A 138,053-nucleotide genomic window follows, 5' to 3' on the forward strand; every position below is an offset into this window, starting at 1 on the left:
TGATAGTGGTTCTGCTTCTTTATATCTACTTGCAACGTCAACGACAGTTAACGAGTATTTGTATGTACGTGATTGACGTCTACCAATTCTAATGGTATCGTGTAGTAAAAACAAAATATCTGCTTGATGAACTTCATTAGAAGAGAAGACATCAAAGTGTGCGTACTGAATTTGTTTAGGCAGTGGTAGATAAATTTGCCATACTGCCTGTCGTGCTAATCATTTTGCAGCAACAGGACGTGTAACATTTGCTGCATAAGCAAGTTTACTAATCGCTGCTCTGCCCCTCCAATATCCTCTTGGGCTATAATAAATCGATTCCATTATAATAATAATTGGTTGATTAATTACCAGCCCCTAATACTAGTTTACCTTTCATCGCAGATTTTACCACCCAATTATGATTATCTGAAAGATTTATTTTTTATGGAATTTAACGAGTAAATCAACTACACATATGCAATATGTCGTTGTTGTAAATCCTTATTTTTATAGCTACATCATGAATGTGACATGCTTGATCAATCGCATTTATTGGATACTCTCCATGTCTTGGTTGATCTCGTTCGTCAAGTCGGATATCAAGTCGAGTTCCAAGACCACAATACTTATATCCAGGAAGATGTTTATCTCCTAGATACTTAGCCCAAGGAGCTCTGTGTAATTTTCCTAATGAAGCAGCGATATCACCGCATGTCTTCTTACGAGACGAAATAAATATATATATATTTTGTACCACATTTTACACACTTACCGGTAAGTGCACGCTTTTTGTTGTTGTTGTTCTTATTGTTATTATTAAATCACTTGTGGGGGTGGATGCTCTACATCGAACACAATATAAATCCATACTATTTATGATATTTGTATGACATGGATGTCGTTGATTTCTCAACGACACGAAAGCAAGAGCCAGTAAAACATCATCCAGCGCCTCAAAATTCTATCAGAGCAATTATCACAGGTCCATCTGGGTCTGGTAAGACGCAATTGTTGCTTAATCTGATAATGAGATGGCTCAAGTGGGATAAATTATATTTAGTGGCACCTTTTGTAGATGATCAGAGATGCTACGAGGTGCTTACAGATTTTAATGAAAATGCAAAATTGTTGGACGAAGATGGTAATGATATTTTTGATTTTATCACTGATATTGATGAAGCCCCATCTGTAGATGACCTCGATGGATTTATTAATAATCTCGGAGTATACGATGATGTAATGCTGGACAAACAATCAAATCCAGCTCAGATATTTTCTCATGGCAGGCATAAAAACACAGACGTGATTTATGTTACGCAGCGATATACACAAATACCTAAAGTGATCAGAGATAAATGTAATATTCTAGCTGTGTTTAAGGGAGTCGATACACATGTTCTGTGAAATATTCATCAGAGTTGGTGTTCAGGGGATATGGACATGATTAAGTTCAACAACTTCTTTTCAAAAGCACAATCTACCCCACACGGATTTATCACGATAAATTTATATGATCCTCAATCACGATATCGTATAGGTCTTGATAAAATATTTGGTTGAGTGACTGATATAATAATTATTTAACGACTTACACAACACAGCAGCAGAGAGGGTGCGACCACAAAGGTGTGTCACGGTGGGTAAACAAAACATATACAAATTTTTGAAAAGCACGAACGACAAAGATGAAGTAACAAAATAAACTAACCCAATTAGATAACCTCTCGGTTTTGGTTAGAGGCTTCGGTTTGACGTTATTACGCTTATTTTTTTTTCAAGGTTTTATTTTCGTAAATTGACTTTAAAGCAAGTGGTCTGTTCACTCTCTCTGCTGCTATCCGACATTCTAAAGTATGCAATTAATTTAGTTGTACATTATGCAATGATTATAAACAGTGTTGTAAGTTCTTTTTAATGTTGTTGCTAACATACAATGTCCAACATTTTCGACAGCAGTATCATAAACAGGTGTCCGCGTTAAGGAACTACTTTTGGCTGCACTGAAATCGAAATGGCGGTTGCAACGTCGAACGCAATCGGAAAACGCCCTCCTCTCTTTATGATGCAACTTTCAGAGAAAATCATCAAAAGTAAGTGTGGTCATACTTCCCAAACTTTTAAACTTTTGTCAAATGAACATTTGGTTCAATGATAAGAATCGTCTCTTATAAGGAAAGACTGACGTGGAAAACAACATTTAATGACCTTTCACCTTTAATGAAATACTTGCACTTTTAATTTTAATGTAATTCTTAGACCATTTGGTAAAATTAAAAAATATAGAAGAAAACTTTCAGATTCTGTAACCTGAAACTATTGCGTTTCTTTCCTGTAAATTTAAAAAGAAAATGCAAGAGTTTTGCAAAATGGGCACGTTGTTTTATTAAATTTTAATTGCGCAGTAGTTTCATTCATTTTTTTTCCACAGCCAGTCAAGCGGTTTCACTTTCTGGAGAGAAGCTTGTTTCTCTCTATGTGTGGTGGCATATATTCACTGTTAAGATATCTGTTGTGTATAGGCAAATTTGCTCTTGTATTTGAATGCAGACGTTAGTTCACTCGTATTTGTAACTGATGTGTACGAGTACTGTGACGTATTTCTTTTTTTCGGGGGGGGGGTACATAGATGTCGCTTACACGTATTATTTGCAAAGTCGCCTTTTTCAGTTAAAATAATATTGTTTTGAGATTCAAGCCGTAGTTAACATTCGACACTGCTCACTCTTGTACGCTTATTGCTTAGTCTCGTTTACGTTACGTCATTCTGTATTACATGTGTTAATCGTGGCTTTAAAAAAATCACTGTAATCCAACTGGATATATAGAGTAAACATTTTAATCACAGAATAGGGAGAGATAAATGAACCTTTCTTGTTAATTCCCTTCTGTAAAACATAAAATTCAATATCCCATTGCAATCTGAATCACGTAGTTTACCATGTTGACAGGTTACGCAACATGCCGATCATTTTACTTCCAACTTAAGGAACTACTTTTTGAATATTGAATTTACGGAACCAACTTTTACTTTTCATGTTTATACAGCTGTCTCGGCCTGACGGACTTGTAAGACGGGTATGGGAAACTGCCCGATGGTCTTGTCTGGCAGAGGGAATCTACCACATCTTGACTTTACATTAAAATGTACAGGCTCTGAAACTTTGTAAGGTATCGGTGATTGTTGTGTCCCGGGTAGTTTTCTAGTTTGGAAAGTTGCCAACAGGTGTCGTTTCCACTCTTGTATGTTAACGTGGAGAGCACTGGAAAGCTTTGGTGTGTGCCCACTTGCTGCGCATTGATTTTGTTGCTTATGCAGTTGGCGAGTACGCTTTGATATATGCACATTATATATTTCAACATTTTTTGCATTCGTACGCGTGTTGAAACAGTTTGTAATGGTTACATTGCATAGTCCAAGTATTCGTGTGCACATCATTGTACAATGTTTTCCACACTGAATAGCTTCAATTGATGCATCGGTAGTTTTACTAGTATATTAACATACTTATAATTATTTGACTAGCATATGGAGCGGAAACAACTTGCTTGTAGTGGGTTAATATTTAATTTAATTTATTTTGCAAACATTTTTATTTTCACGTTTATATAGCGCTGTATAGTATTGACATACTAAAGAAAACTGCCCGAAGGTCTGGCCAGGTCGAGTTCTGCCACCTGAAAGACTTACAGAAAACTGTCTGAAGGACTGATCAGGTTGAATTCTGCCACTTGAAAGACTTACAGGAAACTGCCTGAAGGTCTGATCAGGTTGAATTCTGCCACTTGAAAGACTTACAGGAAACTGCCTGAAGGTCTGATCAGGTTGAATTCTGCCACTTGAAAGACTTACAGAAAACTGTCTGAAGGTCTGATCAGGTTGAATTCTGCCACTTGAAAGACTTACAGGAAACTGCCTGAAGGTCTGATCAGGTTGAATTCTGCCACTTGAAAGACTTACAGAAAACTGTCTGAAGGTCTGATCAGGTTGAATTCTGCCACTTGAAAGACTTACAGGAAACTGCCTGAAGGTCTGATCAGGTTGAATTCTGCCACTTGAAAGACTTACAGGAAACTGCCTGAAGGTCTGATCAGGTTGAATTCTGCCACTTGAAAGACTTACAGAAAACTGTCTGAAGGTCTGGCCAGGTCGAGTTCTGCCACTTGAAAGACTTACAGAAAACTGCCTGAAGGTCTGATCAGGTTGAATTCTGCCACTTGAAAGACTCTTACAGGACACTGCATGAAGGTCTGACCAGGTCGAATTCTGCCACTTGAAAGACTGCAATAGAAAAATGTCTGAACGTCTGACCAGATCAAATTCTGCCACATGATAACCCTTCATTAAAATGTACAGGCTGAAACCTTTGGCAAGGTATTTACTTTGTCATAATGGTACGGTCTTCCTGTACGTTATAGTTTAGAAATATCACATGGAAAGGTCCCAGCCATTATGTAGACCTTTCGTTTTGTTCAGTGTTGCGTTTTTGTACACACTTTTCCGTTGTCTGCACCATTGCCAATGGTTCTATGCGCCATTTGTATTTTGTAATTGATCATTTCATCATGTGAGCGAGACGCCACACCCCCCAACATGGCCCCCTTTTCTGAGCCGGTGGTAGGATCGTAGTCGAGACGCCCTTTCACCCTCTGTGGCTGGGGTTGGTCGCAAGCGAGGCGCCCCACCCCCACCACCGCAGGGCGATCGTGGGTCGCAAGCGAGACGCCCCACCCCCACCTATCATCGATGGGGTGGTTCGGGAGCGAGACGCCCCATACCCAGTCTGAGTACCCTTCTCAGAAGGTGTGGGGTCGCGAGCGAGACTCCACATGCACACCCTTCTCTCATCGATGGGGGTGGGAGGGATCGAGACGTAGCACACATACTTCCTCACTCCCTTTGATGGATGTGGTTCGAGAGCGAGACGCACTACACCCATCCTGACCACACACACACCTTCTTGACTAGGGCGGGGTATGTGGGTCTCAAACGAGACGCCCACCCCACCTCTGCGCGGGCGAGCGGGGGATTTGGGGAGAGAGAGAATGAGACAGACAGACAGAGAGAGAGATTTATAAATATACACCAGACAGAATGGAAAGTGCTATCACTGGATTCTATAAAATACTTATTAATAGTAGGCAGAATTAATATTTAATACAAATAATACTATCATACAGGTTAGATAATATTTAATTCGTACTCTACGGAGATTCGAACCCATTATCAAGCATTCTCCTACAGAATCCAGAGATAGCACTTTCCGTTCTGTCTGGTGTATATGTATGATTCTCTATAATTAATCATATATACCTTGATTTCTTTCATAGGAATCCGGAATGACAGTGTAGATAGATGAGAATTAATTACTGGGTCGTCATGCGAGTGTGTCTTCTACACACGAGTGCTTATAACACCGATTAAGCAGCATCATTATATTGGTGATGTGTGCTTAGTCATGATGGAATATGGACTGGTGTATGCAGGCAAGGCGATGGGGGTTGTTTACCCGCTGACCTGGGTTCGAATCTCTGTAGAGTACGAATTAAAAATTCTCTGACCTGTATGATAGTATTATTTGCATTAAATATATATGGGCGATCACACACATGGTATATACAATGCCCTATGGGAAAAGTCTGGAAGGCATTGGTGTTTTTAAGAGTATTTACCTGCAGTGCTGAGGAACTTGCGATACGTACAGTATATTGACAAAAATAAAACTTTCATTTGTGTTATCTTGCAGACAAAACTTGTGTACACCTCCATTTTACCGTCCTGATAGTGTGTTAGCATTTTCTACCCTTTTCTCCTCTCACACCCCACTTCGGATCAGTAGAGTTAATGGGGATGATTTTTTTTTTCTTTGATCAATTTCCTATTACTGTTTAAAGGATTAGTGAGGGATTGCAGGGTGTTGGTTTCTATTCAATTCCCATACTGTGCTGCCTGCACCAGTTGGAAGGTGTTGGTTAGTAAGTGAGGATGCTGGTCAGTAGAAAACTGGCGAGTTCCTTTCGAGTTTTTCCGAAGCTTGTAAATGGCACTTTATTTACGAGAAAAGTGGAAACATTTCGTTTCAAGTCATTATAATAAAATGGCTTACCGACGGAATTGTGCACAATAATTAATAATCTTAAGTTTGTTTTATTAAAACATTATGAAGTATAAGCTTAATTTAGCAAAATGCATGAATCATTTTCTTACCACATTAACTTACAAAAATAAACTCTCAAGTCGTACATAAAAAAATGACATTCATGTGCATATGACGGGCTCTTAAATCAGGAATTTATTTAAGCCAGAAGATGTTTACATGATACACATTTAGGGTAACATACATACTACCAGGTTAAAGTACAATATCAATATGACCAGACATCTAGGAGAAGCTGCAATAGAAATGTTCAAGAAGTTCATTGTTGTGGTCATATTGCAAGTCAGTTCCGCACCATTTTCCTATGCGACCAAGTAGACAGATAAAGTCTGTGATAAAATCCATGCTGACTTGACAATTCATTCAGGTCAAGTAGTGATATGATTTTCAAGGTAGCTATATTGAATGTCTGGGCAGCATTACTTTCATTTAGGATCTACAAAACACAAATCATTTAGTAAAAACCATGTCCAAACGACCATCCATTCAGATGGAGTAAAGACAACAAGCGTTTCAAGATTGCGGTGGTGGCGGCTGTATTGGAAATGCAAGGTGACACAACTTTTATTTAGGACTAACTAAACATTAGTCTTCTGGTGTAAAACCCATGGCAATATTAATTTTCATTTAATATGAGTCGCGATAACGAAATTTCCGACATCCGATCAGCAGCATTTTCGTTTAGAATACCGAAACCCCCTATTTTGAAAGACTATCCATTCAGTAGTAGGGACAATCAGATTTTCAAGATGGTCCTGACCTTTGGACCACTAAATCAACAGGGTTCTTCCTGACCCCATGTGAAAGCTGTCCATAAGCCGTACCATTAATATTTAGAACCAACTAGACGCCAAAAATTAAGGAGACACATGTAACAGATGGACGACAATCTGCTCCCCAGTTGGGACTCTTGCTTCTATTGACACACAACTGCACAAGCTGATATCTGCAATTTCTTGAAAACATATCTTCTTGAGAAAAAAAATGATCATTTGCTTGAGACAGAAACGTTTAGACAAGGAAAAATAACTGATAAAAAAATCATACAGTTTATTTATTAAATGGTGTAAATAGAATTACAACAGTGGTAAAATGTAAAAAGACTAGCAATAAATACAAATGTGAACTTAATATTAAACTAGAACCTTATATTTGTAAATATTGAGAATAAACTGTAAATGATACAATGATACTGCAACATTACTGGGGTTGAATTTATCAATATCACAAGAGCAAAGTCTTTAACAAAAAGAATCACTTCTTTGGATCAGGATATTTAAGAAAGACATTAAAATCAACAACATTTTAACACTCTATCCTAGATGAGTGAGCCCAATCAACACTGGTCATAATCACTGAAACACCAAGGCATGTTAACACCATTACTGTCCACACACAGATTAATTTGCAAGAACACATCTTTGGTTAATTAAATAAAACAATTAATTCATAATACGTAAAACATAGGAATTTCTAACATCACAACATTGTTTCGTGCTACATTTAAACCATTGGGTATCTCTCAAAATTCAATGTCTGAATTAAAAATAAACTTTATTATAGTCAGCAAAAATCGTTCTTTTCGAAATGCAGCACAAATTATTCTTTTCAAAATGCAATCTCACAATGCTAATTTTATGCAAGAAGGAATGCTTGTAATTGCTGCACTGGTTACAATACAGCTGCTAAAATTTGAAAGCGTGTGTCGACGTCTGAAGAAAAAAATCTGCAAAAGATTTACGACTGTGAACAGGATGAGCTAATTAAAATGAAAAATATACACTATATGCCTCTCGTGTGTTAAATAGCCATTGCTGTAGATAATGTGTAGAACAGTCCAACTGCAAACAAGACCTAGATTTGTCAGCATCATGCAATGGCAGATCTTGTGCAGTTTGACTTGGCTTATAAGTGAGTATAGTAAATCCTGTCTTGTGAGACAACTGCTATGAAAGACCACCTGCCTTGAGAGACCACTTCTCCTTGCACAGATTTATTGGTTATATATGCTATGAAAGACCACCTGTCTTGAGAGACCATTATTTTTTGGCAGAAGGGGTGGTCTTTCAAGACAGTTCTACTGCATATGCAGAAACCACTTGATGTTTCCAGTGCAGTGACCTGGACCTTGTTACCCAAAACAATAGGCTTCTTTCATTAACCAAGTAAAACACACCCACAATGTTTTGTCCAAGTATGTGATGTAGAACAAATTTTATTGTATGGAAAAATTTATCTTCTTTCACTGACAAAACTTTCGACTTCAAAATCAATAGGCTTCTTCCTTACTATAAGCAGATGCCATCCAATTTTTGGCCCAGGTATGTGATGAAGAACTAATTTTCATTCTTTCAGTCAGTGACCTGGTCTTTTGATTTGATAGGTTTCTTCACCTACAAGTGTGTACCATCAATGAAATATGGTAACAGGAGATGCTGGAGAATGAACTAAAATTAATGTGGAAACAATTTTTCTTCCTCCATTTCCGGTGATCTTAATCTATCACCACTTGGCCTTTGAAATCAGTAGTTTACCCTTGTGCAAGTTATTGACAAAGGTTTGTTATTGTGCATAAACAATTTTTTAAAATTCAGTGACACAAAACTTGGACCTTTTGACCCCTAAATCAACAGGGTTCTTTTTGACCTCATCTGCAAAGTGTCCACAAAGTTTGGCAATTATAGATGGTGGAAAATTTAAGTTATTGTGCAGAAACCAATTTTCTTCTGTCAGCTCGTGGTGCTGACCTTCATGATTTTGACCCTGAAATCAGGTTTTAGCTTACTGCAAGCACAAACCATCCACAAAGTTTGGTAACTTTAAATTGCGGAGATCTCAAATTATTGTGCAGAAACCAATTTGCTTTTTTCAGTCAATGACCATGACCTTCTGACCCCAAAACTGATAGGATTCTTCCTTGCCCCATGTGCAAGCCACCAAGAGTTTGTTAACCATATATGGTGCACAATTCAAGTTGTAATAGATAACATACCATGCTTTGGTGTGTATAAAAAGTGATCATATTTATGATTAACAAAAAAGCTGATGTAAACTACTGGGCAACAATATGCTGCAAGCAATGTAACCCATCCATCCCACAATGCCTGATGACATTAGGGACATCTAGATGGTTTTCTGTTTCAAGAAGTTTTGGTCACAAGGAAAATTTATATGACAAAATGGTCCGAAGTATATATGCCCTCTTGAGGTATATTGTACAAGTGAGGTTGCATTAAAAATGCAAAACTTTGATTGATACAAAAATCTGATTGAAAGACAGAAATTCTGCAAAACTAAAGTTCACTGAAATTCCAAGGATCTGCATGTCCAGAGCACTTTCTTAGCATGGTACAACAATGCACAATTGTTTTACAATTAGTCCTTAACTGAAACTGCAGAATCCACATCCCAATTCCAAATTTGCTTCAGTTTATTATTGGGCTCACTACGAACATCAAATTAAATGAACATTTACAGGTAAACATTTTAACCTGATGCTACATCGATTATGAGCACCTGCATGCTTTCATCTGATTTTTTATCAATTAAAAATCATGCCCAAGCCAATATACAAAGGAATCTCTCTACAGCTTCAAGTTCACGTGCATTTAATCAATCAGAAACAGGTGTAGATTTCATAAATTGAAAGGTTGTACTTTGTGCATAATCAGGTTCATGCAGATATGAATGATCTGCTATCCTTCATTTATTGTAAGTTTAAGAAATAGCAAATATAATAATTTAATTTTAATCTTCAATAAGAAAATAATTAATTCAATTTAATTTTAATCTTTAATTAATTAATGGTAAATAAAATGCAACCAAACTTCAATAATGTTAACACTAATACTTTTCTCCAAGGTTTACTGTGGGATACTATGTCCAGAAATGTAATTATTCTGGTATGTAATGCAAATCAATGAATTTTGGCAGTTATTTTAAAAAGTGTCAATAACTCTGGAAATCTATGAAACTTTCTGAAGCAGCAACTTACTTTGAACCACTTAATGTATCTTGGCCTTGAAAACTGAATCACTAATATGCATTCCACAACTGGGAATAAAAAGAATTTGTAAATATGAATTATTGGGTTTTGTGGTGCACCTTTTTTCAGTATTATAGTAAGTAGAAGATTCATGTATTTGAAGAAAAAACATACTGGTATTTGTTTCTTTAGGAACATGTATAATTTGAAATTTGATGTGTTTAATCAGTAATTTGCTAATGAAAACTAATATTTGTTATGATCTTTTAGAAACAAACTATGGATATAGAACATTAGAAAATTATACTTCATCCCCTACCAAGAAATGAACATGGTTTCAAGAGTTAAGGTACCCATCACTTTGCCTACAAGCATCAAAGTCCACCCACCCCCTTCAGTTCCACACACCCGTCCCCAAAATGATGGAATTTAGTAATGACTAAAGGCATTAATTCACAGAACACACTCTTGCTTGATGACTAGACGTCAAGCAAAAACACCCAAGATGGTCAGGACCTACATACTGAGCCCATAATCAAAAGATTGCTGAAAAACTTGAACCCCAAGAAAACTTAAACTGTTGACAATGATGCCAAACTCTGAAGGTAGAAAAGTGACACCTGTGTCTCACTTCCCACTAGTTTTGGCTTGGCATGTTTTTTTGAATGTAGAATGTACAAATCATAACTATATCAAAAAGTTACTGAACCCCAAGCACTGATGAATGGTAACTTATATTTAGCTCTGTAATGACTTAAGATGTGACCTTCCCTTCTAAAAGGGTTGAACAAGCTGCAGAGATGTTACAAATACTAATTTACAATTAAAATTTGCAAAGGCAGTTTACAATTTTGAATGAACAAACATCAATGGTTACCATCTGAACTGAAATATTGGTTCCTCTTCAATACTGTACTTGTACATCTGAGCAGACATTTATTCATAAATATACTCGAAGTACAAAATCTAGAGAAAACACACAGGTAAATTAAATGCTGAAACCACATGTCCATGAATTAACACAAGTAAATTTAACAGTGAAAGCATGTGTCCATGAATTAACACAGGAAACTTTAATTGTGAAAGCACCTATCCATGAACACATACAGGTAAATTTAACAATGAAAGCATGTGTCCATGAATTAACACAAGTAAACTTAATGTTGAAAGCACATGTCCATGAATTAACACAGGTAAATGTAACAATGAAAGCATGTGTCTATGAATTAACACAGAAAAATTTAATGTTGAAAGCACATGTCCATGAACACACACAGGTAAATTTAATTTTGAAAGCATTTGTCAGTAACTAATACCGGTAAATTTAATGTTCAAAGCATGTGTCCATGAACTACCACAGGTAAATTTAATGCTGAAAGCACATGTCCATGAATTAACACAGGTAAACTGAATGCTTAAAGCACATGTCCATAAATTACCAAAGGTTAATTTTATTTTCAGAGCACCTGTTCATGAACTAAAACAGGCAAATTTAATGATCAAAGCACATGTCCATGAATTAACACTGGTAAATTTAATGCTTAAAGCACATGTTAATGAATTAACACAGGTAAATTTAATGTTCAAAGCACATGTCTGTGAATTGACACAGGTAAATTTAATGTTCAAAGCACATGTCCATGAATTAACCCATGATCAAAAGGTAAATGTAAATATTACTTTGCATGCCATGGATGAACAACATGAGCCTTTTCTCAATCCCAAATCTTAACTAAATTTAAACCTTATCTGTATTATTGTTAATATTATTATAATTGGTGATGCTCTTCATCACCAACATGTATATTTGTGCTTAAAAATAAAGTGATTTCCCATACAGATGTCAACCCCCAAATATAAAACCTGACAGGTGTTAATCCCCAAATATAAAAACCTGACTGGTGTTAACTCCCAGAATTTCACCAATTGGGCAATTTAAGACCAAAGCAAATGAGGATATTTTCATTAGTCCAATCAAATGTTCATTAATCATATGCTCAAGTCATCAGCATCTATCTGTGGTGTGTCTGATTAATATTATTCAATGTTTTAAATATCTACTTTCCTAGTCAGGGTAGTAATCAAGATTAGCTATAGTATTTGCATACTTTCACATTTGTTTGTACTCCTCTATGGATTTCAAAATCATGCTGCATCAATGACAGAAAAATGCACAAAACTTAGTCATTTCATTCATCAATTTATAATTTCAAACTGACTGTTGCCATGGGATCCCAAACTCTGTCAATTTGTAGGCATTTCAAATCAAATAGGAGTTTCTTTAGTAATACGGTTGCCATATTTGCAAGGGCAGGGCTATGTTCACAAGCAACAGATGTAACGTAATAATCTCAAGAATTCTGTACATTCTGGAATTACATCTCTATGAATGCATGTATACAAGAGTTACTCCTTGTAATTTATTCAATTTGTTCTAGAAATATTAAAACTAGACATTGCAAATATTAGAAACAGACAGTAGTTTTTAATGAAATATACTATTCTTGAAAGCAGAAAAAGACTTTGAGCAGTCTGTCTGCTTGTTTACATTTAATTATTGTTTTCATTTAATTTGAAACTAGAATAAGTTGACAGTGTTAAGGACAGCCTTTATATCCTTCAAGCTTTTCGTTTTTTAAAATTAGTAAGTGGGTGGTACAAACAAATGGAAGTGTACGCAAATACTACAGTATGACAAATTTTAAAATTTTATGTACTTCGGACTTGAATTATTCAAGTTAGTCACTAGTGGAATTCAGTTCTGTTCTGTGAACTGGTGTTCTACAGTTTGAACACTTCACTGTGTCCTCCATGCTCAGTATCTCAACCTTAGCTGTGCACTGGGAACACCCATATTTGCCAAGCTGCTTCACGCTGAAAGCCTCATACCCATGCTCTATACTAAATCCAAGCTGAAACTCCACACGATGACCAGCAAACCTAGAACCCTCCAGCTTTGCAACATGGGGTATGAAGAAAACTTTCACTGGAACTGTGTTATCTCCAAGATCAAGGTCAATGAAGCCAGACAGCTTCTTTTTGTTTGGTGGACAAATGGTTCCTTTGCAAATTTTAACATCTTGTAAAGGCACTTTAACTTCTCTATCCCTATCTTCAATCCATCCCACATGGAAGCGATTTCCTGGGATAAGTTGCTTGATGCTCTTTCCATTCCCATTCCCATCCTTTCCCAACCATTCTCTGGGATGTCTTGGCCTTATTATGTATCTACTCATCTTCATCATCTCTTCTTTCAAAATCTGAGCATCGACAAGATTTGCTGTGCTCCCATGGGAGTCGCATGATCCAAATCCAAGAAGACTTTTTAGAACAAAGAGATAGAACTTGGACAGTGGGGAGTTAACAAGTTCATTCCACTGCTGAACATGAAGCAGCACCTCCTCAACGTCATAGTCTTTTGCAAACAATTCATGTCTAATAGCTAGCAGCCATTCTCTATAGTCCTGTTCCAAACCTTTCTTACCAGAGGCTTGCAGACCAAAAGTAGTTACATGCTTGAAGTTTTCTTCAAATAAATGAACAATATCTGCAATGTCTTCTGGAGAAGTTATGCTCTCCAGCACCGCTAAACTTTCATCCTTGCTCGAGTACTTTAATTTCTTGGCTGCTATTTTCAATCGCCTGCTGAAGACATCTTCTTCACACTGCATTTTTTCAAGGAATTTGGCCCTGGGTTTGAAAAGATAGTTGTACCAGGTAATAACTTGGTGCAAGGAATGGTCGATTTCACCAGGCTCAAGAGAATCAAAGCACTCCAAAATGAGATTGTCAATTACTGAGATGCTGGTTGAAATAAACTCTCTAGTTGAGTCATCTTCTATTGCTTCTATGATGTTTTGTAAGTTGTTCTCAGGGTCTCTCTTCTTGCAAAATCTGTGAACAAAATCACAGATTTGCAGCCTTACTTGCAGCTCCCCAGTGTATGCTAGGCACGTCTCATGTCCAATAGGTGTATTTTCTCTAGATTGACGGAAGAGAGAGCATGCCCTATCAGCATCTGATACCAACTCTTCAAGTTGCTCCTGAAACTTAGTATCTTCAGTCTTTACTTCTGGTTTCTCTTTTGGACTTCGCCCAGTGAATTTTGCAATTCGCTTCTGGAAAATCATGCCATACATATGGTAAATATGCATTAAAGTCAAGCTCATTCTTTCATCAACTTCTTCATCCTGTTTAGCATTCTGTATCTCCTCCGATAAGGATAGGGCTCTCTGGAAACACTTCTCAGCCTCAACCTCGCCATCTGGTCTGCAGTAGGAGTAAAACCTCCCTAGGTGTGCATGGAAATTAGGATCTTCTGGAAAAGATGTTGTCAGCTTCTCAAGGACGTGCAATCTCTCAGTGAACAGGGGTGGTTTAGATGCAATGTCAATCATTAACTTTGACAATTTTGGCTTTTTTCTGTGCTGTTCCTCATTTTCTCCCATGTCCCTATTATCTCGATATATGAAGATCCTTGTAAGAATGTGGATAATTGTGCTTGACTGGACACAGGTCTTTGTTTTCTTTCTGGACACGTACTCTATGAAATCAAGACAGAACTTTTCAAGATTCTGTCGGGCATTGGTGCTTAGTTCACTGCATCCTGTAACATTTCTCTTACTGTTTGGTATGCGATTCAAAAGCTGCTCAAGTATTTCTTGGGCAATATAGTAGTGACAGATTCTGATTAATTTGGTTCGTCCCTCATTGGTATCGGGGACAACAAACTGTTGGACAGGATGTGGAAAATCATCAAGAGAAATGCAGTAATTTGCTGGCTTGTTGAGCAATGCTGCAAAAATCTGACATGACAATGAGGTCTGCCCATAGTAACAAGCTAAGGATAGAAAACCAAGTATTTTCTGCCATGGAAGAAGCTCCTTTGTGGGATTGTCCTCCAGTTGTAAATACCCTTTCACATATGAACGGATCCCCTTGAATTCATGCAGATAGGTTGCCATACCAAATTCATACAGATAATGTACCTCTCCATTGCTCACCTCATCGCTGAATCTTCTGAGAGTACTTTTTTTGCTTTCATTGCCCTCACATCGTTCTCCAAACTTGAGTGCCAATCGTGTGGCCTCCTCAGTAGACACTTCCCCTTTCAGGTAAAATGTCTCTCCTTTCTGGTTAAATTTGACGGGATATGGGTACCGTTTCATGTAGATGATGATAGTTCCAAATGCCGTGCAGCATTTTGCAATGTGCTTGACTTTTGATTCATCTTCACCATCAATAAGGACAAGAACTGGCAGATGTGTTTGCTCATGAATGAATTCAATCTTCGAAATAACTTCTTGTACTGTGGATGCAGTATGCAACTTCAGGTGAACACATGGTATTTGCTCGTGAAATGTCCACAAAATCCTTTGACCTAAAGTGGTTCCACCCGAGCCAGGAGCATGGAATATCTTGATCACTGCAGATCTGCAAGACTCAGTAGTTAGATACTTTATCTTCTTAGTTATTTCTCTGAGAAGATCTCTTTCAATATCAAAGTGACCCATGCCACAACTGTACCATGCGAACCAATGCAACGTGCCACCTTTGTAAAACTTGTCTGCTTCTTCACTAAGAACACTGACATCACATTTTGTCTTTGCAAATTCACTCTTATAATACAACACATGCATGTCTTCCCTGAGCCAGACAGCATCTTTTTCATTTATGTCAATGTTCTGATTGCCTTCAGCTGGCAACTGGTGCTTCATATGTTGCTCTTCACAAATGCTTCTCTCGTTCAAAATAGCCAGGCACATCTTTTCCAAATCAACCCAGCAAATGAATAGGTTGTTTTCATGCATAGCTTTCATATAATTGAGAATACTTCCTGCCTGTGTGGTCTTTAGACTTTGAGTTATGCAGACGACAATATTCATGGAAAATTCCATTTGATTGTCAAGCTGGTCAATAAATTTTTGCATTATTGGAATGAGCCTTTCATCTTGAGGCCAAAGAACCACAGCAGTTAAAATTGTGTAACCTTCAACAAATCTTGCTAACTGCCGACAATGTCCCTCTAAACCATGTTTTACCTTGGTATACCAATGCTTTACATCCTCAACCTTCTCTTTACTTGGATTATCCGTTCGAGAATCACTAATGTCCCTTGCTCCTCTCATAAAACACCACAACGTTCCACTATCCGAAATCCCTCCTGAAGGTCTATTCCAAGTTGTGATACTGAGGAAACGCTTCTTATCAATGATGTCCTGGCTTGTACAGAGTAGGCCCTTGTCACGGCTGTTGATGTCAAAATCATATACTGCTATCCATGGAACATGGGCAAGTCCTTCCAGATTTTTTGTAGCCCCCTGAACATCTCCTGATATCAGTATGTAGTGACCATTCTTGAATTTGCCAACACAGTCCATAAAGTAAGTGACAGTTTTTCCTTCTCTTTTTACAGGTGTGCTTTCTTCAATATCTGTTTCAAAATTGCTGTTTCCTGTGTCTGGCTTATGTACAGTGCTGAATGATCCCATTCCTTTTCCATCTTGTCCTATGAACCATTGATAAACAGACATCATATATGGATCAGATGCCTTGCATACTCTATTTTCATTACAAGGTCGATACCAAAGTTGTTCTGCTTGCAGACTAACTTCGGCCGTCTCTTTACTGCTTTTAACTATGCTGGGTTGCCCATAACCATAGCTGGATTGAACTTCAATGATTCCAAATGATCTTTTGCTGTAAGACACCTCAGTGTAACGAAACATTGGTCTAGAAGTAAATTCATTTCCCTTGAAAAGCTGTTGGTAATCTTTGTCCTTGAGATTCACCTTGAGTCCATTCAGGCTGTGTGGAGGAGTCACACTGCTTGTCACTCCAAGGACAATATGTGACCTAAATCTGTTAGGGGTATTCCACATACTGACAATGTCCAGCAGCAGTTTACATGGGTTTGATTGGCATAACTCATCGTCAGGATAAAATATCAAGTCTCTTCCTTCAGTCTGATTGATCAATCCTTCAAACAAACAAACATCTTTGCTCTTCTTTTGGCCACCCAACTCGGATACCGAGGTCTCCACATTGATCTTCTCAGTATTAACTTGACCTTTGACAACTTCTGAATAACAAAGAATTCTTTTTTCTTTGGAAATTTGTGCAGATGTTACACTTACATTTTCTACCACATCTTTCTTCCTGGCCTTACTTACAGTCTCCCATTCTCCACTGTTATCACTCTGCTTGATTAATGGATAACTCTGTGGGTCACTTAATTCAGAATAACAACTGCCTTCATCATGCTCCGCCATAGTTTCCTCTTCTTCACAAGAAAAATATGGGGTAGAATCTGACAGGATGTCCTCTTCTCCTAAACTCTGAACCTTTGTATCTTTATACAACACACTTTCCACCTTTGTATCTGACAACAATCTGTCCCTGCCCAAGTCCATCCCTATTGCTGACTCTAGTTTCACACCTTTGTGGTCATCATGGACTTTGTCTGACTGTAGCAATGGGACTGAAACTGAAAGATTTTGTTTTTTACCTTTTGCTTTCCTATGCACTATTCGAACAACTTCTGTGTCTGCACCCTTCTTTTTCTTCTTCTGAATATTAAAATGATCCTTGTTCTTTTCTAAGAATTGTCGAAATGGCAAACCTGCAATATCTTTGAAAGACACGCTAGAACTGTGAAGTTTTGCAAAAGTATCCCTGAACTTCTCTTCAAGAGTCCTTAAGTGCATTGGAGGTGGACATGCTTGGAGTTTGGGGTTCAAAATGCTCTTTAACATGGCTACCACCATATCATTCTTTGTCATTCCAATCTCTTTTGGACCTAAAAAAAAATTGGAATGACTATAAATGGAATTTTCTGGTATTTATTTTGTTGTGGAACTAAAGAATAGTAAAGCATTAAGCAAATTCAGTGAATATTTGTTTCTCACCTATGACGGTTAGGACATCATCTCTTCATCTAAAAGGCTATAAAAAGATGACAAGTTTTTAAAAAAAACTGATCCATAACTTTCACCTTGAAAATAGCACCCCCAATGTTCTTTATGAAACCCATTCAAGTGATGATGTACAAATGTATGAATATAAAGTTTTATCCCTTAACCTCAAATGGCTTTAAATTTACAGAGCTGAATGAAAAGGATGATTGAAAACTTATAATCTGTGACCTTGACATTAAAGATAGGGCCCTCAAGTGGTAAATGACACATCTAGTGATGAGTTACAAGGATACCAAGTTTCATCACTTGCACTCAAATAACTTTAAAGTTACAGAGCAGAAGAGACTGGGTGACTGAAAATAATGAGCCATGATGTTAACCCTAAAGACAAGATCCCCAATATGTTATGTAATACACATGCTAGAGGTAATGATAAATAAATATGCCAAGTTTCATCCCCTACTCTCAAAAGATTTTAAAGTTATAAAGCGACCAATCCAATGACCTAGTGGTTAGAACATCTGCCTTGGATGTGGGAGGTCACAGGTTTATACCCCAGCCGAGTCATACCTAAGACTTTTAAAAATGGTACTAACAGCTGCCTCGCTAGGTACTCAACATTAAGAGTTTAGTGTTAAGACTGGTCAGCCTCGTGTCAGGATAATGTGACTAGGTGGGACATCATGCTACATGTCTGCAGCATGATGCCCCAGTGCTAGACATCACTATAAACTGCCACACTGCAGACATTATAGTGACATGACTGATTTTTTTTAAAAAGTATGTTAAAAAATCCAATCACACACATACACAACGTTATAGAGCAGAAGGGAAAGGATGATGGAAAATTTTGAAATACTGAACTGTGATCTTGACTTGAAAGGACAGGACTCTAATATTGTATGTGACATGACTTCTAGTGATAATCTTCAAGTATGCCAAGTTTCATCCCTTATTTTTTAACAGCTTCAAAATTATAGAGCTGAAAGGAAAGTATGATAGAAAATTGATATGATGTGATTTGGATTTTTAATGTAGCTTTAACAATTTTTCAGTCATTGCTACAATGTCTGCAATGTGGCAATTTATAGTAATGTCCAGCACTGAGGCATCATGCCACAGACATGTAGTATGAGATAGAAAATTGAAAATGTTCGGCTGTGAACTAGAAGATAGAACCCTTAATGTGACACACAACATAACTTCTAGTTTCATTTTCTAATCTTGATTGGTTTAACAATTAAGAAGCAGACAGTAACGTGTGGTGAAAATGTAAAGTATTAAACATGGCCATGACCTTAAAGATAAAACCCCCAATATGATATGCAACACACTTTCCAATGATGATGCACATGTATACCAATTTCCATCCCTTAATCTCGTACAGCTTTAAAGTTTTAATCTCATATAGCTTTACAGCCTTAATCTCATACACCTTTAATGTTTTAATCTCATATAGCTTTAAAGCCTTAATGTCATATGCCTTTAATGTTTTCATCTCATATAGCTTTAAAGCCTTAATGTCACATGCCTTTAATGTTTTAATCTCATATAGCTTTAAAGTCTTAATGTCATATGCCTTTAATGTTTTAATCTCATATAGCTTTAAAGCCTTAATGTCATATGCCTTTAATGTTTTAATCTCATATAGCTTTAAAAGTTTAAGTTCATATAGCTTTAATGTTTTAATTTCATATAGCTTTAAAGTCTTAATCTCATATGCCTTTAATGTTTTAATCTCATATAGCTTTAAAAGTTTAATCTCATATGCCTTTAATGTTTTAATCTCATATAGCTTTAATATTTTAATCTCTCATAGCTTTAAAGTCTTAATCTCATATAGCTTTAATATTTTAATCTCTCATAGCTTTAATATTTTAATCTCTCATAGCTTTAAAGTCTTAATTTCGTACAGCTTTAATGTTTTAATCTCATATAGCTTTAATATTTTAATCTCTCATAGCTTTAAACATTTAATTTCATACAGCTTTAAAGTTTTCAAGCAGAAAGAAGATGGCAATGAAAAACTGAAAATACTGAGCCATGACCTTGAACTTAAGATAGGACCACCCAGTGTGGTACATTACACACTTTTTAATGGATATATAAATACACCGAGTTTCATTTCTTCATCTAAAACAGCTTTGACATTGCAAAGCAAAAATGAAAGTGTGGTGTACTGTTGGACAGACAGAAATGTTGATACTATGCCACCTGCTTTTCTTTGAAATGTTGGGAGACAATAAGGTTAAATCCTGAAATGTAAACTATTTCTCAGATTAAAGTAAGTACATACTACTCTTAAAGTATTACCATTTATCCCTGTTTTAACCATTTTTGCCTGTTCCCAAGACCATTTAATGTGATGACATATATTCTACAAGCACAAATAAATACCCTGATTGAGACCTTTCTTGGCCTCTTCCATGACCATCAGGTTGTTTGGTCCCACCTGTATTCCCTGGCACTGGTTGAAGTAAATGTGAAGGGGACTACCTGAAATATTGTACACATAATAACATGTAGATGAAATGTTTTCAAAATATAACACTGAAATGATATTATGTGTCTGTAAAACTGATAAAAAATATGGGCCACATTACTTAAATTTGATTACAATGAACAATTTTTTAAACTGTTCTACAATTTTTTTATGCCACATGATTATTTGTAAAAAGTTTGTTTTTACATCCTGATTATAACAGAAATGGATAAAGCCTGTTTTTATCTATTGGTTTATCTAATATAAAACCTGTTTTTATCTATCTATCTAGTATAACACAATTCCATCTATCTAGAATAACACCTATTTCTATCGATCTAGTATAAAACCTGTTTCTAACTATCCAATATATAAACTGTTTCTATTTATCTATCTAGTATAAACTTGTTTCTATTCAGTACAAAACCTGCTTCTATCTATCTAGTATAAAACCCGTTTCTATTTATATATCTAGTATAAAACCTGTTTCTATCTATCTGGTATAAACCTTGTCTCTATTTATCTAGTACAAAACTTGTTTCTATCTAGTATAAAACCTGTTTCTATCTATCTAGTATAAAACCTGTTTCTATCTATCTAGAAAAGGCCTGTTTCTATCTAGTATAAAACCTGTTCTTATCTATCTGGTATAAAACCTGTTTCTATCTATCTAGTATAAAACCTGTTTCTATCTATCTAGTATAAAACCTGTTTCTATCTATCTAGTATAAAACCTGTTTCCATCTATCTAATATAAAACCTGTTCCTATCTAGTACAATGCCTGTTCCTATCTAGTAAAAAACATGTTTTTATTTATCTAGCATAAAACATGTTTCTATCTAATAGTATACAGACTGTTTCTATATATCTAGTATAAAACTTGTTTCTATCTTTTAAGCATAAAACCTGTTCCTCTCTATCTAGTATAAAACATGTTTTCTATCTTTTTAGTATACAACATGTTTCTATCTATCTAGTATAAAACCTGTTTCTAGTTATCTATCTGGTATAAAACCAGTTTACATACTAAGGAAGACAACTCATGAAATCCAATAGATGTCACAAAGATATAGCACTAAAATATCTGTTCAATCCACCAAGGTGTAGATAGGGTTATCATATCAGAACTTTGGCTAGCGAAGATGTAGGATATTGTGATATCCTCCATCCCTTTGTCTGCTCAAGAATCTCACTATCCATCTATCTATAACTGTTTCTTTTCCAAAACTGCAGGGTGGAATATCCTCCATCCCTTAGCTCAAACTTTTGTCTGTCTATCCATTATCACTAGGGTGGAAATTTATCAAATCTGGTACATGAGTTGCTGGTATTGACAGCAAATAGTCATGATTTTCATAGCTTTATGCTAATGCTCATGGAATACTACCACCCCTGGGCAGTTTATATGGTTGCCATAGAAGCAGTTAAAAGGCAATGGTGGTCATAGTTAAACAACCACCATTCCATGGATTTCGTAACTGACAATAGCAAAGGTCGGATTCTGTGTTTGCTATTCTTTGTGTAATATTTTGGGAGAATCCATAAGACTAACTTGCACTGGTAAAGTACACAAAAGTGAAACATCCCAGTTTTGTTTTAAGTTTAGTATATTGGTGATATGTGGTGGATAAAAAAAAATTATTTCACATAATCACCTTGACTGAAAACTTTTAAACCACTCACAGGGTTAAACTAGATAATGCTTGTACACTGTTGTCTCTAATGTTTGTAATATAAGTCACTGAAAGTTTCAAACTCCACTCTAATGCTTGTGCCCTATTGTCTAACAGGCTTGTATTATGTCAGAAGGCCTCTTGGAAGATTGGTCAGCTGACCAAAAATGAGCTTCTTCTTTAAATAAAGTCATTATTATTATTGTTATTATTATTATTATTATTATTATTATTATTATTATTATTTTAGGTCATTGAAAGTTTCAGACTCTAATGGTTGTACCCTGTTGTCTGTCAGGCTTGTATTATGGTCAATGAATTCAAACTCTATTCTAATGATTGTGCCTGATATCTCTAAGACTAATATTATGGGTCACTGAATTCAAGCTATATTCTAATGCTTGTGCCTGTTGCCTTTAAGATTTGTATTATGGGTCACTGAATTCAAGCTCTATTCTAATGCTTGTGCCTGTTGCCTTTAAGACTTGTATTATGGGTCACTGAATTCAAGCTCTATTCTAATGCTTGTGCCTGTTGCCTTTAAGACTTGTATTATGGGTCACTGAATTCAAGCTCTATTCTAATGCTTGTGCCTGTTGCCTTTAAGACTTGTATTATGGGTCACTGAATTCAAGCTCTATTCTAATGCTTGTGCCTATTGCCTTTAAGACTTGTATTATGGGTTACTGATATCTTTTGGCACAAAATATGGCAATAGAAAATGCACATTTTCCAAAGGGACACTTGCTGGTCATGGCTGCTCTTCAATTTATGGATTTGTTTTCAATGTAATGGTTTTTGTTTTATTAATTGTTAGTGATTATTGGATGTTAATTTGTGGGATATGGTTCTTGTGGATATTTTCTTATCTGTGTGTATAAGCTTTCTCTGAAATTTAGCAACTTTGCTCAACATTTTTATAAATTTGTAAGCAGATTTTTCAATGTACTGGTAAATGCACTATTTTTTATATATATTACAGTTCATTTCACGTTTTCTTCACTTTCAAATCCATTTTCAGTAGTTGCTAATAAAACCTTTTTTAAAAGTTATTATAAAAGATACCAAAGTTGTCATATTTTCTCATCACTGGCTTTGATTATTTAATGCATCTCTCTCTCTCTCTCTCCTCTCTCTCTTTCTCTCTATGTATTAATTTTACTTGGATGATGTTGAAGTTAATCACGCACACACACATACACACACACACACATGTGCGCTCATGTAATGATGCCAATAAAGTGTTCACAAACAAGTGTTGATGGATGGACAATGGATAATGAATGCAGAGTTCATGTTCAGAGAGATATAATTTTGTGAAGATAAAAAAGCTACAAAAATGTGCTCTAAAACATTACAAAAAAAGAATAGATACCTGATTTGTCCATCTCAAATGTGGCATTATGGGAAGCCTCATCAGAACCTCCAGTAGCCATTTTTTAAACACAGCAGATGCACTGACTGAAACAAACATTTTATACAAATTAAATAATAATAATAATATTTACATTTATTCAACACATCTAGCCATTATAAATATATAGGTGGACAAAATTTTGATTGAAATAACCTTGGTGGTTTAAAACCTATACTTGAAAAAAGGATGCAAGTCACTGATTTACATCTTTCCTGGCTATGACCTTAAGATAGGGTATGAGGCACAGTGATGAGTAATACACCATTTAGTCATTATATATATATATATATATATATATATATATATATATATATATATATATATATATATATATATATATATATATATATATATAGTTCCATTAAAAGATCCCCTGCATTTCAAAAGTTACAGCCTATACAAGGATTCAGGTCACTAACTTGCTTTTCCTTGCCATGACTTGACCTCTGCCAGAAGACAAGAATATGGTACATGACAAACTATATAATTGTAAATAGACAGACAATGTTTTATAAAATTCTCTCCTACACTTACAGAGTGTTGTACCAGATAGATGGCCAGACACTGCCAAAACAGAATATGCCTTTCTTAAGAGAATAAATACTCTGGACTTGAGATGGGAATATCAGTATGCTCAACTTAACATGGGCATATCAATATGAACAACAAAAAAGAGGGGTGTTTCAATATATATAATTTAAGACAGGCTAATCAATATGCAAAACCAAAAAGAGTGGTGTATTAATATATCCAACTTAAGATGGTTATATCAATATGCCTTTCATAAGTCAGGCCTATCAATATGTCTGACTTAAGTCAGGCCTATCAATATGCCCTTCATAAGTCAGGCCTATCAATATGTCCAACTTAAGTTAGGCCTATCAATATGTCCAACTTAAGTCAGGCCTATCAATGTATCCAACTTAAGTCAGGCCTATTAATATGCCTTTCATAGGTCAGGCCTATCAATATGTCCAACTTAAGTCAGGCTTATCAATATGTCCAACTTAAGTCAGTCCTATCAATATGTCTGACTTAAGTCAGGCCTATCAATATGTCCAACTTAAGTCAGGCCTATCAATATATCCAACTTAAGTCAGGCCTATCAATATGCCCTTCATAAGTCAGGCCTATCAATATGCCCTTCATAAGTCAGGCCTATCAATATGCCTTTCATAAGTCAGGCCTATCAATATGCCTTTCATAAGTCAGGCCTATCTATATGCCCTTCATAAGTTAGGCCTATCAATATGCCCTTCATAAGTCAGGCCTAACAATATGTCCAACATAAGTCAGCCTATCAATATATCCAACTTAAGTCAGGCCTATCAATATATCCAACTTAAGTCAGGCCTATTAATATGCCTTCATAAGTCAGGCCTATCAATATGCCTTTCATAAGTCAGGCCTATCTATATGCCCTTCATAAGTCAGGCCTATCTATATGCCTTCATAAGTCAGGCCTATCAATATGTCCTACTTAAGTCAGGCCTATCAATATATCCAACTTAAGTCAGGCCTATCAATATGCCCTTCATAAATCAGGTATATCAATATGTCTTTCATAAGTCAGGCCTATCTATATGCCCTTTATAAGTCAAGCCTGTCAATATACCTTTCATAAGTCAGGCCTATCAATATGCCTTTATAAGTCAGGCCTATCTATATGCCCTTCATAAGTTAGGCCTATCAATATGCCCTTCATAAGTCAGGCCTATCAATATGTCCAAATTAAGTCAGCCTATCAATATATCCAACTTAAGTCAGGTCTATCAATATATCCAACTTAAGTCAGGCCTATTAATATGCCTTTCATAAGTCAGGCCTATCAATATGCCTTTCATAAGTCAGGCCTATCTATATGCCCTTCATAAGTCAGGCCTATCTATATGCCTTCATAAGTCAGACCTATCAATATGTCCTACTTAAGTCAGGTCTATCAATATGCCCTTCATAAGTCAGGCCTATCAATATACGTAACTTAAGTCAGGCATATTAATGGCATATTAATATGTTTCAACTTAAAAGAGGCCTATCAATATGCCCCACTTTAGATGGACTGCTCCATGTGCCCAACTTGAGATGGGCATCTCAATGTGCCCAACTTCAGATCGGCCTATCAATATGCCCAACTTTAGATGGGCCTCTCAATGTGCCCAATTTTATATCGACATCGTAATATGTCCAACTGTAGATGAACCTCTCAATGTGTCCAATTTTAGATGGGACTCTCAATGTGTCCGACTTTAGATGGGACTCTCAATGTGTCTGACTTTAGATGGGACTCTCAATGTGTCCGACTTTAGATGGGACTCTCAATGTGTCCGACTTTAGAAGGGCATATCAAAATGAAAGCAAAAATGTAGGAGTTAAAGGAGTTCTGAGGTAAGATGTGTGTGTGTGTTTTGGATTTTAACATAGCTTTAACAATTTTTCAGTCATAATACTATAATATCTGCAGTGTAGCAGTTTATAGTGATGTCTAGCACTGAGGCATCATGCCACAGACACATAGCATCATGTCCCACCCAGTCACATTATCCTGACACCAGGCCAACCAGTCCTAACACTAACCTCTTAATGCTGAGCACCAAGAAAGGCAGCTGGTAGTATCATTTTTATAAGTCTTTGGTATGACTTGGCTGGAGTTTGAAACCATGAGCTCCCACATCCAAGGCAGACTTTCTAACCAATTAGGTCATCTGAGCAGTCTCTGAGGAAAGATCATTTTTTTTCCATTAGACTATTTGCAGAGAACACAAGGCTTGAAAATTCCCCTGGACTATATATAGCCTTACACATTTGTTAGCCCCATTTTTTTTCTTCTAGAGATAATAAATATGCAGTAACCCCTATATAAACTGGCCATGAAGAGAACAAAAAAATTAGATTGCATTCAACAGTAATTGCCAAAAAAGGAAATTGACTATTTTTTGAGAGTTGAAAATTTGTGTTGCCGTGATTTTTACAAATGACATATTTTAAGACCCAATAGACAATGATCCTTCTGTGGAACAGAAAGGACCCCCTCCTCAATCCATGAAGTGAAGTACAAGTGAAAATATAGTTTTTTCATTAATAAAATTTGACTGAAACCATCTAAAAAAATTGCTTACAATGCTGTTGCTTGCCCCAATCATTTTCAATTCACTGACCTGTATCAAATTAATTTGATCTTCAGTGTAGTGTTCTAGAAACAATGTTATGTGATAATATAAACCTTCCTTCTGCTGAATCAGCAACCCAGTGATCCGATATAAAGCTGATATATACAGAGCTACATATGGGTTTGACAATTGTGTTAGTTATAGTATGTATGCTTTGGGGAAAAAACGGAATCATTAGTCTTGGCCTCTTACTACAAGACTCAAACATTACATTAAGGCTATCAACTTTTAAGTCATTTTTGAACTTCCATTTCTATCAACTTTGCGTGAGAATGCTTTTCCTGCAAGACTCGTAAGTGAAAACACCAGAATATTAAGTATATATTTTTCCCAGCGTTTCTATTTTACATTTCCAAACCTTGTTTTCCCTGATCCTTGCCTAAGGGAATGGGTGGGTGCTGGGCTTCTCATAATGACTGTACACCTTTAGAAACTAAAATTATATTCAAGGGTAGGCAGAGTTTGAGGAAATTAGAAATAATTGCAAATATACACACACAAGCATAAATGGACTTGCAGAATGAAATGGTTGTTAGTTTGTTTTGAAAGTGCACAAAGACAGTAAAATTTATGGTGACCTACTTTGAGACCAATGGTGTTTGTTGATTTAATTCATAATTTTAGTTGTATTGTTTCTTTGGCATTTGCCTGAATACACAATGAATCATTAAACATTCTAGTTTAATCAAAGGCAACAAATTTATTGACAAAGTCTTTTATATTACTGAAAGACTGTATAATCAGGTAATGTTTAATAATAATAATAATAACAGTAATAACATTGTACCATAACAAGGTAAGTCATGCTAAAACACAATATTTTACTCCCAAACCCACTGATATGGTCATGTTCTGAAAAACATGATTTTCAGTAATCTTTATAAAAAGAAGAAAAAAACACCACTTCATGATATGCCTGTTATATGAAGCATGTATAAATAGTAAACAGTCCTGGCTGGAGCTGATGTAAAACTATCTTTTGGGCAGTTTGAATAGTGGCAATTACAAGACAAAAAGGCCAGGTAATTAGCCACCATATTACATATTACTTAATTGGCTAACAATAAAATAAGGTGTTTGAAGACTGCAGTGGGTGAGCCAATTGTAATAATTTGCAAAGAGATCATGAAGTGGAACTTACCCAATATAGGCAAATCAAGAAGATGCTAGATGTCTGTAGGACAATAAAAGATATTACATATCACTGTCTTGAATGAGAATGTTTAAGCCATCTGTGTGAAAGATTATTGACAAGATTGTGAACGGCAGCACCATTTCTTTGAAGCTGAGTTTACTCCATTTATAAAATGCAAAGCATGATTATTTCAATTGTCAGAAAAAAATTTCAAGTGTGATTCATTTTTGAAGGTGATTCAGAAAGCAATTAGGTACCAGCAAAGCCCTGCAAAAATAAATTCCAGAATGTCCAGCAAATATAAATTCCAAAAGTCCTGGTTGATGTAGTTTTACATTGTAAAGCATGCCTTCAAAATGGAGGGTGCGTTTAATTCTTTGTACATATCACAAACATAGCGACATACGTCAGCCCTGTGTGTATGATGTACGATGTCTGTTAAAATAGGAGCAAGAAAACTGTAACATATTTGGTATGATAAACTGAACATTTATATTAGTTCTCAGTTCTCAATATTATTATTATTCACGAATTAAATCTAATTGAAATACTGACCCATGCTTTCAGGATGATAATAGCCATAAAACAGATTGATTGAAAGGCAATAATAAGCACACACTCGTGTTTGCATGGTTGACTTGTGTTGATAAAGCATGAATGCCCATACTGGACAGAGGCATTTATTACTACTGTATCACCTGTAAGGTCCCCTTTAAACTTGAAAATATTATGCACCAATGAAATGGTCAGTCCCAAATGTAATGTATGTATATTCATTCTTCTTTAGAGACAAGCATATATTTTTCATGATCAGACTGCATCAAATACAGTTTCGACAACGCTAACATTATGGTCATACAGATCAATTTGAATCTAACAAGGATTTCCAGCAAAGAAATTTGAACACCAGTACCATCCAGTCTCAAGTGAGTGCAGTGATGAACTCTAATGCATTTCCTTCAAACCCCTTACTGAACTATTGAGAGAAGCAAAGACTGTATCTAATTAAGCCTATACTTTGCCATCCAATGGATTTAAAGACACAAACTTTGTTTTTATTTAATGCCAGTGTGATTGCTGTTATTACATGAGTGTTTTTATTTAATGCCAGTGTGATTGCTGTTATTACATGAGTGTTTGCACATACATGTATTAAATGCTTTGAACAAGTCCGACAAGTTGTTTTCAGATTTTAATTTCCAATCATTTTCTATAAACTTATATGAAAAGTTAGCTTATTCTCAATTGGATGGCATCACCTTTTCTTTTGTTTACCAACCCTCCTTGAGACCTCAAAACACACTTAATGAGTCTCAAAAAAAAACACAGCATGGGTAAGGTGAGGTAAATAATATTAACTTTCAAGAGGTAACCCAATTAGTTTACAAAAACTGATTTCCATTGGTTCCTTTATTATGTACAAATATTTGCAAGTAATAGTTGAAAGATACAAACAATTAAATTTAAAACCTTGTTCCTTCTTTACCACGTAAGAAAAACAATGGATTGTATCCAAATATAACTTACTGGGAATTAGTCAAGTGGTGTGGATGATCAGCTCCTTCATTATTCCTTCCAGTTAACGCTGCAGCTCACTTAAGTTTTTTGAAAAATCTGTCCATTATTATTCATGTGACCTCTTCCAAAGTCAGCTACTAGCATGTTATAGCCATCTTGTCCTTAAAATGCTTGAGAAATACGTTAAACCACTAGCCAGTCACCTGACTGCATTGGAAAATCAACAATTTACTCAAACCTGGCAACCTATTTTCACTTTACATTGAACCATCATTAAAGAATATTTTTACGTTCAAGGAAATCCATTGAACATTATGCAACTAATGCCCAATCAGATTACACCACATCAGATCAGGTGACAAACTAAAATATTTCTACAAGTGCATACCATCTATTATACACTTTCTGGTAAGCAATCAATAGTATCTATAAATAACTTTTAAGAAACCCATATACTATAAATACATATGCAAGACTGATAAAGTAATACCGTGAAACTAAACACAATAATTTGACAGGTTATTCAAGTACATTGGGAATTAAGATAAGCTAATCCCCAAAAATTGGGAAATTAATCCCATTAAAAGTAGCATATTCTCTAACTGCAAACAACACAGACCCTGATCTGCCATATCATAGTGTGCCTGCAGATCAGTCTATGTTGTTTGTTCTGCTGATTACTCCTAACAAACTACATAGACCCAGATCTGCTGGCACATCATGCAATGGCAGATCTAGTATATGAAGTTTGCAGCTGGATCCAACTTATAGGTGACTTTATACAATAAGCATTTTCCCCCCTTTTACAATAAAAATTGGAAGTAACACTCTTTTCATCATTTTCTGTTTCTTTTCATTGGATACTGCCTAATTATGCATCAGGAATTCGATGGAATTGATATGATAAGCTCAAAATGCATACTTAGCAATTATGCACTGGAATGATCTGGTAAGGGGAATTCCGGTGTATGTCATAAAACTGGGCTTGGGAGTAATACATCTCTGGCTAGAAATAAAAGACATACCAAACAATAAAAAAAAAATTGGCTTCTGTGGGTACACTAATTGACTTACCTTGCTCCACTTTAGTAGCTATCAGTATTTGAATGGATTTTCTTTGTCATTACTCAAATTTTTCTGACAACAAAATTGAAGAAAAAACAAGAAAACTTTGTAAACTTTGAGTTTATCACCAACGTAGTACATGTATACGTGGAACTACAAAACTAAACACTGTTTACAACAAAATTTAAAATAACATAAATGTTTTGATTTCTCACAGAAACAAAATGTGGAAATAAAAAGAGGAAAGTAAGTGGAGCAAGAGTTATCGATATATTAATTTTCAACATTCTCCTACGTATAAACAGAAATGTTTGCAAGTGATTGCTATGCAGTTTTAGGTCACTTTAGCAAATATATACCTGCTTATACATTTGTTGATGTTGGACCCAAAACAAATTAACAAAAGGCATAATTCAAGAGAATTAAACATCTTAAATGCTGTGAGATGACCATTATTTGATATGGTACATGATTTCAAAAAAGGTGGAATAAAAATAAATCTGTTGACTGCAGGAGGCATGCTACACACATATCAATCATACAAGATTATCTGTCTGTGAAACACTGTGGTCCTGTATGTGGCTTAACAGCACATCATCTCATTCCTGGCTATCTATAGAGTGCTACAAAAGTTTAGGCATCCATCAAAATGCCCCAAAAGTGTAAAAACCTTGTATTTTTAAAGTCCAAAAACCTTTTCAGCTTGGAACATCATGCAGAGATGCATCCAAGGTAAAAATGTAGCCCAACTGGAACATCATAGGGGGATGCATCCCATTTAAAAAGGTGTCTGACTGGAATTTCATGGAGGGATGCAGCCCAGGGGAAAAAAAAGGTTGCCTGACTAGAACATCGTAGAGGGGGCCCTCAACAGATATTATAAACTTCTGAGAGAGTGGTGTAGGATGAAGTTGTTTGCACTTGCAAAATGCACAATGGTGAGAATGTTGGTATACCTCTATGTTACTTTCATGTACTGTGGCTGAAATTTCTTAGGATATTGTACTTGTGGAAACTGTACATGATCTAAGCATACAGCTAACTAAAATGACTGCTCTCTCTTGTTCTAAAACAATCAGCCTGAATTAGTCTAAAGTACACTATCTTTAGCAGTTATTAAAATAGGGAAAATTAATTTTGTCAGTCTAGAAAATACAAGCTTCTGAAAGTACAATGAATGAATTACCAAATATATGAAATATAAATCAAGTTATCGGCTTTTTTATTTTTATTTTTACAATTTACCTCAAGTCCATGAAGTGAAAATGACCAAGCAGGGCTAACAGTTTTTTGAGAGGAGCACATCTGAAGTAAGGCCAAGCTGTATACTCTATAACCCATATTACACCCATCAATCATACACCAAAAAATAAAGTGAATTAAAAGTTCTTTGAGCAATACCTAAGATATACAAGATCTTTTTTAAATAGCCAGTATAACCAGTAAAGAAACCTAGGGTAATTTGTTTTTTTTCTTCAAAATCTAAACCCTATGCAAAATATGAAACTGTAGAATGCCAAGAGAGGCATGCAACACGAGAAAAAAGGTTGCCTGACTAGATTATCAAAGAGTGATGCAGCCCAGTTAAAAAAGGCTGCCAGACTGGAACATCGAAGATGGATGCAGGCCAGGAAAAAAGGTTGCATCCATTTGTCACCTTTTACAACATGCTATTCTACACCTACAAGCCCATGATGACAAGAAAATGAGACCCAGTTTTATCATCATTTAACAAGTTTTACGATGAAAAAGACCTCAAAAAGATCTCCATAAATGAAAACCAGTCAAACACATTAATGTAAAATACTACTAATCATTTTAACAGCAACATCAGCAAATTTATGATTTAAAAATATGTTCATGAAGATTCTATTTTCATTCATTCATTCAATCATTGTTTATCTATATTTAGCAATGGGAAAAACCAAGAAATGATAAAGCAATACATCAACAAGTTCAACCAAAACTATATGTACCAATGCAGACAATCACACTTCCCTCAGAGTGATCCCTAAATCTCACTTGTTTTTATTCACAAGGTTAACATTCACACTAAATTTCTCAGCTGCAAATTTTCCCATTTGACTTTTTGACCAAGAATGCTCTGAAATTTCAAATCTACCCTGATGCCATCATTTGTCAAATCTGATGACAATCTCCACTTAGTCAAAAATTTAAGTCAAACATATAGATTCATAGATGAACATTTTACACATCTGGAAGTAATAAATATGCCATCTTTTATCACAATTCAGACATCATGACTGAGAAATGAACATAAAATATCTATTAAAAAAATCAAAATACCTATTATCCACACACTTTAGAAAATAAGTGAAGCAGAGACTGAAATAAAATGTACACTTTTCAAATATGAATAAACGAAAAGTAAATTAAATCATTCGATCTTGGAAGTGAAGTATTAAGAAGAGTAATAAAACTTTTTCAACCTCTGAAGTATAGTAAACTGCATGCATGTACAGATTTCAATACTATACAGGTGTGTGTGTGTGATTTGCTATGATGTCTGCAGTTAGCAGTTTATAGTGATGTCTAGCACTGGGGCATCATGCCGCAGACATGATGTCCCACCCAGTCACATTATCCTGACACTAGGCTGACCAGACCTAACACTAATCTCTTAATGCTGAGCACCAAGCGAATACTATACAGATAACAGTGACCATGAAATAGATCTGTCACCTACTAATGAGAACAATATTTATTAAAATACAATAGGTTGCAAGAGAGTGGTTATGTTAAACGTAATAAAGTTACTGCAATATTAACTCAAATATAACAAAAATCCCATTTAGGCCTCACCTGACCAATAGAAGCCTGAAAGCCAGAACAATTGTTGAAAGACCTTGATACAATGAAGGCCTCCCCTAACCAACAGAAGCCTGAAAGTCAGAACAAGTGTGTAAAGACTTCAATACCAAGGTGATCCCTATACCACTGGTAACTCAGTCTGTAGTTGTATTACCTCATTTACAGATATACTTGCTTATGAGTTGCCATCACATAATGCACTGGAAGATCTGGGTCTATGCAGTTTGTTAGAAGTAATAAGTTGAACAAACAATGTAGACCCTGCGATGATAGATTGGGGTCATGTAGTTTGCAGCTGGTATATACATTGACACTTGCCTCACCTTTGTTAATCATGATGTCATCATTTGGCTGTGGTAGTGGTGGCACCATTGCACAAGGCAATGTTACATTTTGTGACAAAGACAGAGCCAAAAAGGGTCTGAGGTCACTCATCAATCTAACAGCCAAAGACAAGCCCTGTTCATTAATCAGAAACCAGACTAAAATGAAATTATTTTGGTGGCTATGGAAAATGTCTATAATTATGTACATATAAACTTGTACAAGAAGTTTTTAAATATATCCATTGCTATGCTTGTGGGACATCCAAGGTCAGCCAGGCAGAGCCAAGATTACCATATTAACATCTATAGATTTCAATAGTTACCAAACCCATCCAAGAACTTGTGGATATAAATCTATTAAGCAAAGTTTAATCATATATGTTAAAAACACAGCATCCATAGAGACTGTATTATAAAACTCCACACTTTTACTCTAGTTACAACTGACCACAGTGAAGCTGGGCAACAGGTGAACCCCAATCCATACAAATGTCATCCCTGCCATAAATCAACTCCTTGAGTTCAATAATCCACACCAAGCACACAGGAAGGAGCCAAATGAGGACAAGATTGGTAAAAATTCCATACCAAGATGGACAAAATGCTAGGATGGAGCGAGATCTGACCTCCCAATTCATTAGAAAACCAAGCATAGAAGGTTGTTTTTGCCATCCAGAACTTGCCAAGTGTTTCTGAAAGATATTGCCATTCTTGCTGATAAGGTCACCGTAACAAAGTGATGACACAATTGATGGTCTTTGTGAATGCCAACAGACATGTTGGGACCAAATGGTAGTGCACAAAATTGGTATATTGTTTCTTGGAAGCAAAATTGAAGGAACTGGCATAAAGATGGGTTAGTATGGATGTAAAAAAATGCATTGGTGAGATCTAGACTAATGCCTTTATACACTAGAAACAACCCAGAATACAACCCAGAAGAGCTCAGCTTGTGAACTCTCTTCTGACCAACAAAGCCATTGGTATTTCTCACCATCCGCTTATCAAATAACAAATAGATCTCTTTAAGCAAGATTTTGAACTTCTCTACAGCAGGTGGCATTTGCTCATGCTAGATTACTTTAAATTGCTGTCGGTTCTGTCTGCAAGTTCAAAAATGTCACTGGCTAAAAAATGTACAATAGTAACCACCTGGCATTTCCTTCAACTATGGTACGGTATTCTTAATACCCATTAGTAGCCTCATTTCCCTATTGATAGCCTCACTAATCTGATCTGGTCTGCAGAATCTTGAACTCAGACAGGTGTTATCTTGGAATGACTGAATACAGCCATAGCATATTTAATTAGCATGTAAATACCTCAGCAAAGTCATGTGATTCTTGTAATAATAGAAGTGGAAACAAAAATTAGAAGGAATTGCTTAACTAGTGGTATTAATTGATAATAGAATATGGTACTGCACTTGTACAAAAGTAAAATCAGTCATAACGTAAGTTGACAATACAGATTTACAATCATGAAGACGTCTGTACATCTGTCTGTCTATCTCTCTCAATGGGGCATACAGATTATTTGATCATTAGGTGCAAGAAGAAAATTGTGATGGAATATGTCTTTGTCATGGTTATTCATCTCTAACTTGTAAATTCTAATGCAAATATATATAATTAAATTTAAATACTGTATATTACAAACAACGTATATTACTAGTGCTTGCTGCTTTAGCGCAATTACATCTGATCTATGTTAATTTTAATACTGACGATCATGTAATTGTTTAAAATGCTCAAAGTGGGATAATATATTTATTTATACACATTCTTCCCTAAAATGAAATATTTTTACACATCATTTTTCGCACTCTTGGAGAATTATTTTCCATATAAAAAATATAAAATGATTCGGATGACATAAGCCATAAATAAGTCAATTTGGAGTACAAGATAAAGCTAAGATTTTTTGGACAAAAAGTATTTTCTTATAGGCAGGCAAATACGGTATTTTAAAAGAAATAGTTTGTTTTCTGTCCATTCTGAGAATAGTGGGAACCAGTCTAGTGGGGACTGGAAGTATGATACCAGTGCAATGATGTGTGCCTGAGTAATCGTCTTAAAAAGGCTAACATGTGTACACAACAAGCTGTTTATTGATTACCTATTAATGTAATCTGGATGTGTCTAAGGCCAAATGCAGAATGTTTTATGAGATGTCACAAGTAATAAAGGGATCCGAGATGGTCCATCAAATGGCATCTGAGTCTTTCAAAACAAAATCGGGCAACCTTTGGCAGAAATGTGAAATAAAGGAGAGATGGAGACCCAAAAATTATTTCGGCAGAAACACAAGTTGATATTTCGAGTTTTTGTATTATTTAATTGTTATTGCACTCTTCAACGAGGAATATTTAAGGGCTGCTCATTCATTTTTGGGTTCATGTCAAAATACCAAAACGTGCTTTCTCCTAAGACAATAAAACAAGGCTAAGAAATGAAAGACTAATGAATACATGACAAATCCAACATGAGAACATTCTCCTCATGATGAATTTAGCTTGGAAAGCAGCCAACAGCCTGAATAAGCAAGCCACAGGAAAACTGAAGTTTGAACATCTTTGCAGGCTGAGTGTGGCAGAGGTTCATAAGGTGAGTACATTCTCCACTCTTTTCAAAATACAAAGTGATTCAAGGGTAAAGAATGTCATTCATGTTCATCAGGCAAGATCTTGTTAATAAAACCAAAAATAGTTGATTTTTAAAAACAATCTTTGCACTGAACTAGGAGAAACACAACTCTTCCTTTTCCATTTAATTGGCAATACACTAACTGGCAGTCATGAATTATTACTGAAAGTTTTCCATTAGAAGCTGATTCATATTCAAAGTTTCTGGTTTATTACAGAATAAAAAAACAAATATTATGTATAAAAAAATCTATTTGTTTTCTTTTCAATCTACTTTAATCATATAATTTAAAAGCCAATCTACTAAGATTTGTAAATCTACTGTTTCATGTCCTGGTTCTGTCACACATATAGGCATACATGTATATGTGCATACTAATGTTCATTCAAATTTTCAACCAAAACGATGGTCCAAAACTGCCTTGACCACATTGCACATACACCAAAATGATGGTCCAAAACCTCCGTGACCAAACTGTATATAGACCAAAATGATGGTTCAAAACTGCCTTGACCACACTGTATATAGACCAAAACAACGGTTCAAAACTGCCTTGACCACACTGCATTTACACCAAAATGATGGTCCAAAACCTCCGTGACCAAACTGCATATAGACCAAAATGATGGTCCAAAACTGCCTTGACCACACTGTATATAGACCAAAACAATGGCCCAAAACCACCCTAACCACATTGCATATACACTGCAGGTAGAAAACAAAGAAAACTTCATGCAAGAAATAAGTTTTATGCATGTTTGAGCTGACTTTAAGTTCTCACACATCATCATCAGTGTTCCACTGGAAAGACAAAAACAACATGATCAGAAAATAACAACACAAAAGCTTTCACATACAGTATAACAATGAAAATGTAACAAATTTTTTTATATAAACAATGTAGCATGCATAAATAAAGAACCAACGATGAACACTTACAAAACTAACAATACCTGTCGGAGCTCAAAAACAAAATATTGAAGTCCACAACTGTAAAGAAAATCACAAGTATTTATAAAAATAAACAAAATAATGCTTGCAACATGAAGCAAATAAACTAATACACAATACAATACAAACTTTCTAGATGACTGAGTCAAAATATTCTTGTATTTCAAAGGATCAAGTGCTGCATTGTTGATAGTAAAGAAGAATACTTGGTTGATGGTTATGTACCTAGTTTTGATGAGGGGAAGTAATGGGTAAGAGTTTCTTTCCTTGGTGTGTGTGTGTGTGTGTGTGTGTGTGTGTGTGTGTGTGTGTGTGTGTGTGTGTGTGTGTATATATATATATATATATATATATATATATATATATATATATATATATATATATATTCTTTCATGGAGGGCTGGATTCAAGAGGCAACAAAGTTTTCTAATACTGTAAAACACAGGGTGAATAGGGATCAGTCTGAATACTGGCAGAAACAAAGCCCATAGTACTTTACAAGCCACTATGTATGGCATAAAATGTATATGTGTGGATACTAATGACTGTGTTGGTCAGAAACTGTTGAATGATTGATTTCCAGAACATGCCAGACAGATTCTGTTCTGAAGGCAGAATATATCAGTAAAGTTCATTCCTGTTGCTGAATAAATTTTGTTTTTGTGACCGAGTTGACTGTAAGAAGTTGAAGGTGAATGTGTAGTAAATTGTTTTCTGTCCTGTCAGGTGAATATACCTAGTAAAATTACATAAGGCCTATTACATCTTGCTGATGTACCCAAACAAATTCTGCCAGGTGTAAGGATTCTGGTGACCAAATGTACTGAATAGTGCTGCATGGCCTTGTTTACCTGCATATGCACAACTTAATCAGCCTTGTGTCAACAATTCTGCCTTTTGAAATGGTATGTTTCATCATGATTGAAAGGCTACTCTGGTTTGTAAGCAACAAGAATGCATGAGAGGTTGCTGTCTTGGCTTGGAATTTTTTAGTTGTCCTTGAAGAATTCTTTCAGGAAATACTCTATTATTTCCACTGGTCTGAAAATTAAGTTTTTTGTGTGAAATCTTCAACTTTTCTTATAAATGCAGTGAGGGCACCAGCTAAAAGTATTATCTCCCTTCTCTCCTCTCTTTAAACATTCATTCTAAAGTTTTATGTATAAAACTGCCAGGTCAAAGATGTGGTATTTTAAACTTGTATAATAATTTCTGACAACTGATCAATGTGGATGCAAGATATTCAGTACCTTTGTACTTGTGCAAGGATTACTTCAGTATCTTTCTTTCAACCATATGTAACAGAATTAATAAGAAATTATACTTAACGGAAGTTATGTAATCCCAAAATTTATCTGGATACCAACAAAAGTAACTGTTAACAAGAGGCAAAAGTGGATCTGCAATTGCTCACTAGGGTTGACATAGTCAAATACAGGAGTGGATCTGTGATTGCTCACCTGGTTGACATAGCCAAATACATGAGTGGATCTGTGATTGCTCACCTAGCTGACATAGCCAAATACAAGAGTGGATCTGTGATTGCACACCTGGCTGACATAGTCAAATACAGGAGTGGATCTGTGATTGCTCACCTGGTTGACATAGCTAAATACATGAGTGGATCTGTGATTGCTCACCTAGCTGACATAGCCAAATACAAGAGTGGATCTATGATTGCACACCTGGCTGACATAGCCAAATACAAGAATGGATCTGTTATTGCTCATCTGGCTGACATAGCCATATACAAGAGTGGATCTGTGATTGCTCACCTGGGCTGACATAGCCAAATACAAGAGTGGATCTGTTATTGCTCACTTGGCTTATGTAGCCAAATACAAGAGTGGATCTGTGATTGCACACCTGGCTGACATAGCCAAATACATGAGTGGATCTGTTATTGCTCACTTGGCTTACATAGCCATATACAAGAGTGGATCTGTGATTGCTCACCTGGGCTGACATAGCCAAATACAAGAGTGGATCTGTGATTTCTCACCTGGCTGACATAGCCAAATACAAGAGTGGATCTGTGATTGCACACCTGGGGTGACATAGCCAAATACATCAGTGGATCTGTGATTGCTCACCTGGCTGACATAGCCAAATACAAGAGTGGATCTGTGATTGCACACCTGGCTGACATAGCCAAATACAAGAGTGGATCTGTTATTGCTCACTTGGCTTATGTAGCCAAATACAAGAGTGGATCTGTGATTGCACACCTGGCTGACATAGCCAAATACAAGAGTGGATCTGTTATTGCTCACTTGGCTTACATAGCCAAATACAAGAGTGGATCTGTGATTGCACACCTGGCTGACATAGCCAAATACAAGAGTGGATCTGTGATTGCTCACCTGGCTGACATAGCCTAATACAAGAGTGGATGTGATTGCTCACCTGGCTGACGTAGGCAAATACAAGTGCAGTTGGAGGCTTTATGCTGAAACTTATTCCAATTCTGTTGATTACATACATTATTTGATGAAAACAATCATTTCAAAGTTTCTCAAGATGTTGTATCTACATTCATATTAGACAGCACATCAGCATCCTTCTCCAATAGTGAAGAGCCCTAGAATGATTGGTGTCAAAGTTGTTTAAATTCTGTTAGCAGTATTTTTTAACGTAAAGCTGTTTAAATGTTTTTCTACTTTAAAATGAGTGGATTGGCATCAATTTTGTATATACAGTATCTGAAAGCCCTATTATACCAGTATGTTTTCACTAAAGTTTGATCAAATTCTATTCAGCAGTTTTCCATAAGTCATTCCAACATTTTTATATTTTTTTAAACTGGCCATAATTGGTGTCAGATTGGAATCAATCATTAAAGCTCAAAGCCCTCCATGCCAAGTTGAGAAAAAAAAGCTTTCAACAGATTTTTTTTTATATAAAAACATTCCAGAAACTGCAGGCATGTATGTAATTGAAGAATGTGGTACATATAATTGCTAAATAAAAGTGCTGCTATTGTGAGATTACAGAATATAAAACTTGCAGAATATAAGGCAATATGAACTGATATTCTACCATTCTCTTCCTCTCCCATATTTTGGACTTTCCTGCTGGCGAGTTCCTTTCAAACTTGAGACTGCCCAACTGAATTTCATCTTGTCTTGGGTTTCAGGCATATATGATCCATGTGTGGCTGAATAATCTAAAGCATTTGCCTTTACCAATCACTGCCATCACACTTCTGTCCTCATGGGTTCAAATTCCATGCTAGGCCAATATGGGTGAGAAAGCTTGCCAGTAACTTCCTGTGGGTCAGTGGTTCCTACCAGGGTATTTCACAGGTTCTTCCCCCACCAGTTATACTGGTTGCCATGTATAGCCTATCATGTGCAGAAAAACTGCATTAAACCCTAAACAACAACAACATATATATATATATATATATATATATATATATATATATATATATATATATATATATATATATATATATATATATATATATATGTATATATATACATACATACATACATATATATATACACACAAAGAGTCAAATCTGTCCTACAGCAACCACCAATGGGAAAAAGAATGGAGATGGATAATCTCTGAAGGCAGGTTTAACACTCAAGACTGGTTCCATACCAATTGAATCATTTTTGATATTTCGACATTTATGTTGTGGTGTAGGGTCAGAGTCAATTAAAAAAAAAAGTTGGAATTCACCACCAATGTGTGGTGGTGGTATAGGGTAGCCGCTTACAAGCAGGTCAAGCAAACTTAAACAATGTTATATTGAGTCATACCTGCATGAAATCAATAGGAAAATGAATTATTTTCTAGAGAAATAATTTGCAAGTATTATAATCATTATGCATTTAATCTGTTGACAGATGAGACAAAAACTAGAGTTTATGAAATTTGACCTGGTACTGACCCAATGTCAATGACATCAAAGGTTCAACCTCTTTTCTAATGTTGTTGAACATATATATTAAAAATATTAAAATAGAAAATATTAAATATTAAATTAAAATAACATACTGTTCGTAAAAGAATAAAAGGACACATAATTCTCAACATATTATTCGCCATCACAGCAACCTGGAGAAAGTCAGATTCATCGAGAACAGAACATTTGTAAACAATGGTTTTGTTGTATCACGCGACTACTGTGTTGACATGTGCTGTCTGCCTGATGAATCTGGCTTTGTTTCACTGATTATGGTTAAGTGCATACATGTCAATCCTGAGAGAGGTATAAGCATAATTTCTGCCAAAAAAGCATAATCGGAGCATGAAAAGAGTAATCTATATATTATATGCCAAATTACAGTACACTGTATGAAAAATGTTCATTCATTTTTGCTACTTATCTGACTCTGCAGTAGGTCATAATAAAACAATGGGCAAAATCCATGTTAGTTTGAACCAGAATACAAACACAAAACATACTGACAACTATTTATGTTCTCCACTCACTTAAACTAGTCTACATATCTAACTTTTGCCGAATGATCGTGAAGTCCACAAATTATGCATGAGCATGACGATGTGCTCAATCTGAGTGCTGTATTCCATCACTCTCATAGTCTTCTTTTCAAATTTGTAAAGCAGTGTTGATTTGGCCTTGAGGTTTACAAAGACCAATCTGCTCCAAAATTTTCATTCACAAGTCACCCCATTTTGCATAACATCTGGTGCCATTTTTTAAAAAAAACTAGCCTACTTGGTTATAAGTATAACCGGTTGGTACCAACCAGTTGGCTAACTAACTTGGTTATCAATATAACTGGTAGGTACCAACCAGTTGGCTAACTAACTTGGTTATCAATATAACTGGTAGGTACCAACCAGTTGGCTAACTAACTTGGTTATCAATATAACTGGTAGGTACCAACCAGTTGGCTAACTAACTTGGTTATCAATATAACTGGTAGGTACCAACCAGTTGGCTAACTAACTTGGTTATCAATATAACTAGTTGGTTAACTAACTTGGTTATCAACGAATCTGAGAGGCATAGTTTCAAATTAAAGAAACCTGTTTTCTTGGACATGGGTCTTAAAAAGTTGCAATAAATAGAAGACTAGGAAATTACACGTAGGTCGAGGATGAACAAATTAACTCTTAGCGCTATTCTTACGCAGCAGTTTTTGTTAGAATATTCTCAAATTTATATGATGAGTGGAATTAAAGAGATGATAATAAAAATGAAAAACAACTTTTTATTGCTTTATTTTAATTTTTAATGTACCAGAAAAGCATAATTCATAAACAGGCAAGCGTAAGACATAATTACGTGAAAAAAGTGTAAATGTGATGCCAAAAGCGTAATAGTTGGCATTTATGTAAGTGCAGACAAAGTATGTAACTTTAAACACTGATTCAGATAATATACCGCATAAGGCAGAGTGAAACCAATGCTTGGTTAAGAAACACTTGGCCAGTGGCTGCAAATGACTGGTGACCAGTGATTATATGAAATTTATATAGGAAACGGGGTTGGGGTTGGGTGGGTTGGGGTGGTAAATTAGAATGGTCATTGTGACCACTGAACTTAGGTGACCATTAGGACAGGTTTGGCTGTATATGGTTTTATTCTTCCAAATGTTATGAACTGACAGATTTCTGCAAAGTGATTGGATACAAGTGTTCACATAATACTAATCTGGAATTTGTTTCCACATTCTGGAGTCTACTTTTGGTACCATTCAGACTACAGTACACTTGTGATGAAGCTTTTTGTCACCAAATCCTTACAACACTATACTAATAACAAAAACACTTCCATCCATCATGTCTTCAGATCCAAATGTACAACCCCAGATTCAATCTCCAATTAGAAGTTGAAACAATGACATCACAGTCCTTCCTGTCCTGAAGCAGTTGTTGTTGTTGTTGTTGTAGGGCTTAACGCCATTTTTCAGCACAAGATAGGCTATACATGGTGGACAGTATTAATGGGGGAGGAAGAACCCGGAAAACCCACGGAAAGAACCACCGACCCATGAGAAGCTACTGGCAGGCTTTCTCACATACCCACATTGGCCGAATCTAGAGACTCGAACCCACACAGACAGAGGTGAGATGGCAGTGATCTGTAACAGTGAGCGCTTTAGACCACTCAGCCACTCGGGGCCCCCCTGAAGCAGTCATTTCTGTAGACAATCAATGCATGTGACAGGCTTTATAAGTCAGTCTACATTTTTGTTTCCAAAACATTTCACCCAGCTGGCACTGAAGGTCACTGTAATATGACACGAGTAGGAGATCTCATTAAGATTGGACACAAAATGTGATCAAAATGCACAGAAAAATGAGAACAAATGCACAAACAAAAGAAACCAGATACAAGCCTAAAATTTTAAAAAATCAACCACCTGGTGAAAGAAAGAAAACAACTATCATACAGACAGACAAACGGTCCTCAGACCACTGCCATTTATTCTGATGCTGTGTGAAGAAGCTAATGAAAGAAAACTACATGCTACCTTAAATCAAATGTTTTGCAGACAGAATTTTTTGAACAATTCAAAGGATTACATGATCATGAATGGGTATTTATCAAAGTGTAAATTTTAGCTAATTGGACTTTATTTACTTTCTCAATTACATAAAAGTTATGCCTCAATAAAGACCCAAACATAGTCATTTAATCTTTCGATAAAATAAAGATTTTTCAAAACATGGCTGTACCCCGTTTTCTCAAATAGAATCTATATCTTCTTAAAATCAATATCACTGTAAGAAATTGGTTAACACCTTTATCGTCTGCTAATGTCTAATGATTTTGTACATCAGTCATATCACATGAATACCATTTTAAACATCAGTCATATCACATGATTACCACATTTGTCAAGAAGCAAGAGACTGAATTGATGGTACCAAATCTATGGTACCAAATAAGAGTCAAAGTATGAAGGATGTTAGTCTTGTTTTCTGGTGTAGTGTTCTTTACTAGTGGCTTTCACAATTAACAGGTGTTGACTTAAAAACTTTGTTGTACACGATTTATAACTTTTCACTGTAATACCCTGGTTTTGTTTAACAAACAGTCTGTGATGAACATGTACTTTCATGCTCATGTTGGTGTACCCATTCTCGCAGACAATCCTGGCACCACCCCGATCACGTGTGGTTAAATAGGCACTGTTTTAAGTATCTGTTGTTGGAGGGTACAGGTGACAGCCATTAAGTAGTATCCAATTTTCAAATTGATTTACAATTTGTGCAGCACAAGGTCCTAACATCAGGACAAGTATATGCCATCATGTGTGTGTGTGTGTGTGTGTGTGTGTGATTTGGATTTTTAACTTAGCTTTAACAATTTTTCAGTCATATCACTACGATGTCTGCAGTGTGGCAGTTTATAGTGATGTCTAGCACTGGGGCATCATGCTTCAGACATGTAGCATGATGTCCCACCTAGTCACATTATCCTGACACCAGCCCAACCAGTCCTAACACTAACCTCTTAATGCTGAGCGCCAAGTGAGGCAGCTGTTAGTGCCATTTTTGTAAGTCTTTGGTATGACTCGGCCAGGGATCGAACCCACGACCTCTTGCCACTAGGCCAATGGAGTGGTATATGCCATCGTAAAAATATTTTATTTGGTATTACTGCGATATCACAGTAACATCTCTTGCATCATCTGGAATCTACATGGCATCTGTTTATTGATTGTTTCCCACAATCATCTGATTTGAACTGGAAATTAAAGGTATGCTTATATAGAGCAAAGAACATTGAATATATAATATCTTTACGGTCAGTGTATTTCTTTACGAATTTGCTGGTTGCTAACTTTAAGACCCATGATACCATATCACTCCAGTATACACCTATTGATATTATTAAGATAATCTATATTTCCTTGTAGAAAAAAATTGAACAACTCAACACTGTTGTAACTGCCCTAAATAAGGAAATCCAAGTCTGTCAGTAATTTCATTTGTGGTATACCATTACAACTCAACACTAGAACACCAAATACTGTTGTAACTGTCCTAAATAAGGAAATGAGCCAAATCCAAGTCTGTCAGGAATTTCATTTGTGGGATACCATTATTTCTACTCCTACTACAGGTAAGTAGACCAAAACTGACTATTCCCAAAATGAGGTTATAATGGGGAATACACCACTGAAGAAAACTGATATGAAAAAAACCTGTGAAATTCCCATCAGAGATGGCTGCTTGATCAAAAAAGAAATGTAAATTAATTTTAATTTAATGGCAAAGGGAAAAAGATAATAACCTCAAACAAGATTAAACACTTTATATCACACGTTATTCCACTTCACTGAGAATAGGAATTGATATACATGACTGCTTTGTCTCCCTTTATATACTCTCCTGTGGTAAAAATAAAAGCCTGCAATACATTGTAGCTTGCTGTAATGTTAATGACCCTTAATCTTATAGTTTTTATTTTACCATTACTGTGACTTGCTATGTTTAGGGAACTGTTTGATTACAAGTTGTTGAGAATGTCAGCTTTTTCTTTTGCTTCCTATTGACAACACCCTCTGTTAATCCATATGACAGAGTAATCAAAACAGTTTCATTACGTGATGTAGGACTACTTAAACATCAAGTACTGGTAAATCATTCCTTCTTTTATGTCCAAACTTGTTCTGCACTATTTAAAATTTTGACTTTTTTAACAATACGGTGTTCAGAAATTGGAGGGTTATATTATTATGTCAATTATGATAGTCATTCAAAAATCACTGTAACACTTTCGAATGGAGAGAAAAAATAAAAAAACCTTTGTATACTTTGGACCTAATTTGATGAAATTCATCAATACCTAAAAAAATAATGACCAATTCATACCCTGTCCAATATTAACAATTTAAGCATTAAATTTCAATGAATAGTTTAGAAGCTGTATAAAATTTAAGACTGCCTTTTCTACAATAATTATCCCATGAATGGCGCATAATTATACACTGACAGGTTCTGATCTTCATCTCTCAGTCATGTAATCTCATACTGGCGTTTGTTCAATTTAAAAGTTACAGTAATGCTGTAATTAGGAAATTAAAAACCTTAGTTATTAATGATTTTTGAAAAAAAATTAAGTCATCTAGAAAATATTGATATTTTGTTGTATTTCTGACACAATTAAGTCTTAGTTCAACTTAACTTTGTCCAACAGTAAATCATACCCTATTATACAGGTATACAGGTCTAGTGCAGTGGTTCTCAAACCTTTTGCACCAGCAGTAACTTTTGCATATTTTAAGAATGGCTCATATATCACCTACAGAAAGCCCATGACCCATGGTCTACTGTATTTAAGGTCTAAGAAAACACTGATGAGTTGGAAAACCAGTATATTTTTTCATATCTTCTGCATATTAACAGTGCAGCTGGGTAAATGTAAGAGACTGACGTGACTAATCTATTGTAGCCATTTTAATTTAATTACTACATCACTGCTTGATGAATCTGAGGTTCAGTTATCTTTGGTGCTTTGATGTTAGTTCGAACTCAAAACAATCTGGTCCTAACAAATCACTGATACATTATTAATTTATCTCTCTGAGTCATACATAACTGGCTGCTTTCCATAGTCTCCTTTAACATGTGACAAGATACATTTTTACTTGACATTAATGTCACCACTGACCAGTGGTATGGTATCACACCTATCCAACTTCTATCATGAAAGAAGGTTCCTGTCACTATTTAAAGATTGCAAGAAACAATTACAACCTTTTGACACCAATAATGTTCATGACAGTAACATACCAACATTGGTGGGTTACTCCAGCCTTTGGCTCTGTTTAAGAAACACAACTATACTTTCTTGTGACATTCTGACCGACAATGAAATATTCGGCATCCTTTTATATCCACTAAACGCTGCAAAGATGAATGACATCACTAAGCCACTTTCCTCAAACGTCTACTTTTTATATTATAGATGACTGGCAGTCGGATGAAATTAAATGATCTCTTCAAATATTCAGCTCAGCAGTCCTATATCATCCCATTTCCTTCAGTACTGTATTAACAACTACAGCACTGCTGCCTTATAGCATCTGACTAGTTTCAGTAATGTATTAACAGATACAGCCTTACAGCATATCTTTTTCTTCAATAGTCAAATTCATCATGAATGTTTCCCACAAATTCACATATGGAATCAAAGTCAAGTCTTAGAACTTGATCTCTATCACTCAGAAGCTGTACTAAAGCCTCACTTTTTCTTCTGTCCTTTTCTATGATCTCTGCAACCTGCAAAAGATGAGAGTTACATGTATCATGTTTCATTATCATGAAATAAACAACTGATTATATCTGAACTCAAATTAACAAATATAGCACTGCAATTTGACTTTCTGACCAATATATCCTTACATATTTATTCAAAAGTGCTATGGTCAACTTGTGTGCAATATCTGGCAGCATTTATGAATGGACACAGTAGATACAACCATAAATAAATATTTAAGAATCCTGAAGAACTTAGAAGAATTGACTGGAAAAAATGAATCTGGTGGAAACAATGAAATGCCCACTTCTTCCCTCTTTTTTCTTTTAAACTTGTGAGTACTGAAACGAGACATTCTTAAGAAACTCAAACATACCAAATTCAGTTTTTAAAAAAAACCACAAATATTTTCTTACATATTTAGAGTTACTGTGTACACAAGACAAGTGAATTACCATACATTTTGTCATGGCCTCCAACTTTGAACCTAATATAATGGATGGAATATCAATTAATCCATCGCACATAATGTCAAGATCAACACATGAGCAAAGTTTGGCTAAAATTCAAAATTAATACTTTTGAATCGCTGTATTCACATGTAATTATAGTTTCTAAAAAAAACAAGTCACCACAGACCTAGGTATTTTTCATATATATTTACAAACCATGTTTGAGTATGTGCATGATTTGGATTTTTAACGTAGCTGCAACAACGTTTCAGTGATATCACTATCATGTCTGCAGTGTGACAGTTCATAGTGATGTCTACCACTGGGGTATCATGCTACAGACATTTAGCATCATGTACCACCCAGTCACATATTTGCCAACTACTCCGAACGCTTACCTCTTAATGCTAAGCGCTAAGCAAGGCAGCTGCTAGTACAATTTTTATAAGACTTTGACAGACTATGTTTGATAAAAATCCATTCATCCTTTTTTGTGTTATCATGCTCACATGCCATTTTAAATCTATCAAAAGCTCATGTCAAGACCTCTGACTCTGAAATCAAAGTCACAGTGCTATCAAATTCCTTACTGAAAGAAAATAAAAATGACATCTGGTCAAATCAATATGTACATGTGACCATGTTCAAAAGCTCAGTGATGTACAAAAAACTGAAGAAGTGACCCTTGACTTGACCCCATCATCATATAGATCAGGGAGCACAAGTCTTGTAAATGATCTTGTGGAACAACTGATTTTGAATTCATACAAGTCCTCAATGGATTTTAAACTTGTACAAGTCCTCACATGAATTTGAACTTGTACAAGGAGTTGCTGGAATTTGAAATAATGCAAGTCCTCACTGGAATCTTAACTTGTGCAAGTCCTCAATGGAATCTGAACTTGTGCAAGTCCTCATTGGAATCTAAACTTGTGGAACTGTGGAGAGCAAACTCATTCAAGGTCTAATAAAGATTCAGCTGCCAAATTTGGTTTGCATCCAACCAATCCTGGTGCTGCAAAAACCAAAGCCAGATAGAAGTGTAATCATGTGTATAACTCCTGTAAGTGATGCAGAATGCTGGAAAACTGATTTATTAAAGGTCTGAGCAATATAAAGTTAAATGCCAAATTTGGTTCACATCGAACCATTCATGGCGACAGTGTGCTCCTGAAACAAAACCCAGAAGGATGGGTCATTAGAGTGCATTATTCCTGTAAATGATGTGGAATACTTGAAAATGAACTCATTCAAGCTCTCAGCAATATGTGGCTGAACGCAAAATTTGGGTAAAATCCAACAATGCTTGGAAAAGTTAAGCATCAAAAACTAACTTAGAGATCAGGCACTCAAGGGCTGTAAAGCCTCTAAATGATGAAACAAAAGGGATTAAAATACAACTCTTTGGAGGTCTCATGAAAATGTAGTTGCACACATTTGGTTAAAATACTTTAACTTTCAGTCAAATTATCTTGTGGGAATTACACTATCCATCAAGTGGGACCCTACTTAGGTCACAGTGATCTTGTACTTTGACAGTTTTGTATATTAAATGCATTTTGCCAAAACCAGTATCAATCAGGTTTATCCCCAGACTGAACACTAATTTACTATTTTAACACCATTCAACTTTAGCCAATCTTGATTTCTGATTATCAATGGCCAAATTTTGTCAAGAGCAACCTAAAGAGCACATAATATGAATCATTACTGACTTTGTGGGATGTCCAAATAAAATTGCACACAAGAAAGTATGGCACATTTGTATGCCTGCCAAGTAGAACACTTGAGTTTTATTTACATAAACAACTTTTCATCTTTCAGACAGTGACTTTGACTTCTGACTTGACCCCAAAATCAATAGAAATCTACCAAGTGTAAGCCATTGACAAAGTTTGTTCCAGGCCTTTGATCCAGAACAAATATTATTAACAGAAACCATTTTTTTTTTTTTGAGGTCACTTTATAAATTCAAAATCAAAGACTTTTTCCTAACCTCAAGTGCAAGCCATCCACAAAATTTGGTCCAAATAAGTGACAGAATTAACATTACTGTGTGGAAACCATTCACCTTTAGTGATGGTGACCTTGACCTTTGACATTTTGATCTTGAAATCAATAGGGTTATTCCTTAACCCAAGTACAAATTATGCATCAAGTTTGGAAACCATAGATGGAGAACAGTCATTGTATAGAAACCACTTTTCTTCTCTCAATCACAGTGGGGGCCCCAAGTGGCCGAGTGGTCTGAAGCGCTCACCATTCCGGATCACTGCCATCTCACCTCTGTCTGCGTGGGTTTGAGTCCAAGGCTCGGCTAGCGTGGGTATGTGGGAAAGCTGCCAGTAGCTTCTCGTGGGTCGGTGGTTCTTCCCTGGGTTTTCCAGGGTTCTTCCTCCACCAGTTATACTGGCTGCCATGTATAGCCTATCTTGTGCTGAAAAATGGCATTAAACCCTAGAACAACAACAAAAACAATCAATCACAGTGACTATGGCCTCTGACCTTGTGACCATGAACTTGATAGGGTTCTTCCTTACCCAACTGCAAGCCATGCACATGGTTTGGTAGCTGTATATGGTACAATTGATGCATTATTGTGCATAAATGATTTTTCTAGAGGTTCTTACATATCCCAAGTGCAAGACAAAAACAAAGCCTGGATGCTATTGATGGTGGAGAACTTGAGTTATTGTTCAAAAACCATCTTGCCTCAGTCACAGTGACCCTGAACTTGTTTTTGACCCCTAAATCAATAGAGGTAAGTGCAGGCCATCCACTAGTTTGAAAGCTACATATGCAGTTATTGTGCAAACATGATACTAGTAACAGACAGACAGATGGACATAAGAACATAATATGCTACATCTTACAGCAGGTGTATAAAAACTAAAACGTGCGATTCTTTTATAGCAAAATAAACAAGTCCATCTGCTCACATATTGGTATCAGAACTTAGTATAACATTACCCGTATTAATACCTAGTCAAAAATGGTTCTTATTTATATTTAGTTCAACATGACCCTTATCAATACCTGCATAACATGACCCTTATTAATACTTAGTGTAACATGGCCATTATCAATACTAAGTATAACATGACCATTATTAATACTTAGCATAACATGGCCATTATCAATACTTGTATAACATGATCCTTATCAATACTTCATATAACATGAACCTTATCAATACTTAGTATAACATGACCATTATCAATACTTAGTATAACATGACCATCATTAATATTTAGTATAACATAGCCCTTATTAATACTTATTATAACATGGCCCTTAAATAATATTTAGTATAACATGACCCTTATTAATACTTAGTATAACATGGCCCTTATTTATTACTTATTATAACATGACCCTTATTAATACTTAGTATAACTTGGCCCTTATTTATTACTTAGTATAACATGACCCTTATTAATACTTAGTATAATGTGGCCTTTATTAATACTTAGTATAACATGGCAATTATCAGTACTTAGTACAACATGTCCATTATTAAAACTTCGTATAGCATGGCCATTATTAATACTTAGTATAACATGGCCATTATTATTACTTAATGTAACATGGCCGTTATTAATACTTAGTATAACATGGCCATTATTAATACTTAGTAAAACATGGCCATTATCAATACTTAGCATAAGTTTACTAATATTTAATCCCTATCACAAAGAACCATCTATCATTGTAATACTCAGCATTTAAATCATAAAGTTTCTTTGGTCACAAAATTTTAGCAAAATCAGCTTTTGGCACAGATTAATTTGCTTACTAAATTCATCACAATTTTATACTAGCTGCAATTTGTACTGGCAAGAAATTACTTTCTGAAAATAATTTAAAAGAGATAAATATAAATAAGTCTGAAATTTTTCACTATGATGGGCCAATTCCTAAGGTGTTTATAATAAAAAGTATCAACCAAGCTTTACTAGAAAGTTGTGCAATAAAACATAAGTCTACCTGTCCCCTGTGTTTTCCTGAGACAATCACAACATGGGCTGGTTCAGACTTTGGTATCACAGTTTCCATCATTGATTGAGGGATATCTGGAAGAAAAATGTGGATAAATTCACATAATATTTTGCAATTGTCCCCAACATCAGTAAATTAACAGAAAAGAATTTTGTTTTATAGTACCTTTTAAATGAAACTCTTTCACAGACAAGTGACTATGAAGGATAACAATATGAACATTACTAACTGACTTGCTTGTAGTCAAGTTGTAGCACAAGTCTAGTTTAATTTACCTTCATAAGAAGAAGAACAACTAAAACAGTGTATCACATACTTATTTCCCAAAACAGTGTACCACATACTTATTTCCCAGAACAGTGTACCACATACTTATTTCCCAAAACAGTGTACCACATACTTATTTCCCAAAACAGTGTACCACATACTTATTTCCCAAAACAGAACCCAAGGAATCACTGGTGCCCTAATAGAGCACAAGCTATGGCTTGGCATGTCTACATAAACCAGTCAATCCAAAGAAACTCAACTGGAAATCCTGTACATTTAGAACAAGACTTGGCTAAATAAGAGGTCCAAGTGGCTCGATGTCACTCACGTGCGTTATATAACTTATGTAGTATTGTAAGAACACAACCTATGAAAACTGTCTCCCAAACTCTATATCATGTTGATTTAAATTATTTTACCTCTTGATTATAATATTCTTTGTAAAGATACAGGCATTATTAATATGTATCGTGTCTTAACCATAATAAAAGTCATCCAAAATCTTGATGATATCAAGTTTCAAAGAAACTGTACCGGACAGTCTCTAAATCTAGATAAGTAACAAGCTTGGGGAATTAGATACAATGTGTGTGTGTTTGTGTGTGTGTGTTTTGGATTTTTAACATAGCTTTAACCATTTTTCATTCATTTCACTACAACGTCTGCAGTGTGGCAGTTTATAATAATGTCAAGCACTGGGGCATCATGCCGCAGTAATGTAGCATGATGTCCCACCCAGTCACATTATCCTGATACCAGGCCAACCAGTCTTAACACTACACTCTTAATTTTGAGTGCCTAGCAAGGCAGCTGTTAGTACCAATTTTATAAGTCTTTGGTATGACTCGGCCAATTTTCCAGTCATATCACTATGATGACTATAGTGTGGCAGCTTATAGTGATGTCTAGCACTGGGTAATCATGCCAGACATGTAGCATGATGTCCCACCCAGTCAAATTATTCTGACACCAGGCTGACCAGTCCTAATACTAACCCCTTAATGCTGAGTGCCTAGCAAGGCACCTGTTAGTACCACTTTTATAAATCTTTGGTGTGACTTGACCAGGGTTCGAACCCGTGACCTCATGCATCTGAGGTAGATGCTCTGACTGCTAGAAATCAGATGAGAATTATGGCATACAGACTAGCAACCAACATATCCAACTGGATGCAAGATTACATCCTTAAAACAAGTGGATCTCGCTCATTTTTGAACCAATCTAAAATCTTGATGATATAAGCCCATATTTCAAGTCTGTAATGAAGCTCTACCTTTGAAATAGAACTGCATAAGTCCAAAACAAAAATGAAAATACTTCTCCTTCTTTATGATCACTTTCTCTTTGTAATAATCACCATTCAGCATTCATTATTAATAAATTTTACTTTACTTGCATGAACTGCTGACTTCATGTGCCATCTTTGCCAACTAATTATCGCATAAAATATTTAGTTCCTTATAAAGCAGAAATTCTGAACACGATGATAGTATCCTTAATTCCTCACATGCTTAAAAATTTCAAGATGAATTTTTTTGCTGTGGGAGAATGCTGCTACATTTGAGTGATTTGAATGGCATTACACAAAAAAAGCTACCTTATCCTCTTTCTTGCAAACACTGCAACTTATTAGCTGCATTTAACAATCTATTAAAAATGAAAACCTAAAATTTAAAAAGCCTGTTAAAATTAAAACTTATAAAATATAATACAACTATTTCAACTGACAAATGACAAAATTTTATTCCTGAAAAGAAAGCCCAGTTGATAGAGAATTGGATCTGTAATTCATGGTAACAGATTTGATACCTGCGCAGGCAGGCTGCCTTGGTGTCTTGCTGGAAAAGCCACTCAGGTCTCATTTCCTTGGTATGATACAGTCAATAATGTTACAAGTGCCATCAATCCAACAAATAAATCAACTTATCCTTTAATAGCTGTGTTTAAACCATTGTGTTTAACAGCTGTGTTTTAACCATTGGGTTTAACAGCCGTGTTTTGACCATTGTGTTTAATAGTTGTATTTTGACCACTGTGTTTAATAGCTGCAATTTAACCATTGTGTTTTAACAGCTTTGTTTTGACCACTGTATTACCATGCCTTATCTGGAAACAGAGGCTTTATGTCTGTTTAAAGTTGAGAAAAGAATAAATTCAATAATTCTACCCTGAAACTTTGACCATTAGCTAAAATATTTATTTTAAGATATAACATAACACTATTTTGGGGGATTATGATTCCTTTTTTTAAAAACAACTTTTCAGTTTATTCATGTACTATTTCATTAAAAGATAGTTGCATCTTTTTAAACACCAAAATCTGTAAGGTATCAAGAATATGAATAATAGTTTACATCTTGTATTTCAGTTATTTACCTAAAACTTTTCCATCTTCTGTTTTGCAAACACATCGATCCTTGTCAAGAACATCTTCAACTATTACCTGAAATGCACAATATACAAATAAATGTGAAATCCTTGGTACATGTACATGAATCTTGTGACTGAACACAATATACAAATAAATGTGAAATCCTTGGTACATGTACATGAATCTTGTGACTGAACACAATATACAAATAAATGTGAAATCCTTGGTACATGTACATGAATCTTGTGACTGAACACAATATACAAATAAATGTGAAATCCTTGGTACATGTACATGAATCTTGTGACTGAACACAATATACAAATAAATGTGAAATCCTTGGTACATGTACATGAATCTTGTCACCGAACACAAAATACACATAAATGTGAAATCCTTGGTACATGTACATGAATCTTGTGACTGAACACAATATACATATAAATATGAAGTTCTTGTGACTAATGTCAGTTGTCTTTTTAGGCACAATATTAATTTTGTCACAATCTCTAAGTCAACAGAAAAAGGAGTAACAATTTTGTTACCAATTCCTGATCAATTCTGCACTCTGGAGTGCAATTTTTATTGCTCTAGGATTTGTCATTTTTGAGAAATGTTACATGCCAATATTATCTGTGCAACAATAACATAAATGAAACCAATTTTTGGAGTAAAATACATTTCTTTGATAATAATTACCTAATTGTAATACTTTAGGAGTACTAGTACTACCCTGCAAATATTGCCCTCCATGCATTGTATCCAAGAGAAGCTGTTCCCCAGCTGACATTATACACGTCATGGTATGGAGGTCAGAGTCAACTTTCTCCAGCTTCTACCTCATAGACACCTCATCCCAGAAGGCTCAAGATGACCTGGTTAAACCTACTGCTGCAGCACAACTGGTTACAAGTCCCAAGTCATTCGGCAGCATGCTGACTCAGCAAAATTTTCCCTTTTCCGACACCTGTTTCTCACATAGGAAGTCAATGCTCCAATCAGGTTCTTAATCTAGAGGCTGCCTCACATACATTAAGGGGACTGCCTCTCCAGGGTAAAGAGATGTAACTCCCTCTATCTTTTACCTATTCTCCTAAGTTACCATGATCAAGGCACAATATCTGAAGAAACAAATTTCTGAAGTAAATTTCTTTCTTCAATAATATTTGCCTGATCACAGTACGGATACATGCTCCCAGCCTCCCTGCAGTTACATTCTATTAAGAGAGCTTGCACTCTGCTCCAGTAGTAACTGAAGTATTCATGAGCTTGGTGCAAGCCAGTGTATCAATGGGAGATCATTCTAACTGCCACCTATGTGGCCGGGCAACTTATAGCTTCATAGCTACAAATTTTAGCTGTATTTGCAAGGCAGTGGCAGCATGTACTCCTAAGGTATTATGCGCAGGTAACATATCTGAATAAGAAACATTCAAGTTTTATTAAAACTTCACAGCTTATTTGCTAAGTAGGTAAATAAAATAAATATTGTCATGAAATAACAAATTCAAGAAGTCTGAAACATATCAACACAGTGAATACTTTGGAATAACAACAGTTTTGTAAAGGCCACAAATGTATTGTCACAGAAACAAATAATTTCAATACATGACCAGCAACCCTATCATGATATTTGTCATGTTTACCATATTTATTGTGTATCTTGAGACATGACAAAATCATTGATTTTCTTCCTGTTAAAGAACTAATGGTGAAACTTTTTTCACATAGGTTAATTGTCCCCAAGACTTAAGAAATTAAATAAATTTGTGTTGAATTTGTGCCATACACCCACACTCTGCATGTTACAATAAAATAGATAACCAAAACACTTATTTGAGAATAAAATGAAAGAAGCAAACCTTGTATTGTTATCATTTATTACTCTTTTTTTTTCATCATGAGCAATTTATATCCATGAACTCTGTATATGTGGCATATGCATCCATAATGTAGTGTGTATCACTTATGTCAGATAACACCCCACACATTCTTTATGTGAATATAGAGAAATGAGTCATGTCTGGTTGTACTCAAAAGTCTGAATATGTTATCAGACTGAAAACTGGATCCAACAAAATTGCAAACGAGAGAGAGAGTGAGAGCAATTTCAACTGACTGCTAGAAGGTGCCTCCATTCATGCATGACATGGTGTAAAGGTGCATTATTTCCAGGTTAACTTTATGACAGTACAATAAAAGTCCTTATTTGAAAATACATTCACTGTGAATGCAAATGGCATAGGTTACAAAAAGTACTATTGAAGCTATTAAAGTTATTGCTGTGTATACTATTTACCCTGGAGATGTCAATGCATATTTGTAATCAATTATGATTACAGATGGCAGAGAAATAGAAGCCTGGCTGGTGAATAAACACAACTTGTGGTGAGCAATAAACTCATTGTTCAAACTTACTGGCAGGACATCAAATGCAAAGTTTATTTTACTGCAATACAAGCCTACCCCAGAAACCAACAGCTTTGGATTTGTATCCAGCATCTCCCAGAAGATTTGGAGGAGAAAATAAAATCATTCTGTGAATTTGTGATGGCCACAAGAAAAGAAGATGATTTTGATGACACTTATGATCATTACCATGGATAAAACTCCAGTGTTCTTTGATCTCATTCCTGGACAGACTGTTGAAAAGGAGGGTTTTAAAAGTATGAGAATTTGTATGACTTGTGCAGATAAATAAAATCTAACTTTAGCCCTTGCAGTTGCCACAACAGGAGAGGTGTTGCCACCAATGATAATGTTTCAGTGGGAGGGAGCTAATGAACATTCATGCACTGAAAGGATGGATCGTATGTTGCAGGTGAAGGCTTGGATTAATAAGGTGATGCTGAATATGATTAGACTCTTATCTCAAGTACATAGCTTAATATTTTTCTGATTAAAATTATGTTTGAGTTCATTTTCTGACATGGAATTCTATAATGATTTAAAAGGTGTCCCACAACTTACGACTTGAAAAAACTGATTGATGTGTCTAGAACAGAAAATGCAAAAAAAAAATTACTTTAAAAATTACTTTATAGAGTCCCAAAATATACAATAAATACAGTAGTTCAAAATATAACTATAATATAATTTAATATCTTGCATTTGCAATATGAGAAAACACCTGACTTTTAAATGCTTTAGAAGATCTTTTGTGATGGAACTAAGCCAACAATACCACAAACATAACCAGATAGAAGATTAACTAAAGAGATACAAACAATGGCATATAAATGCTCACCTTTGATTTATAATATCTGCCTTTCTGAAAGTTTTTATCGATTAACCTGACTCTGATCTGTGTTCTGACCCATACTGAGGAGCTAGAGCTACTGCTGTGACCATTTGCTGACTTAAACTTGGAGCTCTTGGAAACGTCATCACTGGAATTAAATTATTTAGACATTTATAAAATGCTGGTATGAAGCATGTCCACAAGCCAAAAAGAAACAAAGGAGTACCCTTCCCATTTACTCATTCTTCCCATGTCAGACTACTCAATGGGACCCATGTTGCAAATCATGTACATGTAGCATATCATGTACAAGTGCAATATTATGTACATGCGGTATATCACATACATGTGACATATGTACATGTGGCACATCATGTACATGCAGTATATCATATACATGTGACATATGTACATGTGACATATCATGTGCAGTATATAACATACATGTGACATATCATGTACATGCAGTATATCACATACATGTGGCATACCATGTACATGTGGTATAACATTTGCATGCAGTATATCATGTACATGTGGTATATCACATACACATGGCATATTTTGTACATCACTGACTCAGTGAAACTGAGATATCATTTGCTCTTTACACAATATAAAAAGCAAATGTTCTCTGGGATATGGTGTATGATCTGCATCCTTGTAATAATTTATTCTCTAGTCACACTGAACTTGCAAACACAAGAACTGATGCAGCTGTTGTTGCCAAAAAGTTATATCTATTTTTTATCATGCTTACAAAGGTAATACAGTAAGCATATCTAAATTAAGACATATGCTATAAAAAAAGATCTTCCCAGAAATCAAATGGCCTCTCCCTAAATTCTGAGGATGAGAGTTTTTCTTTCTTTTCAAATTTACCTATCATGAAATTCAAGTCTCATTTTACTTTCTGCCACTAAAGAGGGGTTAAACCTTGTCAACCGACATTTTCAGTAAGGCGTAAAAGTAGCGGCTATGACACAAACTACAACACTTTGAGATGTCTTTGACTCTGACAGAGATTAATGAAGCCAACTTCTATAACTTGCCATTTCCTAAACTTTCAACTTCCAGGCAGAACACATTTCCTCACGGCAAAAACACTATCATCTGCAAGTCCTTTACTATCATGTATACTATAATTACTTACACTGAAATAATATACAATAATTACTTACAAATTTTAATTTCTCACGTAATATAAGTTACAAAAACCAGTTCAAAAAATTAACCAAGGAAAGAACTTACAGATTATCATGCTTCTGTAATAGAGGAAATGATTATCATTTATTACTGGTGGTGGCGGTGGGGGAAATGCTCCAATAAATTCATACCCATCTTTAGTATTGTCTAGACCAGGTAATTACCTGTCATCATTTTTCCTTTTCTGCTCTGAGGACTCCTTATTTTTGTCTTTGTGTTTCTCTTCAGATGATCTGTCTTCCCTGCTGCCATGGCTTTTTTTATCAGACTTAGATTGGTCATTTCTATGTCGACTTTCTCTTGAATCTTCCTCTTCCCGTCTTCTGTTTCTTTTTTCTTCCTCTTCTTTGTACTTATCTGCTTTTCCTTTATCTAATAATTTTAAAATAATTATAAAACATGTTTATGAGAATAATGTATCATCTGTAACAGACACCGGAAACAGAAATAGAAATTTCAAACTTACTAAATACAACTCCATGACAGTGTTATGATGTACCCATCACACAAATGACCAAAAGTATCACTGTTATTGTTAATATTTTGTAATCTTCAAAATGCATTCACTTATAGATATTGACATGCACATAAATAAATGCACTGTTTACTATGAAAGGATCAGTGATTCTCAGGCATTAGGGCATTTCTGGTGAAATGCCATTGCATGAAGACATCACCAACAGTACATACCATGGAAAGAAAAATCAGTAGTGAGAACTGACTGGTCCTAAAGCTGGCATGTGCAACTTCCTTCCGGGCATGGGCCAGATAACAGATTTTTTAAAGACACACCTTATGATGTAAATAATTGGATAAAACTAGATTGCAGGCCAGATCTGGTCCACAGGCCATAGGTTGCACATGCCTGTTCTAACGTAACAATGAGATAACAACATGCTGCCTTTTCCTGGTCTACATTAGGCATTTTAGCTAAATACAAGTTTCATAAAGAAATTTTAGCATATCAGTAGAAAGCAATATTCCCCCAAAATTTTAGCACATCTGGGTATAAAGCAATATTCCCCCAAAATTTTAGCATAGCTGGGTATAAAGCAATATTCCCCCAAAATTTTAGCACATCTGGGTATAAAGCAATATTCCCCCAAAATTTTAGCATAGCTGGGTATAAAGCAATATTCCCCCAAAATTTTAGCATAGCTGGGTATAAAGCAATATTCCCCCAAAATTTTAGCACATCTGGGTATAAAGCAATATTCCCCCAAAATTTTAGCATATCTGGGTATAAAGCAATATTCCCCCAAAATTTCAGATTAACTCCACAATAGATGTAAAAGATGCAAGATTATTTAAAATTTTAACACAACACCCTAAGATTATTGACAATCATGCCACATTTTTTGAGGGAAGTGTATAACTGAAACTGCGTAATCAAGGTTGGCTATTCTGCATGAATAAACAAACCCCAAGCATGAACCCCAAGAGCAATGCAGTTGTTAATCACTTCTACTGGATGTTAACTGTATGAATGCAACTTTAATCAGGATAGTAAGTCCACATAAATAAGCCAAAAGAAAAGAGCTTGTAAAAGCTGTCAGCTTAGAGAAGGAATTATCCATGATGAATGGTCTCCCTTGAGTGCAATTGTTATTAACCTGTAAAAAATGTAATTCTCATGGTCATAACCCTGGTGAAGCCTAATGTATCTGTTTTTGTGGGTTTAAAACCATTTTTCAAAACAAGATATGTTACACAAGGTAGCCATTACAACTGAAATGCAAACAAAATCAGAGTGTTAGAGACCTCTGGTAATGATCGGGTTAGATATTATAAACTGATGAATGAAATGGCTAAGTTCTGTGCATTTTTTATATCCTTGATGTATTTTGTTATTAAAATCAGTATGGTGGTACAAATAAATGGGAGGGTAAGTGAATACTATAATCATACTAATAAGAGTATTGGAGTATTGTTTAAGTTCAATCAGGCTTAAAACATTGAAAAAGTGAAACACTGAAAAATACAGCAATGGCCTGAAAAATCTAATCAGGACATCCACATGTTAGATAATAATGTGCCCACTAATTTCCATTCATCTTCACCCAGTTAATTTTTATGCTAATAAGCTTTTGGAGACCAATGGATAGGCAGTGGAGGTTGAAAAAATGTTCTGGAGTGATAAAAAGCACATGTTTCCAGATTAATGATGCATAATAGACGAAGGGCAATGTCATAAGCACACTTGTCTTCTGGCCAGGTGAGCTAAAACCCAGACACCTGTTATGTATTAACTTACTGAGGTATTTGGAATATTTGTTGAACTCTTTTGCTGTGACTAACTTGATTGCATACTGGCTTACTGTGACAACTTTACTGCTCACTGCAAGCTTCACCATCAGTCTTGCATTGTCCTCATCAATCCCCTCTATCTGATAAAATCAAGAAAAATAAACAATTTTAGCATTCTGTTCTCGACACTATTAATATTATGCATACATTACAATCCAATCTCATATAATGGCCACCTCTTTGTAGTGGTCACCCATCACATTTTCTGGGCTTCTGCTGGAAAAATCTTAGACATGGTGGCACTAATGGGATTATTTTCCATTCCTACTTTGTTAATCAAAAGATTTTGTCCAATTTAAAGCAATAATTTTTGCAAAAAAAATTGGCATTGGAATTCATTTAAGAAGTGGTCAAGTTATGCAACTCTGTAGAAAATCAAATTTATATAATTTTGGAATACTCAACTGGCATTATCATGGCGATAGGCAAGAAAAATTAAGGCATGGTAGGAAAATTAGCAAGCACCTTCTTTCTCTGCCTTTCAGAAACATGTATACATACCATGCCATAAAGGTCCTTGTTGGACCCTTTTTGTATAAAACAGTGAGTGCCTTTTTTCAAGACTAGCTGCTCTTCCATCTCTGATTTCCCACCTCCTACTTTGGATGCATTCAGTGTGTTAGCTTGACTCCTGTCAGCCCCTAATCCCATCCCTTTAGGACGCAGTACTGCCTCCACAGGGACGACACTCCTAATTGATAAGCAAAAGTGAAGAATATAATGAAAATAACAAACAAAATTTTTACAAGCACATCTGTGAAAATTCTTCAGATTCACAAAGTCAACTAATTAAATCTAAATATTGTACAAAATGTAAAGAATTTGCACAAAAACTGTAATATTATGACTTTAGCTATTTTGCAAATCAATCTAACAAGAAATCAAAGTCTATTGGAAAAAAGCCCAAAGTATTATTAATCTGAGTTAATTTATCAGTGATTAGAACTCAAACTTTAAAAATATCACAGTGTACTGAAGTTACATTAATCTGTTCAATATCATTTACACACAAATGATATTCTATCCTTAGGGTGCAGGTAAATTGTGAGATTCAAGTGTCAACCTGGGAAGCCTTGTGAACAACTACTGGTAAACAATTCAGCCTGATAACCATTGCTCTTACTTTTTGTTTGTTTTGCCTATTCCGTCCTCTTCTTTCCAACCCATGCCTCTCAACACCGCCAGACCATACTGCTCAATGGGTACCTCATCATAGTCAGCCTCCTCTGGCTGAAAGGATGCAGAAATGTTGAATCGAATCAAAGAATGTCATATTATCCATAAGATATAAACACATATGCAAAACCAGAAATTTGTTCATGGACAACACATGCACATCCAAAGTGACCATAACACATAACTTAACCAGAGATTAATATATATCAATACCAGGACATATATTTATCAAGTTTCTATTCTTAACAGTTTAGTATATATGAATACCTGGCCTATATTTAAGAAATTTCTGTCCTAAATAGATTATTACATTCAAATACCACAACTTATATTCAAGAAGTTTCTGTCCTTAACAGATTGTTACATATAAATACCACATCCAATGTTCAAGAAATTTCTGTTCTTAACATATTATTATAAATGAATACCAGGAACTATATCAAAGAAGATTGTTTTAAAAAGAATACTGTCTATGAACACCAACAGTCATATTCAAGACTTTTTTGTATTTAAGTATTTGTGAACAAAATAATATAAGGGCTGACTATCTCTATTTCAAACTGTAGTTGTGTAAAATTCCACATGCAAGCACACACACACACACAGAGATATATATATATATATATATATATATATATATATATATATATATATATATATATATATATATATATATATATAGAAACATCCATGAATGCACAGAGGTACAAGATTACTAAATCCCAGAATTCCCTATGGAAAGTTTTGGAAAATATAAAGCACCTGCTTTTAATAATGTCAACATTTAATTTTCCCATTAGTATTCATCAAAAAATGAAATTTTCCTTTGCCAGACTTTATGACTGTAATAACTGAGAAAGAAAAGATTGAGAGCAGGAATTATTAAATATCATGCTCTTTCATTTTAAAATAAGCAGGTTTCTAGCTACATACACATGAGTAACAAAAATACTAAATAACAACATTTACTAAAGTATCAAATTTGGGGGTTGGCAGGAATCATCATAGCATCGAAACTTTATTTGTGAAAATAGTTCTTGGTGAAGTAAAAAAAATTGCAACACTGTATACATAAATATAAATCAATTACAAAATTGTAAGGCAAAAAATATGGTGAATATAGGCCAATATCAGTTATTATGATAAATCCATGTTGCACTGTGTGCAGAAGTCAGTGATATTCCATGAACCATCTGATGTACATAAATGTGTATCTGATACTCAGTCTGACACTATGAGTCAAAAGTATGCAATCAAGCACACCATCATGTCATCAGTCTGACACTATGAGTCAAAAGTATGCAATCAAACACATCATCATGTTGTGTGACTTTATAAAACTGAGTTAGGTCATCAAATCCCAAATAGGTCATCTCTGTCAAACACAGCTGAAGGCTGTTTCTGAATGGCAGTGCATTCTTCAAAATAAATGTCCAAAAACAAATAATGCAAGAAATGAGTACAAATGGACTACACAATTATTTTTCCTTTCAGCTGCACTCTAGCTACCATCTGATTTCTAACATTTTAGACCCTGCTGCTACCACTAAAACAAAATTCAAATAAAACATTTTTCTCACCCCATCTGGCCTAAGTGAGACATCTAGTCTATCATCCGTCTCATACCCCTCTGGTATCCTGTTCTGCATCAGCAGCGGAATCTGCAAGGACTGATTCACTTGACCACTTTCCTCCCACTCCTTGTTCTGACGTTCAGTGTCTGCATAAAAAAGACTGTTCTGATCAGTTTCAACTTTTTAACTGTGATGAATTATAGCTTATTTCTTGAAGTATGCTAAATGCCGTTCCATTCAGCAACAACTGTAAAAAAGAATTTTTTTAAAAATGCTAAATAATGTCCAAGATTGTTAGTGATTCTCTGGGACCAAAACAAGGTCCAATCCAGCTGTAAACAAGTCCAAATGCTGAGGAATTTAAAAAAAAAATAAAGCAGAATTCCCAATCCCATCCCTCCCAAATATTTTTATTCTTAATTAGTCAATTTTTTCCCCAAAATGATGGACCGGACCCACATTCCCAACAATTTAAGAAAAAAAACTGTAAACAAACTAAAATTTCTTTACAAGCAGTTTCACATTTCTATTTTAAGCAAGGTATGTGTTTTTAATAAAGATGTCAACATTTAAGAAAACTTCTACCGGGTAACCATTGATTCTAACGAACAGTTACCCAGGCACCCAATCAAAGGGAAATTAAATGTGTACCAACCAGATGTTAAGTCACAATTTTTTAAAATTCACAGTATCCTATAAATATCACTACCTAATGCTGTCTGGTACAAAAGTCCAAGAATTCATCCTCATTATCTGATAAAATTCTCAAATCCTCCATTGTCATCTAGTAATCATCATGATCTAGTCATCATAAATATCATCTGGCTCCTTTCCTTGGCCTCACTGTCTTATGCAGTTGCTTATTTAGAGACTGAGCTTGAGCTTTGAAACTAACACATCAGTTGTGCTGCAAGATCAAATAACCAGCCCCTGTTACTTGCCATTGTACCACACCAGCAGCACAATCATGTGGGAAAACATGGGATTCAGGTCAGTTATTTACTGGAAGAGGCAGACCTCTGTTTCGCACTTTAAAAGTACATGTACTCACAGCTCAGTCCAAAGGATTGTCAACTTGAAAACAATGTCAGTGTACTGCCTTTACAAGCAGTGGCAGAAAAATTGTACACGATAAACAGGCACCCTATGGCTCATGTTATTACCTGGGTTATTATCAACTGGAGGGTACCTGAGTACCTGGATACCTGTTAACATCTTTAATTTATAAATTGGAGAATTCTTAGGACATAATTGATAGCAAGAATTTAATTTCATGAAAGAACTTTTTATCAAATTAAATACTTTTTTATACATGAAACACAATTTATTTGTAAACTTTAAAGCTAAACGCACATTCAAAATGACATGTTGTGATAATAAAAGTTCCTTTCACCACATAAAGTACTCTCACCAATGGCAGTGTATTATATTCACATATCTTTGACATCAACAGTTCTAGATTAAAGGAAATATCTGAGAAAGAAATTATTAATTTCCAATTTTTTGTCTACCTATTATTGATGTTCTGACATCACTTTCTTATTACTTTGCTGGCATTGGTAAATTTTTCTAATGAACACACAGCAGGTGTGAAGGATTAAAAAATTAAGCTAACTTTAATTCCTCATATTCAACTAAAATGAGCATTGTTTTATCTCTGAGGAAACTGATTTCCACAAACAATCTGGGATTCCTCAACAATTATTTTTGGTGAATACAGTACTCTCTCATTGTAACTGTCCCTGGGAGCCATGAAATATACTATCTTATAATGAGACCTCTTTATAATAAATTACATGACATTTTTCTACTTCATTATAACTGTCCCTGGGAGCCATTAAATATACTACCTTATAAGACAACCACATTTTAAAATAAATTACACGACATTGTACTACCTCATTATAACTCCATGGGAGCCAAGAAATATACTACTTTATAATGAGACCACTTTATAATAAATTACATGATATTTTCTAATTCATTATAACTGTCCCTGGGAGCCATGAAATATACTACCTTATAAGACGACCACATTTTAAAATAAATTACACGACATTGTACTAACTCATTATAACTCCATGGGAGCCATGAAATATACTACCTTAAAATGCGACCACTTTATAATAAATTACATGATTTTGTACTACCTCATTATAACTCCATGGGAGCCATGAAATATACTACCTTATAATGAGACCACTTTATAATAAATTACATGACATTTTACTACCTCATTATAACTGTCCCTGGGAGCCATGAAATATACTACTTTATATGACCACATTTTAAATTAAATTACAAGATATTGTACTACCTCTTTATAACTCCATGGGAGCCATGAAATATACTACCTTTTAATGAGACCACTTTATAATAAATTACATGACACTGTACTACCTCATTATAACTCCATGGGAGTCCTAAAGCATAACACCTTATAGTGAAATTACTGTTTAAAGAAATACTGGACACAGTACCCCTTTATTATAAAACTGTCCATGAAGTCATCGAGCATACAATATTAGTGTTGTTGTTGTTGTTGGGTTTAACACCATTTTCAGCACAAGATAGGCTATACATGGTGGCCAGTGATGGAGGAAGAACTCAGGAAAACCCAGGAAAGAACCACTGACCCACAAGAAGCTACTGGCAAGCTTTCTCATGTACCCGCATTGGCCAAGCCAAAGACTCAAACCCATGCAGACAGAGGTGAGATGGCAGTGATCCGTAACAGTGAGCGCTTTGGACCACTTGGCCATTCTAGGCCCCCACAATATTAGTGAAACCACCTTATAATGAAATACATGACACAGTAGTCACTCATTATAACAATGTCCATGACAGCAAATAGTAAACTTCCTTATTGTGAAACCACCTTATAATACACAACACAGTACTACCTCATTATAGCACTGTAAATGGAAGCCAAAGAGTATTCTGCCTTATAGTGAGATTACCTAATAATGATACATAACATAATGCTCCTTCATTATCATGATGTGTATGGAAGCCATGAAGTATACCACCTCATAGCGAAATTGCCATGTACAGCCCTACTTCATTATAACACTGTCCACTGGACCCATACAGAATACACATCAGTGTGAAATCACCTAATAATGAAATACACGACACAGTAATCACTTATTATAACACTGTCCACTGGACCCATACAGTATACACATCAGTGTGAAATCACCTTATAATGAAATACATGACATATATAATTTTACTACTAACAGGAACCATTATGATGAAGGTCCTTAAAGTGAAGGCATGCTGTCATAACGTTACACTGTACAAATTTATAACTAAAGGGGTCATTTCTTATCCCTTCTAACTCCACCTTTTACTAAAATTATGGCATTATTATCAAATGTATTCTAAACAACATAATGTTTTTAAAAAATTTAACCTGTGAAGTTTTGTTGTTTTGTGTGTGACATGATAGGCTTTACATGGCAGCCATTATAACTGATGGAGGAAGAACCCGGGAAAATCTTGGTAAGAGCTACTGGCAAGCTTTCTCACAAAAGGATGTGCTAGAGACTCAATCCCAGGTGGGACGGCAGTAGTTGGTATAGGTGAGTGCTTTAGACAACTCAGCCACCAGGGACCCCATGAAATTTTTAAGAAATTTTTTTAAACTCAGACTCAGACTCAAATTCCTACAGGAAGCTCTGAGATAGTTTCTCAATGACTTGTCTTCAAGTCAATGACTCATCAAAATCATTTTGATCTTTAAGGGAAATATTGACTCACTACCTTGTCAGAATCCTGTTGATCTTTAAGGGAAATACTGACTCAGTGACTCATTAAAATTTTATTAATCTTTAAGGTGAAATACTGATTCAATGACTCATCAGACTCCTGATCGTTCAGGAAACTAGTGACTCAATGACTCGCCACAGATTCAGAATCTGGCTGATCTTCAAAGTATACCTGCAAGAAGTTCCTCCACAGCCCGAGATTCAAGCTCATCCTTCGGTTTCTTGTTTTCTTCATTCTTATTCCTCCAGCTATTCGCTTTGAGTAAAGGAATTACCAAGTCCTTCTTCACTTCCTTTGGTTTTGTGCTGCAAATAGAAAAGCTATATGGGTGATTCAAAACTTTTTAAGTGTTTCAATAAAACAAAAATGCAATTATTGGAAGATACACCTGTGTAAATCAGGTATATTTACTTTCGCAGTTCACACAGTGTAGTATTCCAACATTATGTACATGCACATTTTTTTAACTACCACATATAATTACATCACTGACAGAAAACTCTATGCAATTTAGAATAATGAACATGGCAACCAGCTGTGAAGCTAAGCTGTCTGAAAGTGCTGTCCTGGATAATACAAAACAACTTAACATAACTGTGAACAAACAAAAGTGGAAAAAATGTATTATGAGGATAATGGATGTCTATTATATATTGACTCACACACTTAAAAACCCGGTAAACAGTAACTAGTGAAAAATGTGTTTATATGTGTGTGTGTGTGTGTCTATATATATATATATATATACAATTGTCAGAAGAGGAGCATAAGTATCTTGCTGGTGTGTGAGGTCAGATAGGTATGTTGGACTAGAGTCCGTCAGTGAAACGTAGCACAGAGAACAAATTTTGTGTTTGATTCTGGATCGAATGGATTGCCAGTGTAGGATACAGAGCAGCAGGGAGGTGTGCTCTGATCGTGCTACTCTAAGTATGATCCGAGCAGCTGTGCTTTGAACTTTTTGAGTAGATATCGAGATGAACCAGACAGAATTGAGTTAAAATAGTGCAGTCTTGAAAGTACTAATGAACACACAAGTGTTAAGGTAGTGATTAATCCACTTGTAACTAACAAACTTTTATATGGATCGAGGAGTAGATCATATTGAAGAAAAATCCCTGGTTTATATTCAGCTTGTGCAGTTACTAGAGCTGTGGCAAGCATGCTCTTGAGAATGATATTGTTGAACAGGATGTTCTGTTAGCAGACACCTTTTGGAGTCAGGCTTTTAATGAGGTCACCTTTGCTCCTAGTTTGATCATAGTGATACTCTTTTGGCTACACATCCTCTTCAGTCTAATCAGGATGATAACGGAAAATCACTAGCTGTCTTATAGGAAGAATATCCAGAGATATCTTGTTTGTTTCAAATGCTTATGAGTAAAACTGATGCCGCACAAGAAGAAACTTCTTGAAGGATAGGATCCTTGTGAGGAAATGGAGGCCATCTTAGGTACCAGCCAGTGGTGAGTGGTCAGTTAGCTATCAATTTGTTGTTCCTAGATCGAATTGACAGGAAATTCTAAGTTTAGTCTATGTAACATTGTTGTCTGGTGATTTAAGAGTCATTAAGACTTATTCCAATATTTTCAATCATTTTTATTGGCGGAAAGTTAAAAGCGATGTGTCTAAGTTTTGTCAATCTTGTCACATGGTAGGAAACCCTATCTGTCATCTGTCACATATTCCTGCATTTGATGAACTGTTTAGTAGAATAACAGTAGACTGTGTCGGAATTTTACCTTAGATCAAATTAGGCACGGTCATTCCATACGTCCGAATCACATACTCCGCCAAAACCTCGTCTTCCGCAGGGACCGGATCTCTGCTGTATAATTGGTCGGTAGTTTCTGTGCGATCATTCACTTGCAGTTTCTTTAACAATCTTACTTTATTAACCCAAAGAAACTAATGCCAAATCGCCTCGCAATTTTCCCTGCCGTGTCCTTATCACAAAGGATATATAGTTCTTCTATTTGCTTAGTACTAATATTAGTACCCTTACTCGTACCTCGTGGACAGGATATTAGTACCCTTACTCGTACCTCGTGGACAGGGTACTAACATGAGCATATACATGTTAATGGAGCAAGCCGGGTGTGAATCACACCCGGCGCTCTTTTAGCCCAATAATAACACTTTAAACATATTCTTTGCATATAATCCAATAAATTGAGTAGTCCTCTTATTTAATATTGAAAATCATTGTAGAAATAATTGTAAAATCTCGTTTACCTTTTTTAGCCGATATTTTCGTTTAGATCGTCTGCCATTTTATTTCAAATAATGATGTTCTCAGCCTCATTTGTTTGTGTGCCATATAAGGACATTGACGCCTTATTTGGAAATGTAAACAAATAGTAGTAAAAATTTGGCGCCGTTTGGGGTCAGAAATTCTGCGCATTAAAAGTAAATACGGTTTATCGGCAAATTTGAAATCCCACCAAGAAGCGATTATTCGCACTTGATTGATAATAATATAGCGTAGAATATCCAAAATATGGTCTGGCAAGCCTTACGTAGAAAAGGGGTCATGGCGAGAGTCTTGCGTTATCTGTTATGGCAGACAGGATAAGGTTAGAGTAACCATGCCAATTTATTTTATCGTGTAAGGGCTTAATAAATTCAAAATAAGCCAAACTTCTTTCACAACATGATTATACTTATGTAGTTGATTTCTACACTGTTTGTTTTTCTGACTTTAGTGATGATTTTTTTTTGCTCCATTACATGATATGGGATCAGTTCGTAGCCTCAACCACAACAAATCAAGTTGAGGCAATGACATCGTAGCTACTATTTGCTCTGGTAAAATGGGTTTTTGGCCAGGTTTTATCGGGTAATAAACCTAGTACGTTTTTTGTTCGAACCAAATTGTCATAACTCGGCCAACACTAATACCCAATCGTGGGGCAGCCGTCTATGCCCTTCCTGAAAGATTTTTTCGTGAAAATGATGAACCTGTTGACGACCATATTTTAAAGACCCTACACTCCCCAATACTAAAGCGTGTTTGAATCTCCAACGCTGAGACCTTTCCATGAAGGTACCGTATCTATTCTATTTGCTCAGTCTCGAATAGCATTATTTTCAGCGCATAAGTTACCTCTAACTGATTAAAATATTCTTGGATGGTAGGTGAATATTGTCTGGTATGACCTGGAGCTCTCGCACGAACCTTTGGCGATGCACAATGTCGCCCATACTGTCAGACAAATTTTGAATTTGATCAAGGAATGGCTGGTTAGAGATTTATCATCGGTCAATGTGACAGTTATTCAAAGAACATATATATGTGGCGCGACTCCTACCGCCCACCAACTCTCTGGGCGCGTACAGATAACATATCTGAACCATCCTCCTTGTGATCCTTTTCTATCCTGGTCGTAGCCATGGAGGGATCATCGACCATATCAGCAGGTACTTTACCCGTAGATAGTGATACCTATCCCTTGAAGGCCTCTACAACAGCTGGCAGCCTCTCGACCCATTCCACGCTGAGATATTTTATGCCACTCACGGAAAGTAACATTTCCTAGGCGTACTTATTTCTGAATAACCTTCCAGCCAATGTGCGGTTAAAGCGCTCAAGTATACCATGCGCTCGATGTAGACCTGCCTCTCCATGCTTCATACGAACGTGGTGTTTAGCTGCAGGTTGAGACACCGCTCCCATAAACTGTCGAATAGGGACAACCTGCATCAGATTAGGCCACACTGGGCGGGCCACTCTAATAGATCACATTATTTAATGGGTTGGCACCCTCTGACGATTCTTTACTATGCAGGCGGCTGCCTGCTTACATCGGTTCGCGATATCTACCGTGACACACACGTCTTTATTCCTACCTTATCATGAGGTAAATACAAGACATCCGCATGATACACGTCTTTGCAAGTCGAAACGCCATAATGAAGCACAATATTTTTCGCTGCCACTGAAGCTGCAGCTGCGAGGTTTTTGATGACTGTCATACCTCTTTTAGAACCACTGGATCCGTAGTAGATCGAAGATAACCTTTTCTCCATGATTATTTAATCGCAATTATGCTCTAACTTATAAATACCTATAGACGACGGCTCCAATGACAGCCTGTTCACCTAGGATAAAGATATATTTATATTTCTGCTGTGCTGGGGATGGCATAAAAAAGTCAGAAAGCTTAGGCACTGCCCAAACTCTCGCCACAGTTGGGCCAGAGCCACCTCCGACTATAACCCTCAAGAGTGGCATCAGCAGCAGTCAGCGCATATTCGATTATAGAGATAATCGAAGTGTTCTGTGTGTCGGCGTTGATATTCCGCCTGCACCTCCCTGAAAGTCTCTAGGCCCTTGTCGTGGCTGATAGTCTCCTTGCTTTTGTTTCTCTGGCAAATGGCACAAATGGATCCGGAGACAATAATACCCCGACCGTCATACTCGCTACAGCGGACATTATTCTGCTATAGTAGTATCAACTGAGAGATGAAGCCGTCAGATCTGGGCTGTATGAATTTTGAAGATGCGGCCTAGTCATTATTACCACGATGAGGCTGTGGTCTTTACAAACGCTAATTGTCCAAATCATTGGTTGCTATGATTATTTAATTCGAAACTGACAAGTCTAATAGGAATTACTACTTCATGCTATGGGGGGGGGGGCCACCATAATAGGAAGGGGAGTAGCAACGGGAATAGATCCGACCACTACTGGTTTAAGCTTTGGAGCAGATAAATACAGCCAGAACAGCAATATTACCTCGATGAAAAGATTAACTTTGGAATAATCTAACTTAACCAGATTGGGAATCTCTCGGCGTCTACACATTTCAGAGGAAAACTTTATATGACTTGCAACTCCACCAGGTTGTTTTTTTTTATTCACCAATTCTACCTTTTGGTCTTACTTCTTCAATTCCATATTCGGTTCTGATGTCGGTACTTGGGATGGTACCTAGGATTGTTCAGAAGTCAGTGCCTTGTTTATTATGCCGTCTTTATTGGCATAAATCTTGTTCTCAAATTGTCGAATTCTGTGTGTCGGTACATGAGGATGCGAGTATCATGATTCCGCGCTGTACTGAAAAGTAAAGATGACTAGCACTAGCTGCGACAGGAAGACCCACATGGGTGGATCTTCCTTCGGGTTCTTGGTCAACTGTTCGCTGTTATTATGGGAGAGGAAGCTCCAAACTGCCGCTAAGTGTAGATTAACGAGGTCACCCCCAAATAGGTCATCTGTGGGTCAGGCCTTGCCTGATAACCCAATTATGTATTTATCACCTCGGTATCATAAATGCCTTAGCACTTAGGGCAACAACCATTTCAGTGAGGCGTTCCCGCTGTCTCACTATGTTCTCATGCTCTTGCTGAGAAAGGATTAACCCTAGCACTCAATCGAGATCAATGTCACCTATCTGAGTCAAGACGACACTATCCACTTTTTTGTACGACATGCGATCTTCTAATTAATTGCCACGTCAGCACGTCAGGTAGAGCAGTAATGGTAGGGCCTGCACACGATATATAAAAAATGTGAATCAACATTATATTCTGGCGGTATCCAATAAACGAGTTCAGGAGGATTACTTTGCAGTATGACCTTATGACCCTTAAAATTGTAAAAACTTGTTGGCCTTCTGCCGATCTTTCGGTTGGATGATCTTATTCTCTTTTAACACATCCCAAAACAAGACTGTGGAGGAAATAGCAACTACCAACCCACTCTAACGTTGCCGAAGAAGATTTGGACTAGGTCTCTGACAGGACGTCTAGTCTGAATGATGCCATGTTAAAATAGACTCCCAAGACTCAAAACGAAAGACAGGGGGAATATACTTCAAACAGTGGGGTATTCTCTGCGCGATATCAGCTGGTTGAATGCTCTATTGCAAAAACTTCGATGTAAAAGAGATAACACTCTGGCTAAAATAATCGCGATGAGCTCTGAGAAGACCACTCCTAAACAACTTTGTTATAGAAGAGACTTCAGCTAGAGGCTCTACGTGCGCATAGAGCTGGGGAGTGAGCATTATAGCTGGAGATATTGAACGCGTTAAACTTTCAACTTACATGAATCAGTTGACCACGATCAGATACGTTTGCTCAGATTACGGCTGCAGATCTAACCTCAGCCGAAAGACTGGAAATCTTGTCTTGCGCATAGGTCATTACCATTTCCTCCATACCCATCACTCTAAGATTTATTATTTATACATGGTCACCGCCACTGGGGAAGGAGGCGGTGAGGCTTCAGTAGTTCCGCCACCAATACCTCAATCCGACTATCCAGCTGGGGGATAGGGTGTAGGAGTGGACTAAAAATGTGTTGACTAGGATTCCTTATTTCCTTCCTACTGAGAACTGCAGGAGCTGCCGTGAAATGGTTGGCTGGTAATGTGGTAGTGTTCATCGTTGCCATCGTTCCCAATGAAGGACGAAATGCTCATCTAACAAGTAATATAACCAGCAGGTATCCATACATCCCTCTCCATTACCAGCATCGTCTGATTACACTCATAGTCTATAGCCACACACTCGACCCTCACTAGCCACGGCAGAAATGGGTGGTGGGTCAAGACATGTCCGGTTTGTACGACTGACTGAGGCTGTGTTGGATCTCATTCGCCACAGGTGGTGGGAGCCACGATATAAGAATGGAGAGAGAGAGAGAGAGAGAGAGAGTTAGCAAACATTAATATTTGGACACTTTCAGGCCACAACAGGTCTAACTTTAATATAACCGTTGTTGAAGCCTCAGAACCCAGCTACATGTTTTTATTAGAATGGTACAACTCGCATCACGATCTTTATTTATTGTTTACGTAACTGCTTACTGAGGAGGTCACTTGAATGATTTAAATACGTCCGCCAAACTTGGCCAAAATGCACCCCAAGTTTCCCAGTGTGACTTCAGAAGACAACCCTCATCTAAAAATGACTGGAGACACTGAGGCTCAGCTCAAAGCCGAAACTGCCCTCCCTCTCTAGAAATTATGGATGAGCAGTCAACATTGTCAACCATATGGCTGCAGCGTCTAGTACTCTAGACATATGCATTGGAATTGGGTGTGTGAATGTGTTTGCCACTCTGGCGGTTGCACTTCTCGCTATTCCCTTGAAAGAGTGTCTCTCATGTGCTGGTTTTTCTCGCTGATGGGTCAGTTCACCATTCCCCCATGAAGGCTAAGAAACGCAATCAAATTTCTGCGTCCTCGCTAAGGGTAGAGTCAGATAATTGTTGATGGCGACCAAAAACAAATAATCGAAAGCCTTGGGGTCGGAACCTTATTTGCAGGTCTCTACATCAGAGCCATAGAACTCTTCATGCTCAACGTAATGCATTCATAGTAAGTCACATCAATGACGTCTTCTGGGGGAGCCATGACAATAACCTGCAGACACCTCTCGTCTTTAATTTGTTGCTAATAGTCACCACATACTGATATACTACAATGATGACCTCTCCCGACTCTACCCACCCACCGCAGCTTCTGGGGTCTAACAAACACGTTGCTGCTCCGTGACTTTGCATAACACGGGGCCACCCCTCCAATTACTACTACCCTAGTATTTCTTCATGTCAGTAGTAAAAACAAAAAAAAAACAAAAACAAAAAAAAGTCTGCGAGTTACAGATGAAATCTTTGACATAAAAACTTTTTAGTCTGCAAGATCGTAAAGCTGGATCTTTGTGATGCACTTGAACAATTGGGTCGGAACATATAATCAAATGGTGGGAAAACTTAAATTTGAGCCATATTTTGCTCTTGGCTTCAACTGTGGTTAATATTTTAATATAATCATGGATTTTGTTTCTTCTTCAATTTAACCAAATTTAAAAAATAAAGCAGACACAATTATAGCTATAAAAAACAAGTTTTAAAAAAGTGTCCTTCAAGGGGACTGATCCTCTAATGACTGTACAGAAATTACAGGAATTCATGGTAAGACAGTTTCTTCCATTAACTAGTCTTGAAACCGTCTTTGATATTCTTCAGCCACAACAAGATTTTCAAATTAGCTGCTGGGGTGGAAAAATTTGGGGTCAACTTGACACCGTATAATTTAGGACCAGCTAGACAATTACATGTAATGTTCTGGTGAAAACTGCATGTCGATATGACTTTCATTTCAGAAGGAGTATCGATAACAAGATTTTCAAGATGGCCGCAATATTGGCATACCTGCCATAACTCACCGTGTCACATGAAAAACACGATTTGAACAGACACACCCTCCCCGTCGAACACAGTCATGTTTCCAAAAACGCGATTTACAGGAATCTTAGCCCCACTGTTTTTTTCTTATCAACAAAACAAATATATTTCTTGACCAGTGTGATATATGCCAATAATCTGTAGTATGTATGAACAAACAAAAGTCCTGCTCAAAGCTCAGCTAAACTTATCTTTGGGGCATAATACAGCTTTGATTGATTGACTCTTTACGTTAATGTCGCTTGCTCCCATTGGGCATGTGCGACTAGTTTGTGCCAGCACAGCAGGCTATTTGATTAATCGTGGGGGAAGGAAAAAGAGCCTCCCCCACACGTTTATGCACACAAATTGTGCTGATTAATTTGTCCGTTTTCGGAGCATTTAAAATGCTCCACAGGACATAGGATGGGCGGGAATAGTAACACGCATGCCCATCACTTTAATTGGAATCTACTGTTCAGACACTTATTGGGAACCACCCATCCATAGCGCCACCCTGGTTCCGTGTAAGAGCACCTGTTAAATTGACGAAATAGTTCCACATTTCGTCATGTAAATGTCCGAGTGAGGATGGGAGAGAAACTCGGCAAGAGGCGAACAGCGCCACCTAAAGTACTGAAACGCCAGATCGTACTCAAGTCAAAATTAGCCCGATTGTTCTAATGGACAGTTACCAATACTGTGTGAGCCACCTGTGCAATTAGCCAAATCCATACAAGTCAAACAATTTCATTAATTAATAAATTCATTATTTAATTTGAATCTTGTGTACAGAGTGTACTTCCATTTTGGAAATAATCCAATCAAAATGACTCGTTACTTTGGATCACATTAGATTTAGAATAGAATACGAATTGTGAAGTCCACTCTTTAGCCCTTATAAGGGCTAAAATATTTTCTCTACCAGTGGCTGTAGGTGGCCTGCAATTATCCATTTTTTCCTGGCATGGATTCTGTAGGCACCTGGACCAATCAGATCCGCAACCATCCAATCACTGTAGTCCAGATGGAACTCAGATATTGTTGATCCCCAAGATCGTAGATGTTAAGTCACTGCATAGTATGCTGGCAAGAAGGACTGGGAAGCTAGTATATCGTGATCTTTGTCATGGTTCCTCATGCCCCAGACCACTCTATGTTCTTCTATATGTTTAATGGCAGCCGTTTGGTCCTGGTAGAGATGTGCTACTCCCATAGTGGAAGCTTGTTGTTATACATGTACATATAGTTGGATGTCGAGTTTTTCCTCTTCACTCATTTCCTCATCATCCATGAATTTTTCACTGTCACGTATAATTGCTTCCACTTGCACCTGTGTAGGAGTAGGGGATGGTTCCTCACAAGCAACCAATTTTAGAGGAGACTTTTGAGTCGATGGAGTATTTGTTTGCTCTTGTCCCCTGATGTTGACTTGGCCGGCTGTGTAAGCTGAAGGCACAGGTCTCTCTTGCGAATTTCAACAGTACTGAGATGTCCTAGGAGGATATGACTTTGGTGTGTATCTACTGTGATATCTGTTGTGGTCATTTCCCTGTCGCCTTATTCTTTTCTGTTTGTTAACATCAATATGTGTTGTTTCTTTCTCACATATCAACAAAAGTGTCGTTTGTTTCTCTTGTGCACGCATGCTCCATCCAGACGCTATTAAGAGTCCAAGATCTCTCAAAGCATTCTCTGCATGGGCGGAAATTAGCTCCATTGCTAGCGCTGTTAGTAATTAAGTGTTACTTCTACTGTGTTTGCTGCAGACTGAATGATAGTACAGCTGATATACGCAATTAAAATTCAAGGCGGTCAGAGATAAACTACCACCTTCAAAGGTTACTTAATTGGCTCACAATAGCTACGGTAAGTCATGTCAAATTATGCTTTGGGAGAGTCCATTTAACTAATTTACATAGGTAAAGTACAAAAAGTTGAACAACCCAATTCATCCTAAGTTACGTACATCGAACAATGAGACGTGCTGAAGAATATATTATTACGCATCACTGCACTGAATGAGAATGTTGAAGCCAACTTTACAAGTTTGTGATCAGCGGCAACATTTCTTTCAAGCCGGATTTGTGCTCTAGTTATATAATGCAAAACAATTATTTCAGTTGTCTTAATGGTGTTCAAGTGCGATTCATTTTTTAACAGTGTGATTCAGGAAGTAATCTGTGTGTCAGCAAAGCCCAGCAAAACTAAATTTCAAAACTCTGGTGGACAGTTTTGTGTGGAGAATTTAATCATTCGCACATACTGTAAACGTCATACTGATATTATTCATTTCGTACGACGTCCGTCGAAATAGGAGCACCACCTGTATGTGACATCACAGGAGTCTGATGTTTTATCAGCAACATACGTAATTATGTACATTTATAGCTCAGATATGGTTATTTCGTGCTGTCCCGAAATTTCGTCGCATTTTATTCATAAAACGTCCGACTCCTGTGGTAGCATATCTGACATGCAGAAATGAACATTCTGATTAGTTCTCTTTATTTCTATGCGTTATCTTAATCTTATGAAAATACTACTAATTGACCCATGCTTTTCAGGATGATTTTAGCCATGAAACAGACTGACTGAAAGACCATCCATTAAGTTGTAACAAGAACAAAAAATTTAAGATGGTCACTGTGGTGGCCATATTGACAATCAGATCTGCACCATTTTCACTCACAACCAACTAGACATCATAAGAAGTCTTTCACCAGAAAACCTGATGTCAATATGACTTTTTTTTTTCAAGAGGAGTAGCAATGACAAGATTTTCAAGCTGGCCAGTGTGTCAGCTATATTGACGTACGGTCGGTCCCATTTTTGTCTAAAACCAACTAAATACCATAAAGTCTTTTAGTGAAAACCTCATGATGATGTGACCATCTTCCTGGACATCAGATCGGCACCATTTTCATTTAGGACCAACTAGACATCATAAGAAGACTAGAGTGAAAATCCCATGCTGATAAGACGATGCATTCAGAAGGAGTATCAATAACAAGTTGTTCACGAAGGCCACTCTAGTGACCATAATGGATATCCGATTGGTATAATTTCATTTATAACCAACTAGACATCATAAGAAGTTTTCAATATGACTTTCTGTTCAGATGGAGTAGCAATAACAAGATTTTCAAGATGACCAATGTGATGGCCATATTGGACTTAAGATCATCATTATTTTTATTCTGTACCAGCTAAATACGAAGTTTATCAGTGAAAACCACATGATGACATACCATCCATTCAGGAACAGTAGTGACAAGATTTTGAAGATGTGGTGGCCATATTTTCATTTTCGTTGATAGCATTCGCACGCCCTCCCGTTTGTTTGTGCCCCCTTTACCGATTTTAAAATGGAAAAGCATCAAGGATGGACTATCACCAAGGGGTCCCCAACACTGTCAAATTAACGGCCTTTCAAAGTAAACCGAGACTCTCAATTTAACAAGCAAACAGACTGCTCGCTGTCCATTTCTGATTTCTAGTCTATTTCTATAAAACCTGTGTCGTCTGCGTCCAACATTTGCAATGTCTAGTTTTAATATTTCTAAAACAAACTGGACAAATAAACAGGAGCTCTTGTATACATATGTTCAAAGTAAATCCAAAATTTACGGAATTATTGAGATTTTCAAAGATGGTGAACAACATCACATCTGTTGCTTGAAAACACTGACTGGAATAAGTAAAGAAACTCCCTTTTGATTCGAAACACCACTAAGTTGACAGTGTTTGGGACCCCTGGCGACATTCAGGTTAGAAATTATAAATGAATGAATGAATGAATGAATGAAAGGACTAAATTTTGTGCATTTTTTATATATACCTTGATGACTTGTTTTTTAAAATCGGTTGAGGTTGTGGTACAAAGAAACAGGATGGTGCGAGAGTACTATATGACAAACTAGACCATGGGATGAATGTGTGTGTGTAACGCTTCCATGTAATTTAGGATAAGTAGTGATAACAAACTTTGCTAACACAAGAGTTGATGAGCGGAAGCGCTAAATATAAAAAACCCGTGATACTGACATTGCTCACAAGCGTGTAAAACCCAAAACAGAAATGTAGTAATAATAAAGCAAGCATTTTATTGAAGGATACCCATGTCAGCTACTGTGTTTGACATAATACACAAACTATGGGTTTACAAAAAATTTAAGGTTTGTGTGTCAGTACTTGATGATAAGATAAGGTTTGTGAGGTTAATGTTTATCATAATAAGCACACAAAAAGAATGTCAAAGCTATGTTACTATCCCATGTATGTACATCCTACAATAGTTTGCTCGCTCTTCACTTTGGAGTGGCCATAAGGCATTCACAGTAGCAATTTCCCAGAAAATTATAACTTTGATAGGAAAATGGCTTGTTTAACTGTGTATCAACTCTTAGTAACTTAGGCTGGACTAGAGAATGCATTTCTAAGTTTGTGATGGTGTTTTGCTATGACTACATAACACATTTTGGTGTGATATGGAAAAGCAGTTTTGAAGATTACAGCAATAACACAAGGAACAATGGCACATTCATAACCATGCTGGAGACAGCTACGGGTTCTCTTCCTGGTTGTTATGGAAGCAATGCCATTGTTGGAGGAGCCAACCCAGAAATTTGATGGGAGAACATATCCTTAGTTTAACCAAAGCTCAGTTAGCTATTTTGCAAAAGTTTTTTTTAAAAAAATTTGTATGATTTGCTATCAAAATCACTCTAGATACAAGTCTGGAAGAATATGTTATAACAATTGTTCATATGAAATTAAATCAAAATTGCCTTGGCTGCTCTAAAGAAGGTGAAAACAAGGTTTCAATATTATTGCTGCATAAACAGGGACTCTCCTTCAACACAAGTCAGACAGAGCATGTTCTAAGAAACATTTCGACCAAGTCTTGCCTGATTAGCTCAGCTATTCTTAAGAAGCTAAAAACCGGGTTTTCGTAGTGTTCTTTTGGAATCCACACCACTGCAAAGGGAGCTACCCCAAACAGTTCAAATGGGGTATACTGTATGAAACCTTCCTAACAAGTATGATCAAAACAGACTCAGATGTTTTAGGGAAGAAGTCTTTAATCTGTTAAGAAAGTCACAATATTGCTTGAGGAGCTATTCTGAACACAATTTAAACAGAGCATATTCTAATAAACACTACATCCTACAAAGTTTGATCAATGCTAGCTCAGCTATAATGAAAAAGTTTAAAATAGATTTGTTATATGGTTGTATGGCTGTCAATAAAGCCTCACTATTGCTAGAGCCAACCTGGACACAATTTTGATAAAGCACATCTAAAGAAAGAGACAGAACAAGTTTGATTGAAAGCGACCCAGTCATTCTAAAATGGTTGTACCTGGTTACTAAGTTTTCCACATTGTTTTTAGGGTTGCTACTCCATATGGTTGCTGTGGAAGCTACACCGCTATAAGGGGAATCATCTTTGATAAAATTCTAGAAATCAAGTAAATAGAATGTGTAACATCCAGTTGCTACAGAAACCACATCACTGCTATAGAAGCACCCTGAACATAATTTTGATCGAACCTGTTCTAAGAAATATTCCTACTAACTTTAATACAATTGGAATTGAACATTATGGAGAAATTTTAATTTTGGTTCATAAGTTTGGTTGTTATAGAGACCAAACCAATGCTAAGTGAGCCACCCCAAACAAATTCATAGTATAACATGTATTGAAAAATACTTTAACAAAGTCAAATCGAAATTGGCCCAGTGAACTTGAGAAGTCAAAAATGGCATGTCAACAGCTGATGCTTGACAGAGACAGGGCCATACTCTAAGCTCACTTGGTCTTACAGCCAGGGGTAGGTTTAAAATGATAACAAATAACTTGAAGTTGGGGAGAACTAGAGAAAAGCTTGATAATAAAACTCAGAACATAGACATTTCAGATTTTATATAGGTTTTAAATCAATCATAGCTGACATATAGGTTTACTTCAAGGATACAATTTCAATAAAAAAATCTATATACAAGTATGTGCTGACTTATGCGATTTAGACTTCCACAAATTTCACGTTAATGCAATTTCATATGAATTTTTCTTAATTACATTGTTTTAATTAAGACTAAAAAAATAATGAAATTTGTCTAAAACAAAAATAGTATTCATAAACAGCTAAAGTGAATGATATTCAAGTTAACTAAATTATGTATTTTCAAAGAAAATTAAAAGCAGTGAAACTAAAAATTTTCAAGCTCCACGATTTCGAGTTATGCGACCACTCGTGGGAATACAAAAATCACATAAGTTGGGGGTGTGCTGTAGTGCATTTGCCATCCATAAAACTGACAATAGAATGAATGTCTAGAAAATTATGCTCCCATCTGATTGTTAAGTTATTCTTGGACATATGTCTGTATAATTTTTCCAGAATTTTGTAAAGATGTTGCCAAAATGTTATAGGTCACAAACAAACATTTTGGAGGAATTACCACAGGCATTACTCAGTACAGTAACATTTAAAAGCACAAGGACAAGATGCAATTGGCTGGCACCTCAGGTTAATCTGTGATGTCCAGGGTCTGCAGTACTAGCCAGTCACTGCACCAATTCACATCAGAAAGAATAGGGTTACTGTTATGAGTTGAGAAATCTTGTTATTGGCTGTTTTATTTATTTTTTTAATTTGAAATTTAACAGGAGTCCCTCGTAGAAATTGATGCTCTACTGGACCAAGAGAATTTTTTGAGAACTCAAGGTAAAACCATTTGTTTTTTCAACTGACGAGTGCTGAAACCATCTCTGATATTCTTCAGCGACAACAAGAATTTCAAATGGTGCCAAGGTGGGCATATTGGATGTCAGATTAGCACCATTTTCATTTAGGACCATGTACACATTAGCAGTCTATTGGTGAAAAACCCCATGTCAATATAACCATCTATTCAGAGGTAGAGTGACATCAATATTTTCAATGCAGCCATATTGGATGTATGATTGACACAAGGTATCATCAGAGGTCTAGTTGTGAAAACCACATCTTGATATATCCATCCAATTGGCAGCAGCAGAAAGATAAAAATATTTTCAAGATGAGGTTCAGTCATTATCATTTAGGACCAACTGGACATCAAAAGAACTCTTCCACTGAAAATACCATGTCCAAAGGACTTTCCTTTTAAACAAAGCAGCAATAAAAAGTTGGAGAAAAAAATTGCCAAGATGCAAATCAAAATTTTCATTATTTGAATGATTGGTTGATTTTTTTAAATATAACTTTCAGCACGTTATTAGCTCTATCATGCCTAAGAATGGGAGCTAGGTGCTTTTTCCCACAGGCATACTGAGGCACTTAACTCAGGCTGGTCGAGGCAGGTATACTTGGATTATGAGTCAGACACTACCAAATGAGCTACTGCAATTAGATGAATACATACAACTTAATAAAACAAGATATTATGACAGTGTAATCAAGATAAATATTTAACAATATGACCCCACAACAACATACCATACACATCTGAAAATTCATGAAGTAATATTATATAAACTTGTTTGAGATGCAGTCAATATTAAGTAAGGAAGGGGTGGGAAGGTGCAATTGAAAATTGTATTGCAGAGAAATTCAATTCCTTTTCAAAACATTTTACACATAATTGAAAACCTAATCATTCAAACCTCAACTATACTCTATATTCTACTTTGTGCTCAAAATTGGAGCCATCATTTTTGGCACACCAAACTTCATACCTACCTCAAATTATAATGCCCCTTCCTCACCAGTAAATATTGACCAATCTCTAAATAGTGTACATTTTATATGGGACATATAGTACAAATACACAAGATTCCATGATTTAATTCAAAAATTATGAATTTAACAAAATTATCCAGCTTGCACTAATCTTTATCATTCAAATGAAGAATTTCAAAAATTATCTGATTTGCATCTCTGTTTAAGCAATGTATTCAATTATAAATAAGAAAATGTACATGAAAATATTAACTGCCATGTTTTGATTACTTATTAACAGCTCAACATGATACATGTCAGCACTTCAAAACAATAAAACAAAGCCAATACTAAAAAAGTACACTAAAATTATTTCTCTTCATTCTCATGTTTTTAACAATCATCTTCAATTTGTTTTGTGAAATGACCATCTTCATGCACATCTCTCCACATGCATTCAGTTCTGCAAAAATGGGAACAACTTTCCAAAAAGTAACAAAAACAAGCAAAATGAACTACAAATGAGTCTAATACCACTAACCTGGCTAACTGAAATTTACTCAACTCTAAACCAGTCCAAAATTTTCTTAACTTGGTTTTAACTGATTTTCAGTTTCACTCATTCATATGGTGAAAGTTTTTGTAAAATTTTCTGAGATTTTGTTGTTGAAATTTTCAGTGCATCGATCCAAAATGCATGCAAATGTGTACTGTAATTTAGATTCACTATTCTCAGTTGTATGACAAACTTAGTTTGCATTAATACTGACAAATATTGATATAAAACAAGAGTCCCTTGAAAGGATGAACCTCTACTGGCCAAAAATCAATTTCCAGGAATTCATTTCTTCTTTATAACTTCTCAGCATTGAAACCAACCATATTCTTTTTAAAGCAATAACATGGATTTTCAAATTAGCCACAATGGATGCAAAATCTGCACCATTTCCATTTAGGACATCATTAAAATTCTTTTGATTAAAACTCTATGACAATCCATTCAATAGTAGTGTAAGATTTTCAAGAGGGCTGCCAAGGTGGCCACAGTCAGATCAGCACCATTTTCATATAGGAACAAGAAGTCTTCATTTGAAAACCTTATGTCGATATGACCATCCCTCTAGGATTATCATTAACAAGAGTTTCAAGACAGCCACTGTATTATCCACATCAGATGTCTCAATGGGAGTATTTTCATTTAGGTCCAACCTTACATCATAAGAAGTCTTCTGGTGAAAACCCCTTATTGGTAAAACTAACCATTCAAGTGGTATAGTGATAAAATGCTTTTCAAGATGGTTACTGTGGCAGGCATTCCTGGCATCAAGATAGGCACATTTTCATTTTGGGTTAAGTTGATGCTATTCGGAAATTTTTTGTAACTGTTGATGGTGGAGAACTCGAGTTACTGTGCAGAAATAATTTTTTATTCTTTCAGTTGCAGTTACCATAAGCATAGACCTCATGATCCCAAGTCAATTGCATTCTTCCTTACTACAAGTGCATGTTATACACAAAGTTTGTTAACTGTAGATCTTACAGAATCTGAGTTTTTGTGAAGAAACCATTATTCTTGTTTCAATCAGTGACCTTGACCTAAGAGATTTTGCTACCAAAATCAATAGGATTTTTCCTTATTCCAAACACAAGCATGAAAGGTGGATAGACATAACAAAATCAGCTCTGAAAACTGTTGGCTGCATAACATGAAATGCTGAGTATCAATTAAAATTTACCATAGAGCAGATTAAAATTTGCTGTAAAGTTGAAAACTGCCAAAAATTTAACCATGCAGAAATTATGGAAATAAAAGCATTTGTGTCACTATGTCCCAAACCTGTGAAAATTATACATGCAGAATGTACCACTAACAGCAGATTCCTAAAATTGAAATATATAGAAGTTTCCTAAAAAAATTATTTTTGCTCTTGTGTAATATTATTTGTATTACATGTACCACTGAAAATTTAAGTTCATCATGAAACCAAACTTTCCAGGTGACATGTCCAACAAAGGTTACATTAATTGCTAATCAATACTATCAAGTCAATTAATCAATAAAACTGAAGAAACTTTACTTATATCACCCTACTTATTTTATTTGAAATTTTACATTGAAACTTGTATAGTACAACTCCTGAAGTGCAAAGACCCAAAGTGAGCCATGAAAACAATTTATTTTGGTTATTCAATATTCAAAACTTGGTGACTGGCAATCCAGTTACATGTACCAATCATGAGCAAACATTAAACATTTCACTCAATCTTCAGATTGAGAAAACTATACATACAATATGCAACTTAAGTTAACAAATGTGTGACTAGTTTGTTAATAATATGTACAGATAATAGCTCAGTGGTTATAATAGGTGCCTACAAACTATACATACATCTGATCAACTAGAAATGTGTCCATACAAGATGTATGCTATATGCAGGGATCGTCCTGGGCTTCGCCAATGTCGCAAATTGCGATTTTTTTTCCTTATTGGTGACAAAAATATCCCATCTGGTGATTTTTTTGGCAACATACTTTTTGGTTATTTAATTTGTACATACAATCATGGATTTGGACTGGATAAATTAAAAGGCAGAACGAAAGGAAGCCACAAACTTGACTAAGCAATGCATTGGAATCAATCTGTTACACAAACGATCCTTTGTTCTTATTGACAACCCCATCTTTACAGTGCATTGTTACATCATAATCTGCTTATGCTGACATCTGGGCTGAGGACTGTATGCTGCGATACAGTCAATCATGCTACCGCACTATACCTACAACTGACCGACTTCTGAAGACGCGAATAGAACAGATACAATTAATTGTATGGCTAATCCTTCATAGAAAACTGATAACCTTTGAAGTACCGACTACTGTGTATAAATACAAAGCAAATGGAAAAAATCTCAATCACAATTATATCTGTCGCCAGTGCAGCATTTTACTCATTGATCTTTTCCTTTTGCCATCAGTCCCGTGTTACAGCTGCAGAGACTTAAACTCCGCAACAAGAAATAGCAAAAAAAAACAAAACAAAAAAAAACAGTTTTGCATAATTAATAATAATTATTTATTTCTCAAAATACAGGAGTGAAAGAATCCCTAAATTGGGTGTGAATTTATGCTTATATATACGGTCCAGTATTGCCAGGTGTTGTCTCGTGTACGTTTCATTCGTGGGAATGGAGATCCTATTTTTCTTGTCGAGAAAATTTATACAGCATTCAATGATCATTCTTGGGAGTTAGGAAGCAATTCGCTACAAGCTTTGTGAAGCTAGCCATGGGGGGGGGGGGCTGCTGAGAGACTACTAGTGTCACCTGTCAGCACTGTAGACTGTGAACGTGGATTCCGTATGATGAACCTCATAAAAACTGACATCAGAAATAAGCTCTGCATCTCATCTCTCGAGAATTTAATGAGAATCAGCATGTACAGATGTGAAAAATTAGACTTTGAAACTGCATTCAACAAGTGGGCAGCCCTAAAATCGCGACGGATCTTCATGTAACACTTTGTAACATTTTGTTAATGCTTAAAGTATTAACTAACCCATCTTTTGTAATTTTCATTGCCTGTTACATTAATAGACTAAATTAACACTTGGAAAAATGTACACTACTTGTTTTGGCGACACTTTTTGAAAATTGGCGACAAAATATTGAGGTTGGCGATTTTTTTTGCGACAGCTTTTTAAACGCCAGGACCATCCCTGTATATGCCATCACAATTATTCTTCAACTGTCCTGGGAAGGGAATTTTTTAAAAACAAACATTAAAAAGAAACTGGAAAGATCAAGTTTTGAAAACAAAAACAAAAGCATAAATTTTTGGGGGAATTCGCCTCGAGTTTCAAACTTGCAACATCTTGTTTTTTAAGTGGGACACACAGAAAGACAAATGAGGGTGTTTTTATATATGATTACAAGGCAAAATATTCAGTTAGAAGTCTTTCAAAACTTGCTCAGTAGAATCAGTTTTGTTACAGACAAGATTGTGACAGGACATGACAGGCATGGGTAACACTATATGTCCCCTCCCTGCAGTGCCGGACTAAACCATGTGGAGGCCCTTAGGCAGTCAAAATCTTGGGGCCCCCCTTGTAAATTATTTCCTAATACATTTTATCAATATTATTTTGATCCGTTGTCGCGGGGCCCCTAGGCCAGTACCTACTCTGCATATTTGGTAATCTGGCAATGGATCCCTGTATATTGCAAGACAACACTACTTGAAAATCAAAGGCACATTATCATACTTTAATTTTTTGCAGTGAAATAGTGCTCGGACCTAAGGTAAAATGATCTGCTTGCAATGAAATTATCAGTGACACAAATTAATTATAATGTAATATTAGACACTCTCACAATCAGCCCAAGTACTTATGAACAGATTGTTGATTGAAAAAATTTATTCTACACTACTACAAGCAGTCTATGAAGATATAAAAAAGCAATAATTACAAACATAAATCCAAAGAGCAACACAAAAAATAAGTAACTAAACCTCAATATACCATACAATGAAAACCACTGAAAAAGCAACACTGACTTGTACAAGTCTGATTGTAAAACACACTTAGTTTCAATAAATGGAATGAAATAAAATGAAACCAACTGGGTCAGAATGCTTCATCTAACAGTATATTAATCACAACTATTTTATAATTACACTGTTCCTTCACTGAATTGCATGATTCATATCATAATTCAAGTAATTGTCACATGTTGAATAAATTCACTACAAATATTAAATGAACCTGGCACAAAGAGGTTCAATTTTTCTATGTTGAGTGTTGGTGTTGACAGCTTGTACGTATGCATTGATGTGATCCTTTATCAGCTGGCATGAACTTCATCTATTTCATATGTCTTCCAGTTGGGTCTCATATTCACGCTGAGCAAATAATACTGTAAAATGAACTGATACAAACTGCAATGATGTCCATTACATAAATACACTGCACGATTAAGGACTTTCAATTTCAATTTAAGAAATAATGAATTTATTATTGCATTTTTAACAGCTTCCAATCTATTTGATTTCCTACATTTGGCTACAAAAAAGGAGCATTATACAATGGCACATACATTTTTTTCATTTAGAGTGATATAATGTACACTGTCTAAATATAAAACATGTATTAATTGAAATATATAGTTTTCACAAAATATACTAATAATAATTTGATTAAAAAAAAAATTAAATACAAAAATACAAAAGACCTGGATCTGATGTTCACTGGAATAATTCATGCAAATGTACATTACATAATTGACAAAAGTAAAACTCTCAACATCATAATCTAAACTACACATTTGCTCCTCTATTGAAAATTATGAAAACTAATACACCTTTAAATATATAATCCAATATAACTGCACATATAAAAAAGTAGACTTGTCGGTCTTTAAAGCCCTTTCAAAAGCTATAGAAGAATAAAAAAGGCTCTGAAAATGTACCTTTATCATTCTGTTTACTCCAACTGTAATGTCAAGTTTATTTCTCTGGAAAATGAATTTTATACCAGGTATAACATGAAACTGCTATCTTGTTATTTTTAAAACAGAGAATGTAAACTAATAAACAATAATTAATTTTATTATAAAAAAAATTGTCTTAAAAATCTGCTAGAGAAGTTGTAATCATTGTCCACCACTAGAGTACCAAATTTTATTGATTGAAAACCAGTCTTTCATAACCGCTCCAGTGGCCTAGTGGTTAGAGCATCCACCTTGGATGCAGGTTCGAACCCTGGCTGAGTCATACCAATGACTTACAGAAATGGTACTAGAAGCTTGCCTCATTAGGTGCTCAGCATTAAGAGGTTAGTGTTAGGACTGGTTGGCCTGGTGTCAGGATAAATGTGAATGGGTGGAACATCATGCTACATGTCTGTGGTATGATGCCCCAGTGCTAGACATCACAGTCCTAGCATGCAGTTAACTCATCAAAATCCTATTCTCTTAACATGAACAATACAGAGATAAACTGTTGACCCTAACATGGAACAAAATACAATGTAGTCATTAATATGTAAAAAAAAGTTTACCATTTTATAAACCTTTTCTTGTTCCCAACTGCATTAGAAGGCTAGGATGTACATGTCTCTATCAAGGATGTATCTATGTAATCATAGATACTTAAGCCACCTTAGCAGAGCATAAATGAAAGCCACATCGACCACTTTGGTTTTATGTTTTATAGCAATAGAGATGCATCCTATAATCAAGTTTCATGATTGGAACATAACTGTATTTGACTCTTAAGTTGATAGGCATGTTACTTCTATACTTATAAGGTTTATCATTATTTTGCATGCATTGTTCTTGCATTTTCTGACTTCTCAAAAATGAAATAAAAGAAAACAATTACCTATAACGATTTCACAACTGGGCCACACTTACGGTCTATACTCCATAGTGAACTGTACTAATGCAAAGCATATTGTTTGTTCCAATAAAAAATATAAAAAAAAATTTTTTTTTGTGCTTTATTCATCTTTTTTTTTAATAGATTACCATACCTCATTCTTCTGATCACATTTTAGCCCCAGGTCCATTGATATTTAATTACCAATATATTATGTTATATACACGAGCAACTACCAGTAGATCTTTTTAATAATTGATCCTATAAAGGGATTAATTCATATTAACAAACTCGAACATGTAAATATTTATTAAATATCATAGATTAAACAAACAGTTATCATATGTTTATGATACTGTAAATTATCACCTAAAGAATTCCCTTAATTTAGCTTAAAATTCAGATACAGAAATGGACTACTCATAGATCATCTATGATCTGTTTTTAGTTTTGCAAAATGTGTGTGTGATTTGGATTTTTTAACGTACCTTTAACAATTTTTCAGTCATATTGCTATGATGTCTGCAGTGTGGCAGTTTATACTGATGTCTAGCACTGGGGCATCATGCCGCAAACATGTAGCATTATGTCCCACCCAGTCACATTATCCCGACACCAGGCCAACCAGTCCTAACACTAACCTCTTAATGCTGAGCACCAAGCGAAGTAGCTGTTAGTATCATTTTTGTGAGTCTCTGGTATGACTCAGCCAGGATCAAACCCATGACCTCCCGCATCCGAGGTGGATGCTCTCACCACTAGGGCGGTAACAGCAAAATGTAATATCAACACATATTCATTCTTAACAAGCTGTTATTTCAGCATCTCTCTTTGTTTATGGGACATTTTCAAAAAAACTCGAAATTTATGTCACACTCATTTTTTTTTCAAGATACACAATTAGAGCATTAAAAAAATAGTTTACAAGGTATGTTAATACATATTCTAAATAGGAGCACACAAAAAAACTATACACCTACATATCTTATTGTCTCGTGATCATGATTTATATCCTCAAAATTGACATTTTTGCATGTCACAAAAACAAATTTTAATATTTGTGATAAAACTATGTTACTTAAAACATACAATTTTTAACTTTTTATAGCTCAACTATAAACTTTAACATGATTTCTTTACTTCTTTGTCACTAACATTCAAATATTATAGTATTTTTTTTTTTTTTTCAATTTCACTTTTGTCACAGAAAAAATGTCCATTGCATAACGCATACACATTTTTTTTATTTTGCATTACCCCCCTTTATGTGTTATTTCCCCTTGTACTACTTGTCACTAACTCTACTTTCATAAAGTTAAAATGGCGGGGTGATTGAGACAACAAAAGACATTTTACAAAGAAAACATTGATAAGGTAAGTCCGATTAGTGGCATATATTTTAAACATGTCCAGTAAGTAACTCATACAAATAGCATTTGCTGCAATCTTTGGAAAACAAGAAATTATTCTAATAATTGCATTTCCTGTGCAGATGTTATTAACAGAAAATTATCATTGACCTTTAAGTAGTGACGAGTAAAAATAGAAAAGCATGTGAATATGTCCATTGCATAACAGTCCATGATATAACGCCGAATATCGTTATGCAATGGACATAGTCCGTTATGCAATTGACAAATGCCGTTAGCTGATGGACATGATTCGTTATGCAATTGACAAAACATGCAACAATGAAATAAAAACATTCAGCAAAATAATACACTACCCTCACAAACATTTTTAAAGTGTTTGCGAATTAAACCAGTTTTTATTGCATTTATTCAAAGCCCTTCAAGGTTCATGTAGACTCACAGCATCATACAAAACGTCCTCGTGATGAAGTGGACAAAAATATATTGCTTATTTTAGTATGGCAGTAAAGTGGCACATCATTTATCTAAGAATGTGGTAGATTTTATATTGAAAAAAACAACGATAAAATAGTCTGTGCATTAGTTAAAAATCTGACTAATTCCTGTAACAAGACATGACAAAAAAGTGAATTTAAGGCTATATTTGGCGACATGTCCATTTGAAAAATATCTTCTTTTTATTATCCACAGATAAACCTAAAATATCATGGTTTTGACAACAAAAGAAAGACAAAGGAGGTTTCGTGAAAGATTAAAACAAGATCCAGAAAGATATGAAGAATTTAAACAGAAAATGAGACAACGGTATCATGACCAGAAAGCAGCTGGCAAAATTACCTTAATTGACACCAAATCCGAAAGAAATAAAAGAAGTCAGAGAAAATATTGGAGACAACAGAAGAGGAAACAGAGATCAAGACAGAAAGACTTGGAAAAAGAACTTACACCGCCATCTTCGCCATCTACACCCGCAAGTAAAGATCAAGAACCTCCAGCACCGTCAAGACCACAACCATCTAGACAAAAGGAACAAAGTAAACGTGAAAGAAAAAGAAAGGATGCAAAGTGCTACAGAGACAAGAACTCCCTACAAATGAAACTTGATAGTGCCAACAAAAAGCTGGCTATGTACAGGAAGAGAATACAAAGAATGAAAGATGCACTAAGTAAGGATTCACCAAAAACTAAAACAAAGAAATTACTGAGACATCTGGCAGGCAACAACTCATCGCTCAATAAAGTAAGAAGGTCCCTAGAGTTTCACTATGCTTTAATCAAACAACTTAGACTTAAATACAAGTTAAAAGAGAATAAGAAAAAGGTTAGTCATGCTGTAATTGGTAGTGTGATTCGAAAATATAAAGCCCTAAGCTATATTCGATCAGAAATTGGAATAAGGAATCCATCAAAAGATGACAGGAAGAAGAAGAAAGGAACTAAAATCAAGCGTCTGCGTGTTGATGTTCAGCAGTTTTTTGAAAGAGATGACAATTCCCGAATTACAACAGGAGTTCGTCAAACTGTAACTAAACTCAAAGATAAAAGGCAGAAACGTTTATTGCTAGATACGATTGAGAATCTTTATGAAAAGTATCGAAGGGAAGCTAAGGAAGCCATAAGTTTTACCACATTTTGGCGTCTCAAACCATTTTGGGTGAAACAAAAGACAGAAAAAGAGAGGGAGACATGTCTGTGTAAGACTTGCGAAAATCTTACTTTTATGGCCACTGCCCTGTACAAACACAAGGCAATAAAAACATTTAATATTGAAGTCCTAGTAACACAAGTGGTTTGCAATCCTAATAACAAAGACTGCATGTTTGGGAATTGTAGTAGTTGCAAGGAAAAACAAGTAGAAACAAACATCGAAGATTTCAACACTGAGATCAGTTGGAATCAGTGGAAAACAGAGAAGGAAAAGAGAACATTTAAAAACGGAGAAATAAAAGAAGTAACTGTCACGAAAAAAACCCAGGAAAATGGATCACTTGGACATCTTATGGACAGATTTCACGATGACCTATGGATAAAAGGAAGAAAGCACCTTTTCATTGTTAAAAACCAAATGAATCACTACAGAAAACTTAAGGAATCACTAGGCCCAAATGAATGTCTTCTCCACGTGGATTTTGCAGAGAATTATGTAGGAAAGATGGAAAAAGAGATTCAAAGTGTTCACTTTGGAGCTTCACAGAATCAAATAACACTACACACAGGTTATTATATCACTGGAACAATGAACAAGCTTCAATCTTTTTGTGGAATTTCAGATAGCCTCCAACATGATCCATATTCTATTTGGGCTCACTTGAATCCAGTGTTGAGTGAAATTAGAGAGAAATATCCAGAGGTAGACACTGTACACTTTTACAGTGATGGTCCAACGACACAATATAAGCAGAAGTTGAACTTTCACATTCTTAGTAATGAAATTTTTAGTTACGGCTTTACACAAGCTCAATGGAATTTTCATGCTGCAGGGCATGGCAAAGGGATACCAGACGGAATAGGGGCAGCTCTTAAGAGATCTGCAGATCAGAAAGTAAAACATGGAGCAGATATTCTTAATGCTGACAGCTTCTTAAAAGAAATGAAGACTACAAACACTTTGATACAGGTGTATCTTGTCAGAGATGTTGATATTCACAGTATGGAGGCAAAATACAAGAACCCACTGTTAACAGTTCCAGGGACAACAAAACTCCATCAGATTTTTATTGATAAACCAGATGTTATCAAATATAGAGATGTTAGTTGTGTATGTTATAAACAATGTTGCAAGGACCATCAACTTCAAACGTTCTCATTGTTACCAGGTACAAAAGCAGAAGAATCAAAAAGGGTGTTCAGCAAAGGCAAAAGTGAAACAAATCAGAAACAAGATAACAGCTTCAAGGATATACCGATTACAGATGAGAAAAAGAAACAGACTACCTTGAACGGTCGAACGAATGAGGATCTACAGGAAGTCAGAAGAAAAGAAGGAACATTTAGAAGAATTCTAAAGTCATTACAGGCTAGAGACACATTCATTAATCTGAAAAAGCAATGTGCCATAATAAAAAATCAGATTGGGTATACACATGGAACACCAAGGTCTTATCATAACTTTCAAGCTGAGCCTATTTCACAATCAATTCTACCAAACAACATTTCTGTTAATGGTGACACGGCAGTGAAGGTCAAAGCAGACGGAGATTGTCTTCCTGCGTGTGGAAGTGTTTTTGCATATGGGAACGACTTACATGTATTTGAGATGAGAACACGAATAGTAGCAGAACTGACATTAAATGAGGAATACTATCTAAATGAAACTAATCTTATCAAAGGCGAGGTAGCAAACACTGAAAAGGTTGGATCACTGATAAAAGCATATGCAATGTATTCCGAAGAATACATGCATGATGGGAAACTAACATCAGATAAAATCAGAGATATTTATGAAAGAGAAGTTCTGAAGATAACTAAAGAAAAAGTTTACATGGGAATCTGGCAAATCCATGCCCTTTCATCGGTTCTAGGAATGTCACTTCGATCTATTTACCCTGAACTTGGAAATCCAGTAGTTAGACGACATTTGAATAGAACAGTTGAACCAAGAATTAATGAGAAAAGGTCATGTGTTGGACAAATTTTTTGGACAACTACTAGATCAGACATGCAAAATCAAAACTGGATACCGAACCATTTTGTCCCCATTTTACCAGAAACCTGCAACACCAGTGTCAATGAGATTGAGAAAAAAACAGAAAGAAACACTAATGCAGAAATCAAAGAACTATATCATAAATTTTGCGAACAAACCAAATCTACTGAAGTGAGTATAGATGGTTACCTAGGAAAGTATGTTTTAATAACATACAATGACCAGTATTATCCTGGATTGGTTAATGACATTGATTTTGAATCTCAAATGGTGTTTATCGAATGTATGGTCAGAATTGGATCCAAAAACGAAAACTGCTTTTTCTGGCCAAAGAAAATTCACGACAAGAACTGGTATGAACTTGATGAGATTAGATGCATGATTTCTGAACCAGAACCTATTGAGGGTACAAACCACTTTGCGGTAAAACAGTCTGAGTGGGAAGATGCTAAAAGACCCTAAACCTGCACTTACATTTTAACTGTGTATCAAGATGTAAAGATGAAAAGAAACACTGTTTGAATTTGTATTTCTGTGTAGTTAAGATTTTTGACGTGATAAAATTAGGGTAAAATGTTAGTGTAGTTTGATAAAAGTTAGTTATGATAGTTAAAATTTGCATATTTTAAATTTTGTTTCAATGGTCATCAAGTAAGATACTTAGAGACTTTTGCCTTTATATTAATTGACCATACCAATATGTTTTTTTAGTAAATATGTTTCTTCTGTTTTGACTTTTTAATTTAAAGTTTATATTAATTCTTGACAGGATATTGTCAACTGCATAACGAGAGTGTCAATTGTATAACGGTAATGTCAATTGCATAACATGCTTAATATAACATTTTTTGCAAATTCTAACACCATTCAATGCTTGTTATCTAATTATTTAATGTTGTTTTCATCATGTGTATAACATCAATCTCTTCAAATGGGGATTGTTTATTTGTTGTTCATGTAAAATAATTTTTTTCGATTGTTTTTTAAACATTTTTTAACAATAACTACATGTTTCAACAATATAATAAGTTAGTTGAAAAAATGGAGGATAAAATAGGTGGGATATGTTTGTAATCGTATAACACATTATTTGGTTTATGGTTTTGATTACTATATTAACTCAGAAAAAAAATATAAAGATTTTTGTTATCGTTATGCAATTGACATTTTTTGTAACCTGTATTTGAATATTTTGAAAAAAAATATATTTACTGTTTGAGTTAAGGTTGCATATTTTTTATTAGTGGTATTTGATGTTGGTTTGTTTGATTGAAAAAAATAAAAAGTCTTTATCAAATAATTTATTTTTGTCCACGGCCTAGTCTGAAATTTCGCGTTTTTTTGAAAATGGCCCTTATACCAGTAGTTGATAAATCAGTCTCTGGTTTCTGACAAAAATCAAAGCAGTTACCACAATTGCTTAAACCAGGACTCTGGCTACAGGTACTACCGGTAGGTTCCTTTATGCTGGTACCCCTTTGTTCTATATAACTAATCTGCATTAATTTACGGAATAGGTTTTACAATATCAAGTGGATTAAAACCATAAGAAATTGTGCCCTTTCTCTTCTGTGGACATAAATAATGAAGTTAGCCAAAGGATTTTTTTATTGTATGGTCATAAAATAAATTAAAATACAGATGTGATTTCAATTATGACTGACATGTTAAATAATATGTATGAAATGGTTCATTTGTGTAAATTTGATATTGTGTTTCGTAAATTAAAGAATTATAGATAAATGTTCTATTTATTTTTCTTATGTGACTTTTCTGATTTTTGTCTCATTAAATTTCTTCACAATTCTGATTTACGTATGGAAAGCCTTATTTCCCTATTGGTAGCCTCAGTAATTTGATCCCATCTGTTGAATCTTGCACACAGGTTGGTGCTGACTGGAATAACCTGGATAAGGCTATAGGCACATTAAATTGGCATGTAAATAACACTGCACAGCCATGTGGTTCTTGTGACAATTGATATCATGTTTAAAACAGATGTGTCAACTGATAATCGAATATAGCAGTATCATTGTACAGGAACAAGATCACAATCATCAGGTAACTGAACCATACAGATTATAATTACCATAATCTCCACAAAACGAAATTGGGTAAAGCATGTTGGCAAAAGTGATGCAATGTCCCAATTGCCACACATTAATACCATTAATATTCATGAAACCGAAGTTACTATAGTGAAAAGATGAAGTCAAGATATTGATCTGGCCTTGTCTTGTACTCCAAATTTTGACATATATGGATGAAGGATGGAAAATTTACAAAACTTGTGAATTCGACTTATACTCCATATCGAATTATGGGCAAATATGTTAAACAGCATTGAATAAATGAACTTTTAACACAAAATTTCAAGAAAAAGCATCTGAAGCATGGCATATTGATCAAGAAGTCTTTTTGGTGCAAACGGAATGAAAAACTTGTCAAGATGCATCCAGTCACTAAGCTTCATGATTATAAGCCAGATAATATTCATATAACAAGCACAAAACTCATAGATATAGCCATATGCTATATGTAAAAACTTAATGCCATAAAATGATTAAAAACAGAACATGCCAAAACCATGTAGTCGTAAGCTAAATGCAAAATTTAACCAACCCCACCACCACCCAAAGCCAGTAAAGTATAGGTCATAGTGACTAGTTAAGACAAGTTGCAGAAATGAATTCCAAATAAAAGGAAGGAGAGATGGACATGAGGATTTGTACGTAGTCCCATTCCATCTATAGAAATGGGGGCATAAAAACCTGCCATTTTATTGCATATTAAATTTTTCAAAAAGAAGTGCTAACCAAAGAGATCCACACGTACACAGGATATAAAAAGAAAAATTTATATATGAAAATGTCTTTGACCTCAGGGTCCAATTCTACCCCAAGTGACTTAATCCCTGGGTTACAACTGAAAACTATTTAAGTTTGCCTGTTTTTATATGACTAGCATTTATACTGTCATTTCTACAAAAGGCAGACGGGCAACACAAAAAATCTAATGGAAATTGAAAAGTGAAATTAAAACTTAAGAAGGCAATAAGGGAAGAAAGAAAGATTCAAATAATATAAAATTTAGAATTAAATGTGCTTTTTTTTATTATCTACACATACCTTCTACCTTTGATAATAATTATTACACATTAATTGATTTGTTACTTTGCTTAATTCCCAAAGTCTCATTTTATGTTTACTTAATGCATTATTTAGCAATTTTTTAATTTTACTCCTGGGCATGGCACTCTTCTATTCATACCACACAATTTATTGCAGATGTGGTAGTCACTGACAATGATCAGTGCATAAATTTCATTCATGGAAATGCAGTCAAATAAGTGATGGGCAAGGAAATGCCTGTTGTGGAAAAGCTGGTAAACCATTATTGAGATGCTCACCATGAAACCAATATAAACTTACTGCACATGAAAAAGCAACTTACATTGGTCTTGGAGTCCATTCATACCCAAGGAGACTTAACCCCTTCTTTCATAGCTTGAAAACTATATTATAGAGATCATGACCCCATTACCATATTCATACTTATTGGGCATGAAAAGATGAATGTGATATTTGTTCCTGGTTGATTCCTTACCCACAGGGACTCACCCAAGAGGCTTAAACTCTTGGATAGAGGTCAAAACAAGTAAATGTAGGTAGGTATATCTGTTTTATAAACACAGAATTTGGAATGAAAAAATAATTATCGAACTCCCAAATTGATCCTTTGGTAGCCAAAAGAAAATGTTACAGAAAAGAAAAGAAACAATGTCAGTTACTTTATAAAACAACTTTTCTGAAGTAGGAACTTGTTTACGACTACTTACAGTAAGCACATGCCCATAACTGGGTATTTTTATTATTATTATTATTCCACAACTCTTAATGATGAGAACTTATAACCATGAAATTTATGTGATCATTGTACTTTTACCTGTCTGGTCTTGGAAGGATGAGGGCATTCATGTGTTTCAAAGAAAAATAACACTGGTACTGTCTAATGTATTCTGCAGGGCCACTCCCATTTCTTCTATAAAAAAATGTGGTTTGTCAGGATACATCTTTCATTAGCCGTCATTCCAATGTAAAACTCTGAATCATGCATTAAAATTATGATCTTTCTTGACAAGTGCTCTTCTATACCAGTGCTTTCAAGTCAAGTTCTACTGCATACATTTGTTTATATGAACAATATATGTATCCAGTAGAGCAGGTTATGGCTGATAATGTGATTTTCTGAACCATACATGGACGATTTAAAATCTGATGAGTAAAAATGTAGCTCAAGAATGAAAACATTAACACTGATAACAGTGAAAATGTTTTAAACAAAGTTCATGTTATAAACAAACTGCACACAAAAAATTCCATGAGAATCAACACTGATGATACAAATATTATATATAAATAGTAACTTTATCAAAACTGAAACACTTAATATGCATCCATAGTGAATACCAAAGGCACTGCAATACTAAGAAGATACTTTGACATGCAAAGGATACCCCTTTAAACTTTAAAGCTGAAATACAAGTTTACACTCTTAGTTAATAAACATCCATTGTTATCGTCTCAAACTTAATAGTGCATCTCCAATATGATTATGGCATTGTCTTACTAATGCTTAATTAGGAATACCTGATCTAAGCAGAAAATACGTAGTAAAAGCTTACAGAGAAATGTGATTATGGCAGCTTTTCATTCTACGTTAACCAAACCAGGAACAAAAAATGAAATTTTTTTTGCATACAAAGGTTCAAACTTAGTCATAACATTGCAAACTGTAAACTACCAGTAAATGCATAGCTTAGCCAACATTATCTATGCTAAAATATGACCAGGTAAACCTTCAATGAAAACATCAAACCTATCCTTTAATTTGTCAAAGGTTTCGTAAGTGATGTTTCAGAATCATCAGCATATATCTGTGGTTGAGTGAAGCAGACTGGCAGAATTGTGTCTTAAATATCCACATTAAATGTCATAGTATTCATATTTGTAGCCAAGATAAGCCAGCATGAATTTTTTTAAAATATGTACTTCTAAATGGTCAGGTTAGTCACAAGCAGAGTTCAGTTCTGTTTTGTGAACTGGTGTTCTACAATTGGAACATATTACTGTGTCCTCCCCACTTGACATCTCAAATTTAGCTGTGCACTGTGAGCAGCCATACTTGCTGAGCTGTTTCACTTCAAAAGCCTCATACCCTTTCTCTATACTGAAGCCAAGGAGAAACTCAACACGACATCCAGCAAACCTAGAACCCTCCAGCTTTGCAACAGATGGTATGAAGAAAACTTTCACTGGAATTGTATTATTTCCAAGGTCAAGATCAATTGTGCCTGCAAGTTTCTTATTATTTGGTGAACAAATGGTCCCCTTGCAAACTTGTAACAGTTGGAAAGAGACTTTAACTTCCCTATCCTCAATCCATCCCACATGGAATCGATTTCCTGGGATAAGTTGCTTGATGCTCTTTCCATTCCCATTCCCATCCTTTCCCAACCATTCCCTGGGATGTCTTGGCCTTATTATGTACCTACTCATCTTCATCATCTCTTCTTTCAAAATCTGAGCATCGACAAGATTTTCTGTGCTCCCATGGGAGATGCATGATCCAAATCCAAGAAGACTTTTTAGAACAAAGAGATAGAACTTGGAAAGTGGGGAACTAACATAGTCATTCCACTGCTGAACATGAAGCAAGACCTCTTCAATGTTGTAGTCTTTAACAAAACATTCATGTCTAATGGCCAGCAGCCATTCTCTGTAATCTTGTTCCAGACTTTTCCTTCCAGAAGCTTGGAGTCCAAACATTGCAACTTCTTTGAAATTTTCTTCATACAAATCTACAATTTCTCTGACTTCTTTAGAATTTGTTATGCGCTCCACCAATGCCAGGCTTTCGTTTTTTGTGGAATATTTTAATTTCTTGGCTGCAATTTTTAACCGCCTGCTGAAAACATTTTCTCTGCATGGCATTATTTCAAGAACTTCAGCCATGGGTTTGAAAAGATGGTAATACCAGGTGGTAATTCTTTGCAAAGAATGATCAATTTCTCCAGGCTCAACTGAAGCAAAGCATTCCAAAATCAGACTATCAATTTTTGAGATGCTGCTTGAAATAAAATCTTTAGCTGAGACATCTTCTACTGCTTCTATCAAGTCTGGTACATGGTTCTCTGGTTCTTTGTTTTTACAAAATCTATGAACAAAATCACAGATTTGTAACCGAACTTGTAATTCCCCTGTGTACGCTAAGCTCGTCTCGTGTCCAGAAGGTGTGTAATTTCTTGACCGATCGAAGTGTGAGCAAGCTGATTCAGCAAGCAATACCAGTTCTTGCAGCTGCTGCTGAAATCTACTTTCCTCAGTCTTTATTTCTGGTTTGTCCGTAGGATTTCGCCCAGTGAATTTAGCAATTTTCTTCTGAAAGATCATGCCATACATATGGTATATATGCATTAAGGTCTGACTTGTTCTTTCATCAATTTCTCCATCCTGTTTTAGATTTTCTGCCTCAGCACACAAGGACAATGCTTTTTTAAAACACTCCTCTGCTTCAACCTCACCATCTGGTCTGCAGTTGGAATAGAATCTTCCTAAATGTGCATGGAAATTAGGATTTTCTGGAAATGATGTTGTAAGTTTCTCCAGGATATGTAACCTCTCTCTGAAGAGGGGTGGTTTTGACACTATGTCCATCATAACTCTTGACAACATTAGTTTTTTCTTGTGTTGCTCTTCAGTTTCTCCCATGTCTTTATTGTCTCGAAAGATGAAGATTCTTGCAAGAATGTGGCTAACTGTGCTTGAGTGGACATTAGACCGAGTCTTCTTTCTGGATACAAAATCAATGAAATCAACACAGAACTTTTCGAGATTTTGTCGAGCTTTGGTACTGAGTTCACTGCAATCAGTAACATCCCTTTCACTGTTTGACTGGCGATTCAACAGCTGCTCCAGTATTTCTTTTGCAATATAATAACTACAAATTCTTATGAAGTTTGTCCGTCCCTCATTGGTGTCTTGAACAACAAATTCTTGGAAAGGGTACTGAAAATCTTCTAGTGAGACATAGTAATTTGAAGGTTGGTTCAGTAATGCTGCAAATATCTGACATGGCAGTGAAGCCTGTCCATAATAATAAGCCAAGGACAGAAATCCAAGTATTTTCTGCCATGGAAGGAGCTCATTTGTGGGATTATTCTCTAGTTGTAAATAGCCTTTAACATAGGACTGGATCCCTTTGTATTCATGCAGGTAGGTTGTCATACCAAACTCATATAGGTAATGTACAACTCCCTTCTTTACCTCCTTACTCAACCTATCGAGAGTCTGTCTTTTACCTTCATTGCCTTCACATCGGTCACCAAACTTCAGTGCCAGTCGAGTAGCTTCGTCACTAGACACAGTTCCTTTTAGGAAAAATGTTTCTCCTTTCTGACTGCATGTGATGGGATAAAGATATCTTTTCATGCAGATTATGATAGTTCCAAATGCCATGCACTGCTTTGCAATGTGTTTGACTTTTGTTTCATCTTCACCATCTATAAGAACAATAACTGGCAGATGTGTTTTCTTATGAATAAATTCAATTTTGGAAATAATGTCTTGAATGGAGGATGCAGTGTGTAACTTCAGATGTACGCATGGTGTTTGCTCATGAAATGTCCATAGAATCCTTTGACCTAAAGTAGTTCCACCTGAGCCAGGAGCATGGAATATCCTGATCACTGCGGCTCTGCAAGACTCAGTAGTTAGATACTTTATCTTCTTAGTGACTTCCTTCATTAAATCTCTCTCGATGTCATAATGACTCATGCCACAATTGTACCATGCAAACCAATGCAAGGTGCTGCCTCTGTAAAACTTGTCTGCTTCTTCATCGAGAACAGCAACATCACATTTGCTCTTCGCATGTTCACTTGCATAATACAGAATGTGCATGTCTTCCCTAAGCCAGACAGCATCTCTTTCATTTATGTCAATGTTCTGATTGCCTTCAACTGGCAACTGGTAATTCATTTGTTCTTCTTCCTGGCTACTTCTCTGATTTATTATTGCCAAACATAACTTTTCTAAATCAACTTGGCAAATGAATAGTCTGCTCCCATGCATGGTTTTCATATATTCAAGAATATTTTCTGCTGCCTTAGTCTTTGGACGCCGAGTTAAGCAGATTACAAGATTTAAGGACAATCCCATTTGATCATCAAGTTGGCCAATAAATTTTTGCATTAGAGGAACCAGGTCTTCTTCTTGAGGCCAGAGAACTACTGCAGTCAAAACTGTGTAGTCCTCAACAAATTTTGCTAACTGCCGACAATGTCCCTCTAAACCAAGACTTACCTTGGGAAACCAGTCCTTTACATCTTCTATCTTCTCCTCTTTTGGGTCATCAGTTCGAGTACCACTTATGTCCCTTGCTCCTCGCATGAAGCACCATAACGTTGCACTGTCTGAGATTACTACATGAGGTTTATTCCAAGCTGTGATACTCAGTAACCGCTTGTTTTCAATTAGGTCCTGGTTGACACAGAGGAGGCCACTGTCACGACTGTTGATATCAAAATCATATACTGCTATCCATGGAACACAGGAAAATCCTTCAAGATTTTTTGTAGACCCTTTGACATCTCCTGATATCAGTATGTAGTGACCATTGTTGAATTGTCCAACACAGTCCATAAAGTACTTGACTGTTGTACCTTTTCTCTTTGCTGGAATGCTTTCTTCAATACATTTTTTAATACTGTAGTTTCCTGCATATGGCTCATGTTTGGTGCCAAGTGATCCCATTCCTTTTCCATCCTGCTCAAGAAACCATTGATAAATAGTCGCCATATCAGGATCTAAAGTGTTGCAGACTTTATTTTCATTATAAGGTCTATACCAGAGTTGCCCAGCATGCAAAATCACCTCTCCTTCCTCTCTATTGTTCCTAACAATGCTGGGTTGCCCAAAACCATAACTGGATTGAACTTCAATGATACTAAATTGCTTTCTATTGTAAGATACTTCAATGCAGTGAAACATTGGTCTAACAGTAAAATAATTTCCTCGAAAAAGCTGTTGATAATCTTTATCTTTGAAACTGAACTCGAGTCCATTAAGGCTGTGTGGAAGAATTGAACTAGTTTTCACTCCAAGGACAATGTGCGACCTAACTCTGTGAGGTGTGTTCCACATACTGATGATGTCCAACATCAATTTACATGGGTTTGATTGGTATATATCATCTGGGTAAAATATCAAGTCTCTTCCCGGAGTCTGATTGATCAATTTTTCAAACAATCTGACCTCTTCACTCTTCTCACTGCCATTCAGCTCAAAACCATGAGACCCTGAAATATTAACCTTTTCAATTTTGGACTGACCTTTGACAACTCCAAAGTAAGGGGCAGATCTGTGTTTTTTAGACATCTGTACATGCTTTTCACTTCTGCTTTTAGGGACTGTCTGCCATTCTTCAATGTTATCATAATTCTGGTCTGTTACTGGATCACACAGTGATTCATTTAAGGCAGGAGAAAACTGAGGACTCTCCTCCACCTGAATCACTCCCTCTTCTTCTTCACTAGTTACATGAAGGCCCGAGTCTGACTGGAAGGGCAGGGCCTCCTCATCTCTCACACTTTGAACCTTTGTATCAGGCAACACACATTCAACTTTTGTATTTGTTAAAAGCCTTTTTTTAACCCTGTTTATTTCCATCACTGATTCTGGTTTTTCATCGAGTTTGTCAGACTGAAACATAGGGACTGATGCTGCAAAATATTCTTTAGCTTTCATTTTCTTATTGACTATTTTAACAATTTCTATGATTAATCCTTTCCGTTTCGTCCTCAGTACGTTAAAATGATCCTTGTTCTTTTCTAAGAATTGTCTGAAAGGCAAGCCAGCAATGTCTTTGAAAGCCATGCTAGAACTGTCATGTTTAGCAAAAGTGCTCCGGAATTTTTCTTCCAGAATCCTTAAAGGTGCTGGAGGTGGAGATTCTTGGAGTTTGGGATTCAGAACAAGTTTCAACATCGCTACCACCATATCATTACCTGTCATCCCGATCTCTTTGGGACCTAAAAACAAAGTACTTTGATAATAATGTTGGCTTTGTTGTTTCAGTGATACTAATTTACAAAAAAATCAATGTATACTGCTATTCACGGTCCTTTTACATACTGTTTATACTATTTTTCTTTCTTTTTCTTTTCTAATATGCAAGCATATTAACAACTGAATACAATTTTAAAAATTATCATCTTAGTTTCCTTTCAAAAGCAATTTTTCAAACCAATTTGACACTACTGCATCAGTAGAACATATCCATTGGAGACAGATACTTTCAGGTTAGACAAATCACTTAATTTCAATTGCAGGGCTGGTCTGTCTTACTGTTTTATTACTATCTGCAAGGCCATGAAGTTTGTTACTATTATCAATACTATAACAAACTGTTTTGTCAGATTTAACACCGGTTTTAACACATCACTGCACTGGGTGCAACTAAATAAATGTGGCATGAGTGTCTCACAGGACCTCTGTGCAGCCACATTTCCTCAAATTTTGAAATATTTCTGAAAAGAAAAGTATCTACTACCAAAGCCTATAGTATCTAAAAGAGAAAATATGTAATATTCTATTGCCCAAAAACACTTTTACATTGGTGCAATTAAGTTATTTAATGCAACAATTAAACAACCAAAGCAAGTGTTTATTCTAAGCAGTGCCATAAAATTATCTTACTACGTAGGTAAGTACTTACTACTTATTCAGATTCTTCAACTGATGAACAAGTGAATAAAGATTCCAAAGCCATACTTGGGTAACGATTCTTACCAAAGACAAAAATTATCAGATAGTACTGTTAAAGCAAGTACTGAAATAAAATTCCAGAAGTACAGCACAAAGAAATGACTTACACTAACACTGGATAAAGAAAAGAGGAAGAATAAGAATAAAGATAAGCGACATTAATTTAAAAAGGGCTATAAAGTCATAAAAACTTATTAGTTAGTCAATACCACAAACAAGCCTTGCAAGGATTAAAAGGATGATCACTCAATTACAACAGACACTTAAAACAGTTTTGCCAACAAATGTCTTTAAACACAAAACGTGAGGCAATTTTCCATGAGTGAATTGTACAGCTTTTGGGGTTACAAGTATCCAATGAAAGGAAGAGTACATCCTGCATCCAATTACATGGTAGTTACACTAAATCTGGGTTCTCTCTGCTCTAGATTTCAAGAACGTTCATCTAATGTGAGTTTGGAATTATGAATTTGGATGAAGTGTAGGCAAAGCAATAGTGACATGTAATGTATTACTGCTATTAAAAGATAATGATTCCTGTCTGACTCAACTGTCATAACCATGCAGAATACAATCATCTATTCACTGGGACCTAAGGAAAAGGCCATCAGATTGGGGTAGGTGGAGGGAATCTTTGCAAAAAATAGCGGTCAAGTATTACTGGGTAAATAAAGATCAGGCGAAATGAAATTCAGTGACTTTTCAATGACCAGTTTCCAGTTTTTGATGATTACTCATGGTATCAAGTGTTCAAATTCAGTTAATAAATTAAAATCAAGAAACAAAATACAAAAACAATACAGAAATAAATGTAATGAAACATTATCTGAAAGAGAAATGATATTTATAAAAATGTCATTGTAACTGGACCCAGCTGTTAACCATTGTTCTTCAGCTTCTATACTTTCTCCTCCAGTTGCAACTCAAATGCTTTCACTTCAGAGATGCTGCCAGGATTTTATCTAAAGGTGGTGGTGGTTGGGGGGGTGGGGTGGGGTGGGGGGTGGAAGACACTTGTCACTAAAATATGAAGTAGAACAAAAAGGAGGAGGGAGAAGAGAACAGCTATAGTTCAGTAATACCCAACACTTAAAAATCCACTTATCCTTCTTCAAACTCCACTCTGTTAAGAGTCATATATAAATCAAAATCTTTAAAAGATATCACCTCTAATTGTATAAGCATTAATCTATCAATTTTTGTCTGAGCTTATTCTGTTCCTTACTTGTGTATGAATATTGTTCTGTGCTAAGAGGCCCCTGCTGAAAGGTGTTACACATAATTAACTTACATTGCTTTTAGGGATTTTTTAAAGAAGTTTTTACAATTTTATTATATGCTGTGGGTAATGAAACATTGCATCTAGTGGATGACCTTGTCCAAAATCACTGACAGTTTTCATAATTAACTTTTTTCTCTCAAAGTGAGGATCATTATAATAAGCTGTGTCAAGGACAGTGTACTTTTTTAAAAGTTAGACTACATGTTGACTCATGTTTTATTGTGATTTTGGTAAGGGACTTTCTAATTATAACTAAGATCTTTCTGGAACAATGTACCTTTGATCCTTATACAGGGTATCCTTTTTTGTCTTAGTTTAAAATATAAATCTTGTGAATTTGATAATTAGTCATTCGTGCTTTAAGATCCAGCATAATCGAATTGTTTTCTTGTTGTGTCCAGTAGTTCATATGGGCTGAAATTTATTTCTTCAAATCATTCCAATGATTTTTCTCTGGAAATGCAGAGTGTTCATAGTTTTTTTTATTATATTTTTCTACATAGACATCCACTGGGATTTATAGTTAATTCAAACCTGGAATTATATTACTGATATTACTGTGATTCAACAAAAACTGTTGGTACAACATGGTACAAGGCACCACACACATATCAACACTTTCAGTGTTGGATTTAATTCAGATTTCTACTGAAGTTTTGTCAGCACTTTTATTATTAGGATTTGTGTCTGTAACTCTTATGGTTATTTTGTGATTTAATATGCAATACTGCAAGTTCTTTTTTTTTTATATTCACTTTGTATTATAGGGTAAAAAGTATTTTCTAAATTTTACAAAGCTTGTTGCTTTTCTTTTCTGTTACCTATTTTAAGAGCATAGACTCATAACACGGGGCATATACATAGCTAGTTTAGCTAGCTGGAACAAGTTTGGAAACTGTTCTTTCTGGTTTTCATGTACAAATTTTCCAAAGCCCACAGATATTGTCTTTTAGATACTTCTGCTCCAAAATAAGATTTTTCAATAACATAAGCTCTGCTAAGTTTTACTTTCTTGAATCAGTGCTCTAATGACCACCATGCTAGATTTACTGACTGTTCCATAATACTTTATTAGGATATTAAGTCCATCAATGCCATAGTCAGCTTGTTCAAACAGAGGTATTTTGATCAAATAAATATGTTTACTTCCTAATTTCATTTTTAGATCATTTTTTATTAAATTTATCTGAACTCTTATAGGTTATAGAGCTATATGAAACTATGCTCAAGGTATTTTGAAATATGCCTTCTGAAGGAGAACTATTACTCTTTGGGATTTTTTGGGGACTCATTATTACAAATTTATTGTTTTTTTTTTCACTCATAAGCCCAAAGGTATTATGCCTGGAGCTGATTAAAAATTGAAATCTAAAAATAGCATGTAGTCAAAATTTCCAGAATTTGGGGATCAGCAGTTTTCTTGTTAACAAAGAGGGAATTTGCAAACATGTCAAAATTGTAAACACTTTTATAGTGAAAGAAACTAAATAAATGTTCTGATATCCCTACATTTCTTAAAGTGAATTAAAATGACAGAGAATAATGCATCCCCATGTTTATCCTATCAAGGATACCTTGGCAGTAAATTGTCCCTGACTGTACATTAAAATTCACCTTGCAATGATTTACTCCAAATTAAAAACATAATCCATGCAAATCAAAGAATATACATTTGTTTTACTATTCATGGTTTTAATTGCACACATTCTTTTACCTTAAAATCGAGTAGTAGTTTAAAATTAGAAACAATATACTCAAGAATACCAAGGAGACAATCCATATTTTCAAGTCCAAAGGTTGGCACAAACAAGTGTGAAATGAACATTCCAGAAATTTATACCTCTTAAGCTGTTGATCATACCTAATAAAATGACATATCTAGTGTTTGAAAAGTTTTGAATTTGCTATATGATGTGCCTATCGTGGTCAAAAAGTTGACAAACATATATAGTATAACATATTTGCAAGCCTTCAAATTGATGTCACTAACTATACGTTTTACAAATAAATTGCCATCACCATTATCATCAGCCAGCATTTGCCAAACAAAATGGTCATCTAAAAATGAACTCAACATTTGATGTTTCCTAGGTAGTACATATTTAAACATGCATTTACAAAACTTCCTTTAGGCCTAGTTCAAACTACAACAGAATGGTTTGTCCAGGACCCAATGTGCCAATTAAATCAGTGAAGTCAAAGTATATATGCATTAATGACATCATGTAAAAGGGGCACTATGCTGGACATCTGATTACTTCCTGTGGATTAAGATAATGGTGGAATTGCAAACATATGATGGAAAATCAAACTGTACTTCCAATCGTCAAAAAACATAAAATAAATGACTCTAAAGTAAAATCTTCCGTTGCAAAATCTCTAATATTCAAATGATGGGGCAACAGGGAGGTTACTAGGGTGAGCCATGCAGCTGAGATCCTAATCTGGTGGAGCACCTGTGTATTGTTTGTAAATGTGTACAAATATACTCAATCCCACTTTAGACTCAAGGAGTGTTGAAAATTGGATTTCCATGGGATCTGAGCTGATATAGGATCCTTGGCAGTCTCCATTTTGCTAGAAGCAGGAACCCAAGTGAGCACAAGAAAGGTCTCCACAGGGGAACCAAGCCAACTTCTGAGTTCAGAGTCCTCTGGAGACAGAGGTAAAGGCAAAGTGATAAAAAGGTCTTGGCCCAGAGACATTATGAGGGACAGGATGTGGTAGATATTACCTTGGTTGGTGAGGAAATTTATTACCAAACTTACAAAATTCTGGAATGTCATGAGAACCAAATTTTGGGATATGGCAAAGATGGGTCACCTCTGACCAGGTCCTTCAGAAGAGAATCTCTGAGGGCACTGTGCATTAAATACTCATCACAATACTGGAGGACAGGCATCTTTAATAACCTCAAGTGGACAGCAACTACTTTGATCACCCTGGTAAAAGCTCTCAGGGTGGAGAAAAAACTCAAAGAAAGAGAAAAATGCCTACTGGCTGAGACAAAACCAGAGGTATTTTCTGTGGAGGGAAGATGGGGATGTGAAGGTATGCATTGTGAAGATCGATGGAGACCTCCTAGTTGCAGAGTCATATAGCATTCCTGACTGTGGTGTTCATTACCATCTTGAAGCATTCCTCCCGAAGAAATCTGTTTAAGGTGGAAAGATTGACTACAAGCCAAAAAGATGGATGAGAGGGAGTCTGAATTGAAGCTGCTTGTTTGACTGTTGACTGAAGAACTTGGAAGGTCTCATAAGGTGGTCAGAATGGGTGCATTTCCTGGCCAGTTTCAAAGGGCCTGGAGCTGCTGTGAGAGATCTATGTTGCTGATCTCTTAATTCAAGTGATGCCAGAGGGGATGAGGCCTATGAGAAGCATCACTGCCGACTTAAAAAGGTTCTGCTGTGGTTAAGCAAGACCTTCAACATCTCCATGATGGCATCTCTGTGGATATAAAGAAGCTCTGTGAAGAGTGTCATCAACATGGAAAGCATGATCTCATTAGTCCTGATCACATTTTAGTTATATGTCCGTTGCCATTACTTTCTTTTATGCACTCAAGAGTTACCTTTTTCAGTGACATAAGCAATCCTATAAAGTGAAGTAACATGTTGAATTAATGTTTATAAATATATTTGACATATAACCAGTGGATAGTCATTAAAGAATGACCATAATATAGTTTAACATTTTGAATACTAATGGACTACATCATCATCAGTCATGTTTTGGCTTAACACAAAATAGTAATTTTCCACATATCATTCATTCCACTTTTTATTTTGGCAAGCTTGTTGTTTCACCATCTCCTTTTGATAACAACTAGTGGATTTATCTTTGGTTTTCTAACAGAAATAAAGGCAGCTTAATTGTTTTGAATCCTGGAACTGACATGGGGAAAAAGTGGGAATTTTGTCTAAAGGCAATGCTGATACCAATTTGTTTAATCCTTTTATTGCCTTTAGTATTTATATTAGCATGATTATCAAAACTGAGTAAACATGTACTTATTTAAGGTATTTTTTATCAAAGCAAACTACTACTGAGTTATTATTGCAATTATTTTCCGTGTGGCTATGATCTAAAACCAAGAGCTGTACTTCATTCAGCTTAAGTTAAAATTTTCTATGTACATGTGGTGACACCATGAGACAATGTCATTATCAATTCACCAATCACTATTTTCGTTGATTTAGTACCACACCTTAAAAATTTAGGTATTTAAATTTTCAAGGCAGCAAACATAATTACTGGCAATATTTGACAATTATAATGCAATAAAGCATAAACTGACAACAATAAAGTAGAGCAAAATCTGGGAAAGTTAATATGGGTACAACATCATGCTAAATGCTTGTCATTTTCCAATGAAAGTGTACATATTTAACAGGTAGCAATGATAACAAAAGAGAATTAAATACATTTAATGATTTTTCAAACAAGTTATATTAAGTCATAACATTTCCATCTAATAATTCATAATGATAATCTCATAACAACCAGTCTTTTTTTTTCAAAAAATGTATGAACAATAAAATACATTGAGAGATCAGTAGAAAAAAAAAGGTCTAAGTTGTTCCAAGACTTGCAGTACGTGAAAAAAAAAATTACTTTTAATTCTGTGTCCCAACATTTATAGGAAAAAAAATTAGTTTGGGAACTAAAAAAGGGTGTCCCAAGACTTAGTTTTCAAAGACTGACTATACTTACATTACACAAGCTTTCACACCAAAATCTTTGACAAGCCAGTTAGATATTTCTCATAGTAACTTGAAATATTCTTTTGTAAATGCTGAGGTGAGTTGTTTTCCATTTTTACATTGTATGAATCCATCAAGTGACTGACAGAACTAGAACCAGAAGTGCACAGATGCTTATTGGAAAAGTTGAATATTGCAGATGCATGCACAAGTCTCCTTGCAATATGTACAACCAACCTCCCAGGGGAACCAAATTACTAGCATACCAACAAATAAACAATAAAACAAACAAAAATACAACAGAATACTGTGCTTTCCAAGCAATATCCTGTGTTCGACCTAATAAGAAACCCTACTGCAATAAATGTTTCTGCCCCTATTTTTTTTTTTACATTTTCTTAGGCAAAGGATTTATTTATCATTCAAATGATCATGTGAAAAAAAAAGTTTATATGAAGATTTCTTAAAGTTTTCTCTCTGTCATTTTTTCATTAAAAAATTTTTACACTTAGATATACGGTAAAGTAGGCAGCTGGTGGTTTAAGTATACTGCAGCTCGAGTGTCTTCCTCTGAAGAAACAGACCAAGGCAAATTAAAGAAAGTGTCAACCCAATGATGATAGCCTCTGTTCAAAGACCTTTGAAACTGTACTGTAAAGACTGCTCCCACTATGTACTGTACTTTGTGACATGCAAGTTGATACTTTTTTATCTGGAGGTATGGGCTTCATCTTATATTCTAAATTGACTTTTATATGGGTCTCTTAGCTGAGAAATAAGGTACCATTGCACATCAACTCTGTCCGCATGAAGTACATTGTCAGGTAGAATGACAACTTGATACTTAAGTTCTTCTAATTTATCGGCAGACTTTCCAGCAGCAAGATGCATCATTCAACAGGGACAACCTGATATGTACACTGATGGAGACATTTTCAAAACATAGAATGCAACTCCTTTATGAATACTAGTCATCACTGATACATTACCAGCTGAAAACCCTGTACAGGTCTGCCAACTTATGTTTATTCAAAGCATTGTTAAACAAATAAAAAATGTTTTCTCAAGTGGAATCTACTGTTAATTCTGGTAATGAAAGTGGAGCATTCTGACTTTGCCCTTTTCATTGTCCAAGTTTCTTACACAGACTGGGTACAAGTTTTTGTCATCATAATCACTGCTCCTGTCTGTTGCAATACTAAACGGACCAATTTTCATGGCTTCTGCAATTTTAAGTGAAGTATCTTCTGCTAAACACCTAACAATATTAGATGATTTCGTTCTTGCACCTGCATAATTTCTGCAATTTTGGAATCAGGAAACATACATTTGAACAAAGGACCAATGTAGTCTTCTACTGCTAGGGGTAGTCCGTGTTCTATAAAGAACTTGGTAAATATCACCTCTGCAATTATAAAATTTGTGTCCACAATTTAGTTCTGCTGTAAAAAAGAAGTTACCTTAGTACTGGAGTTAGCAAAATGAGCTAATTCAAGGTTTCTTTGTTTTACCACCATGACCAACATAAAAATCCTTTCCACACAGCCTGCAATGGGCGTGAAGCTGCCCTAGAATCGAACGCTGTATTGTGTAATTCAAGTATTCATCTTTGAATCGGTTTTTCATCTTTTTCTAATCCATCTGTGAAATTATCTGAAAAACATTTCATCTCTAACACACGCATCGACTAGAATAAATCTGACTTAACTTTTAGCACCAAATACCTACAGACTGGTTCTGCACCAGATATAAATTAGCACAAAGAATCTGCCAGCAAAGATTAAAAATTAGAAAACCAGTCTGTACTCTCCTAAGCCATACAGCTGCTATAAATAGAAACCAAGGTCAAAAGTTTGAGAATAGAAATCAGCATGTTTCTTTGAAATAGGGAAGTTGCTATAAATATAACATAATACTGTTAGGAAAGTGCATGCAAGTCTAAGGATAAACGTACTCTTATGTTGTAGTTACGTAGAAGCCATCTTTTCTAGAATATGGTCTGAAAGATTAATGGGATGTTAATAAAAATGAGAAAACAACCTATTAATTTTTTGGTGAGGGGGGATATACCGAAAATGCAGATTCCAAATACATTTACGTGCAACTGTAAGGCATAATTTTGTGGGGAAAAAAGCATAGTGATTATGCCAAAAGCATAATGGTTGGCATGTATGTGCATGCCTTTGAAAAGAGGATAAAAAAGGCAGGTTTATATTTTACTTAGAAAACTTATTAACTGATTTGACAGAATCAAATAATAAATCTTTAAAACTTTTCTTAAGATAAAGAATTCTTTCTTTGATTAGGTTTGAAAAAAAGCTGGGAAACTCCAGATCTGCCAAGAACATTGGGGCTATGTTGCACAAAACTTTCACTGCAGCTCATTACAAATGAATTTAAAACTATAGGTAAATAAATATAGGGACTGGGAGGAGGGGGGTTCAAAGACTAACATAATAAAAATTGGATTCACAGTCATGCAATGCAAGACGCCAACCTTGATAGTTATGATGTGGGGGGTTGGGAGGTAGAAATCCTGCTACTCCCCCATCGTGACTGTCATGGTCAATATCTTGTACTGTTTGACTATTTGGGCCCCCATCACTATAACCATTTACCAAAAGTCCTAATTTCATTTGTAAGTAGTTCCTATAGGTAGCCTAAACTGTTAATGAACACGAAAAAGATTTAAAGACACAAAAAGTGGTTACTCGCGTGTCTGGACAACAACAATTCAGCAAAGTCACAATGAACTCAAGAGAGCATCAAATCCAAGAATCATTATTATGTCAAACAAAACAACACATCCTTTGCTTGAATACTAAACTTCTACACAGATCACATATGCCAATTTAGATAAAAGATTAAGACCATGCTGTAGCCTTAAATGCCTACCACTGGTAGAATTATATTTTTTCTTATGTTGACATAGCTATTACGTTGCAGGAGTATTCCCTGTTCTACAAATAGCTACGTAGCAGTTGCCCTCAACAAAAACTCAACACTCTAAAATAAAGCTCTAAAACTGATAGGAAATATCTTTATAAAAAAACAAATTAACAAAAATAAATAAATTTTTCTTTTTCTTATATAAAGAATTGCAATTATAAGAGTTTAATGTAGTTTTTTCCAAGTTTATCGTGGTAGTAAACTGTCAGTTGCAGACACACAGCTTACATCATACCCTTTGGTCATTATTTGCTGTGTGATTCGGCAACTGATAGCTTATACCATGACAAACTCTGAAAAAACAGTATTAAACTCTTAAATGACTGTAAGTCTTTGGATCGTAAGTATCGGGACACACTAATTTATTTTCAGAAGTAATATTTTATGACATAAATGTTGAGACTCAAAATTAAAGCAATTTTTTCATGTACTGGAAGTCTTGGGACACTTTCAACATCTTTTAAATACTAATTGATCAATGTATTTTCTCGACTGTAATGACATTTTAAAAAAAGTGACCATGGTTGTTAAAAGGCTATCATCATGACATGGGAATGTTATAAATTTATATAATTTGTTTGAAAAGTCAATAAATATAGTTAATTTCCCTCTGTTTTCTTGTTATTTCTAACCAATTCAAATATGTATAATTTGATTGATGACAAGACTTCAGCATAAGCAGGTTGCTATAAGCATTTTTATCTAATCAGAGATGTAATGTAAACCCCACATTCTGGTGAATTTGAAACCATGCAAAATGTGAACTAGAGGTATGAGAACTGAAAATTTGGATTGAATTCTGCATTTCCACATGCTGAAATATCTCATTATCACTTAAAAATATATGCAACAGATTTTTGTTAATTCAAACAGATATGGCCTCTTTTTCAACTCAAGCTCCATTAAGCAATATATTATCCATGATCATTTTCACATTTCAACACATTAACCCCTGGCGGCGAGTTAATGTGGCAGGGTTTAGTAGCCTACTGCCGAGCTTTGTAGCGTCATGGTCATGCATGATACACTAAAGTGGTGGTAGTATAGAAAGGTAGACAGATGTAGCTCTACAATGATACCAAATAATCTGGAAATTTCTAGTTGCACTACAAAATACAGAGGGAAAAATCTCATTATTTTGGACCAGATTTTCATCTACCCAAAATCTGCATGTGGTCAGACTCTGATTTTGTGTCCAGATTTGAGACTTTTTGGTCTCAGATCTAAGGCAAACCGGTATGAACTGCAAATAGACAGATGAACCTTTGCAAAAAGTAGGATAAGATGGGCATTTGGAATAATGAGTGGTCTCGATACAAAAATAATGGGTCCATTTAGCAAAAAAAACCCCCAAAAAACAAAAACATTTTACCTTTCTGCTCATGCGCAAACCAAATAGCCAATGAAAAGCAATGTTTCTAACACAACTAGGCAGTATGTTATTGAATGATCACCTGGAAGTTGGTGTTTTCGGATGTATTCAGAAATAGCTTTCAAAATGTGCTTCCTATTCGAATTTCAGGCGAAAATGACAAAAACCTCCAGGGGTTAATGTGTTAAACTGGCACAATATGGACAGTATTGTGGAAACACATTGTGAAACCAACTACCTACCTAGCCACCTACATACTGATCTACCTACCTATCTTGACTGGGCATAAAAGACATAAACCAGTAAAAAAAAAATAACATTTTTTATTTCACATATCAAACATATAGGAAATAAGTTGAAAAAGATGAGGGTGTAGTACGTTATTCCAGATATATTATACAGGATATAAGGCATCAATGTAGTCATGAACTAAGTGCAAAAACTAAACACAAGCCAATAAAAATGTCAAATGTAGGTCACATTAACCTTTATTGTTGTAAGTGTGTGATACTAACAGGGATGCATACTAACACCTATACTGATGGTTCTGGCAAGAAATGTGCTTGTGAATGAGCCCATGTCAGTGTTGTGTGAAATATGGGTCACATTGACCTACTTTTGAGATCAGGGTGTAGACCTCATCAAAATATATTCCCTTGAAAAATAAACCTGAAACAAAGTCTAACCAAAGTCAGTGAACCATGAAGATAGGGTAGTTGTCTACTTTTGTGATGAGAGTGTAATGCAAGGACTTTAGAAGGAAGAATGGTTGACATTCAGTGAGGGTATACATGTTTTTTTTGTGACAGCTTACCTGTACTTCACAGAGGTAACCTAATAATAAAAAAACAGGGAGAAAGGTTCACTTTCCATATTTAATAATAATTCTAGTCATATTTAACATGCTGTATAAACATGTAATTGTAGGAAATGTTATTAGCACATTATTTAAAAATACATCAATCTACACATTTTAGAGCTAAAACATCTGAGCTAAAATAAGTTGACGTCTCTTAACATAAAGCCATGAAAACTTAAATTAATGCAGCTCTACAGCCATAATGGAATCAACAATACCTTGACTTAGACCTTTCTTAGCCTCTTCGATGGCTTTATCAATATCAATGACCTTCATCTTTGAACCAGCTTGTATTCCCAGATTGTGCTCAAAGTAAATCCGAAGAAGGCTACCTGCAACACAGTAAATTTAATAATGTTGATTAAATACTTTCAAATCTTGTCACTGTAAATTGTATTTCAAAACTTAATCCACTTATTCTTAATTAAGGAAATGTTGTTGTTGTTTGACGCCATTTTTCAGCACAAGATCGGCTATACATGGCAACTAGTATTAATGGTGGAGGAAGAAACCGGAAGAACCACCGACCCATGAGAAGCTACTGGCAAGCTTTCTCACATACCCTACATTGGCCGAACCCGAGACTCGAACCCATGCAGACAGAGGTGAGAAGGCAGTGATCTGTAACAGTGAGCACTTTAGACCACTCGACCACCTTAAAGAAAATGTGTGTGCATGTGTGTGTGATTTGGATTTTTAATGTAGCTTAAACAATTTTTTCAGTAACATCGTACAATGTGTCCAGTGTGGTGGTTTATTGTGATGTCTATTATTGGGGCATCATGCTGCAGACATGTAGCATCATGTACCATGTTATGTATATTTGATTTAATTTATATTTGATTTAATTTAATTGTTGGTAAGTTTTAAAATCTTTTTATTTTTAGTTTCATTACATGTCAAAGTAATGTAATTTTGTTTACTAGGAATCTGATATTTTCCAGAAATTAGTTTGACCCGATTGTTTAATCATAAACACCAAACTTTGTATCTTTTGCTGACCTAGTCCGTGGCCTTAATTGAGAATCAAGTAAACAGCTTCTTTTTTTAATCATTTTTAATTTGTCAATGATAATAATGAAATCGAGGCTGTACTGGAATATGTGACCTTAGATGTGTAGATACCTTCTAAACCATTCACGGGACCATAGCTGCCAACCTTCCAGGCTCACAATTAGTGAAAATAGGGATAAAAAGTTGTGAATTTGGACATGAATTCGTGAAAAATACCACGAAAATAACTCCATCCACTCTGACCACTCCGACCATCAATACTACACTATATAAAGTTCGCAAAATAAAAATAAAACACTACATATATGCAGAAATATTTATTTATCAAGACATGATGCTGTGGCAGACTTGAACTTCCTCAACTGCTTGATCGTAAATTTGTTTTCTAAACAGTTCCGACTTCTTGCCTGCTGGTTGATCTTGGGGACTAAAATTGCTGACAAATTTTCTGCAGCTAAGGAGGCCCTAAAGTCTGTCTTATTTTTCCTCACTAAAGAAAATACTCTTTCGCTGTCACTGTTGCTGTGAGGAATGCACAGGAGCTGCAGCATTTTTGGTTCTTCCACAGGAAAATTTGGAAGCGATTTTCGAGTCCGGCAACATTTGTCAGAACAAATGTTTAGCATGGTCTCCAGCTGATAAAGGTTGATTGTGTTCGACAAGAAAACTCACAAATAATGCTTCAGTGCTGGTAGCCTGCAGGTCTTCCGCCAATGGTTTAAAATATTCCAGAGCTGAAATCTGCGAATTCTTAATTTTCCCAACTTCTACGTGTTTTTTGCAACTGACATTCTTCCTCACATCGTCTCTGCGATGGCACACTGAGTGCAAAAAGCATGAATGAATATCAATGTTTAATGGCAGAATGCACGGCCAATTTTTAATATATTCCAAATTAAACTTCACTTTTTGAGTAATAAATTTCTTTTTCCTTGGTGGTGAAGACATTTTCAAGATCTTACATACGATGCTGAACGGTAACTCAAATCAGTGTTCTGACGCATGCTTGGAGCAAATTTCCTGTTAGGCCCCAGTTTCTCCCAAAAGCATTTGTAAAACTACTCTTATACATATAGATTAAAATAGGCTAAAATGCTTGCTACTGGGCCAACTGTACTAATCGGCTGTAGATCTACTAATATCGTAACCAGCAGTACCGGACCGTTTCCGCAACTGCGAATATCATGACTAGCGCTTAACGGGAAATCGGTTATTTTATTAAAGATTTAAAATAATTGAGGATTGGAAAATTCGTGAATTTTTGGCTTATGGCGTGAATCTGTGAATCGCTGAAAAAGTCGTGAAATTCACACCAAATTCGTGAGGGTTGGCAGCTATGCGGGACCCTCATACGGGTACATGTGTCTGTTTTGCGCATTATTTGTCTGTATAACCTTTGTCTAAGAAGAAATAATCTCAGTTGGGCTTTTACCTTGTACACTGATAAGTGTTTGCTTGTGACTAGTTTGGAGTTATATTTTAATTTTTATTCAAATTATTTTGATTCTAAAAGATTAATTTTTTCCTGGAAATATTTGAGTGCTCATACAGAATTCTTGGACAAAGACATTTCTTTAAATTTTATTCAGAAAAACACTGGAATATTGGTTGTGAATCAACAAAGAACTGTAGACACATCCATAATATAAAGGCTACAGTATATGTCATTGTGTTCCATTTTGGATTTTTTGTCGGGACTCGAACTTGAATTCATTAGAACAGTTTTAATTTGTGGATTATTTTTGGATTTGATTCTTAAAACCGTAAGTTCTTATTTTTTCATTTTACATTGTAATTTTTTTTCTCCAGGGAAATAAATTATTTGTTAAATGTTTCAAAGCTTCTTGTTTTCACTCTTTCTTTTGTTACAGTTTATTAGAGCCTAAACATGTAACATAAGACCCACCAATCGCATCATCTTGAAACCAGGACAACCTGTCCTAACACTAACCCCTTTAATGCTGATCACCTAATGAGGCAGCCTTTAGTACCATTTTTATAAGTCTTTGGTATGACTCTGCCAGGATTCAAACCTGTGACCTCCTGCATCTGCTCTAACCACTTAAGCCACGGAAGCAGTCAGAAGAAAAAAAAAAGAGTTCTCAAACATTATTATATTAGGTAGTCATTCATTTGTTTATCAATTAAAATGTCAAACAAACACCTTAATGATGTAAAATTCAGAGGTCATTAGGTCAAATTTACAAACTGTTTCTTTGTCACACAATTAATGAAGTTGTTGTCAGTTAGGATTCTTTCAAAGGTGAATAGGTCTAGTTCACATATTTCTTTGTTGAACAATCAATACTGATATGGCTGAAAAAGCTTGTTAGGTCTTTAGGTTTTCCCAATTATCTGAACACTGTGGCCACAAATCACAATCCAGTGAAAGTTTATCTCCTGGACAGATTTTTAAAAAAATAATAGTAAACAACTATCCAGGGCCTGTAACCAACGACATTACCTCAGTTATCATATGGTGTTTTCTTCTTGCTACATTTTGTTGGGTTCTCTTAGCACATCATACCTAAATATTTGAAATGCTTCTTCAAGGGACTGATGCTCTACCGGCTGAAGAATTTCCAAGAATTCAAAACCATTTCTTCCTGTTAACTGCTGAGTATGGAAACCACCTCTGATAGTTTTTAGTACAATCATTAGCTTCAAAATCAGCTAATGTGGCAGTTAAATAAGACGCAACATCAGCACCATTTTCATTTAGGATAAACAAGATATCATTAGGTTTACATCCATTCATAAGGTGCAGCAATAACAAGATTTTAAAGATGGTGGGTATATCAGCCATAGAGGGCATCAATGTGTGTGTGTGTGTGATTTGGATTTTTAACACAGCTTTAACAATTTTTCAGTCATATCGCTATGATGTCTGCATTGTGGCAGTCTGTAATGATGTCTAACACTGGGGCATCATGCTGCAGACATGTAGCATCATGTCCCATCCAGTCATATTATCCTGACACCAGGCCGACCAGTCCTAACACTAACCTCTTAATGCTGATCACCAAGCAAGGCCGCTATTAGTACCATTTTTCTAAGTCTTTGGTATGACTCAGCCGGGGATCGAACCCATGAACTCCCGCATCCAAGGCAGATGCTCTAACCACTAGGCCACCAGAGCAGTCTTGAGGGCATCAAAGCAGCTCCATTATCATTTAGGACCAAATCAACATCAAATAAGGTCTTTTGGTGAAAACCCAATGTCAATATGACATTCCATTCAGGATGAACAGCCATAAAAAAATTTCAAGATTGCAGCCATATTGTATGTCAGATGATTACCATTTTCATTTGTGACAAGTAGATGTCAGAAATCTTTTACTGAAAACCCATGCTGATATGACCACCTATTCAGGGGAGTAGCAATGACTATTTTCAAGATGGCAACCATGTTCGACATCCAACCAGCACCATTTTCATTCAGGACCAACATGACAACACAAGAAATCTTTGGCAAAAGCCCCATTTTGATACGACTTACAGTTCAGGATTTGTAGCGATATATAGTTATGTGAGTGAAATATAACTAATTTTAATTAATTAATACTTAGCAGACAATATTCCACTCATTACGTTTTTGTGACTCTTTGCTGTTTACTACTCTTTTGGGACTCCAAGCTGTTTATTCCCTCCTCCAATTAATACTGGTGAACCAGTATTCAAAAGAATATCATCCCCGTCCGACTCCTTAGTCACAGCCAACTGACAGAATGTATATTCTCCTCTGTTGATCTGGACTTCAAGTACAGCACATCAGATTGGGGTGGAAGGATTAAATCTTTGCAAAAGTAACAAGTATTACATAATTAAAACTAGTTTTATCCCCCCAAAACAACTTTTTAATACAGCAAAACCTGTCATGAGCGACCACAATCGTAATGCACTGATCGAATTTACTATGTAAACGCTCTGTTATGAACGACCAAGATTTCTTGGCAAAATATGCATTTTGACACTGCTATGAATGGCCACATCGCCAAAAAAACAAAACAGATTGACACCACTGACCTTAACTTAATCCTTTGTAAACACTAGAGCTAGGGATAAATGTAGGATGCAAACAAAGTGCACATTAAATAACACTATAGTTGAACAACCATATATCGAGATAAACACCTCCATTTAATCCTTTGTAACAAAGACTGCATAAATAGTAAAGAATGCCCTAATAAAGTATTTAAAAAGAATTTGTCTTGCTACAGTACCAGTTTTGTGAAATTTACAACTCCAGCATATGATGTCATTTGTAAACTGCAGTAAACCAGACTAAAGTACATGTCACTAACTGCCATCATAGTGCCGAAGTCATGTGAATAGCCAGTAAGAGTAACATCAAAGGGAGTAATGATGGATATACGCAGTCAATTTAGAGGTTTGTATTTTTTCTTTATCTTTATGAAAACTCACAAAATGACGGTAGTCTTTATGTCCCAGTGAGAAATCATTTGAAAGGGCTTCAGTGTATGTTTGAGTATATCGTTTGTCTTTCCAGTTAATCCATAATGCCTGGTGGGTGAATGAGCTCATTGTCTTTAATACTAGTAAGTGAGAATCATTTCCGGATTTTTTTTAAATTATTTTTTTATTTCTTTTGTTAGTGTTTCACCAAGCCACCATCTGTTTACCTGGGTGCAGATGGTCGCAACCTTTGTTTATCGAGCTATAACACTGTTGATTTAAACTTCGTCTCAGAATAAATGTATTGTTTCTTGATGAGTTAATTATGTCTTTTGGTTTCATTCATTGGTACATAATATATATTTATTCCACATTTCCCCAAAACCTGATCAAAACCAATAGTCTTTATAACGTCAACACTAATAACAATGGCAGAACCTCCGCTGAAAAAAAGAAAAATTTTAACACTGGAAGAAAGGATTAATGTCACTGAAAGAAATGACAAAGGGGAGACTGCTCGCAAAATAGCAGTCAGCTTAAGCGTTGGTAAAATGCAAGTTCAAAATGTAATCAAAGACAAGAAGTCCATTAGAAACAAATGACAGAAAGGTGCACAAGCACAGAGGAAATATGCCACGGCATGACGGACAGTTTACGGAGACCAAACAGCTGAGTAAAACATGTCAACAAAGAAGTACAGCCTCGGGCCCGTCATGAGACTGTGCAGTTAAACGGAGTGTGCAGTTAACCGAAGTACAGTACAGTAAAGCTTTAAATCAACACAACACGAATATAGGTGAAGAATAACATATAAAGATGATTAGAATCCACTCTTTCAACGTTTACTTAAATGAAACAAGAATCTACAATGAACAGCACTAACGTCATATTGTTAAATCAAACACAACGAAATTTACAATTTCCGAAAGAAATCGGCAATTGATGTCTGCACACAAGTTTTATTAATAAGTTGGTGAATTGCCGACTCTATTTTGTAAAATGGTTCAAACAGCTCACATTCTCTCTGTTCCATGAATCTGCGTAAATTCTGGAGTGACTGTATAGCGACTTTAGATGAAACCTGGTCATCTACTGCATCGTCATCACTTCTTTCGTCATTTTCTTCTTGTTTTGTCTCTGTAAGAGCTGCAACAATGGTTGAGTCGTCGATTTCACCTTCTGTCAGAAGACCGTCATCTATTGCAACATACTGTTCAAATTCTTCTACATTCATGCCGTGTGGCGTTTCGAATGGGGTTTCGCCGATATAGGTGGGGTCATCAAGTGACTCGTCATCAGAAGGCACTGAAAAACTGGCCCGCCTATAGCAATTTGCTACGGTTGACTGTGTTACATTGCTCCAGGCATTTCTAATCATATGAAGTGCATCTAAAACTGTCAGCTTCCTTGTCTGGTTGGACGCTTTTTCTTCGGGAGATGATCCATCAATGTCTGACAGCAGTTTTCGAACAACAAACAATCTATAGAACTTCTTGAAATTCGCTATAATTCCTTGATCCATTGGTTAATCAGAGAAGTTGTGTTTGGAGGAAAGAAAACAATCTTAACATCTGACAGTTTGATGCCGTCGCCGTGAGCTGCACAATTGTCGCACAGCATAATGATGCTTCTCTTTTGCAAACACATATGATTGTCAACGCGCTTCAACCATCTCTTCCAAATTTCTGTCATCATCCAGGCGTTTTTGTTTGCCTCGTACTGTACTGGCAGCCATTTCAAATTCTTAAAACATCAAGGGGATTTGCTTTTGCCAATCACCAAGGCATCCAATTTTTCGCTACCATCCATATTGCATGCAAGCAAAATTGTCAAACGATCTTTGGCAATCTTACATCCTGGTGCTTCTGCTCCTTTGAAAGACAATGTCCCATCAGGTAACGCCCGCCAGTACAACCCAGTTTCATCAGCATTGAAGATGTCTTTTGGTTGGTAGTCTTGAACTATTTCAGGTAGAACATCAATTACCCATCGTTCAGCTTCAAAGTCGTCTGCATCCTGTTTTTCGCCGTGTTGTCGTTTAAATTGAATTCCGTTGCGCATTTTCCATCTTTCCAGCCATCCATTTGTTGGTTTGAAATCATGCTAACCCAAGCCATTTGCCAATTGACTAGCTTTTTCAAGCAACAGTGGTCCACTTATCAGAATCTGTCGACTACAAGCTTGAGCAAACCATTTTAACAGCGCTTCTTCAACTTCTTCGGATTTGAAACCTCGTTTGCGCTTCTGAGAAGGATTGCTGTTATTTTGCCAGTCTTCAATGATCTTCTCTTTGTTCTTGAGGATTCGCGAAATCACACTGTGACTAACATCGAACTCAAGTGCAACAGCGGCCTGACTTCTGTTGTTCTCAACGCATTTTATGACCTCAAACCTCTAACATCAGGGATTTACACTTGCGACTAGTTATTTTAGACTGTAAAATAAATGCTCATAAATTCAAGGTTGAACTTCCGATGATTACCCCCTGGTTCAAATCAAGGTTTAGAGTAAGGTTTTCCATGCTGTAATATGATTGTTCCCACGCTACTGCTCCCTGGTGGGCAGAAATATACATGTATCTACCACCTATGGCATCCTTTACATGTCAATCATTTTACAAAGTCGCATTTACCGGCTTAATTGTCGGCTTATTTGAAGCGCTACAGCAGTGGAATGGCAATAACTGATCCTGACTATACACTGTGCAGTTAACCGGAGTAAAATTGTAATGAATAATGTGCCAAGGGAAGAACATTTATTGTGCTATTATCCGGAGTGTGCATTTAAGTGAAGTGCAGTTATCCAAAGTTTGTTCCCATTGAAAAGCATTGGGAAAAAATGGGACCGGCGTGACTACGTGCAGTTATCCGGAGTGTGCAGTTAACCGATGTGCAGTTAAGTGGAGCTGACTGTATAATGGATTTCTTAAAAAACAAGTGAATAAGTGTATAGAATAAGATACATCATATCTAACTGTTCATTTTTTGTACATATTAATGTGATGTTGAAATATAAATTTTATTCTCGTTGTTTGATAGATGTATATCTTTATTATATAAAGATATTTTGAGAGGAATGCATGCAACATTTAACAAGATTTATGAATAAAGGATATGATACATGTACAGTGAGTATGGGTATTCTTTATTTTTCAACAATGCTAACTAAGGACCCTGAAAACCAGTCCATTTTCACACACGTCTTATGAGAGACCACCTGTCTTGAGAGACCGCTTTTAGTTGGCAGAAGGGACGGTCTCTCATAACAGATTTTACTGTAGCAGCAATACACTACCTGCTAGAACAGTATTGCTGTATTTACCAGGTGGGAGCTGATGGCCTCAACACATCTGGCACAGAAAACTTTTCTACTTACCCTTATGGTAGCAGTATTCACTGCTCTAAGCTGGTAGAAGGTTGGGCCACATGACAAATGATAACTAAAGGGTCCAAAGAAAAATTGCCTGCACTGATATGTAAAAAACCCATGGTAAAAGGTGAAGGTAGTTTAGACTGTCAGAAGGTGGCTCTCATAACATCATCCTTAAAAGGAGTGATTCAAATAGGCCTAAAATGTAGTCCTAAGTTCATCAGTTTTAATTCTCATCAAAGAAAGGTCCCTCTTAGTGAAGAACTGATAAGCTCTCTTGATAGAGTGGCTGCTGAATTATCACAGGATCCCTTATGAGGTAGGAAGAGATACTTCCAACCCTTCCTTCACCTTTTAGAAGCCAAATGCAACCATAAGACCCTAACTGGACAATGGGGCCCATTTGGATAATAGTAAATACCCAGCAAAGATAAAACTGAGATGGGGGATGCGAATGGTAGCTGATTCTTAGCCAGAAACCCAGGGTGGCAAAGGAGAAACAATGAACAGTAAAAATATAAACAAATAAACACCATTTTGATAATTTGTCTTTCATTAACCTGTTCTTACATGATAAGTGATTTTACTTGTTCATCTGTTCTTAGGTTCTCATTATAAACAAATAAACACAATTTTGATAATTTCTTTTCATTTAAAGAAATATAACAAACAATAATCCTAAATAATTAAGTCATATTACAAAAACTTATTATATATCAATTAGGCCCTAGCTAATATTGATGCACTACTGTGATCTTTTCTGTCATGTGGCAGCCATATTTAACTGATCAATAATCAATCAATGATCGATTGTCGTAACCAATGATCGATCATGAAATTTCAACTGATTCCCAACAATAATGACTGTTGTGATCCATCAATGGCACCATTTCTTTGGCATTATCATTTTACTAATACCATCTGTGGTTGCAGGCCAAAGGAAATAACTCCACAGGCCATGTGTCTGAGGCCCCTGGGTTAAAGAGTGACATTCTTACTCTGAAACTAGCCACTATGCCTTCTGCTGCAACTTCCTGCCTCAAGTCAACAATAGTCTGGACAGTTCCACCATTCACCAGCAACTGTTTAGTCATGCATTTCAATGTTTCACCATGTACATGTTCAATGAAAATATCAGAACACCACACACCTTAGGACTAAAAATGTTTGTTAAAACAAATTTGGACCAAAAAACACAACTGATATGTTTTCATATTATCATGTACAACTGGTCTCTAGTGTTTAACTTAAACTTATAAAAAAAGTGTAATGACCTTGATGCAGATCTAAATTTTCTTTTCTTTTCTAAAATTCGGAACAAGACCTTTTGTTTCAACCTATATCACATCCAGTCTCCATTTGTTCCAGCGTACAAATCCAACTCCTTAGCATAATAAGTGATTAGATAAGAGATTATAAATGAAATTATGGACGTTCCTAGCAGCTATTGGTTATTTCCATGCTTCAATGTTTTAAAATAAACTGCTGAACGAAAATATTTCTTGTCACAAAGTCAGATTCTGTAAAAATAAGAAAATATTAGTGACAATTTTTAAATGCACCAAATTCATCTACACAGTATTAAAGGCTGCCCTCTATCAGTGGCTGTTCATGCCATAAACTAAGGGATTTGATTAAAAAAATGTTACTTTCTTCGTCACTTTTTTTGGCAAATCTATCTTTAAGCACAATCGAGGAATGACATGTTTACTATGAAGTCAGCTGGTTGCTAAACAATGAATTTGGATCCATGCCCTTTGGCAACAAAGTTTAATTTGTATTTACGTCATCTTAAAAAGGATAATTGGAATTGACGATACAACCATTACTCCTTTTTAACTGCAGTGTTGAAACCATCTGATATTCTTGTGTGACATTATTTTCAAATTAGCCATTGCAGCTGTCATACTGGATTACTGTAAGGCACCATTTTCATTTACAGCCAAGTAGACATCATTAGAAGTCAGCTGGTGAAATTCCATGTCAATAAGGCCATCGTTCAAGTGACAAGATTTTCAAGACATCCATCATGGCAGTCATACTGGCTGTATGATTGGCATCATTGGCATCATTTTCATTTAGGACCACCTAAGTATCATAAGAAATCTATCACTGAAATTCCATGTTGATATAACCACCCATCTGGGAGGAGTCAAGAAATATTTACAATATGACCACCATTGTGGCCATACTGTGGATCAATCTGCATCAAGTTCATTAACTCATTATACCCTACTGCTACATTTATGCCTTATACTTCACCTACTGAGTTTCCTGCCAGCCACAATAATGTGGTGCAGTTTGCCTTGTTTGTGTAGTGGGTGCCGTGTCTGAGTGGTCTAGATCTGCTTCCTGCATGATGAATTAACCATTTGCAAATTATGTAAGCAGTTTGACCAATAACACTGCAGCTTTATTTTCATATATATAAATATATATATAGTACAACAAAAAAAAAAGAAGACATAAATCTAACTAGAATAGAGTTATCTGTAATTTTAAAAAATGGTAAAGGAGAACAAGTCACAGGAAGGAGATTTTTCTGACGGACTTGGAGAGAGAATTTTCAGAATTCTCCCCAGATGTGATCAACATCTACACTGAAATAAGACAGCGGAAGCGACAGGAATGAAATGAAAAAGACAATGATGAATAAGAACAAATGATTTACTGCATTAATGAGAGAACCCATGTCAACATGAAACTATTTACAGGACCATCACAATGACCAACAATGAATTTGGAGCTAAATGCAAATAAATTAAAAATTTTCTGCATCTTTCATCTACTGTGTTGAAGACTGTATTTTATGCTGGGGGAATTCCCAGTCAATCTTTTTGAATTATATACTGTATGGATTAATAGTTAATTTTCACAAGAGGACCAATATTGGAATGTATATCACTTTTTTACCACCTTGCATGTACTTTTTATTTCTACATGTTGCCTGAAATTTAAATCATAATGTAAATAATTTTAAGGAGAACAACTTTGTTAAATTTCAGCTTAATTAAAGGAAAACAAAGCAAAAGCTGTCAAATTTATTTTTAAGTATTCCCCTCCCCCTTAAAGAAATAGGCAGTCAGATATTGTCTGCAAGTCTCGGAGATATAGGCAGCAATAAAGTTTTAACTGCCCCCACTATCGATATGCTGCAGGAGACTATCTATTTCATGGCCATGATCGATTATGATCAAATTCATCAGGAGTCCTTACGATAAAAATTTAAATGAAATCTTGTCTGAAATGAAGCTTCTGGATTGTTCACAAATAAGTGTTGATGGGTGGATGATGCATGACGGACAAAAGGGTATATTATAAAAACAATACTGAGTAATCAGCAACAATACATTACATACTGTACATTATATATCTCTTTATTTCATACCTGATTCCATCTTCTTTGTTAATACTGGATCTGTTGCTTTTGTTGATGTTGACAGAGAAATGCTTTTCTTCATTTCTTGGAGTTCCTTGTCCACCTTCTGATATTTTGTGTCTAGTTCATCAAGTCTGTCTTTGGTTTCCTTCTCAAAACTGTTAGACTTGGCCTTCAGAACTTTTAGTTCCTTTTTCAAAGATTCCACTGTAAAGGTTACTTCTGTGTCTTTCTTGTGGATGCCCAACTCTCGTCTACAATCATTTACACACTCCCTCAAAGCTTTTATCTCAACTTCGATATCAAAGAAGACATCCAAAGAAGAATCGTTTATCTGAAAATGAGAGCTTGTATGATTATGAGACAGGGACTGGATGTTCTAAATTCGAGTAAAATTCAACATAGCAGACAGCATGAAAAAAATGATGGTCTTGAGTAATTAAGCTAAAATGGTTTCCATGAAACAAAATGGGGCAAGGGATTAAGCATCTACTAGTAGTGGATATCAAGTCAGTATTTCCCTCAAGTCTTGTAGAAATCCACTCAATCTAGTGAAAGTCCATCACAGATTTTATTGCTGTCATAGTGCATTTTACAGCACCCCTCGTGGACTTTTGTGCTCTGCAAGCTGGCACCCTGATGCCTTAAACCCAACTATGGCAGGTGTAAATTTCATACCTTTATCTATACAAACTATGCCGTGGTAACATTTCTGTTGTTATTTATCAGTGGCCTAGCTAGGTCCAAATGCATACAACACTGAAAAAATGAGGTATTAAATTCTTGTTTCTTTTGCAACCATATCCATGACATGGCTTCCATCAGAAAAACTGACTAGCTACAACATACATCCCTCTTGACTGATTACATGTACCTGTTAGCATATACATGTACATATACAGAAATTTTACTTATGTTCAGCATTGAGCCGTAACTTTGATGTTCTTTCTCAATAAATGACATTTCATAAAAGTTTTTCATGTACTAGTTATTAATGTCATATCTTCACTTTTATTTCCATACTATTTCAAGACCAGTTTTGAGGAAATTAATGAAATCAGTATTATAATAACACTCAAAAAGAGATTATAAATGAACACCATACTAATTAAACATATATGTACAATTAACAACACTAGAATATTATGTCATAATTCTTTCCAATGTTACAGTAGTCACGCAAAGTTCTGAAACCCCATGCTTCTTGGTGGGGGGTGGTGGAAAGATTAAGAAAAAACCTCTACCATCTCTCCACACATCCAGATGGAGTTGCAGTAGCAGCTCACAGACAACTGCTCTGCACACCATGCTTCCTCGCGGACGCGTCATGGATGACCACCATGCAGTGGACATGGTGTCTATCAAATGGATTTAGTTTACTGTGTGTGACCCCTTCAAGCATGCTCTTTAGAGGTTCATGGAGAGAGAGAGTGTGTGTGATTTGGATTTTTAAGGTAGCTTTAAAAAAAAATTCAGTCATATTGCTATGATGTCTGCAGTGTGGCAATTTATAGTGATGTCCAGCACTGGGACATCATGCCACAGACATGTAGCATGATGTCCAACCCAGTCACATTATCCAGATACCAGGCCAACCTGTCCTAACACTAACCTCTTAATGTTAAACGCCAAGCGAAGCAGCTGTTAGTACCATTTTTGAAAGTCTTTGGTATGAATTGGACAGGGATAGCACCCATGACCTCCTGCATCCGAGGCAGACACTCTAACCACTAGGCCACCGGAGCGGTTGAGAGAGAGAAAGCGTGCGAGAGAGAATCGATGATTAATCTACATCATTATCAGCTGATATAACATTTCCTAGTTCTAATGAAGATAATGTAATATATATATACTAAGCCAAATTTACATAATATTAACATAGTCACAATGCCTTGCAAACTGAGTTACTATTGCTACACAATTTTTCAATTAGATAAGGCTGATCAAACTTCTTTTGCAATAAGTTTGTGATTGTACTTATATTCAAAGAAAACAAACTTATGCACTGACTTGACAAGACCTTGTTGAGCTACTCTTGAACAGTGTAAGGTTATCTTATTGTTTGAACATGAAAACTAATCCACTGAGGTATGGATAATTAAATCCCGGAAAACAGCCACTTCTGTTTAAAAACAGAAAACACTGAATTTACACTTAAATGTGAACCACACGTTTTGTCCTTAAGCAGTAATGGTCCAGTTATGAGACTGAATACATAAGTATACAACTAACTCAATTCCGACTTCCCTTGTACTGCAAGGGACTGGCCATTTAATTTAAAAGGCTCAATTGTTCTTTCCGATGGGGATATTTTTTTATCTTCTGTCATTCATCACAAGATAAATTTTTGTTTCAAGCAAAAAGAAGGAATTGCATAGTGTCCTTTTTTTAAAATACAAATCAGAACAAGATGGAGCTTTCAAGCATTTACCAACCCACCCCATCTTTAGAAATTGGTTTCTCCCTAAAGGCTTGGTTTCAGCAGATGATCAGTATAAATCAAGGCAGTGACCACTGTCACACACTGTTATATTAGCATCAGAAGATGATGTCAATTTTAGCTTGGGAAAGATGCATTTATGCCACATGAAGCCATCCAACTAGGCACATTGTTCTTAAGAGTTTAAATTATGATCCCGTCATTAACAACAGCACATTGGTAATTGTTCCTAATTAACCTGACTTCAACGTGCTGCTGAAATGATTAATAATGTCGAAAACTGTCAGAAATTTTAATTTGCAACAAAAATTTAGAGCATTTTGTGTGGACGTCTCCACATTTATACTTGCACTTTCTGGTAAGGGAAAATATAATAAGAAACTTTGTATCATCATAGAAAAAAAAAATAACCACATGGAAATGTGTCAATCAATTAACTGTAATATAGATCTAATTCTTATTCTTATTCAGATGCAGATATTAAAGTATACAGTTTGGCTATTGAGACAAAAACAATTTAAACTTATATCTTTCAATTGTATTTTGTATGTTTCTGTATGTGGTATACAGCTTTTCAACTAGTTACTATGGTCAAGTGGATAAAGTGTGACACACAAGTTCTGAATGGGGAACAGACAACTCAGAAGGGGTGGCCTCACAAGAAGGGGAGTAAACAGCAAAATCATGTCTACTGTAACACGGATTGAACAACTTGGGAGGGGTAGCCTCAAAAGAGTGGGACTACTCTAAAAGCAAATTCAAATCTACCTTAACACAGATTTGGGCCACATAAAAGAGAACAACTGAAAAGTCAAAATTACATCTACTTTTAACACAAAATGAGAAAGCGCAGGAGTGACGTTGTAAGAAGTGGGACTAATAGCAAAATCATATATACTTTAACACACAATTTGGGCAACTGATAAACAGGGTGGCCTCAAAAAAAGGGGCTAACAGCAAAATCACATCTATTTTGACATATGTTTTTTTCTCCATGACTCTTCTCTCTAATGCTTTCTTGACTGAAAAAAGCACTTAGAAACATGTTCTTTACCTTGTTTATCTCAGCCACGGCCTTTTTAGATTCCTCTTGTGATCCAAGATAAATTGGATCCTCTAACAAATTCACAATCTCCTGTATGAAACTTTTCCTGTCTGCATCTGAGAGTTCCATGTCTGCAGAGTGCATCACTTCATTCCTTATTCTGGACACCTAAAATGTATTTTTATGGATAGTAAAACTAAATTTAATTATGCAATACTTAAGAGCTGTTACTGCATTGCTAGACTTTTTCCTGGCATTAGTCCCCAGTCTACGGAGATTATTCGTTCCTCAAATTAGAAATTGGAGGTCATAAGCATATTTCCAGTCCGACACCTTTGTCAACTTTGGACAATATGAAAATTGTACCTCCTCACATCCAAACCACATTTAATGTGGTAATACATCAACTAATATTAATGCCTATATAAATTTTGTCAGCCTGATGGCCTTTCAAAGTTGATTTAGCAATGGTGTCAGCAGGGTGCTTTTCTGCAAACTGGATGATGGCTTGACACTATGTTGGGCTGATACAATTTGAACCAAGATATAAATGCCCCTGGTGTGACATTAATCAAATGTAAAATGATGAGAAACTGAAATGAGACCTCTAGAAGGCAAGTTTCATGGTATCATCCATAGAAGAACGATTCAAAAAGGTCAAAGATGCAGCAATAGCCCTGACCTTATTTTAGTGAAAGATCTTTAAGTGAGAGACTTTGTTTTTTTAATAATCCAAACAACCCACCTTGAAATGATGGCTGCAGGAATGGAAAAAGTAGCCCAATGACCTCTACTAGGATGCAAAAGGGAGTAAGGTTGAGAAGAACAACAATGAAAACACCCACAGGAGTTGCAAATACTGTTACCTGCCTCTTGTTTATTCATCAAATTAAACTATACATCAATAAACAAATTTCTGACAAGGGATCAGATTTGACTTCACCTGATTGGAGATTAGGACCAGATCAATCAAAGAGCTTTCAGACAAACACATCTGAGGACATAAGCATCAACCAATCAATGAAGTACTTTAGGATGGAAACCACTAAGGACTTTAAATTACATGTTATTGCACCCAAACACCCTGGTAAAGGCTTTGGAAGCGGAAAATAAACTGAAAGAAAAACATGAAATTGCAAGATTTCCTGTCCCTCACAAAACCCACTCTCCTGATTCCTTCCTGGAAATGGTGTATACAGATACCTCAGCTGGGACTGATGGGTCATGGAAGTAAAGCTATTAACCCACCTTTATTCCGAAAAGATCACATTCATCATCCATGAAGTCTAAGCAAATCTCTCAAAAAATGTTCAATCTGGCACCTACATGAATGTTAACTGGAAGAATTGGCAGGAGAGAACATGAGTTCCAAGTGATTACTGTCTGCCTCCTTAATGATGGGATGGGGACAGCAAACTACTTCCTCTGGCCCCTCCAGCCACCTCATTGCAAGAAAAACAGACAGAAAGCTGTTTTAAGTTGGTCTGATGGTTCTACTGGTTTCTCCTCCATAAAATGTTTAGGATGGAGAGCTAATACCATTCTGCAATGGCTGCGTTTCTTCACTGTTTCAGCCAAGCTGGTTATCACTCTCAGAGACATGTTTTGTCTTGGCAACGTCCTCCAACAATCTTTGCAATGCATCAGGAGACAATGATTTCTTCTTCATCAGACTGAAAGAAATGGTAAAAAAAAATTATTGATACAAGATGCTATGCTAGTGTACAAAACCTAAAGTTCCAAAGTCTCAAGTGACTTTTCATGGACAGACAGGCCAGGTTCCTGCCAAAATTCCCCACTTGGGAAGCATCAACAAACCAATGAATGAACCATGTCACTGCAGGCTGAAATCAGGGGCCAAAGCATAGAAGAGGGGACTATTTCTACAAATTCAGAGTATGCTCCCTCACCCTCATTGAGTGAGGAAGCAACAGCAGGTCCAATCTGGGCTGACAACGCAGACAGCCTCTCCATATTGGAAAGGATTCAAGCATCTGATCATTTCAAGGGTTTTTGGACCCACATCTGAGGACAGTAAAATCATGTACAGTCTTGTCAAATGTCCACTCTTCCTCCTCATCAATCACCTTACCTGTTGAGTGGGACAAAGGTATAGACCCCAAAAGAGAAGGGTCCAACATGATTGGCTCTTCTGCGAACTCATCTCTTTCAAACAAAATTGATATTTTATCATCATATCTTTCTGTCTTTGCTCACCTTCTGCAATTACTTGGGAGATGTTAGCAACAATGATTCCTCTTTCAAGAGACTGAAAAGAGGCAGCTGAAAAGCCTAATATTCTAAGGCTCCCAAGGTTTTATCCAGTGAGCCAATGTCGCGCCAGATATGTGATATCCCAGAGAGCAGAAAGGGGATTGGAGGCTTAGGGGGGTCAAAGCAGGCAAATGGATGAAATAGCTGCAGGCAGAAACTAGCAACCAATACATAGAAGATGGGGCAGACCACACCCTGCACAACCAGGTTAACTCGTTCCAGGGAAATTTCTGTCTAAGTTCCCAGCTTACCCCAAAGTACAGGAGGAGCTGAAGATAAGGATGAGATGCTGTCCCACAAAGCCTCTCCAGACTGGAAAGAATCATTCTGTCCTCACTGCCAAAAGACTTACAACACCAGTCTGGGGAAAGGTTGTGGTAAATTTTATTCCATGGCTAATCAAATATCCAAACATCCTCCTTCTCCAACACATGGCCCGACGAGTGGGAAGGAGATGGGTACCACAAATGGAGGTGGGTAAGAGACCATCACCAATGAATCCTCTGAGAAAACATTCAAGTCCATCATGACGGAGATGGCATTAACACAGTTCCTAAGACAAGACAGGACTGTCGTCTCTCCCATTATCTCCCTCCAAAGAGATAGGTCAAAATTGACAGACTTCATCTTGAAGCCACTAATGGGGGCTATCGAAATCAGGATTTAGCTGTAGCATAGGAAGACGGTATATGGAACCTGATCCCCATCCACAAACTGATAATAAAAAAAAGTGACTGGTGTCTGAACCCCGATGCCCGATGACCAGTCTGGCGATAATAAGATTTATCTTGTTGAGAGTGATGGAAATAGTATGGAAACGTGATATCCATACTCCAGAAATTGTCATGTACCAGAGCTCAAAGAAAACTTTTTAGACACATAATTTTATGCAATATTTTTCTCCAGGTCCTGAGATCAGACATTGTCTAATTGCTTTGACAATGCCCATTTTACTCTGTAGATCAACAGTGTTTATGTTCATTAGCATCGGGAGCATGTCTTGATTTATACAGTTTCTGTTTACACTTTCAACGTTGTTCATAGGTGCCGCTTAATTTGTTTCACCATTATTTCATTACACTAGAGTAAGCATGTGCATAGGACAGGTGAACCGTTATTCATTCCAACACCTGGAACAACACAACAGCAATTAAACAAGACCATTAAAAACATCAAAATACTCAACGCAAGCGTTTCTGCCAATATCAACACCAAAGGTTGGCCAATTTTTATAATCAATGACAAAAGCCAACATGACCACATTAAATCCAGGTTTTTACTTATAATACTTAAAAAAACAAAAACATCCTGCATTTGACCTAAGTTTCCAGATTACAACAATAAAGAAACAGCTTGACATGTATACACACTAGCCTTAAATGCCATTATGCAGCCACACATCATTGCACCAATTGATAGGACAGTTCCGATACCCACTAGACTAGTTGTGGTTTCTAGTAGATATATTCAAAACAATATCTCAACACATTAACCCCTGAGCCAAACAGCTAGGCAGTCCCCTGAAGCATACTTGCAGAGATCACCTAGAAAAGTGTTAGCCCTTCCAGTGCCTGTATCCCTGAGACTAGCTGACAGCACTTGGCTTGCAGATTTTTAGAGGGGGCTACTTGCAATAAATTTGTTATTTTATTTTTATCTGTATTTATTTAAGCTGAAATTTGGCATGGCAGTTCTCAATAAAATTACACACATAATGGTATAAATTGCATGCTACATGCAGAAATAAAACTCATGCATAAAGGTGAAAACAAATGATGTACTAACCAATTTGCTTCTCTTGCCATAAATAATCCATTATGAATTCACACAGAATTATTAACACATGAAATAATTCTATTTTATATACACTGATAATCCACTTGTCATATCTCTTGTAAACCTAATATCCTGAGAATACTGTATACAGATGGACATATTTTCCTTGCTCTTTACTTACCTTTCTTCCTTAGAATTCTCACTGAAAATTTAAAAAACTAATAAAACATTTAACAAACCTTGAATTATGCACTCATGCTAATAAAATGTATTTCCTAAACATTTATTTAACAATTCTTCAAAAGATCTACATATGGTTTAAAACAATCCGCACACAAATGAACATTACAATGAATACACATATTCAAAACTTCACGGCGTCGCTTCTGTTTACTGCACTGTCGACATCTTCCCCTCTTTTCATCATTCTTAGGAAAGTGGTCTCCTTTGTTTGTAGCTAGTGCTGCTATATCACTTTCCTGGTAGTCTCCAATAAGCAATTTTGCCAGATTCATATTAAAATCAATCAAATGATGTGGGACTATCCATCTGTTCTTGCTCTGCTTGATATGATGTACTGATTCACTCATAGTATGAATCCATTGGTTACTGCAATATCAAACAAAATCCAAAACAGGTACAACCACCATTTTTTTGCTGCTCTGTATGTACTGTACTGTGTTCTCAGCTGGTCTGCCGTGTCTACTCCCTTCATGTTACTGTTGTACTCTGGCACAATCGATGGCGCTCTGATGTCCCTGACTTGTCCATATTTGGATCTGCGCTATACTGTCCTCTCTATGGCTGCTGGATCTTCTGCTGTTGATAGAGTGTAGATGTGCTTCTTGTCCATCCAAATACAGGCTGTTACTTCACCATGCTGTACTGTTTTAAATTCCCCTTGAAACTTAATGTCTCTTTTATTAAGATGCTGTATGGGATATCATCTTCTGTTAGATCTTATGGTTCCACGTGCAAACGTACCTTTCTGAAGAAAGCTTCTTGAATAAATCAGGACTGGTGAAATAATTGTCTACATTTACTATGTGGTTTCTTTCCCAAATCTTTTCTGTTAGGTCCATAACGACACATGTTGCTAATCCAGCTTCTCTGGTACCTGTATAGACTTGAAATTCATTGGTGTAACCATTTGTTGGGTCAGCCCTCATCCAGACCTTGATTCCATACTTTGTCGGCTTGGCTGGTAGATACTGGCGAAAAGATAACCTAACTCGAAATTTTATCATCTAC

The 138,053-nt window shown here is 35.8% G+C and overlaps 4 protein-coding genes across 5 annotated transcripts in view; all 4 read right to left on the reverse strand.

Moving 5' to 3' along the window:
* Positions 1–7,172: 7,172 nt before the first annotated feature.
* Positions 7,173–29,677, reverse strand: LOC149804152 (uncharacterized). The gene is made up of 4 exons (XM_089954126.1): positions 29,441–29,677; positions 23,570–23,655; positions 20,436–20,534; positions 7,173–17,920 (listed from the first exon to the last, which is right to left on the reverse strand). Exons 2-4 carry the CDS (start codon positions 23,628–23,630, stop codon positions 12,861–12,863), a joined length of 5,220 nt encoding a protein of 1,739 aa, XP_089810252.1. The 5' UTR covers positions 23,631–23,655; positions 29,441–29,677; the 3' UTR covers positions 7,173–12,860.
* Positions 29,678–46,628: 16,951 nt separating this feature from the next.
* On the reverse strand, positions 46,629–117,411 carry LOC149804153 (G-patch domain and KOW motifs-containing protein-like). 2 transcript variants are annotated; one of them, XM_089954129.1, is made up of 11 exons: positions 117,308–117,411; positions 67,987–68,120; positions 64,048–64,187; positions 62,415–62,521; positions 61,793–61,979; positions 61,239–61,371; positions 59,149–59,356; positions 57,785–57,926; positions 54,543–54,609; positions 51,885–51,970; positions 46,629–47,468 (listed from the first exon to the last, which is right to left on the reverse strand). In XM_089954129.1, exons 3-11 carry the CDS (start codon positions 64,114–64,116, stop codon positions 47,328–47,330), a joined length of 1,140 nt encoding a protein of 379 aa, XP_089810255.1. In that variant the 5' UTR covers positions 64,117–64,187; positions 67,987–68,120; positions 117,308–117,411; the 3' UTR covers positions 46,629–47,327. The 2 variants fall into 2 exon arrangements, with proteins under 2 accessions (XP_089810255.1, XP_089810254.1); XM_089954128.1 differs by having other exon boundaries at positions 61,793–61,982; positions 117,308–117,410.
* LOC149804154 (uncharacterized) lies at positions 100,162–105,501 on the reverse strand. The gene has a single exon (XM_089954047.1). It carries the CDS (start codon positions 105,166–105,168, stop codon positions 100,162–100,164), a length of 5,007 nt encoding a protein of 1,668 aa, XP_089810173.1. The 5' UTR covers positions 105,169–105,501.
* Positions 117,412–129,265: 11,854 nt separating the features above from the next.
* Positions 129,266–138,053, reverse strand: part of LOC149804155 (uncharacterized protein CXorf38 homolog) — a 13,963-nt gene continuing 5,175 nt past the window's right edge. Inside the window, exons 2-3 of the mRNA XM_089954049.1 lie at positions 132,762–132,920; positions 129,266–129,601 (exon numbers count right to left, since the gene is read on the reverse strand). Of these exons, the coding sequence (XP_089810175.1) occupies positions 129,266–129,601; positions 132,762–132,920 (495 nt within the window). The remainder of the gene's footprint in view (positions 129,602–132,761; positions 132,921–138,053) is intronic.

The sequence above is a fragment of the Sinohyriopsis cumingii genome, chromosome 3 (genome assembly GCF_028554795.1).
Source record: "Sinohyriopsis cumingii isolate HCF-2022 chromosome 3, ASM2855479v2, whole genome shotgun sequence".
Classification (NCBI taxonomy): Eukaryota; Metazoa; Mollusca; class Bivalvia; order Unionida; family Unionidae; genus Sinohyriopsis; species Sinohyriopsis cumingii.

Bases quoted from the DNA above. Each gene is read 5' to 3' on its own strand.
- LOC149804152 (XM_089954126.1), bottom strand. From the start codon at position 23,630: ATGGCTACTGGAGGTTCTGATGAGGCTTCCCATAATGCCACATTTGAG. The intron at 20,535-23,569 runs GTATCTATTCTT...ACAATATTTCAG, and splicing joins ATTTGAGATGGACAAATCAG to GTAGTCCCCTTCACATTTAC. The intron at 17,921-20,435 runs GTATTTATTTGT...ATTTTTTTTTAG, and splicing joins CAAGAAAGGTCTCAATCAGG to GTCCAAAAGAGATTGGAATG.
- LOC149804154 (XM_089954047.1), bottom strand. From the start codon at position 105,168: ATGACAGGTAATGATATGGTGGTAGCGATGTTGAAACTTGTTCTGAAT.
- LOC149804153 (XM_089954128.1), bottom strand. From the start codon at position 64,116: ATGCAGAACAGGATACCAGAGGGGTATGAGACGGATGATAGACTAGAT. The intron at 61,372-61,792 runs GTATGTATACAT...TGATTTTATCAG, and splicing joins ACAAGGACCTTTATGGCATG to ATAGAGGGGATTGATGAGGA. The intron at 51,971-54,542 runs GTAAATAACTGA...TTTTTCTTCCAG, and splicing joins AGAAGATGGAAAAGTTTTAG to ATATCCCTCAATCAATGATG.